Source organism: Leptopilina heterotoma, unplaced genomic scaffold (genome assembly GCF_015476425.1).
Source record: "Leptopilina heterotoma isolate Lh14 unplaced genomic scaffold, ASM1547642v1 Lhet_217, whole genome shotgun sequence".
Lineage (NCBI taxonomy): Eukaryota > Metazoa > Arthropoda > Insecta > Hymenoptera > Figitidae > Leptopilina > Leptopilina heterotoma.
The window spans coordinates 1,037,933-1,168,058 of record NW_025110934.1 but is presented as its reverse complement, the minus strand read 5'-3'; the positions used below and the strand labels follow the sequence as shown (position 1 = coordinate 1,168,058).

The 130,126-nt window shown below is 31.5% G+C and overlaps 4 protein-coding genes and 1 long non-coding RNA gene across 5 annotated transcripts in view; 2 read left to right on the top strand and 3 right to left on the bottom strand.

Moving 5' to 3' along the window:
- Positions 1–14,612: 14,612 nt before the first annotated feature.
- Positions 14,613–45,883, top strand: LOC122501830. Its single transcript, XR_006301588.1, has 3 exons — positions 14,613–15,483; positions 44,367–44,441; positions 45,606–45,883. It is a non-coding gene; the product is annotated as an uncharacterized LOC122501830 (long non-coding RNA).
- Positions 45,884–65,709: 19,826 nt separating this feature from the next.
- Positions 65,710–66,570, top strand: LOC122501861. The gene has a single exon (XM_043611625.1). It carries the CDS (start codon positions 65,710–65,712, stop codon positions 66,568–66,570), a length of 861 nt encoding a protein of 286 aa, XP_043467560.1.
- Positions 66,571–68,166: 1,596 nt separating this feature from the next.
- LOC122501860 lies at positions 68,167–70,341 on the bottom strand. The gene has a single exon (XM_043611624.1). The coding sequence runs from the start codon at positions 70,339–70,341 to the stop codon at positions 68,167–68,169; it is 2,175 nt and encodes a 724-aa protein (XP_043467559.1).
- A 1,516-nt stretch (positions 70,342–71,857) lies between these two features.
- Positions 71,858–73,017, bottom strand: LOC122501859 (extensin-like). The gene is made up of 3 exons (XM_043611622.1): positions 72,958–73,017; positions 72,452–72,892; positions 71,858–71,869 (listed from the first exon to the last, which is right to left on the bottom strand). Exons 1-3 carry the CDS (start codon positions 73,015–73,017, stop codon positions 71,858–71,860), a joined length of 513 nt encoding a protein of 170 aa, XP_043467557.1.
- Positions 73,018–128,230: 55,213 nt separating this feature from the next.
- The window catches only part of LOC122501858, a 9,164-nt gene continuing 7,268 nt past the window's right edge, over positions 128,231–130,126 (bottom strand). Inside the window, exons 3-4 of the mRNA XM_043611621.1 lie at positions 128,619–129,443; positions 128,231–128,503 (exon numbers count right to left, since the gene is read on the bottom strand). Coding sequence (XP_043467556.1) covers positions 128,231–128,503; positions 128,619–129,443 — 1,098 coding nt within the window. The remainder of the gene's footprint in view (positions 128,504–128,618; positions 129,444–130,126) is intronic.

Sequence of the window (130,126 nt, the reverse complement as noted above, 5' to 3'; positions counted from 1 at the left end):
AAAATGGTTTCCCCTTTTATAAATTTTACTTATATTATGAACATGAAAAACTGTTGTTATCATGTGTCAAAATAAAGTGAGTGTTATATATTTAATTCAATTGTATAGGTAGATAGTACTTTTAAATAAATATAAATAATTGGTATACGTGATTAAATAAACATTTTGAGGTTATGAGTGTTTGTATACTAAGCTCATTTCACATTTTAATAGTACAGTATTAAACAATATTCTGTACGCATTGTTATTAAAATACATAAAAGATATATTTGAAGTGGAAATAACCATAGCAGTAAAAGATTTCAATTTAGTAAACAAATATCCCTAACCTGAAAAATGATATATGTATTATTGCAAATTCAGAGAATTCACAAATGCAACGGGATCAAATACATAACACATTTTTTAAAATTTATTTAACCAGGGTTGCCACGCTTTTGTTCATTTGAAATTCCCTGACTTTTCCAGGTTTTCCAGGTTAAAAAACGTAACTTTTTCAGGTTTTTAAAACAACATTTGATGACAAAAAAAATTTTATTTTATTTTTCCCTAACTTTCCCTTAAATTCCAGACAAAATTCTTACTTTTCATTTACTCTAAAGAATATTTAGATTCAGTTTAAAAATTATTACTCAGAAAAATATTTTATTACTTTTTTTAAAATAAATATTAAATGATTATTATTACCTATTTAAAATTAAACAATTTAAAAAAAATTGTTATAAGATATGAGGAAATCTATCACTCCGAGTCTTCGACTCGAAGCAATCGATATCTACATGTTTTATAATAATTCACTATCAAAGATGACCGACTGGAAATTAAAAATTTTGTAATAACAATTTGTTTATTTTGTTATAAAGAAAAAAAAATTTGAGAACCTTCGGCAAGGTCAAAATTTTGACAATTTTCAAAAAAACTGCTTCTAAACGGTAAAAACTGAAATTTTGTCAATTTTCAAAATTTAAAAAGTTAAAAAAGACCGGCTGGAAATTGAAAATTTTGTAATAACAATTTGTTTATTTTGTTATAAAGAAAAAAAAAATTTAAGAACCTTCGACAAGGTCAAAATTTTGACAATTTTCAAAAAAACTGCTTCTAAACGGTAAAAACTGAAATTTTGTCAATTTTTAAAATTTAAAAAGTTAAAAAAGACCGGCTGGAAATTGAAAATTTTGTAATAACAATTTGTTTATTTTGTTATAAAGAATACAAAAAAAATTATTAGAACCTTTGCAAAAGTTCATAACCTATAATGAACGGTGAAAAAGCTATTTTCTCACCGTTTCATATCAAAACTTCGAAACCAAAATAGTCAAAGAAGACCGGCTGAAAGTTAAAAATTTTGTAATAACAATTTGTTTATTTTGTTATAAAGAAAAAAAAAATTTGAGAACCTTCAGCGAGGTCAAAATTTTGAGAATTTTCAAAAAAACTGCTTCTAAACGGTAAAAATTCCAAATTGTCAATTTTCAAAATTAAAAAAGTCAAAGAAGTCCTGCTGGAAATTAAAAATTTTGTATCAACAATTTGTTTATTTACTTATAAAGAATACAAAAAAAAATATTAGAACCTTTGCAAAAGTTCATAACCTATAATGAACGGTGAACAAGCTATTTTCTCACCGTTTTATATCAAAACTTCGAAACCAAAATAGTCAAAGAAGACCGGCTGAAAGTTAAAAATTTTGAAATAACAATTTGTTTATTTTGTTATAAAGAATAAAAAAAAAAATTTGAGAACCTTCGGCGAGGTCAAAATTTTGAGAATTTTCAAAAAAACTGCTTCTAAACGGTAAAAACTGAAATTTTGTCAATTTTCAAAATTTAAAAAGTCAAAAAAGACCGGCTGAAAGTTAAAAATTTTGTAATAACAATTTGTTTATTTTGTTATAAAGAATAAAAAAAAAATTTGAGAACCTTCGGCGAGGTCAAAATTTTGAGAATTTTCAAAAAAACTGCTTCTAAACGGAAAAAATTCCAATTTGTCAATTTTCAAAATTAAAAAAGTCAAAGAAGACCGGCTGGAAGTTAAAAATTTTGTAATAACAATTTGTTTATTTTGTTATAAAAAATAAAAAAAAAAATTTGGGAACCTTCGGCGAGGTCAAATTTTTGAGAATTTTCAAAAAAACTGCTTCTAAACGGAAAAAATTCCAATTTGCCAATTTTCAAAATTAAAAAAGTCAAAGAAGACCGGCTGGAAATTAAAAATTTTGTAATAACAATTTGTTTATTTTGTTATAAAGAATGCAAAAAAAATTTGAGAACCTTCGGCAAGGACAAAATTTTGAGAATTTTCAAAAAAACTGCTTCTAAACGGTAAAAACTGAAATTTTGTCAATTTTCAAAATTTAAAAAGTCAAAAAAGACCGGCAGGAAATTGAAAATTTTGTAATAACAATTTGTTTATTTTGTTATAAAGAATGCAAAACAAATTATTATAACCTTTGCAAAAGTTCATAATCTATAATGAACGGTGAAGAAGCTATTTTCTCACCGTTTCATATCAAAACTTCGAAACCAAAATAGTCAAAGAAGACCGGCTGGAAATTACAAATTTTGTAATAACAATTTGTTTATTTTGTTATAAAGAATAAAAAGAAAATTTGGGAACCTTCGGCGAGGTCAAATTTTTGAGAATTTTCAAAAAAACTGCTTCTAAACGGTAAAAACTGAAATTTTGTCAATTTTCAAAATTTAAAAAGTCAAAAAAGACCGGCTGAAAGTTAAAAATTTTGTAATAACAATTTGTTTATTTTGTTATAAAGAATAAAAAAAAAATTTGAGAACCTTCGGCGAGGTCAAAATTTTGAGAATTTTCAAAAAAACTGCTTCTAAACGGAAAAAATTCCAATTTGTCAATTTTCAAAATTAAAAAAGTCAAAGAAGACCGGCTGGAAGTTAAAAATTTTGTAATAACAATTTGTTTATTTTGTTATAAAAAATAAAAAAAAAATTTGGGAACCTTCGGCGAGGTCAAATTTTTGAGAATTTTTAAAAAAACTGCTTCTAAACGGAAAAAATTCCAATTTGCCAATTTTCAAAATTAAAAAAGTCAAAGAAGACCGGCTGGAAATTAAAAATTTTGTAATAACAATTTGTTTATTTTGTTATAAAGAATGCAACAAAAATTTGAGAACCTTCGGCAAGGACAAAATTTTGAGAATTTTCAAAAAAACTGCTTCTAAACGGTAAAAACTGAAATTTTGTCAATTTTCAAAATTTAAAAAGTCAAAAAAGACCGGCAGGAAATTGAAAATTTTGTAATAACAATTTGTTTATTTTGTTATAAAGAATGCAAAACAAATTATTATAACCTTTGCAAAAGTTCATAATCTATAATGAACGGTGAAGAAGCTATTTTCTCACCGTTTCATATCAAAACTTCGAAACCAAAATAGTCAAAGAAGACCGGCTGGAAATTACAAATTTTGTAATAACAATTTGTTTATTTTGTTATAAAGAATAAAAAGAAAATTTGGGAACCTTCGGCGAGGTCAAATTTTTGAGAATTTTCAAAAAAACTGCTTCTAAACGGTAAAAACTGAAATTTTGTCAATTTTCAAAATTTAAAAAGTCAAAAAAGACCGGCTGAAAGTTAAAAATTTTGTAATAACAATTTGTTTATTTTGTTATAAAGAATAAAAAAAAAATTTGAGAACCTTCGGCGAGGTCAAAATTTTGAGAATTTTCAAAAAAACTGCTTCTAAACGGAAAAAATTCCAATTTGTCAATTTTCAAAATTAAAAAAGTCAAAGAAGACCGGCTGGAAGTTAAAAATTTTGTAATAACAATTTGTTTATTTTGTTATAAAAAATAAAAAAAAAATTTGGGAACCTTCGGCGAGGTCAAATTTTTGAGAATTTTCAAAAAAACTGCTTCTAAACGGAAAAAATTCCAATTTGCCAATTTTCAAAATTAAAAAAGTCAAAGAAGACCGGCTGGAAATTAAAAATTTTGTAATAACAATTTGTTTATTTTGTTATAAAGAATGCAAAAAAAATTTGAGAACCTTCGGCAAGGACAAAATTTTGAGAATTTTCAAAAAAACTGCTTCTAAACGGTAAAAACTGAAATTTTGTCAATTTTCAAAATTTAAAAAGTCAAAAAAGACCGGCAGGAAATTGAAAATTTTGTAATAACAATTTGTTTATTTTGTTATAAAGAATGCAAAACAAATTATTATAACCTTTGCAAAAGTTCATAATCTATAATGAACGGTGAAGAAGCTATTTTCTCACCGTTTCATATCAAAACTTCGAAACCAAAATAGTCAAAGAAGACCGGCTGGAAATTACAAATTTTGTAATAACAATTTGTTTATTTTGTTATAAAGAATAAAAAGAAAATTTGGGAACCTTCGGCGAGGTCAAATTTTTGAGAATTTTCAAAAAAACTGCTTCTAAACGGAAAAAATTCCAATTTGTCAATTTTCAAAATTTAAAAAGTCAAAAAAGACCGGCTGAAAGTTAAAAATTTTGTAATAACAATTTGTTTATTTTGTTATAAAGAATGCAAAACAAATTATTATAACCTTTGCAAAAGTTCATAATCTATAATGAACGGTGAAGAAGCTATTTTCTCACCGTTTCATATCAAAACTTCAAAACCAAAAAAGTCAAAGAAGACCGGCTGGGAGTTAAAAATCTTGTATTAACAATATGTTTATTTACTTATAAAAAATACAAATAAAATAGTGTTTACCTCTGCAAAGTGCATTAACTTGTAATGAATGGTGACAACGCAAAAGTCTCTCTCTCGCACTAATGAGCTATGGCGAGCGATTTTCTTTTAGACGAGTAACTCGTCCTTATTGTATGCTTGGCGCCGTAATTTCGTCCCCGGGTATTTCCCTACTCTACTCTCTATACAGAGCCCCGTTTTCCTACGACGACAATTCTTTTTTCTCGATTTTGTTTTTTCTGTTGTTAATACACAATTTTTAATTTCCAGCCAGTCTTCTTTGACTTTTTTAGCTTTGGAATTTTTCCGATTTTAGTTTTTACCGTTCTGAACAATTTTTTTTTTGTAAATTCTCAAAATTTTTACTTCAGCGAAGGTTCTAACAATTTTTTTGTATTTTTTAAGGCTAAAGAAACTACTTGTTTGTACAAAAGTTTTTATTTACAGTTATTGTTCTTAAACTTTTTTGGTTTTGCAGTTTTTATATAAAACGGTGAGAAAATAGCGTTTTCACTGTTTCAGTATGGTTACTGTAAAATTAAGTGTATTAAGTGTTGGGAACCGTGTTTCCCCTATAGAAAACATAATAATATTGTGTTTTTAGTCGTAAAATTTCAGGCCTGCACACAGGAGCTGTCAGCAAGTAAGATTCGTGTCGGCCGACTTTTTGTCGGTCGACAGAATGTCGGTCGAGCGAGGTTTGCACGCTGGACGATTTTTGTCGCCCGACCCTTCGTCTTTCGACTATCTTAATATAATAATAATTATAATACTTAATACTATTAATTAATTTTACATTAATTACATAATTACATTAATTAATTACATTAATTGAACAATTGTTTTAGTAAAAAATATTTAATAAATTAATTGAATCAAATTATGTAAATAAAAATAATTTTTTTAATTAATTAAATTGTTTAAATAAAAGATATTAAAAAATAAATAATTAGTTAATTTCATTATTTAAATAAATCATATTTAACAAATTAATTTATTTCATTTTCTTTGATTGTTGTTCTAAAAAAATGGTTTAATTTTCATTATTCTAATACTTAATTCTGAAAAACTACCGACGACGGACGACAAATTGTCGTCCAGTGTGCAAGCAACCATTGATTTCAATGCGCGACTGCATCGCCGACATTCACCGACTGTCGTCCATTCCAGTCGATTTGGACGACAACCAAACGACATTTTGTCGTGTCGTTTTAAAATCGGCCAGTGTGCAAGCGCCCATGCTCTTCTTCAGTTAACTGAAAAATTTTTGTCGGCCGACACAAATCGGCCAGTGTGCAACGGGCCTAAAGGAGTGGCAGACATCACCTTGCTGGCGAGGAGAGCCAGCAAGGTGATTTGTCACTCGGCCTGCCGCACAAGCCAATATGGTGGCATGGTAGGGTTTGATACTCTTTTCCCCTTACACGCTAAGTGCTCCCTTGTGCCAGCCTAAAAATTTTACTACTAAAAACCACTATAAGTATTATATATATCCTTATTAATAAAATCAGACTTTTGTCTGTACATTGCATAGAATTCAAAATTTCTATTATATTCCTTATTTTTACACTCTAAGGAATGCGAAAATACTATTAAGAATATTATGTGTGTATGTGTGTATGTATGTCCGCAAATTTTCGACCGCGTATCACGGAAAAACGGTTCGATCGTTTGAAGTGAAACTTGGCAGTCTTTTAGGCATTAGCCTAACTTAAAATCCTAGCGATAGTAGATAAAAAAATATTAATATGGACGAAAGTTATGCCATTTTTTCAAAAATTCGAAAATTCGAAATTTTTAGTTTTTTCATATACTTTAGTGAATTGTACTTAAACTTGGTACAGGGTTAATTTTAGTGTTTCTTATTAAGATTTAATCGTCAGAATAATAAAATTTTGAATAACAAATAAAAAGTGTTAGATTTAAATATTGAAAAATTAAAAAATTAAAAGTTTAAAAATTGAAATTTTTTTGTAATTAATTTTTATACGGTTGTATTTCTTAGGTCAACAATAAAAATTTGTTGTTGAAATCATAAGTTTACTTTCTTAAAAAAATTCTATTAGGTCAGAATATTAACAATATCCATATAATTAATATGAGACTTTTGTCAGTATATTGCACAGAATTCAAAATTGCTATTATATTATATTAATTAATGATCAAAAAATGAAAAACTCAAATTTCATTCTGATGACTAAATTGTAATAAAAAATACTAAAATTAACCCTGTATCAAATTTAAGTAAAATTGATGACAATAATTATTTCAAAAGATTAATTTTGAATTTTAAAAATTTTGATAATATATAGCACTAGCTGTCGTACCCGTCTTCGACGGGTTTTAGTTTCTACCAATACATTTAACAATGTTTCTACCAATCTGGAAAATCAAAAATACCCGGGAATTTAATTTCACGGGAAAATTAATAATTAGTAACCATTAGCTATTTCGGTAGTATAATTATACTATTTGAATAGTCTCCACCCTTTAGCAAAAAATCAAAAATTTTTTAAAAATTCGAGAAACCGAATTTCTTAAAATTTAACATTTTTTTCTTCTCTTTTATATCATTAAGCTTCATTATTTTTGTACTCTTCAAAAATATTTTACTTATATTTAATAGTCTCCACCCTTCGGTAAAAAATCTAAAATTATGGAAAATTAGCAAAAATTCAAAAAACCGAATTTCTTAAAATTTAACATTTTTTCTTCTTTTTTATGGCATTTAGCTTAATTATTTTTGTTTAATGTAGCAAATTTCTTACTTTACATACTGATCTTTAAATAAAAAACTTTAATAACTTTTCCTGAAAAGCTTGCTTAAAGATTAAAAATCACTATTTTCTTAGAAAAAAGTTGATCTAAAAAAACGAAAAAAAATTTCAAAATACGTCTTTTTTAAAAATTTTATTGTAGAAATGGGTTTTATTTATCTGAAAAAGTTAGCTAATGATAGTTTTGCATTTATTTTACAAAAGATAAAAAATTTGCATTTTTTTGATTTTTCGAATTTTTTGGAAAAATGTCATAACTTTCGTTCAAGTTAATATTTTTTAATCGGATAAGGCTATGATTGTAAGTTACGTTAATACCTAATAGTAATATAATATCTTATTTAAAAGTTTTTATTTCGATCTAATAAAAATTTATTTCGTTTAAATAATTTTATTTAGTTAAATCAAATAAATCTTAATTGGATTAATTAAATAAATACTTGACTCTAATAAATGAATTTATTTAACACAAATAATTTCTAAATTTTATATTTTTTTATGGATTGCTTCTAAACTTTCTATAGTTGAGTATTACATGTTATTTATTAACATTTTAGCATAGTTTTGCAAAAAATAATACTTTGTAACTAAAATGGAAATATAAAAATATTTTTAAAAAATCGAAAATTTCTAAATTTTACATTTTTCAATGGATAGCTTTTAAACTTTATATAATTGAATATTACATGTTATTTAGTCACATTTTAGCATAATTTTTCAAAAATACTTTCTTATAACGAAGATGTAAGTATAAAAATGTTTTGAATATCAAAAAATTGAAAAAATTATCTTGATACCAATTGCTATGAAGCTTAATTCAATAGTATTTGTGGGCTCTCTGATTTAACTTTTAGAGATATCTTGATCAATGTAAAGACAAAAGTTAAACACGGTGTTTATTTTGGTTTAAAACATTTTCCGGTTTTGTCCAAATTTTTCCTGGTTTATTCGACGGGTGTTTTTTAATAATACATTTAACAGGGTGTCTACCAACCAGAAAAGACGTAAAATATCAGGGAATTTAATGTAACCGAGAAAAACTGGATCTACTTGCTATACAATTAGTTCGAATTAGACTGTACTATAACTCAAAAAACTGGAGGAAATTTTAGATTGATTTTAATACATTATATTGATTGAAGTACTACAAATTGAGAAATATTGTTTTCTGTATTTGAATTAGTTAAAAATAACTAATTTGATAATAAAAAGTCGGTCACTGTTTCAAATGGTATTATCTTCCTAATGAAATAGACAATAGTAACTAATTATTATTTTTTCCCTGTCAAATCAAATTCCCGGCTATTTTTCGGTTTTCTAGGTTGGTAGATACACTGTTAAGTGCATTATCAGAAACTACAACCCGTCGAAGACGGGTACGACAGCTAGTTTACAATAAGAAGCACTGTCCCCAACACCTAATAATTATCTTCAAAACCAAAAAAGTCAAAGATGATAGGCTGGAAATTAAAAATATTGTATAAACAATTTGTTTATTTAGTTACAAAGAATACAAAAAAAATTGTTAGAACCTTTGCAAATTCTAATAACCTATAATGAACGGTGAAAAAGATATTTTCTCACCGTTTCATATCAAAATTTTAAAACCAATAAAATCAAAGAAGACCAGCTCTAAATAAAAATTTTGTTATTTATTTAATTTTAATTACATTAATTAATTTATTAATTTTAATTAATTTAATTATTTAATATAATTAAATTAATTAATTTAATTTTAATTTTTTTTAATTTGTTTACGAAAAAAATTGTAAGAAATTTCGAAAAAGTTAAAAACCTACTATAACTTCTAACCCAAAAAAGTCTAAGAAGACCGGCTGGAAATAAACATTTTGTATTAACAATTGATTTATTAAGTTATAAAGAAGACAAAAAAAAATGTTGGAACCTTCGCTATTGTCAAAATTTGGAGAATTTTAAAAAAAAACTGGTACTTATTTCATTAAATTTCCATTCTCATAATTAATTATTTTTAGATTTACTTCATTTTTAACCACTGGAAATTTAGTACATTGCGTAACAAGTGTGAACTAGCGGCCTTTTTGGAACGAGCGCTAAGTTTTCGTAACGAGTCATAGGCGAGGTCGTAGGTGAGGGCGCCGGAGACGAGTTACGAAAAAAAAGCGCGAGTTCCAAAATGTTAAACAAAAATTTAAAAACTTACTCTTATTATTTTTTCACAAGAATTATTTCAATGAAAAACCGTATGAAATTTAGATATTTCTCAAATTTTCACAAGTAATTCCTCCCAAATTCAATTATTTTTTTTTAATTTAATGGGCCGTACCATAATACGTCGCGATTTTTGACAATTTTAGACCCCCTCATGTCACACACTGTCTTTCTATAGGTCGTCACAAATGTCTTGAACCCCCCCCCTGTTCGCGTGACGTATTATGTGTACGGCCCATAAAAGAAAAAAATTGAAAATACAAATTTTTAAAAATAATTTTCGACCACTTTTCCGAACGAATTTTTCTACCCTGTTTAAAAAAATTATTAAAATGGATAGGATTTGATAGAATTTTCTTCCTTCAATCCTTGAAATTCGAATCCAATTTAATCAAATATTAAAAATCCAATCCACTTCTATCCAAAGTAGAAAATTAAATCCATTCCTATCATAAGTTTTGATGTATTATCTATCAAAGTTAATAATATACTAAAATTCAATATTTTACTATCAAGAGTTTGGATACAAATTCTATCAAATTCTATGAATCGAAAAATCTTATAATTTTCTATCCATGAGTTTTGATTGAATACCTATCAAATTCTTTCCAAATGAAAATTTAATATTTCTCTATCCAAGATTTGGATACAAATTCTATCAAATTTTATGAGTCGAAAATTCTTATAGTTTTCTATCCATGAGTTTTGATTGAATACCTATCAAATTCTTTCCAAATGAAAATTTAATATTTCTCTATCCAAGATTTGGATACAAATTCTATCAAATTTTATGAGACGAAAATTCTTATAGTTTTCTATCCATGAGTTTTGATTGAATACCTATCAAATTCTTTCCAAATGAAAATTTAATATTTCTCTATCCAAGATTTGGATACAAATTCTATCAAATTCTATGAGTCGAAAAATCTTATAATTTTCTATCTATGAGTTTTGATTGAATACCTATCAAATTCTTTCAACATGAAAATACTATATTTCTCTATCAAAGATTTGGATACATTTTCTACCAAATCCTATTATCTGAAACGTCTTATAACTTTCTATCTATGAGTTTTGATGGAACACCTATTAAATTCCTTCCACATGAAATTTCACTTTTCATGTCAAATTAAAAATCAACAAGCTTGAGTTTGGATCTTGAATAATGTCATCTTGGTTTAATTTTATTCGGGGATGCATTCTATTTGGAATTTAAAGAGTTTGATTAATCGCGAATTGGAATTCATAAAATTGTCATTTTCGCCAATAGTTATTTTTGCAAAAAATTATTATTGCAAATTTACATTTTTACAAATATTTATTTTACTAAACTGTTATTTTGCAAATTTGTTATTTTTGCAAACTTGCATTCTTCGCAGTTGACAGTTTTACAAATTGTTAGATACTTTTGCTAATTGTTATTTTTTCTTTTTTGCAAAACTGCTCTGTTATGAATCATTATTTCTGCTAATTGATGTTTTGCAAATTTTATTTTTGCAAATTTGCATTTCTGGAATTGATATTTTTATGAATTTGTTACAGTTGCTATTTGTAATTTTGCCAATAGTAGGGTCAGACCGGCTAAACTGTGTTAAAAAATTTTCTCAATTTCATGCAATTTCATATGTAAAAATTCATTGTGTCACGTTTAGTGGAGACCCCCCTCCCCCCAAAAACGTGACATCATTTGTGAACGCTCCCAATGTACGTAACGAATTTTTTTATTAAAAACGCGCGCCAACTCCATAGTGGGAAAAAGTTGATTGTTGTGGAAAATTCAGTCTATAGAGGTCACAAATATTATTTGTTTTTAATAATTTTTTTTTAAATGAAAGTTTGTAAAATTGCGCACCGATCTGTGGCGGTAGAATTTTGAAAACTGTTAACAAATATTTTTTATTTAACAACATATATGAACAAAAGAGGAAAAAATTTCCAAAATATTAGTTAACAAATGCGTAGCAATAATATTTTTTAAAGTTAAGATATCAGATTTAATCTGATTGGTGCACAATTTTATAAACTTTCATTTAAAAAAATTTATTAAAAACAAATAATATTTGTAACTTCTAGACTGAATTTTCCACGACAATCAAATTTTTCCCATTGTGGAGTGGACGCGCGTTTTTAATAAAAAATTCGTTAGGTACATTCCAAATTGAAAATACCAAAATTGTTTATTAGGAGCTTCAAGAAAAGACTACTGAGTATACTTCCTATGAGTTTTATTGCATTTGGAGGGGTAGAGAACACAAAAATAATTCAAATTGTTTATAAAATTGTTATTAAAAATAGGGAATTTTTAAATTTACAATCATGCAAATATTTTCTTTTAAAAGAGTGAACAATTTTGTGTAATCAGTGTAAATTTTATTAATTTATGGTAAACGACTTTTGAGTTATTAATTTTTTTTAAAGTTTGTAATATTTTGTTAATGCAAAAAATAACAAAAATTTTAAAAAACGATTAAAAGTGTTTTATTGTTTTGTTGTGAACTACAGAGTTTCATAAAAGTTTTAATATTTTAGAAAATCATTGAAATTTTTTTAACACAGTTGAGCTGGCCTGACCCAGTCATTTTGCGAATTTTAATTTTTACGAATTTTCTGTTTTTTATTTCGCTTAATGTTATTTTTTGCAAATATTTGCAAAAAATTACAAAGCGGTCAAATGACATTTGAGCAAAAATGTATTAAATATTTAAATAATACTTTTAACATAATAGCATATATTGCAAATCTCTATAAATATTTTAATTTCTGCTTGTATTTTTTTAGGTAGGTACTTACAAAAATTATAATATTTTACATAAACTTACGTTTTTCAAAGTTGCAGTTTATATAGACAGGTCGAAAAATATTTCTCACGTCGATTCGATAGCCGCGGTCGTCAAGCGTTTAGATAGATAGGTCATAGGTGCGGGGTTCGATTCCCATAGGGTACAAGTTTTAATTTAATTCCTCCAGTTTAATTTAGAATGTTTGTATGTTTGGAGTGTGCTAAGAATATAATGTTACTAATGGTCATAAGAATCTTTTATTATTTTTTCCACAAATTTTTTTTTAAAACTATGTTTTCAATCGGATACAATGGGAAAGAACTTTTTGTTATTTTTCGATACAGGATTTGATAAAATTTAAATCAATAAAACTTATTGGATTGGAAACAATTTTTAATAATCAATTTTGATAGAATTTGATAGGACTTTCTTCGAAATCAGTGGGACAACGCATGGGACAATTTTCGGATAGACAAAGTATTGATTTGGATAGACTTTCTGTTAAAATTATGTGATAGAAACTGATTGTAATTGTTGAAAATTTTTGATTCAGAAACAGGATTGAAATGGAAAGAAATTTTTTTCTTTCCATTTCTATCAAATTTTTTGAACAGGGTAGGAATCACGCGTATAATGATTCGGTACAAAATTCTTGCAGAAAAGCATTGGAAATAGTATATTTTGTAACGAGTGCGAGCAATTGTCAATTTTTGAATGAGCACTTTTTTTGAAACAAACAGTTTGTTCCAAAAAAAGTGCTCATTCAAAAATTGGCAACTGCTAGCACTAGTTACGAACGATATTTTTCATAACAAGGTACAAAAAAGTGCCCTTTTTTTGCACCGCGTTATGAAAATTATTTTAAAAAAATTTTCAGCATTTATTACATGTGGAATTACTACCGAAATAATAACGACATTTTTACATAAAATTATTTCTGAGATATTCACTAAGAAATATCTAGAATTTTGTACAAAATTCGTTCTGAAAAGTGGTAGGAAATTATTTTAATAAAATTTTTAGCAATTATTACAATTTCTATAAGAATTGTACCAGAAATTCCCGTAGATTTCATGGGGCGCATGATTGATTATTCCTCATATTTCAATTTCCTAATGTTCAAAACATCGAAATTCTTATCATCAAAACATCATTTCGTATAATTTTCAGTTTTCGAAATTTCATTAAACATAATTTTAAATTTATCAATTTATTTTTTACCCTATTATTAAAATAGTCGAATTGTTTTTAATATAATTTTTAATATGTCGAAAATTTTTTTGACATACATTTTATTTTTCCGAATGACTATTTGTCATAATTATTAATCCGCCGAATTGCCATTTGACATAATTTTCAAACCTTCGAAATATTATATTACATAACTTTCATTTATCGAAATTTTATTTGTCATAATGTTCATTACTCGAATTATCAAGTGACATAAAACGCATTTACTCGAATTCTCATGAGACATAACCTTTAAATCTACGAAATGTCATATTTCAGAAATTTTAATTTATAGAAATTTTATTTATCATAATTTTCATTTATTCGAATAACCATTTAACATAAAATTTATTTGTCCGAAATTCCATTTGACATAATTTTCAAACATATTGAAAATTCGAGTAATGAACATTATAAGACAAATAAAATTTCGGTAAATGGAATTTCTTAAATATGAAATTTCGAATATTTGAATTCCAGTAAAGGGGCTTTATGACACTTGATAATTCGATTAAATGAAAATTATGACAAATAAAATGTCGATAAATGAAATTTATGTAACATAATATTTCAAAGGTTTGAAAATTATGTCAAATGTTAATTCGGAGGATTAATAATTATGACAAAGAGTCATTCGCAAAAACAAACTGTATGTCAAAAAAATTTTCAAAATGTTAAAAAATATATTAAAAAACAATTCGACTATTTAAATAATAGGATAAAGAATAAATCGATAAATTAAAAATTATATTGAATGAAATTTCGAAAACTGAAAATTATGCGAAATGAAGTTTCGATGATAGGAGTTTTGATGGTTTGAACATTAGGAAATTGAAATTTGGGGAATAAGCATGAGCCCCGCGTCTACTACGTATGCTGACGTGGGCCCAAGCTGCGCAAACGCTATGTTAAATTGTTCTAGAAAAATGACCACTTTGGCGCAGCGTCTCCATATTTCGGCCACTCCGATTCTGACGCTTACAGAGGTGACACGTTTTGAGAATCAGGATTATTTTTTAATATATTTTCATTAAAGAAATATATAAATAAGCGCGAAATAAATCAAGAACACTTTGCAATCGTTATTATAACAAATTGTGGTGTTTTTGTTAATCAATTTTCTTGAAAAAAAATTTTATTTTTTAAAATCACAAAAAACACTTTGTGTAAATTGCAAGACTACAGTGTTTTTGTGCATATTAATTTAATTCTGGTGTTTTTAGTAATTACTTTCTTTTAAGAAACAATTTTACTTTTTAAAACCACAAAAAACACTTTGTATAAATTACAAGACTACAGTGTTTTTGTGCATATTTTATTAATTTTGGTGTTTTTAGTAATTACTTTCTTTAATAAACTTTCTGTTAAGAAACAATTTTACCTTTTAAAATCACAAAAAACACTTAGTGTAAATTACAAGACTACAGTGTTTTTGTGAATATTTTATTAATTTTGGCGTTCTTAGTAATTACTTTCTTTAATAAACTTTCTTTTAAGAAACAATTTTACTTTTTAAAATCACAAAAAAAAATATGTAAATATTGCAAGACTACGGTGATTTTGTGCATATTATTTTAAGTCTGGTGTTTTTAGTAATTACTTTCTTTAATAAACTTTCTTTTAAGAAACAATTTTACTTTTTAAAACCACAAAAAACACTGTGTAAATTTCAAGACTACAGTGTTTTTGTGTGTATTGTTTTAATTTTGATTATCAATTTTCGAAATTGTGATGGATCGGGAGTGCAAGATAACTAGAGCTTTGCAGGAAGTGCTGTCTTCTTCCTCGGGAAACGAGAGCATTCGTTGCATTTCAACGAAAGTAAGTAATACAAATTAATCCTGAATAATTTCGTTTGCAACTTATTTGAATATCCCAATCTCTCAGTCAGTCACTCTCTTACATACTTATTCACTGATTCGTTCATAGATTTAACCTCTCACACATTCTTTCAATCACTCTTTCTCTTACTCCTTATCACTAAAACTACTTTCTTGAATAGATTCACTCCAGTTAAAAACATACTAACATACACACGTAAATAATAACTAAGGGTGCAGTCTCATGGCACCGTTTTGCGTTGCGTTTTGTAACTAGGCCATGAGTGTGAGAGAGATGAAGATATAGGTTCGCTATATTTGCACTCAGCCTGACCCATTATCTAATGGGAAATCCACACTTCGATCTAAGATGCTATAAGCTGTTTCCAGAATAGATAGACGCAAAGCTGGCGCAAACGCAACGCATTCCCATTTGGTTGATGCTGATTCCACACTTACCCAGTCGCTCCGCTTTTTCGTGGCGCTTCGCGTGAGACAGAAAAAGATAGAGATAGTCTCTGTCTTTTTCTATATCACGCAAAGCGCCATGGAAAAGCGGAGCGCTGGGTAAGTGTGGAATCAGCATAAGCATTGAGAAGCGTCGCGTCTGCGTTAGCCACGGAGTAATAATAAGGAGACTGTACTCCAATGTATCCCCTAATCAAACTGGTGCCAGATTTCTGGTTTGGTTAATTGAATTTCTTAAAATAACGTGCATTCTCAGTTTGCAACTATCTTCGTCACTCTTGAAAGAACGATGAGAGAGATTATTATTTTGACGTGTGAGTTAGAAAGTGTGGTTATGTTTTATTGTTGACAATATATATTATAGTATTACATAATATTAATAAATTGTAATATAGGAAATGTGTGAGTAGATATTAATTATATTAGCATTATAGCGATTATAGCATTATATTATATTGTATTCATTCACTTTATTATACAAAGAAAAGAAATACTCCGGTTTGACAAAAATAATCTTTTTATTAATATCTACTCACACCTATATTACAATTTATTAATATTATAATATATTGTACTTACTCTTCTCTTTGCAGTTTGTTAATTAATATTTTTTCTTATTTAAATCTTGATTTTCCCGTATAGTTGATGTTGTCAACAATAAAACATAACCACACTTTCTAACTCGCACGTCAAAATAATGATCTCTCTCATCGTTCTTTCAAGGGTGACGAAGATTGTTGCAAACTGCGCATGCGCGTTATTTTAAGAAATCAGGGTGGCCACATGTCAGTAAAGTCAGGGAAAATTTTTTGTCAGGGCAATTAAAAGAATTAAGACGGTCATGCAATACATTTTTTGCTCTAAACAAAAAAATTTTTGTCAGAAAAATTCGTTGTTATGTCAGTAAAATGTCAGGGAAATTGATAAAGTCAATCTTGCGGCCCCCCTGGAAATTCAACGAATCAAGCCAGACATTTGGCACGGAATCTCACTGGTAGTACAGTCTCCTTATTATTACTCCGTGGCGTTAGCTTTGCTGCTGATTCCACACTTACCCAGCGTTCCGTTTTTCCGTGGCGCTTTGCGTTAGATAGAAAAAGACAGAGACTATTTCTATCTTTTTCTGTCTCACGCGAAGCGCCACGGAAAAGCGGAGCGCTGGGTAAGTGTGGAATCAGCATATCTTTTTCTGTCTCACGCTAAGCGCCACAGAAAAGCGGAGCGAATGGATAAGTGTGGAATCAGCATGCGTCTATCTATCCTCGAAACAGCTATAAACGGGACACTTTCGTGACGCACTACCGTCGGAAATTACTGACACCTGCCCAAAAACATACCAATCTTTAAATCACCATTTCTCTGTAAAAAAAAAGTAAAAAAAATTAACAAGTATACCATTTGATTTTAGTATAGTAAATTACACAAAGATTCTAGCAAACAAACATTTTTTTTAAACAATTAAAAAATAAAAATTTGTGTAACAATTTTTTAAACTCTTGCATATTTTTTAAAAAATTCAGATAAAATTTGAAACTTAAATAGATGTCATCATTTAAGTCTCATCTTTAATTTAAGATTAAAAAAGTTAAAAAAATCTTTTTCGATTTACGAGATATCATTTGTGTAATTTATTAAAACTTTCAAATGTATATCATTTAACGTAGAATCCGATTTCCAAAATAGCCTATCACGTCAGGATTTCTTGTAATATTGACTTAAATAGCCAAAAAATGGCTATTTTGGCCACTTTTCGGAATTTTTTTTGGTTAATCAAAATTTTTTTTCAATTTGCGAAATTGCATCGTATAGTACTATATCTAAGCTTTAAAACCCATTTTTCAAAATTGCTTTACGTTTTTTGAAAAAAAAGTTATGTAGATTTGAAATAAAATGCCATTTTGAACTTCTTTATACCTACATTTGTCTAAATAAAAAAATTTCAAATATACATAACTTTTTTTTAAAAAATCGTAAAGCAATTTTAAAAAATGGGTTTTATAAGGAAGCAATAAAAACAATAAAACATATATTTTTTTGCACTTTTTAACTTTTTGAATTTTTAAATTAAAAAAAATGAAATAAAAACAATAGAAAATATATTTTTTTTGTTTGGAGTTTTTGCCCTTTTGGATTTTTAATTTTTTGGATCTTTTGGTTTGGATCTTTTGATTTGGACCTTTTGTACCAGAACGCTCTGGCAATAATAGCCCAATATTGGTTGCCAATGTTTGACCAAGAAAAAACTGTTGGCAGCCAATATTGGTTCATTATTTAGCCAATGGTGAGCATTGGCAATTTCCCATTGGGTAAACAAAAAAATTTTTGTCAGGAAAATTCGTTGTTATGTCAGTAAAATGTCAAGGAAATTGATAAAGTCAATCTTGCGGCCAACCTGATCTACGTCGCGCATTTATCAATTTCTTTCCGCAATGTAGAGGCAGCACAAAAAACCAAAAAAAAAAATGAGAAACGCATGACGCAGACGCGAAACGCAAAAAATTGTCATGTATTTTTCTCGCGTTTCGCGTTAGCGTCGCGCGTTTCTCACTTTTTTTCCTTATGTAGATACAGGTTTAGGCACGCGAGCAGCTGGAGAGCGCAAAGCAAGGAAAACTGACCCCCCACCATGCAGGCGCTTCCCCTTTCCAAATTTATTTTTCTGATAACTAATAAGCCAATATAAGGCGTTTCATTCTTAATACAAAATCTATAGTTCTTTTTGGCAATATTTTTAAAATTATTTAATAATATTAAATATGAATAATTTTGCTAATGTTTCGTTTACTTTTATTTTATGACAACATTTTTAAAACTACTTTTTTGTAATAGGGTAAGTGTGGGTATTTCTGCGAATTTTTAGTGTAGGTTAACTTTGCGAAGCTCGTCTAAGTTTACGAAAAAATGAAATGCAGTTTTTTCAATTACAAATTAAAGTTCAATTACTATATTTTCCAAATCATTAAACTCAATCAAATTTCGTTACTTATTTGTAGTTAAAAAAGTAAATTCAAAACTAATTGTCAACACATGTATTATTGTTGACTCGCGAATAATATTGTGTGACATTTATGAAGGAAACACCAATTATTGTGCGAGCATTATTGCAGAAAATCACGTGTCGCACAACGCGCTGGTTGTCAAAATAGAGGTTATGTTTAGTATGCGTTGCGCAGTAAACGTATTTAAAAATCACAATAATACTAACATGCAGTAAAAATTCTGATACTAATATAGTTTTAAGTATTATTAATTGAAAATCAATAATAGATGGGTAAATTAATATATTTTTCAAATAATGAAGTGTACTTCTTTGATTAGTAACACTGAAACGTGTATACTATAGTAAATATTGAATATATCAACGGTTTTTAATATGCATTCATGACTGCCATATTTGATAATTTCATAGAATTCTGTCATAATATATTTCAAATTTAAATAAATTAATTAATAATTGTCGGAATGTACATTTTTATGAGCTATATTCTACCAAGTAAGATTCAAAATAATTTTTGTAATTATTTTGAAAAAATTAGGCGTATATTTCAAAATGAAAATAATAATTCTTTAAATATCGCAATAATTGTGTCACTCGCAGGAATACCCACACTTACCCTATTGTTTTACGTGTCTTAATTAATTTTGGGCAGTGCCCAAGATAGTCCCGTAAGGGAAAGTAGTCTTCGTCTACCAGACGGTACAGAGCTATTAAATACCGATTAAATAATATTGAGTTAAATGTATCACAAACGAAACCTATTATTTATTTGTTAGATTTAACACAATAGGGGAGGGTAGGCTACATTGAACCGGGTATTTTCTAAAGTCGAAGAACTAATTAAATTTTACAAATTTTGATCAGGTTTTTGTATGAAAATAAAACTGAAGTACTCCTTTAGTTAATACACACATTACAAACACAAATTATTATGATTAAATAATGAAATTTAATTTTTTTCTAACCAGCTACACTTTTCTTATTTTGAAGGATGTGTGTCTACATTGAACCACATCTAATAAAACACTACAACTTACTTCGAAAATAATATTTCCACATTCCACTTACACATTGTAATAAATCTTATTTTCCACCCAAAAAAATAGAAAACTGTTGTTAAATAGTTGTTATTTGTTAATATAGGATATTAATATATTTCGATGTCAGGTTTTGTAGCAGAAGTGACAGTTTAATTTTATCAAGTTGAGAGCCATGCTGATCAAATTTCCTAACCTCAAAATAAATATTATGGCGCAAAATTTTAAAGTTCTACTACAATGTATAATTTCTATAACCTTAATTGCGCATGACTACTAGCATTTTTCTTATTGGTCAATAGAGCAGACAACTTTTGTAGTTAGGGCTACCACTCTTGAAACTGAAAATACGCTGTAAATTCGGGTGGTTCAATGATGCCGCACTCACTGTATTCACATGACATTCAAAACAAAAATTGTTTATAATAAATTTATGGAAGACTTAAAATTCTTTATCACATCGGAATATTGAAGTTGACACCCTAAGCGGCATAAATCACAAGTTTACTAATTTTTAAAACTTGCTATTTCAATAAAAAAAATTCATTATATTTCCACAAAATTTTTTGATTTGTACGTGAAAAACAGTTTTTTTCGTTTTTCTTTGTAAATAATAAACCTACGTGCTCGAAATTTTTGGACGTAGTCGCTTTCGGTAATACTAATTTATATATTAAATAAGAAAAATTCCACTTAGTCATTTCTTAGAAAATTAAAGTGGTTCACTGTTGACGCTGGTTCAATGTAGCCTACTCGAGGCGCATGAAAAGTCTTCAATTTTTATTTTCCGAATCTTTATTTTATCGAAATTCTTTTCATCTAATAAGAATTAATTATAATTTCTTTTAATCGAAAGAATAATTGTCAAAAACATTTTTTTTTGAATGACTAATCAACAAAATGTTTAATACTGCGAAAGAAAATTTTTTATAATCTTCAAATAACTGAATTATCATTTCTAAAAATTATTATTTTTTATATTTCTTATTTACACTAATATTTTTATTTTCGAAATGTCAATTTTGATAGATATTATTTTATAGATTTGTTAATAATTATAATAATTATATTCCCGAATTATTATTCAATATAATTCAAATATTACCGAATTACCAATTCTTAATTATATTAAGAATATATATAATTATATTATATATATAATTTTTTATACAAATTTTTTTATTGTATAATAACCAGTTTTTATAATTTTATTTTATTCGAATAATTATTTCGTATAATTTTTTTCTTACCGAAATTATATTTTAAATAATTTTTTTTAACCGATTTTTTATTTTTCCTAATATTCATTTATTCAAATAATTTTTTTTCATAATTTCTATATTTCCTAATTCGTATTTTACATAACATACATTTTTTCTAAGATTTAAATTCTCTAATTTTTTATTTTCCTAACCTATAAATGACATAATAAGAATTGCACCGAATAGTTATTTCACATACAGAGTATCCGGTTTCGATGTTTCCCATCTCTGAAGAATATGGCGCCAAATTTGAAAAAATTTTATTATTTTATTATTTAAAAATTATTAATTATTACAAATATTGTTTAAAACAGTTTCCCTAATGATATTTAATTGTTTTAAACGATATTTGTAATAATTAATAATTTTTAAATAATAAAATAATAAAATTTTTTCAAATTTGGCGCCATATTCTTCAGAGATGGGAAACATCGAAACCGGATACTCTGTATGTGAAATAACTATTCGGTGCAATTCTTATTATGTCATTTCAAGAAGACTAGAGACAGGAGGACTAACTGCAGTAGTGGGGGTAGGACAAATATAGGGGGATTATGAAGGCGTGGTTAGATTGCGCCAAGTATCGTGTTTTGATTCTGCACTTCCACTCACACACGCGTGTCACGTATTCAAATATATAATGTAAGAGTGTTGAGATGTGCAGAACCGAAAACAAGATATTTGGCGCAATCTAACTACGCCTTCAGAACCCACCTAATACTGACTCACTGCTGTGAGTGAGAAAACAGCCGAGTTAGCCCTCCTGTCTCTAGTCTTCTTGTGTCATTTATAGGTTAGGAAAATAAAAAATTAGAGAATTTAAATCTTAGAAAAAATGTATGTTATGTAAAATACGAATTAGGAAATATAGAAATTATGAAAAAAAATTATTTGAATAAATGAATATTAGGAAAAATAAAAAATCGGTTAAAAAAAATTATTTAAAATATAATTTCGGTAAGAAAAAAATTATACGAAATAATTATTCGAATAAAATAAAATTATAAAAACTGGTTATTATACAATAAAAAAATTTGTATAAAAAATTATTAGTTATTACAAAAATTTTGAAAAATAATATTTCGATGTAATAATAATTATGAGAAGTGACAATTCGGTAAAGTTATAGTTAGAAGAAATACAAGTTAGAAAATGTAGTAATTATAAAGAAGAATGATTAGGAGTAAAGAAAATTATGAGTAATTATGTTTATTCGAAAAAGTTAAAATTATTTTGAAAAACATTTATAAGAAAAGAGTTTTATAACAAATGATATTTCGATAAAATAAAATTTAGAGACTTTAAAATATAGAACATTTACACATTATAAAGAAATATTATTAGGAACAATAAATTTTTTAAGAATTGGTAATTCGGTAATATTTGAATTATATTGAATAATAATTCGGGAATATAATTATTATAATTATTAACAAATCTATAAAATAATATTTATCAAAATTGACATTTCGAAAATAAAAATATTAGTGTAAATAAGAAATATAAAAAATAATAATTTTTAGAAATGATAATTCAGTTATTTGAAGATTATAAAAAATTTTCTTTCGCAGTATTAAACATTCTGTTGATTAGTCATTCAAAAAAAAATGTTTTTGACAATTATTCTTTCGATTAAAAGAAATTATAATTAATTCTTATCAGATGAAAAGAATTTCGATAAAATAAAGATTCGGAAAATAAAAATTGGAGACTTTTCATGCGCCTCAGCCTACTCTCCCCTACTTATCCTAATAAGAAAAATATTATAGAATATGCAAATGCATGAGAAGCAAAAAATTATAGGTTTTGTGTGTTTTTCATTTAAATTAATTAAAAATTATTTTTGATCAACAACTTATGTCTGAAATTCTGAGGAATTTGAATATATTAAAAATTGAAAATGTTACAATTTAAAAAATGTATACAATACCGTCGGGAATTGTCTGTACGGCTGCACTCACACGTCCAAAAAATATACTAATCTTTAAATCACGATTTTTTTTTGTAAAATATAAATGTCAGAAAATTAACAAATATACCATTCAAAAGATTATTAAATTCTACGATTAATGATATATTCTCTCGAAATTCTAATTTGTAAAAATGTTCACTTTTTGCTTTTGAATCAGTAAATTTTACTAATAAATTAGTAGATATAACTATTTATTAGTAAAATTTACTTATTCAAAAGCAAAAAATCAGTCAATAATTATTCAAATTACACTAGAACCTGTCTTGGTAGTTCTGGATCGTTGAGACTCTGTTTACATAGTTTGTTGGAGAGGAAAGGTGGAGGGTTGGCGGGGACTTTGAAATGTCGATCAATGCCGTGCCTAATTGTAGAATAAAAAGGTTCTCAGTGCTCGATGCTACTTATTTCATTTGATAACTTAATCATTATTTACTTTTTTTAAATATAAATACATTTTATTTTTGTATAATATTCACGAGTGTTCGATAGAGGCGTTAAAGCGAGGAGCAAAAGTAAATAAAGATGGCCGGCTGTCAAATGAAACACGATTGCAATTTTCTTAAAAAATAAATTAACGAGCGTACTTTCGACCGTATATAAAGAAAAATAGTATACATTATAAGGGCAGAAAGTTCGAAAGCCCTAAACTACGCGATGATCATTTCGCGCTGTGCAGGAATTTCGAACTTTCTGTCCTTATAATTATTATTAATTAACTGTTATTATTTACATAATAATTAACTTCTAAACAAGTGAATTGAAAATATGCTAATGTCATGGTTGCCATACAACCTGGAAATAGCATGGGAATTGAAAAAGAGTATGGAAAGCCTGGAAATGGCATGGCATGGAATTTGAACGAATTTCTGGAATTTTTTGGGTTAATAAAAGATATTAAGACAAATGTCATTCAACATGTTATTTTTCTTTAAAAATGTTAACATGCAATTTTTATTTTCCATGTTATCTCCTCTTTAAATTAATTTGATCTTTTTAAATCATTGACTAAAACTGTGAAAAATAGGATTTTATATATTTATTAGTATTACGATTGTCAAGATTTGTTGTTACTACACTGGAGACTACATAGAGAGTGACTCTATAGAGAGTAAAATTTCGGTTGCGACGCAGTAGGGGGACAGAAGGAGAGAGATAGGTGGTAACGAAATTGAAAAAGTTGAAACATGAGCGTATGTTTCGGGTGTTCCTTTGATAAATATTCTTTACGTTTAAGTACACGGAAAGAAAAAGTCCGTCAATCATTAATAGACTAGTATATTACTTTGAAACGGGACACAAAATCATTGAATGGATAACATACTTTGAGTCACAATCAATGACGAGTTGCTTGCTAAAATTTAGAAAACTGTCTATTAAATTTTCGATGACTATCAAAAGCATTCAAAAAATTCAACTTCTTTCAGAATTATCCCTAATTTTAGACACTATTTGGTACAGAATGAACAAATTTTTTTCGTTGCACAGTTCCGATATTTTATTTACACTCTTAGACGCTTTAGACCAACACATTTTCGCACTTATAATAACTACACGTAGAAACGCACACTTATAACACTTTAAGTTTAGAAGCGAACTGTTCTTATATACCAAATAACAAAATTTTTCACAACTTGTGAGAAATGATTTTGCACTAATAACTACTTTTTAATTAGCGAGAAATATAAAAGAAAATATATTTTCATCGAGATCAATTTCTAGACGCAATTCAACTGCAAATTATTAGTTAAGTTAAATATTCACATTACACATAACAGTATATATAGGGATATGTATAGCAGACTGCAAAAACACATGGACTATAGTGAAACCGGAGGAAATGCGCATCGGTACACTGCGCAACAATGCGCTAATGAAGAGCACCGATTTAGAATACGAGTCAACTAACATTTCACAAACTTTTCACTAATGATTCGTAAACATTCAAACAGCCATTGATAACAATTCAGCATTAAATCTAAAACAATTGGTCACATACTGGCATTCTAATCAATCTATGACTCGTTTTTTACACTTTGATGAAGTTTTTCAATTTTTAAGTAAAGTTAAGTAACCATCAACGGAAAAAGAGTCCCGTCTCAAAGTAATATACTAATCCATTAATGGTTGACGGACTTTTTCTTTCCGTGTATGGTATTTTCGTTATTGTGGGCTTTTTTAAAATGAAAGTTATGAATTATTATCCGACACCTTCTAGATACACAAAAAAATAAAATATATTAGAATGTATATTAAACTATATATTATAAACTATAAATGTGTACAAGAATACACATTTTTTTATTCAATGTATGATACTGAACGTTTACAGTTTTCGACGCTAGGGGTGGCGTCAAGGACGAATTCTATAGAGAGGGCTAAGACTCGGATTCTACTCTCTCCAATAGGACTTCTATAAGAAAACTAGATTTTTATGGTTATTTTCAAACTCTTAGAAATTTTTTAAAAATAGTGCCAGAAAATATAAATTTTTTTATCATTATGTGCATTTTAAAATTTTTTTGATCTCCGTCTTACATGTGATAAAAATGTTTAAATTTTGTCTTCAGTTTAACTTAAAATTACTTCACGATGATTAATAATGATTAATAATGTTTTTATACTTTAAAAATATTCTAAAAAAATGTGAATGCACATTAAAATAAAGATAATTGTTTGATGTTTAATTTTTCTATATATTATTTATAAAAAAGAGGAATATTATTTCTTTTATAAATATTCAAATTTTACATATTGGCCCGAGTAAAATTTAAAATAGAAAGGCTTTAATATTTTCAAATTAATTTTGCGCAACTTAAATTCTTACTTTTGAGTATGTATGAAATAAAGTAGATTCAATAGAAAAAACTATATTATTTAAAAAAAAAAGGAATTGAAAAATCGAATATCAAAAGTATTACTTTCAGAAAAATAAACATAAGAATGCACTGTTTTGTAAAATACTTGTTTTTTTATCACAAATAATTCCTAAATTTTTAACTGGAATTTTTAATATTTTGAACCTAGAAAAAGCCTGAAATTTTGAAATCTAGATTTTGTGGCAACCACGAAAAATATTGAAATATGTGGCACTGAAAAAAAATATGGAAAGTACAGGCATAATTTTAGTTATATTACCCATATAGTATTGCTGGAGTAGAAACAGCCCAACAGTTAGGGTATTTAAACCATACCATTAAAACTAGACGAAAATTGGTAAAGTACAGTAACCTCTTAACCAGATTTGACATTAGTTTTGTTCGCTCAGAAAATAGGTGCGTGTGATTCTGACATATATATTACAAATTATAGGTTAAGTGTTTATCATCTTTAAATTTTTCATTTAACCTAACTATTGAGGTAAAAACAACATTTGGTTTCTCAAAACTTGACAGAAATTCATAAACATAACCAAATTCCTATCATACCAAAAACATTTCTTTCAGTGTGCATATTATCTAGATGTTACGGTTTAATATCTCAGATATCTGAGATATCACAGATATATAATTTTTTTATATATTATTTGTAAATAAATAATAATAATTTATTTATTTTGTTTATTATTTTATTATTTATTATTTTAAAAATTTTTTTTATGATATATTATTTTCTCTCCAAATGACCCGGTAGATGATATGTTTCATAAATTTTATAAACCTTATAATACCAAGTGCATTATATTTTTTTTGTAAAATTTGTCATTATAATTGAATATAAAAATTAAAGACATAATAACAAGGGTTTTTAAAAAAATTATTTCAATCATTTTTTTAAATTATAGTTTTTTAAAATTTAGTAAAATTCATTTACAAATTCTACAAAAACAATTACTTAGCTAATCTATTGCATACTTATTGAATCAGTTGTTTACTTACCTCAGAAGTTAATAAGATACTTAGAAAAATAGACACTTATTTTTCTATTCGCTAATACATTCGATCTCTCATGCACTCACACATTTAAGAGACGCATGCTTATTCCCGAAATCTTTTTTAACCAAATAGTTATTTGATATAAAACTACTTAACTTAAAATTCACATAATATGCACATTATTTGACATAAATTTCATTGCACACAAAAACCATTTAACATAAATATCATTTGTCATAGAATTCATTAAACAGAAATAATATGTTACATAAAACTCAGATAACTTAATTCCCATTTGACATAACAATTATGTAACATAAATTTCTATTGACATAAAAAGCATTTAACATAAATTTCTTTTGACATAAAACTCATCTAACGTAAATTTTATTTGTTATAAAATTCATTTGACATCAATTTCATTTGACATAAATGTCATTTAACGTAATTCTCATTTGACATAAATATCATTAGACATAAAATTAGCTTGACATAAATTTTATTTGACGTGAATATCATTTAACATAATTATTATTTAACGTAAAATTAAATTTATATAAATTTCATTTAGCATAAATGCAATTTAACATAATTATCATTTGACATAAAATATACTTGACATAAATTTCATTTGGTATAAATCCCATTTAACATAATTTTTATTTGTCATAAAGTTCACTTGATATCAATTTCATTTGACGGATAAGTCATTACACATAATTCTCATTTGACATAAAATTCAGATGTCATAGATTTCATTTTACATAAAGATCATTTGACATAGAAATATAGGCGCGAATTTCAAAGTTGGCGAATCACAATATTGTTGATAATATCTAATTGGTTACATTTAAAATTGGCGCCGATATTTTTATGTAAAATGTAATTTGAGTAAAATGATTTTTATGTCAAATGAGAATTTTATTGAATAACTTTTATGACAAATGAGAATTGTGTTAAATGTCTTTTATGTCAAATGAACTTTATATCAAATGAAAATTATGTTAAATGGGATTTATACCGAATGAAATTTATGTCAAGTAAATTTTATGTCAAATGATAATTATGTTAAATTGCATTTATGCTAAATGAAATTTATATAAATTTAATTTTACGTTAAATAATAATTATGTTAAATGATATTCACGTCATATGAAATGTATGTCAAGCTAATTTTATGTCTAATGATACTTATGTCAAATGAGAATTACGTTAAATGACATTTATGTCAAATGAAATTGATGTCAAATGAATTTTATAACAAATAAAATTTACGTTAAATGAGTTTTATGTCAAAAGAAATTTATGTTAAATGCTTTTTATGTCAATAGAAATTTATGTTACATAATTTTTATGTCAAATGGGAATTAAGTTATCTGAGTTTTATGTAACGTAATATTTCTGTTTAATGAATTCTATGACAAATGATATTTATGTTAAATGGTTTCTGTGTGCAATGAAATTTATGTCGAATAATGTGCATATTATGTGAATTTTAAGTTAAGTAGTTTTATATCAAATAACTATTTGGTCAAAAAAGATTTCGGGAATAAGCATGCGTCTCACATTTAATCAATCAGTAAGTTTACAAGTCACTTATTCTGTAAATTAACTTCACACTTACGTAACTCACTAATGTATTAACTCATTAATTCGAATATGAGACAAGTCACACCCAGAAAGTCTCCCCCGGACAAGTCTCCACAGAGACATAACTCCCCATGGGACAAGTCTTCCCATGGACAGCTCCTCCCAGAGGACAAGTCTTCCCAGGGACATCTCTCCCCAAATGTAAATATTAAATGTAAATAATGCCATGAGTAGACAAGTCTCCCCGGGACATCTCTCCCCATTAAAAAATTGTTTATTAAAACAGTGACAAATTCAAGACAAGTCTCCCCAGGACAAGTCTCCCCGGGACATCTCTCCCCAGTAAAAAATTGTTTATTAAAACAGTGCCAAATTCAGGACAAGTCTCCCCAGGACAAGTCTCCCCGGGATATCTCTCCCCAGTAAAAATAATTTATTAAAATCGTGTCAAATTCAGGACAAGTCTCCCCAGGACAAGTCTCCCCGGGACATCTCTCCCCAGTAAAAATAATTTATTAAAATCGTGGCAAATTCAGGACAAGTCTCCCCAGGACAAGTCTCCCCGGGACATCTCTCCCCAGTAAAAATAATTTATTAAAATCGTGGCAAATTCACGACAAGTCTCCCCAGGACAAGTCTCCCCGGGACATCTCTCCCCAGTAAAAAATTGTTAATTAAAACAGTGCCAAATTCAGGACAAGTCTCCCCAGGACAAGTCTCCCCGGGACATCTCTCCCCAGTAAAAAATTGTTTATTAAAACAGTGACAAATTCAGGACAAGTCTCCCCAGGACAAGTCTCCCCGGGACATCTCTCCCCAGTAAAAATAATTTATTAAAATCGTGGCAAATTCAGGACAAGTCTCCCCAGGACAAGTCTCCCCGGGACATCTCTCCCCAGTAAAAATAATTTATTAAAATCGTGGCAAATTCAGGACAAGTCTCCCCAGGACAAGTCTCCCCGGGACATCTCTCCCCAGTAAAAAATTGTTAATTAAAACAGTGCCAAATTCAGGACAAGTCTCCCCAGGACAAGTCTCCCCGGGACATCTCTCCCCAGTAAAAAATTGTTTATTAAAACAGTGACAAATTCAGGACAAGTCTCCCCGGGACATCTCTCCCCAGTAAAAAATTGTTAATTAAAACAGTGCCAAATTCAGGACAAGTCTCCCCAGGACAAGTCTCCCCGGGACATCTCTCCCCAGTAAAAATAATTTATTAAAATCGTGGCAAATTCAGGACAAGTCTCCCCAGGACAAGTCTCCCCGGGACATCTCTCCCCAGTAAAAAATTGTTTATTAAAACAGTGCCAAATTCAGGACAAGTCTCCCCAGGACAAGTCTCCCCGGGACATCTCTCCCCAGTAAAAATAATTTATTAAAATCGTGGCAAATTCAGGACAAGTCTCCCCGGGACATCTCTCCCCAGTAAAAAATTGTTTATTAAAGCAGTGCCACATTCAGGACAAGTCTCCCTGGGACATCTTTCCCCAGTAAAAAATTGTTTATTAAAACAGTGCCAAATTCAGGACAAGTCTCCCCGGGACATCTCTCCCCAGTAAAAATAATTTATTAAAATCGTGTCAAATTCAGGACAAGTCTCCCCGGGACATCTCTCCCCAGTAAAAATTATTTTTTAAGGGGGAAGTCTACTGTGACAAGGAAAAGAATAGGCCGATTTTTGCAGATTTTTTTTCTATCAAAATACGACTTCGACATTAAATTAAATTAAACCGGCCTGTATTATATATTCAAGTATTTGTAAAAAAAATTTTAATTCTAAATATTTAAAATTGCCGTGGTGGCACTCCTTTAAGCGCAATTTTATTCTTTTTTAGGTGCACTAACCCATTAACGCCTAAAACTTCAGAAATTTTGCGTTTAATTAAAGATTTAATTTCATATACTAAAAATGCTTCAGGCAAGTAACTAAAGTGTTTCTTTATGTTTTCGGGGTCGCTCGAAATAATGATTAATTATTGAAATATGTAAATAATTATTTCTTACTGAAAACATTTTTTCACACGAATACATGTGTCACAATTTGGCACAAACTTATTGAAGTTTCAAAATATACAAAAGCGAAAATAAAAAAATAAAATGGCGGCTCCAAAATGGCGCTAATTAAAGAAAAAATTATTCAATTTTTTATGGTGCACCGATATTTACCATGGCTATGAAATCTAACAGAACTTAGTGTTTATATGTTTTTGAGGTCGCTCATGACGAATATAATCGTATTTTCAAAATTAAAAATGGCGGATCAAATATGGCCGACAAAATTTTTTGAAATTTACTTGATTGGATTAAATTTTGTTACTCAGGAGTTTTTGAGGTCGCAGATTATGAATCTGCTATCGGATTTTTAAAATTCAAAATGGCGGATCCAATAAAACGGACAAAAATTATTTAAATTTACTAGATTCGATTGATACTTATTTCAAAGGGTTTTTGAGGTCGCTGATTATGAATCTGCAATTGTATTTTTAAAATACAAAATGGCAGATCCAATATGACGGACAAAAATTATTTAAATTTACTAGATGCACTTGAAGATTTCCTATCTGTCATCTCAAATTGTTTCATCAACATTTTCACGTTTTAAGTTTAAAAATATTAAGTCTTATGATAGAACAGTGTTAAAAGAAATTTTCAAAGCTGAGCCAGTTAGATTTGGAACAACAATTTTTTGATTGTGTTCTTCTAATGGATTTTCTTTGTATTTTGCCTTATTCTGACTATTCTGCCTAATAGATGGTCATCATTTTAAAATTTCAGGCGAATAGAATTGATAAAATAATTTTTGTCCGACATATTGGATCCGCCATTTTGTATTTAGAAAATCCAATTGCAGATTCATAATCTGCGACCCCAAAAACCCCTGGGTAACAAAAATTAAGCGAATCGAGTAAATTTTAAAAAAATTTGGCGGACATATTGGATCCGCCATTTTGAATTTTGAAAATCCGATTATATATTCATCATGAGCGACCTCAAAAACATATAAACATTATGTTCTGTTAGATTTCATAGCCATGGTAAATATCAGTGCACCATAAAAAGAATTAAATAATTTTTTCCTTAAATTAGCGCCATTTAGGAACCGCTATTTTGTTTTTGAATTTCCACTTTTGCATACTTTGAAAGTTGAATAGTTTTTGCCAAATTGTGACACTTGTATACGTGTGAAACAAATGTTTTCAGTAAGAAATAATTATTTAAAATAATTTTTTAATTTTTTTGCAATTTGATGCACAAAATTCGCCATATTTGATTTTCTTTGCAAAAAATTTAAGATCTAAGCCCGGAATCTTGTACAGCGACCCCGAAAACATAAAGAAACACTTCAGTTACTTGCACGGAGGATTTTCTGTATATGAAATTAAATCTTTAATTAAACACAATTTTTTGAGGTTTTAGGCGTTAATAGGTTAAATAAAAAAGATATCAACAAAATCCTTCATCAGACGAGATTCAATACTATGTAGATGACAACCATATTTTGGTTTTTTTGGTTTAGATCACCAAGACGTGAGATTTCATGTACACGGTTAGTGCGCCTAAAAAAGGACAAAATTGTGCTTGAAGGAGTGCCACCACGGCAATTTTGAATATTCAGACTTAAATTTTTTTTAGAAATACTTTAATAAATAATATAGGACGATTTAATTTAATGTCGAAGTCGTATTTTGTTAGAAAAAAAAATCCGCAAAAATAGGCCTATTCTTTCCCTTGACAAAGTAGACTTCCCCCTTAATAAATTATTTTTACTGGGGAGAGATGTCCCGGGGAGACATGTCCTGAATTTGGCACGGTTTTAATAAATTATTTTAACTGGAAAGAGATGTCCCGGGGAGACTTGTCCTGAATTTGTCACTGTTTTAATAAACAATTTTTTACTGGGGAGAGATGTCCCGGGGAGACACGTCCTGAATTTGGCACGGTTTTAATAAATTATTTTTACTGGGGAGAGATGTCCCGGGGAGACTTGTCCTGAATTTGTCACTGTTTTAATAAACAATTTTTTACTGGGAAGAGATGTCCCGGTGCGACTTGTCCTGGGGAGACTTGTCCTGAATTTGCCACGATTTTAATAAATTATTTTTACTGGGGAGAGATGTCCCGGGGAGACTTGTCCTGTATTTGTCACTGTGTTAATAAACAATTTTTTACTGGGGAGAGATGTCCCGGGGAGACTTGTCCTGGGGAGACTTGTCCTGAATTTGCCACGATTTTAATAAATTATTTTTACTGGGGAGAGATGTCCCGGGGAGACTTGTCCTGGGGAGACTTGTCCTGAATTTGCCACGATTTTAATAAATTATTTTTACTGGGGAGAGATGTCCCGGGGAGACTTGTCCTGGGGAGACTTGTCCTGAATTTGGCACTGTTTTAATAAACAATTTTTTACTGGGGAGAGATGTCCCGGGGAGACTTGTCCTGGGGAGACTTGTCCTGAATTTGCCACGATTTTAATAAATTATTTTTACTGGGGAGAGATGTCCCGGGGAGACTTGTCCTGGGGAGACTTGTCCTGAATTTGCCACGATTTTAATAAATTATTTTTACTGGGGAGAGATGTCCCGGGGAGAGTTGTCCTGGGGAGACTTGTCCTGAATTTGGCACTGTTTTAATAAACAATTTTTACTGGGGAGAGATGTCCCGGGGAGACTTGTCCTGGGGAGACTTGTCTTGAATTTGTCACTGTTTTAATAAACAATTTTTTAATGGGGAGAGATGTCCCGGGGAGACTTGTCCTGCGGAGACTTGTCCTGAATTTGCCACGATTTTAATAAATTATTTTTACTGGGGAGAGATGTCCCGGGGAGACTTGTCCTGGGGAGACTTGTCCTGAATTTGGCACTGTTTTAATAAATAATTTTTTACTGGGGAGAGATGTCCCGGGGAGACTTGTCCTGGGGAGACTTGTCTTGAATTTGTCACTGTTTTAATAAACAATTTTTTACTGGGGAGAGATGTCCCGGGGAGACTTGTCCTGAATTTGGCACTGTTTTAATTAACAATTTTTTACTGGGGAGAGATGTCCCGGGGAGACTTGTCCTGGGGAGACTTGTCCTGAATTTGCCACGATTTTAATAAATTATTTTTACTGGGGAGAGATGTCCCGGGGAGACTTGTCCTGAATTTGCCACGATTTTAATAAATTATTTTTACTGGGGAGAGATGTCCCGGGGAGACTTGTCCTGGGATGACTGGTCCTGAATTTGCCACGATTTTAATAAATTATTTTTACTGGGGAGAGATGTCCCGGGGAGACTTGTCCTGGGGAGACTTGTCCTGAATTTGGCACTGTTTTAATAAATAATTTTTTACTGGGGAGAGATGTCCCGGGGAGACTTGTCCTGGGGAGACTTGTCTTGAATTTGTCACTGTTTTAATAAACAATTTTTTAATGGGGAGAGATGTCCCGGGGAGACTTGCCCACTCATGGCATTATTTACATTTAATATTTACATTTGGGGAGAGATGTCCCTGGGAAGACTTGTCCTCTGGGAGGAGCTGTCCATGGGAAGACTTGTCCCATGGGGAGTTATGTCTCTGTGGAGACTTGTCCTGGGAGGACTTGTCCGGGGGAGACTTTCTGGGTGTGACTTGTCCCAACCCCATTAATTCATTAAACTCGGACACTTTCTCATATTGTTAAAAAGTCACTTATTCATCAATGCATTCACTGACATACCCGTGTAGAAATTTCCTTATTTCTCCCTGCCTATAGTGTGGCCTCCACTAGATTTCAACTAAAATCTATAATATAGAAAAAGAAATTGGGTCCCTATAAAATTCTACTTAAATAATAATTTTGATTACGAAAACTAATTTTATTATGGATTAAAATTATTTAAATAAGAGTGAATAAAGACATTTTTTAACCTAACACGACTTAAATACTTTTAATTATTGTTTATTATTATAATTAAATATTAATTTATCGTTACATATGTTAGTAACCAAATTCTTATATAATGAAAACATAAATAACCTTAGAAATTGAGGAATTTTTTTTTTAATGCTTGCTGGTTACCCTTCTGAATAATTTATAAAAGAAATGAATAATTTTATAATAAATCGGTAAAACTAAGAAATACTAATTTTTAGAAGCTAAAGAAGTAAACTAAAACTTTTAATTGAAACCCCACCTAAACGACCTTCAAAAACAGCTAGAAACTAACTATTTTTTCTAGTTCGGAATCTTTTTCAGACGTGGTAAGCTAATGAATTCACCAACAATACCCTATCACCATTTCTACATAGGTATTCAATGAAGCCGAAAAAAATGTTTATATACAAATTATTTCTCAATATTAATATTTTGTTTAATTTCTTGTTGCATGAAATTAATATAATATCAACATAATTTTGCTTAAAAGTTCTCCATAAAGTTTCATTTTTTAACATTATCGGAGTTTTTTTTTAAATTTCCCAGCAAACACGTTATATAAGTATTCTATAACAGTGAGGTTACAGTGTTATAGAACATTTGTTCCTAACTAGTTATAGATCTGTGATAGAACCTGATTGTAACAGAGTTCTAGAACATAGTTACAAGTTAGTTACAGAATAGTTCTGTATTATGCTTATGTCACAGTTCTATCACAATGTGATGTAAGAGTTACGTAACTTTAATGTCGCAAATTTTCTGTAACTGTTGTTCTAACCTTGTTCTATAACTGTGTATGAACATTGTTGTGTAATTGGTCTAAACATCTGTTGCAATGCAGTTCTGTAATATACAGTTTAACATTGTCCGAACAATGTTAAACTCTTCTAACAAATTTGGTGTAGTTCATATTATTTTTAATATAATATAATATAATTCGTAATAATTTATAGAAAATACCTATATGGGTGATTCTTCATTAAGTGGTCACTTTTGCTTCCCCTCTGTTTCCTATTTAATAACTTGAAAAATTGTTATCTAATCTACTTCAAACTTTTGCATAATTAATCTTCAATATGTTTTTTAGTAATATCATAATCGAAAAAATTTTTTTAATTAAAACAAAAGTTGTAATTCAATTGCAAATGTTCAAAAAATGCACATTTGTCGTTTCTCCACACATGAATCATGAAGTTTAATATGTTTTATTTTGCACAAACTTTATTTTAAACGTTTTTTTATTTATTCTATTCGAAAGTTCATCTCAAAAACTAAGTTTTAGTGTGTCGTTTTCTAATTTCCATTAAAAAATCTGTGTAAAAATATTTTTTTAATATTTTCCCCAATCTTTTTTTATTTAGAACTGGAGTTTACAATTTCATTGATTTTCATTAATTTTATTCCCTTTTTTAGTGCGATTTTATTTGTCATTAATATTATTAAGTTAATAAGTTGTATTTATGTTAAATTTGCAAAAAGAAATGTAATTTTTAGATTTAAAACTACAAAAGTTACTATTATTTTATAGCGTATTTTAATGGTATGTAACTCCATACCCGACAAAATTGCCGAATTCTAAATGTATAAAAAAAAATAAAAATAATAGTGATTTAGAGTAAGCAAATCTCTTTAATAATCTGCAAAAATTGTTTATTTTTATGAATTTTTACGGTTTCAATGAATTTTTTTCTTTGATTTGTAAACTCCAGTTAAATAAATAAATAAAAAATAATAAATATAATAGTAAACAATAACAGGGTTCCTACAGAATCTGGAAATCATGGAAATGGTATGGAATTTTTAAAAGGCTTCTGGAAATCAGGGAAATAATGGAAAAGGCCTGGAACTTTTAAAAGTTTCTAAATTTTTTCTGTTTTCTATTTTTTCTCTTGAATAGAAATTCAAATAATAACAAAGCTTAATGGCATAAAAGAGAAGAAAAAATATTGAATTTTAAGAAATTCGATTTTTCGGATTTTTGATAATTTTATATAATTTTAGATTTTTTACCAAAGAGTCGAGACTATTAAATAAGTAAAGTATTTTCCAAGAGCCCAAAAATAATGAAGCTAAATCCCATAAAAGAGAGGAAAAAATGTTGAATTTTAAGAAATTTGGTTTTTTGAATTTTTTCGAATTTTTGATAATTTTAGATTTTTTACCAAAGATTCGAGACTATTTAATAAGTAAAGTGTTTACCAAGAGCCCAAAAATAATGAAGCTAAATGCCATAAAAGAGGAGAAAAAATGTTAAAATTTAAGAAATTCGGATTTTTGATAATTTTCTATAATTTTAGATTTTTTACCAAAGAGTCGAGACTATTAAAAAAGTAAAGTATTTTCCAAAAGCAAAAAAATAATGAAGCTAAATCCCATAAAAGAGAAGAAAAAATGTTGAATTTTAAGAAATTTGGTTTTTTGATAATTTTAGATTTTTTACCAAAGAGTCGAGACTATTTAATAAGTAAAGTATTTTCCAAAAGCCCAAAAATAATGAAGCTAAATGCCATAAAAGAGAGGAAAAAATGTTGAATTTTAAGAAATTCGGATTTTTGAATTTTTGATAATTTTCGATAATTTTAGATTTTTTACCAAAGAGTCGAGACTATTAAATAAGTAAAGTTTTTTCCAAGAGCCCAAAAATAATGAAGCTAGGCTTCGAAGTGACACACTTTTCCATCACGGAGAAAAAGGAATAGTTGACACATCCAGATACATGGATATCACAGCCATATTATATTGAAAAATACGGGATATCCATAGTTAAGGTTGCTGCATCCATATTCTATGGCTGGCTGTATATTGTTGGAGCAGCAAAAGATCTATGGTTGGGTGATCCATAGTAATGGAAATGGGAAACAAAAAAATTAGAATCACTCAATTAATTAAATTCTATGTCACTTGAGATATTTTATACACATTTTTGTTAATTAATACACACCACTTATTGAATAACCGCATATTAACGAAATAAATTATTAACCGATGGGGGAGACACGAACCCTAGACCTAACGCATACTAAACACTAACGCTATCCACTACACTATACACGCAACTACAATATTTGAGCATATAATATTCCTTATATACTATACACATATTTCTTGAAAATGAATTTACATAAACACTAATAGACAATAAAGATAATAAATAATAAACAATTATAACACTATTTATACACAATAAACTCACAACGTGATTATATAGACGTAACAGGAAACCGACGCGACGGACAAATTGAGACGACCATTTTTAAATAGATGCCATGATAATGAATTGTGCGCAACATGTATCGAAATTTTGAACTAACTGTGGATCTCCCAACCAAAGTTTATATGGATGAGGCAGCCATATGTGAAAATCCATAGCATGAATTGTAAGCCCAACCATGCTTATGGATGTCTCATCCATATTTAATTCAACAATATAATATGGCTCCCTCATCCATTGAATATGGAATGTGCTTCCATTCGGAAAGTTGTCTTTTCCATTGAATTGGATAACACAACAATATTCTGCTCAACAATATTTTTATGGATATCTCTCCCAGACCTTTTCTTTCCGTGCACTTTTTTTGGTCAAGCCTACTTTTTGCTACTTATTTTGTCAAAAAGCTACTAAATGCTACTTTTTTCCAAAAAAGGTAAAAAAAATTTACAGAATTCAAGAATTTTAGTTTTTTTGGTGAATTTCGTAGATTTCAAAAAACCCGCCAAGTGAATTAAATTTATTATTGGACGCGTGATTATAATATATTATAATAATTACTAATAGTGGATGTTTATTAAATTACAACTTTTTAACGTTTCGAATTTTTCGTATCTAATTTTATTATTCTTTAAGCTTCTTAAAAAAATTAAAAACTAAATTTTTCACTATATAATTTAATAGTAATACCTTTTTTGACTTTATAAAAGTTCCATCAAGTATAGAAAAAATCAATTAACAATGAAAACTTAATTCTTTTGGTTATATAAATTGTTTGATTAAAAATCCAAAATAATATTTGTTTAACGTGATTATTTATTATATTATGTTTACAAACTTTATGTCAAATTTAAAAATATTAATTGTATTTTCAATAATACAGTGTTTTAAGTCGGTTGTTCAATAATAAAAAAATCATTTATAAAGATTTAAGATCTATCTAGAAAAAAAATTATAATTTTTTTTATTGGAATTAAATTGCTCATAATTTATTATTGTACAAAATTATGGCTATGTGGATTCTTAAATTAAAAAAATTTATATGACTAAAAACAATCCATTTTTTCCATTTTGATAGTTGTTATTAGTAAATTACTAAAAAATGTTTACGTTTCATTTTTAAAAATTAGATGGCTGATAAAAAGTTATTGATAGTTTTTTAAAAAATAATAAGGAGAAAGAAGGTGTCAATTTAACTTCTCAAAATTATGAGCCTGTTATTAAAAAACAAATTCTTATGAAAGATCTCATTTAAGTATTATTAACAATTACATTTCATTATGTAAATAAAACTTTCGAATGTAAAATATCGACAAAAAAGCTATTATATTTTCATGTTTTATGTTTATTTTTGAATTTTTGATAATTTTCGATAATTTTAGATTTTTTACCAAAGAGTCGAGACTATTAAATAAGTAAAGTATTTTCCAAGAGCCCAAAAATAATGAACCTAATGCCATAAAAGAGGAGAAAAAATGTTGAATTTTTTAGAAATTCGGATTTTTGAAATTTGATAATTTTTGATAATTTTAGGGGAGAGTCTCCAGTTGTGAGACACCTCCAGTTGTGAGACAGTCAATTTTTTTTAACATGCAATATTAAAAAGCCGATTGGTTTATATAAAAACATTTCTTTTTATAAGAGCCAACTTTTTCGTGTACACCGAAGCGGATATATAAACTGTTTTTGTTAAATACTAACACTGAGGGTGATAATCGACTAAAAAGCGTTTTTTCAATAAATGCAAAGTTCTTTTTTTCCAAGTTAATTAATTGGAAAAGGTAAATGTAATGCATTTTCTTTTAGGGTTTTCCTTATATTTTGTGATGCAATATTGCATTGTTCCAATCTGTGGTTGAAAATAATTTAATTTTCCTTTTTCAAAATAGCGCCAATTTCTGAGTGTGAGACACAGCATATCACCAGTTGTGAGACGGTGTCACCCATCTGGGCAGCATAAAAAATACGACTTTGCAGGCATACTATTTAAATGTTGTTTTGATTTTTTTTCTAGTATTTTTGGGCATGTCAAGTGGAAAAAAGTCAATTGATTCAGAAGAAATCAATTTTAATGCTCTTGTTGAAGCTATTAAATTGTGTTTATTTGATAGTCATATTTTGGCGAATAAATATTATTATTTAGTATATAATAATATATATTAATATATTTAATTATTTCTACTAAACATAACGTTTTATGTCAAACTTATTAAATTTTAGCAATTTTTAATGAGTGTCTCACAACTGGAGACATTTTTTTTTTTGAAAAAAGCGATGTGCTCGGAAAATGTATCGTAAATTTTTTTGAGTTCAACGAAACACTATACTTTCTTTTAATAAAAGTTGCGTATTTCTGTTACCTTTCGAACGGTGTATTTTATTTACAATTTTGTTTACCCGTTTAAAATTTACGGGTCAAAAATAAAACCCGTCTCACAACTGGAGACTCTCCCTTACATTTTTTACCAAAGAGTCGAGACTATTAAATAAGTAAAGTATTTTCCAAGAGCCCAAAAATAATGAAGCTAAATTCCATAAAAGAGAGGAAAAAATGTTGAATTTTAAGAAATTCGGATTTTTGAATTTTTGATAATTTTAGATTTTTTACCAAAGATTCGAGACTATTTAATAAGTAAAGTGTTTTCCAAGAGCTAAAAAATAATGAAGCTAAATATTATCAAAGAGAAGAAATACTGTTGAATTTTAAAAAAATCGGTTTTTCGAATTTATGATAAATTTTGATAATTTTAGAATTTTTACCAAAGGGTGGAGACTATACGGCCATGACTATAGTCATGGCCGACTATATCAGGTTGCACCGTTTGCGTAGTACAGTAGGAATGAACGTGAGGAACAAAAATATTAAATGTCAATTACTCTTATTCAGGATTCCTACAGAAATCCGAATTTAAAATTCCATACCTTTTCCATGATTTCCAGGTCAAATTTTTACGAAATTCCAATAGAATTTTAAATCTAATTTTAATATTTTTGGGCTCTTTAAAAACACTTTACTTATTTAATGGTCTCCACCCTTTGGTAAAAATTCTAAAATTATCAAAATTTATCAAAAATTCGAAAAACCAATTTTTTTAAAATTCAACAGTTTTTTTTCTCTTTGATAGTATTTAGCTTCATTATTTTTGGGCTCTTTGAAAACACTTTACTTATTAAATAGTCTTGAATCTTTGGTAAAATATCTAAAATTATCAAAAATTCAAAAAACCGAATTTTTTAAAATTCAACATTTTTTCCTCTCTTTTATGGGATTCAGCTTTATTATTTTTGGGCTCTTGGAAAATACTTTAGGGAAAAGTGCGGATAGATGCCCCCTTTCTCAGTTCTCCAATATGAAAGAAACTATATTTATGGATTATTAGTTTTTTTTATACCTATTGGCCATAACAATTTTACTGTAAAGTACCAGCTTGCTGGCACCCCGGGGTTATTAGTTATAATAATGTAAAAATTTCAGATTGCTGAAAATGTCCAAAAATTTTCAAACTGCTGGACAAAATTCCTCATTACAAAAATCGAGGATATTTAACATGTTAGAAAATATTTTCAATTATTTAATTGTTTCAATTTAATCAGAGAAACATATTAGATCGACGTTTTCCATTTTTTATAATAATAGTTGTAATAAATGATAATAACTTACCGCGGGGGGCGTCTTACCCACCCAGGTGGGATATATGGCCAAATACAGACCTTTTGAATTTTCGTTCTGATTAATTTATTATTTATTGTAGGTATTTGGTCCTTACATATGTTAATGATAAATAGTAATAGTGTGTAAAAATCGAATAGTCAATTAAAAATATTAATATTTGTTGAATTTAGATGTAATTTTCGAATTGGGGGGGCATCTATCCGCACTTTACCCTACTTATTAAATAGTCTCGACCCTTTGGTAAAAAATCGAAAATTATCAAAAACGATTTGCTTTTGTTACCCCTTTAGGAATTAAAACTGAGGTTGAAAGTTAAAAAGAATTCAACGAGCTCCTCAAATTTAAATTCCAGGGCTTGACTTTGAAGATAATTTTGTAATTAACAAGATATTAGTTGTAAAACAACAAATTCTTGTATAATTTTTACGATTTGTAGTGTATTTGGGTTAAATGTTAATAATTATAACTTTCAATAACAGGTTGGAAGTTGAAAAACAACGAACTCCTGAATATCTCCAGATTATAATATTGTATTTGTAATTGTAATAATTACAACTTATAATAACAGGTTGGAAGTTGAAAAACAACGAACTCCTGAATATTACAAGTATATAAAATTCTTAAGTGTTTTTGTATGATAAGTGTACATGCTTACCCTTTTGAGTGTCAGAATAGAAATGAGAGAGCGAAGCCTTTGATTTCGCTGTTTATATACCCTGCAAAGGACGCTACCGAACCTTCTAGAACCTTCTAGAATTTTCTACCCGTCCTTATTTCTTTCCGGTTAATAGGAAAAATCCGCGTGACTTCCGTTTCGCGAGGCTATCGTTCTCTCTATTGACGGAAATTCATAGCGTGTCATATTCGTCGCCCTAATAATATTTAAATTCCTCGAGTAGAGACAGAACTATATTTTCTCTCTCTCTAGTCTCCAACGTGTCTAACGTATCCCGAGAACAATACCATTGTATAGCTGTCAATCACTTTTCTCTATGAATTTATTTTATTTCTTTAAACTTAAATAATTCTTTAAATAATAAACTTTTCATCACTGTATATTTTGTTAACAATATCTATTAATTTTTATCTATCTATTGATATAAATTTTACCCTTACTTTATTTATTCCAACATATTATAATTAAATAATTTGATTAATAAAATTAACATTATTTATAAAAAACAAAATATACATTTTAAATAGAAAATTAACATTGTGTTAATTTTTAATAATTTATCCTTTTAATATTTATTCAAATTTCTAATTAATTTTATAAATTTGAAATATCAAATTTTCTTTTCTCTTTCCTAACCTTGGCCTTGAGTCAGCTGAGCCTTTTTCATATTTAGGTGTTTATCCCAGTACATTTGTACTCAATTGACCTTATTTTGAATTTCCTATACTTTTAAATTTAACAGAATTATACTTTTTTTCATCTACAAAATTTAATTATATTAATTTATTTATAATTATTAAATTTTTAATTTTGACTATTGAAATACCGTTTCAGGACATTCAAAAATTCAAAATTCAAACTCAGAGTGATCGATTTCTTCGTTTTTTCTAATAATTACAAATGACCGAGATAAAATCATTATTTTACATTATAAGAATATTGTTACTGTAACTTCATAAAAATTATTTTTATCATTTTAATTCAATTATTCTTTTCTAGAATTTTAAATTATTATTTATAAAAATAATTTAATTCCTTAAAAAAAATTTATTATTTATGAAAATAATTGAAATTTTTGCCGAAAATTTTTTCCAAATTTTTTAAACTAATTTAATTTATTCGAAGAATTTTATAAAATTTTTTTAAATTATTGAAGATTTTTACGAGAATTTTTTTCAAATTTTGAACATAGTTAAATATAATTAGCAGAATTGTATTTTTTTCAACTAATTGATTTTTTGCAATTATGTGTATTAAATTTGACTTTCAAAATAAAAACTACAAAATGTTGAATTAATAATAAGGGACGTAATTTTTTTAATTTATTCAAATTTTTATCAAATTTTGTATTTTATTTTATATCCTTTGAATTAGCTAATGAAACGAATCATGACCCCAGAATGAGACGAGTGGAGGCTGCAAAGGTTTCACATTCCATTTTTAAAAAAAAAATTTATATTTTTTTATTGTCCACCATATTGGTTCAGACATTTTTAATTTTTTATGACGTATATATTTGAATTCAGCGACCTCAGAAACCCTTGCATACTAATTATTATAAATATATTCTGTTAGAAATTGAAAAATTTTATCCGCCATATTGAATTTTTTTTGAGGTTATAATTCAATTTGGCGACCCCAAAAAACCCTTGTATACTAAGTTTCATAAAAATTCATCGGCCCGATTTTGCTGGACATTTTGGGCCACTTATATATGAGTATTTTGTCAAACAGGGAAGGTGTTAATTAAATTTTTTAAAATAATTCAATTCTTTTTTTAGATTTCAATAAAATTGTACCCAATAAATAAATTATTTTGAGGAATTTTAATAAAATTCTTAACAAAATTCATTCTTTTTATAAATAATAATAATTTTAAGTGATTTTGTTTAATTGAAATTAGTTTCTAAGCTTCATTCCAATATATAGAAAATATCTCCTGCTTTCTGTTTTGATTTAAACAAAAATTATGTTTATAAATTTTATGTTTTATTGAAACTTAAAGTTGATTATAAATAATGTTAAATCAACCATATCTTATATTTGAATTATAAATATATTATTTGTTTAAATGAACTAAAAGATATATTTCAAATAAACTTAAATATGTTTGACTGTATAGCAAAGATATTTTTAGTTTGATTTAAACAAAATATGTTTGAATCAAATAAGTAGTTTTCTCAGTGTAAGGCACTTATAATATATATTAATAAACTTTTTTAATATTTTCAGAATTCGAAGAAAAGAAAAAGAAGAGGAAAAATCCTTCTCCTATATCAAAAAAAAAAAATGACCAGTTTTTAGAAAGTAAGTATATTGATTTTTCAAAAAATTATAAAATAGAAATACTAATATAGGGGAGAGTGGGGCAAACCGAACCCCCTAACGGTTTTTTGACTCTTGTGACTAAACGAATCAACCGATTTCATTTTTCGATGGCTTCACGGATAGAAATTTCTGTTAATATTTACCGTGCTGCCACCTGAAACTGTGAGAAAAGTACATTCTGGCAGTTTTTACCGTGCTGCCTCTACAATCTGTAATGCAAAATTATAGAGGCAGCACGGTAAAAACTGCCAGAATGTACTTTGCTCACAGTTTCAGGTGGCAGGACGGTAAATATTAACAGAAATTTCTAAATTTTATCTTTTATTGTTTAGTTGCTGTGTCAACTTTAAAAAAATTTGCAAACAGGCCGGTTTGCCCCACCCCCTTGGGTAAACCGGCCACCCCACGGGGCAAACCGGTCAGTTTGGTTTTTTATCTACAATATTGCATTTGTATAATCTACAATAACAACAAACATAAGAATCATGTGAACAATGGTTGTAAGACTGTAAATAATAGTACGGATTGAATTTTAATTAAATAAATAATTTTTTTTAATAACAAAACAAAAATGTTTAAAATTATCAGGAAAACAATATTAAAGGGTCTAATTCTCAGTGGAAGATAATTATTTGTCATTGAAAGTAAATATTTTAATGAAAAAAACATTCTAATTAATAATAATCTTTTTGAAACTCTAATGCAATGAAAATATCCTATGGCCGCTTTGCCTCACAGGCTAATTTTGAGAATAAATATTTGTTTAAAAGAAACTCTTTGCAAATTCATCAAAGTTTTTGTTGGTAAATATTCCTGAGGTGTGTACCTTCAAAACCCAAGACCTAATATTTGAAAATATTACAAGATTTCCTCAAAAATTCCTAAAGAAAAAATTTGTAAAAGTGTAGAAAAAAACTAAAAAAAAACTTTTGCTCCCAGCGTTGCACAAACAAAAGTAAAAATTGTCAAATTAAAAAAATAAGGTACTACACATGGTTATTTCAAATTTCTAAATAACACTTTTAACAATTTCGCCATATCGAAGATATTGACACCTGGCCGGTTTGACCGACTCTCCCCTATATATTGAATTAATTTATTTAAAAAAATGGATTTATAAAAAAAATAAAATTTTTTTTTCAGAACTGAAGGCGTACAATGAGGAAAAAGAAGAAATCTTCCGAGAAATTACGAAAATAGGGGATAGAATCGATGAAATAAATGAAGAAAAGAATAGTTTATATAAAAAAAAACCATTATGGCAAATAGGAAATAATTATAAAAAAAAATTGCCGGAAATTGAATAAAAATTTCAATAAAATAGAAATGTAAATTACACAGATAAGTAGAATATGTTTTACTTTTTTTTTCTAAACATTTGAATTAATTATTTTAATATAAAAAAAAAATTAAAAATAAAAAAAAATAGCCTACATTTAATAAAATTGAAAGCAATGAAAAAATTGCTTTTTAAATATTTATTAAAATTCAAATTTAAATTTTATATTTGATGTAACATTAAATATGCCAATAAAACAGTAAAAACAATTTATAATTTATAAGGTTTCGAAAACCTATAAAAAATTTTTAAATATAATTAAAAAAAATAATTTAAAATTTCCAGGAAGGTTTATTAAAACCTATAAAAAAAATTTAAAAATTAAAAAAAAAAAGATTTTTAAATTACTAACAAAAATGGTTTTTAAAACCAAAAAAAAAATTTTTAAATATATTAAAAAAATATTTTTAAATTTAAGAAGGTTTTCAAACCTATAAAAAAATTTTTTTTTAAATTATAAAAGCAAATTTTTTCATCGCTTTTAATTTAATTAAATGAAGGCTGTTTTATTTTATTTTTCTGGACATTCCAAGATTTTTTTTTTATTTTTAAAAAATTAATTCAAATATTTTTTTCAAAAAAAAGTAAAACATATTCTGTTATCTGTGTCATCAATATAAATGTAGAAAAAATAATTTTGTAATCCACGTTATAGTAATATTATTTAGAAAATAAATAACACCTAAATTTAAATAATAGTTTTATTGCCCCCTCCTTGTTTTTTTCATTAGGGGAAACTGAAGAAAAAAATAAATAATTTTTTTTTAATTTAAAGTTCAAAAATAGTTTTCACCGATCATTATAGGTTATTAACTTTTGCGAAGAGGAGCGTAATTCTCGCCGCCACAACTGAATTCAGCCGTTCAAATTTGCAAAAATGGTCATAACTTCGTTAATTATTTACCGATTTTTATCTTTCTTTTTTTAATTTGGTGTATTTTTTTACGCTGAATCCAAAAATGATTTTATATGAGTTCAAATTACAATATTCTTAATAATAAAAAAGAAAATTTTTTTAACAACAAATTTTTAATTATTATTTATCATATTTGACAAAAAATTCTTTTCGCACATATAATTCCATTGAATTTAAAATAATATTATGACATAAAAAAATTAAAATTATTTACTTATAAGTGTGTAGCATCAGGTTCACATATGCACGCCTGTTCAACTATCAATACAACTATGCTACACACTTATAAGTAAATAATTTTAATTTTTTTATGTCATAATATTATTTTAAATTCAATGGAATTATATGTACGAAAAGAATTTTTTGTCAAATATTATAAATAATAATTAAAAATTTGTTGTTAAAAAAATTTTCTTTTTTATTATTAAAAATATTGTAATTTGAACTCATATAAAATAATTTTTAGATTCAGCGTAAAAAAATACACCAAATTAAAAAAAGAAAGATAAAAATCGGTAAATAATTAACGAAGTTATGACCATTTTTGCAAATTTGAACGGCTGAATTCAGTTGTGGCGGCGAGAATCACGCTCCTCCGAGTACCCCCACTCCGCCATTCAGAGGTTGAAAAATGGATACATTTATTTTATTTGTTATAAATTAAAAATAAGTGCACAAAACCTTATGTTTATTTTTTTTCAAAAAATCCATGTATCAAACTGTAAGTGGTGCGAATGTCAATAAAAAACATTAATAATTAACTTGTCAGGAATTTTTTTTTAAAAAAAAGTTAACTCTTCACCTCTTGAAGTTAGATCGAATTTTCTTTTTGGAAAATTTTTGTGAAAACAAATGAAATCAAATGCCCTTTACACGAAATCAATAAAGTGAAAATTAGCCGTGTTATTCCATTTGTTTATGTCAAAAAAACATACCCTTTTTAACGTCTATTATTATGCACTTAAATAAAAAAAATCAATTTCCCATTTAAATGGAATTAAAGTTAGACTCCTTAATTGTACTTTCCAAGAAAAAAAAACTAAATACGCAGGTCCAAAAGTGGGGAAATTCCGTTGAAAAATTACATGTTTTTAGTTAACAAATGAAATTATGCATAAACTATTTACCCGATCAAGTTGAATTTTTTTGGGATTTATTCAGCCTCGCACGGGAAATATTTCTGGGAAGTTAGAAACAAATTCGATAATTATTAACAAAGTTATTAAACAATTAAAAAAGTGCTATTTTTAATGGTTTAAATTCATTTGCAAGTAAACTAATTAAGCTTTTTTAACTTGCGACCAATCATTTGAAAGCTATTTCCAAGCTCTATAACTTTTAATCACAACTTTTTCCCCTAACATTTAACCGGAAGCATCAGTCATCGAAAAACCATGTTTTTCGAACTTTGGCGATTGTTTACACCATTTTTCGCAACCGGAAATGTGGTGCAAACTATGGGGCACTTATTTGGGGCCCTCAAACTACAAGAAACTGCTTCGACTTTTCAGGTTGCACTTATGTGCACTTTTTGCACTCACCGACTGGCCTAATATAATATTGGGGTTTTTGTAGTTAAACAGGCCTGCAAACGGCAATAGTCAGCGAGTAAGGGGAAAGGAGTGGGGGACATTACTTTGCGGGCTCTCCTCCTTTCTCTTTGTCACTCGGCCTACCGCACAGGCCTATATGGTGGTATGGTAGGGTTTGATACTCTTTTCTCCTTACACGTTAGTGCTCCCTTGTGCAAGCCTAAAAATTTTACTACTCAAAATATATAATATTTTACTATACGAGAACGATCGCGCGCTGCCGCGCGCGCGTTTTTTCTCTTGCATTTTTATTCTTTAAATTACAGTCTTTTGTTTGTTAAGGTATCAATTTGAGTGACAGTTTCTAATAATAGGAATTTTTAAATATTATTCAATTTAATAAAATAATAGCCTATGTTGTGCGTAAAACAATTTTTTATACCTTTACAATTCTAGTTCTGTTTTTATCTGTTTCTAAATGTATCATTTCTAAAGTTTATGGTTTTGATAAAAAAAACAACACTTTTCTTTGCTTAAAGAAAAGCGTATATTTCAAGAATAGCACATTTTATAAAAAGTTTTGTACGATGAAGTTATAGAAAACCTTTTTATAATCAAAGTAATCTATTTGTTAATTAAATTTTGTAACATTTAAAATCTTCCATAGTAAATTTATATTTTAAAAAATAGTGATGAAAGAAAAACGTTACTAAATAAACAATTTTTAACTATTTTTCACTTAGCTAGCAAAAAAACATCTCTACTGTCAAAAAAAGCCATAAACAGAGGATATTAAATTAAAAATTTACTATTGTTTCTTAAAATCGTTCCTACTTTTGCTATAAAAAAGAAATATAAGTGTGGTTTCTGTAAATATTATACAAAAAATGTAAGTACTCCGTCATTTCGAAGAAAATAATTTATTTCAATATATGCTTTTCTATAAGATTCATGGGATGCAAAATTTCGTTAATAATCTTGAGAAATATTATCTTTAAACTTTTTTCAAAGTTCATTTGGATGAACTGGTTGGCAGTACATTAAAATACGTACAAATAAGTGTCTTAATTATCTGAAGTTTGAACTATTATTTGAAATTAGGAAATTAAAACGTCTTTGACCAATTGATAAGAAAGAAACGTGTAAAGAAATCTTACGTGTGAATCTTATTACAAAAAAATGACGTAATTTACCAATAAGAAGCGTCGAAGAAAGTCTTACGCGTAAAGACAGCCATAGTGAGACACACTCCTTTTTTAAGAAAAAAAATATATAACGACTCAGACATTTTTATAGAAAAAATATTTACTTTTATTTCAATAATTCAGTGTAAACATAATTCTTGATTAGTAAATTAGGTCTTTGATTTCCTAAATATATAATTAATGATTTCCAAGATTTAACTCGTAAAAATGCAACATATACTTGCCCATGATTAAATACATTTTTACGAAGGTCTACACCAATCTTGTCAAAAGTTTGTCCTTGGCTTTTATTTATTGTTATTGCGAATGCTAATTTTATAGGAAATTGCCGTCGTTTGAAAGTAAAAGGATAAATATCCTCACAATACAGCGTAATACGATTTATAAATACAATATCTCCAACCTTATCACCTGTTAAAATACGACAACGTAGCAGATTGTTTGATAGTTCTAATAACTGCATTCGCGTTCCATTACATAAACCTTCATTAATACTAAGATTTCGAAGTAGCATGTCAATACAATTGGCTCTTAATCGTAATTCATAAGGCGGGAAATTTGATGGATTTAAAGTATTCAAATACTCTGGTAAAATAGCATCATTTATACTTCCATTATCACAATTTTCGGTACTATCAACACTTGTATAAATTCGCTCACTTTTATTATCAAACAGTTCGAGTACCTTGTTGTTAATTTCATCAACATCAACATTTCGAGCAGACAATATTGCTACTTTTGCTAAATCATCGTTTTTATTATTGATAATTAATTCTCCAAATATTTTATGAATGATATCACCATTTTCTACACATTGCTCTGGTGCTAGTATATTATTATCATTATCATTTAAAGTACCATTTCCAACTGATAATAAATATTCTGAAAATTCTTTTTTACCAGGTAAAGTTCTCATATTTTCTGTTAATGATATCACCTTAAAATGACTCCATAATGTGCTAGATTTAATAGATAAATTAACTAATTTGCTTCTAGTAGCATTAACTTTAACAGGCAATAATTGTCTAAAATCACCACCCAAAAGCATAGTTTTTCCACTAAATGGCATATCAACATTCATAAAATCGCGTAATGTTCTATCAATTAATTCCATAGCATATCTTGGCGCCATTGGAGCTTCATCCCAAATAAAGACATCAACCTCTTTCAAAAATGTAGCTTCCTTAGATTGACTTTTAATATTTGATGTAGAATCATAGAACAATGGAACAGGCATCCCAAATGTTTTATGTACAGTTTTACCACGGGGAAGTAATATTGCGGCAATGCCTGTAAATGCCATAGTACAAACACATTTTCCTTTACTTCTTAACAAATGGTATAAAGTTGTATAAACAAAGTTTTTCCGGATCCACCTGGTCCATCAATGTAATAACATGAAGAAGATGGTATTCTTTTATCTTGAATAACTACATTTAATACTTCATCAACAATATCCTTCTGTTTGGAATTCAGTTTCACATATTGCATTTCACCAATCTCTTTATGTTACTGCAATGACATTTCGTTGTTCGCTTGATTTTCTGTTTCAATACTTATTTCATTTAACTGTATCATTTCAGGAAAATTGCTAATATTTGATCCTTCATGCAACAGAAAGTTAATTATATCATTATATGCTCTTTTATGAGCTTGATTAGATGGATAATTTTTCTGATAATCTTCAGACATAGCCTCTTTAAACTTTTCCCAAAGTTCGTTTGGATGAACTGGATGGCAATAAATTAAAATACGCACAAATAAACGTCTTAATTGTTGTGGCATCATCCATACTTCTCCTTCTGTCAAAGCACGTTCCCATTCTCCATCATCTTCAATAAGGCCTAATGCTAAACATGCACTACGAAAAATGTCATGTACAATATTGTTGACAGTTCGCAGATGATCATAACTTGTAGCGCCATTAACTACTATTAAAAGTAATCTAAGATGAAACAGTTCTGATTGACTGGGCGAAATTGAATACATCCGTCCAATGACATTAAATGACCCTTTACGCTTCACCCATTTTAATGCATTTTCACCACGTTCTTTCTTAAAAACATAATAACATGGAATTTCTGCATATGTATATTGTCTAGCTTGTGGATCACGCCTATTTAAATCGAAATATTCTAATAACATAGTCCGTTTCTGTAAAGCTTCATTTATAGCATCATCATTTGCTTCTTCACTAATGGTTACAGTATGCCGATTAATTAAATGAACAGGTAATCGGAGAATAGAATGACTTTTACTCTGTAATGGTCTACCAAATATTCTATCACATGCTTCAACAGGACTAACATATCGAGTTTCAATAAAGTTTTTTATTTCATCATATTCTAAAGAACTTGTATTATTACTACTATCGGTAATTACTACAGCAGCAGCATCATGTCCCTTAAAAATATATTTATACAAATATTTTACGGATTTAATACTTGAAACTACTTCTACATTAATATGACAATTAAATAACTGAAGTAATGTAGGATTGTATGGAATAACGTATTGATTATCTGTAGTTCCTTCATTTAGGCGATCGTATTGTCCTGTATTAAGGCAACGATACGTTGGGTATCCGTTTTCATCCATTATTGTCTCAGAACAGAATTGTTTTGGGAAACCTTTCAAACATTTACTATTATTATCTTTACACCAATTTCCACATGGGCCATGAATCATATTTTTCATAACGATGTCATGAAGTATAACATTTTCTGATTGACTTGGAATTTCTGCCGAAATATATTTGTCTACAATCTCGGGTATTGTTATTTTATAATTTTGTTTCAAAGTCACTAATAAATGCATATGCGGCAATCCACGTTTTTGATATTCAATGACATACACATAAGTAATCACTTCGCCAAATAATTGTTCCTTTACAATAGTATTAATAAGTTTATCTTTTTTTATGGTAAAAACACGCGATACAATATCTGGTCTGTCAAAGGCAGTTTGGTTAGGTAATAAATTTTCCTTAATTTCACGCCAGTTTGGATTACACGTCATCGTAATAAAAAGATCAGGTTTACCAAATTTTCTCACAATAGCCATTGCATCTTGGTAATGCTGTAACATATTTCTCGGAGAACCTGTGAAAGATGATGGAAGTATTACAATTTTCCCAACTTCATTGTTCGAATCATCAGCTCTTCTTTGTAAATGATCAATTAGACCTTCGTAAGTATCTGCACGAAGTTTCTTTTGATTATTTCGACAGAAATTTGTCCTACTTTTTTAATTTTCACATAACTGTCGACAATCCATTGCTGAAATAATCTACCACCCTTTAAAAATACATTGTTGTCCCTAGAAGCCATTATATGCCTGATGTATGCAGCTCTTGATACACGTTTATTTGTATTAGCGCAGGTCAGATTTTTGTCCCAACTTCTTGTTCCATGTGGATAAAATAAAGGATATATCCATGGCTCAACATTGGGATTCATAGAACTTATATATTGTAAACTTTTTGTATTCTTATTATATACGGTAACATATGATTCTGGAATATCACCATCAGCAGTTGTAGTAAAAATTGCTGCAACTTCATTGACACTTTGTAAATTATAACGTCTACTATCCATCCCAGGCTTTAATGAAAATAATAATTGCATCTTAGGCTAAATTTCTGCATTATTTTCAGTCATTGTTTTTTTAATTTTTTCATACATCATACGGTAGGACTGTGCAAATAGGTTACAATCCCGAAGGGCTGTTTCAATTCCATCAACAATATCTCGGTTTAATTGAACATTATTCTTACAACAAATTTCGGAAGCTTCGTTTTGATCAACAATAAATAACTGTCCAAATGAAGAAGTATCGTTCCTTTTTGCATACAAAGATGTATTCATTTGATAATAAACCTGACCATGTATTTTGAAACAATATGGTCCTGGTCGTCTATTGTTAATATTAAATAAGTTAGCGTTGAAAGAAGCAAAACCAAATGAATTATTGTAAGGTCGTATATTATAAAGAAAATGCCCAGATAATTCGTGGGTGCCATCAAATAAATTTTGTAATATGAGTGGAGGAGCAGGTAGATCTTCAAGAATGACTTCGCCATGTTTACAACAATCATGAAATGAATTTTTTTTATTAGATACTCTTTCTGCTTGGAAATGTTTAGCATTACAATGCTCATATGAAATGTTCATCGCACCAGCAAAATGTTCTTCTATATGCGAGACTGAAATACTGTCAGAGAAATTTTGATTCTGTGCAAAATCCCGTTTTTTTTGGCTATGAGTTTTTTGATAAGCTACATTTTTTTGACGACCGGAAATATTAGTATTTGCTAAATTTGCTGTAACAGTTACATTATCTTTTGCCAAAAATGTAGTAACAGTTGTAGAGGATTTTTCTGAATTTATATTTGATTTTGACACTGTAATAATACTGTCCTTTGTTTGAAGTGATTGAGGGTTAAGAATTCTATTATTCTCTTGTTTTTTTTGTCGAAACTTTCTTTGATAAGCAGCTTTCTTTTGACGTTTCATGACTTGATGTTGTTCTTCTTCCTCTAAAGAACGTATTATTGATCTTTTTTTTACTTGATTTTCATTTTTTAAATTAGTATATTTTGTAACATTTCTTGAATCATTACAATCATCATTAGTTTTTGATTTTATAAATAATTCACTGTTAACTTTATGTTCACAAAGTTTTACATAAGAATGATCACGTGTAATGTTCATTTCATTACAATAACCCATCTCTATATGTGACTTTGAAATAATATCAGACTGATTTTGTTTTTGAACAGAAGTATGTTTATTTTGTCGAGAGGTGCGCTTGTAAGCAACATTTCTGTCACGAATTGACGTTTTAACTTTAGAAGTAGAAATATTTTCTTCTGCTGATGATAAAGCTGTAGATGTGCTTTGGGGCCTCGTATTTAAAGTTTGCTCTGCACTAATGAATTCATTAGAATCCAATGATTCAGAGCGAACAATTTTATTATTTTCTCGCTTTTTTTGTCGATATTTTTTTTGATAAGCAGCTTTTTTTTGACGTTTTACGATTTTATATTTTTCCTCTTCTTCAGGAAAATTACCAAAGCTCTTTTTTCTCCTTGCTTCTCAGTTATTATTAATCTTGTATCTTTCATTCCATTGCTTGAATCAATAGAAATATTATTAACATCATTTGCTGGAATTAAAGGCAAATCTTCTAAACAACTATCAACAAAATTTTTTTACAAACATTGCTGGTTGAATTCAACGATGATAAATTATTGTCAACAATTTTATTTTCTTCATTTTGGAAACTTTTTTCTCTAGCTCGATTCCTAAGAAGACACTCCCAATTACATTCAACAGTCATAGTTCTAATATTAGTCGACCTTACTGACGGAAATTTACTTAAACGATTGTTTTTGAACATTAACATTAAATGATTTCTCATGTTATAATAATAGTAATTGACAGAGTGGGGCATAATATTAAAGAATATCGATGTTGCGAATGCTATTGCATATATTCCACAAGCAAGATTATTGTTTGGTTGTTGATCAAGAGTTGTGAAAACTACTGGAGGTTTAAAAGGATATAATCTACTTAAATATTTCCTTTGATCTTCATTTAAACATCCTTCATTAAGACTATCATAAATATAAAGTCTCATTCCATCATAATAAGTGCAAATCCAATGACCTTTCCTGATAGGTCCACTAAAAAGTATTTGAATATGCTTTTTACCTTTTTCAATCGGACTAATAAATTCAAGCGTATAAAAATACAAAGTGCTTTGCATGCTAAAAGCAGAATTTGATTCCCTTCTCAATAATTTTTCGAATTCATCAATATGAGTATCATTTAACATTCCTCCTTCAGTAAGTATAATATTAAAATCTGTAACACTTAAATTAACAGTTCCTTCTTTGTTCGACATGATTTCTTTCAATTTATTGAAAAGATATCGCTTCTAAAAAATAGTTTTTCATAAAATTAATTAATTCAGAACACATGTAAATAATGTTACTATTGTCACATTTAACAGTAACTGGAATTTTTATTTTATCCTTTCTTATTAAAGATTATTAAGAATGTAAAGAATGTATCTTCATCTATTAATATTATTAATATTATTAAATATAAGTATATTTTTGGTAAATTTTTCTGTTTTGTATCTGTTAATCTAGTACCTCTTGACTAAATCTCTGTTTATCAAGTATCTGGTATCTCGTAATCACATGTTATTTTTAGTACATCTTTAATATTCATAAAGTTTTTTCCAAAATAATAACTAACTACCAAAATGTTAAAAAACAAAATGTTAAAAAATCAATAATTAAGATTTAAAAAAACAAATATTAATCAATATTAAATAATAATTATTACCACTATAATATAATTATGTACAAACATCAGAATTTAAAAAATCAATATTCTACATTTAGAAATCAAAATAACAGGCAAATGTCCTTTATTCCTTTAAACTTTAACTTTAATTAATTTAATGTAGCCTTTAAACTTTAACTTTAAAACTTTAACTTTAATTAAATTAATGTATTTAACTTTAACCTTTAACTTTAATTAATAAAATTAATTAAATCCTTTAAATTAATAAATCAAATAATTCACACATTATATTTACAAACTCTTCCTAATAAATATATATACAAATAATATTAACAAAAAATTTAATTTGTATTTACATGTATTTTAATTTTAATACTTACGTACGTAACGTATGCAATGTACTTTAACTTTTTTCAAATGTACAAAAAAACAAAACCACAAAATTCACAATTAACACTTTCAGAAAAAAATCACTCAGCAAATAACAGCCAATACTTCCTATCGAAACGATACACTTGTCACACTTTGCAAATGGCTGACAGTTGCTGACACTTGTAATATTTTGTAATTTTTCATACCAACCAAAAAAAACTATGCGTTTCACACTGAGGTGAGGTTACGTAGCGAACAAACAATTGTTTGGGAAAGAAGATGCGCGCGCAACAATTTTGAAGCGTCTAAAATGAATCATAAAATTAAATATATTTTATTATTAAAAAATTTTTTATTTATTACAAACCAAATCATAAATAAAAATTATTTTTATCTTAAACTACTTTTGGTTAACTTTTAGTTAATAAATAAATTTTAATTAATTTATTTTAATTTTAATTTTAAAAAAGAGAAAAATGAAAATTTAAAAGTGTGAGGTCACCATCATTATAAAATTCAGCCAATGAGGAACACTCATTATAAAATCAGCCAAAAATCAGCCAATGAGAAGAAAGTTCTACACTTGAAGTTAGCTGCTTTGACATCAGTAAGTAATGTTGTCTCGATTATATCCAATCAAAATAAAGGATTTTGAATTTTATCCAATCAAAATAAAGGAATAAAGGATTTTGAAAAAATAGCCAATCAAGAAAAAGTTCTACACTTGAAGTTAGTCGATCTTACGCACCTCGTTTTTAAGAAAGGATTATATATTTACAATAAGAAGCACTGTCCCCAACACCTAATAATTATCTTCAAAACCAAAAAATTCAAAGATAACAGGCTGGAAATTAAAAATATTGTATTAACAATTTTTTACATTCTCATCATATGAGAAGGTATTAATTTTATGCAAATTTTGACTTTTGCTAATTTTATGAAAACTTCACGTTTTGGGGTCCCCTGAACCCAAAAAACATGGTTTGGCGATGGTGTCTGTCTGTATGTCTGTCTGTAGACACAAAATGTTGTTCCCATGATAACTTTTGAAAAACTTATCGGATCGTTTTTAAATTTAACTCTCTTAAAGTTAGTGTAAAAATGAAGGCTAAGTTCGTTAACCAGCCATTTTCGTTAAAAAATACAAAAACTACAGTAGTTTCAAAATTCTGAAAACTCAATTTTTTCAAATTTTTAACTTTATATTATTTTAGGTTAGGAAAATACAAACAACTTTTCTCTACAACATTTTTTGATAGAAACTTTTTTTTTTTCAAGTTTTTGGGTCAGGCTAGCTCAACAGGGTTAAAAAATTTGTATTGATTTTCTAAAATGTTGTAACTAAAATATATTCATAAAAGTTCAGGATTCCTACAGAAATCCGAATTTAAAATTCCATACCTTTTCCATGATTTCCAGGTCAAATTTTTACGAAATTCCAGTGGAATTTTAAATCTAATTTCAATATTTTTGGGCTCTTTAAAAACACTTTACTTATTTCATAGTCTCCACCCTTTGGTAAAAATTCTAAATTTATCAAAATTGATCAAAAATTCGAAAAACCGATTTTTTTAAAATTCAACAGTTTTTCTTCTCATGATAGTATTTAGCTTCATTATTTTTGGGCTCTTGAAAAGTACTTTACTTATTAAATAGTCTCGACTCTTTGGTAAAAAATCTAAAATTATCAAAAATTCAAAAATCCGAATTTCTTAAAATTCAACATTTTTCCTCTCTTTTATGGGATTTAGCTTTATTATTTTTGGGCTCTTGGAAAATACTTTACTTATTTAATAGTCTCTACCCTTTGGTAAAAAATCAGAAATGATTAAAAGTTATAAAAAATCCGAAAAATCGAATTTCTTAAAATTCAACATTTTTTCCTCTTTTATGCCATTTAGCTTTATTATTATTTGAATTTCGGTTCAAGAGAAAAAATGGAAAACTGAAAAAATTTAGAAGCTTTTAAAAATTCCAGGCCTTTTCCATGATTTCCCTGATTTCCAGAAGCCTTTTAAAAATTCCATACCATTTCCATGATTTCCATGATTTCCAGATTCTGTAGGAACCCTGATAAGTTTTAACATTTTAGAAAATCAATGAAATTTTTTTAACACGGTTGGTCTTGTCTGATCCTTTTTTACATTTTAATTTTTGGTCCTATCTTGTTGGAAATGGTTTTTTACATTCTCATCACATGAGAAGGTATAAAATAATATATTATAATATTCTATAAAATTTAAATATTTTTTTACAAAAATAAATTTCGTCCTTTATGAAGGACGGTTGCCGTACTGCCATCAACGCGCCGTAATGTGCAGAGGCGCGTCCTGCCGAAAGGCCCTTCCAAAAGTTTAGGCGCTTGGACGTTCTTTAAAAAAAATCATGCAGAATATTTATCTAATTGGTCATTTTTAAATCTTCAGTAAATTTAAAGTTTTTCTTATAAGAATTAAACTATCACATGCACTGTATCCGGATTTACATGTTTTTACCCTGGCGGGCGGGTTTCACTGAATATCTACTGAATTCGGTAGACGTTCGGTATACTTTCGGTAATTGGTCGAAAAATTCAATAAAAAAGCATAGAATGTTGAAATAAACTATTGAAAATAATAAATGGAGTATTAAAGTGTAAATTTATCCAACATTTAGGGTAAATTATGTTGTAAATAATTAAATATTAATGTGTAAAGTGTAAAAGTGCTAATGTGACAGTTGAAATAGTGTGTGAAATTTATTAATTTGTAATGAAAATAAGAATAGAATGCTAAAAAAAGCAATCAATATATATTCTTTGATATGTAATGTATTTAATTCATTATATAGTTTTGTCAATTGTTGCATATTAACAATAAAAACATTAATTAAAGTAATAATTTTTTCTACCAATGTAAAGTGTCGATAACATGGAGTGTAGAGAAAGGTAGCCGCGCTCAACACACGCTAGGTGGCAATACTCACGATTTCCTTGTCTGAATCGTCTGAATATTTAATTTACAATTTAATTAAATAGGGGAGAGTCTCCAGTTGTGAGACACCTCCAGTTGTGAGACAGTCAATTTTTTTTAACATGCAATATTAAAAAGCCGATTGGTTTATATAAAAACATTTCTTTTTATATGAGCCAACTATTTCGTGTACGCCGAAGCGGATATATAAACTGTTTCTGTTAAATACCAACACTGTGTGTGATAATCGACTAAAAAGCGTTTTTTCAATAAATGCAAAGTACTTTTTTTCCAAGTTAATATAATTGGACAAGGTAAATGTAATGAATTAAATACATTACATATCAAAGAAGTAGTATAGCAAAGCCGATACGACTCCAGGTTCTGATCTCGGCTAAGTACCCTCGGTCGGTAATGCAGATTCCTACTTTATCAGTGGTTGGTGGGGGTGTTCTACCTTACCGACAGAGTGTAGTTCCTGCTGCCACCGCTAGATGGCGCCACTTGCAAATTCCAAACCCCTTGGCGGGAAATTTAAAAATTTAATTTCAAACTTTCAAGTGGCTTAGAGAGGGTTATCTGTTTTACCGACCGATTTCTTTTTAGTGCCGGCTGCCGCCGATGGATGGCGCCACTAGCGAATTCAAACTTGCTTGGCGGGAAATTTAAAAAATTTATTTGAAAAATTCAAACCGCTTGGACAGTGAGCCGCCATTTTGTTTTACCGACAGAGTGCGGTTTGAGTGTTGTGCCGAGAGATGGCGCCACAATTGAATCGTTTGTATTTCGCGGGCAAAGATGGCGTCATATTGTTTACACTAATAAGATTATTAAAATTTTAATAGATGGCGCTTGTAAAAGTTGTTGAAATCTATTATATTAAACATAACCTTAAAATCTATTATATTAAACATAACCTTAAAATATATTGTATTAAACATAACCTTAAAATTTATTTCATTAAACATAACCTTAAAATGTATACCTTATTATCTAACGTAATACTAATGAAGGTATTTAATTAAATACAGTATTAATAACAGTTCATACATTTATTATATTCAATATACAATATTTACACTTGTTTAATTTTAAATTCAATATGGTTGTATGGACCACCAATATACTTAAGCCGCAATTGTCCAGAACTAATTGCTTCTTGCATTTGGTCCAAGCATATCGAGTCATCGGTGAACATTGGTACAAATCTTGAAGGTAGGAATGTATTGAACTTTTTATCTACCTCAACGACGACCTTGACTCCATACCTGGTGTTGACAACCTGGATCTTCGTTATAGGATACTTATGTCCAGGAGTCAGTTCGGAAAGCGGCTTCGTAGGTAGGAAAGCATCCATGCGACCAATGGCGTTGATTTTGGTTAGATCCATCTTTTCTTAGAGATAATACTTTGTAATGTCACAAAACAGAATGAGCTTTACAGCTCAAGGTGCCTCTATTTATACCTGAATATCACGCATTACCCCCACCATTAATTCTGCACATGCGCATTACCCCCACCACTAATTCTACGCATGCGCATTACCCCCACTTTTATTTATTGAGCCACGCCCACTTTGTGACGTCATAAGACAAGTCTAGACTAGTTTTAACATGTTTAATAGTTTTACACATGTGTAATAAAGATAATAGGATGGGAAAGGGTTAATTAATGTAAACATTCATATTCCATTTAATACATTTATTCATTAAATAGAAAATTTTCACAATCATTATAAAAATCTTTCAATGTACAATCATTGTCAACTTCATCATTATTTTCTATATTATTTCGTAGTACATTCGATGGTTGTATCAACCAATTTCGTAGATTACATACATTTTTCACAGCACAGTTGCTAAAGCTACGTGTGTGATTTGTACATGTAGATGAACTATCTACACTTAAACTTTTTAGCGACGGACATTTAAAATCATCTAAATTAAATACATTTAGCGTATATTTTTCTAACCATTTTTGTTTTTCTAAACCTTTTACATAAACAGTAGGTGTACCTATTAATACTTCTTTTATTATAGGTTGTAATTCTTCATAAGATACGTCACCAGCAGCCCAATCGATACCATGATAATTATTTGTAAGCCATCGATTCTCACATTTGTATCTTGCAGGCAATCGACTCCAGGCATATGGCGGCTCGAAGAGGTAGACCAATGGATGAGCATCTTGTTGAAGTGGTAGAATCGCCAACTCTTTGATGACAAACTCGTTGTATGGTCTCTTGAAGCACTGAATATCTACGACGTACGCCATGGTATCTGAAATAGAATAATGGCTCAAGCCTTAGAGAGACGCTCTCTTTATAGCCTTTCCCCCACCACTCCAATTACCCCCACTACCGATGTCGTGTACGATTGGTCATTATTTCTACCAATCACGTTACTTTTTTAACGACGCCGCTGATTGGTGTATACTGTATAATGCGGTCGTGAATTATAAGGCAATATGCAGCTGTATTGGCTGGAAAATTTTCACTTGCTTCAAATTCCAATCGCACATCTACAGATGCTTGTTTTAGAAATTCGTTTTGTTTTGAGCAATCAATAACAGCCAATGGTGCATAATCTTTAAAGTTATTTCTAGTTAATAAAGGTTCAGATTCTTTTCCATAGTAGGACGGTTGAAAATTACAATACATTTCATATAATATGGAAAATTTGTTTTGAGTAAAATTTAAATTTAAATTTCCATAAGGATAGTACTGTGAGTTTAAGAAAAGTTTAACATTGAGAAGATTGCAGGCATCAAATAAATTTGCATACCTTTCTTGATCTTCTTTTCGATTTGTTTGAAAACCAAGAATAACATATCGAGGTTTTTCAACTTGTGTTGAAGTTTTTACAGTCCACACATGCTTTTGAGTGGCAGGAATCATAGGATATTCATACAAATCCCATGATCTAAAACTCATTGTTATAAGTGAGTCTTTTTCAATGAATTTCAATAATTCAATTTTTTGTCGATCATTTACCATTAAATATGGAATTAACCATTCAACTTTATTAATAATAATTTTAAATTCTTCACGCTCTGCTGCTTCAATGTTTACTACAGCATTTAGATCAGTACGAGATCTTGTTAAAATAAGTTCATGTTTTGCATTTACAACAATCTTTCGATAGTCTTCAGCAAAACCAATAATCATACTTAGTGGAATATTTACATCAAAATATCCAGCATCATTTGTTACTCTGCTATCATCATCATCATAAGGTAGATAACCAGCATTTTCAGAGTAAATCATTTGATTAGGTGTTTGAGAAATTATATTTTTCATTGTGGTTGTAATACCAACATTTTTAGAGCGATCAATTTCAACGCCATTTAATTCATAACGAATCTCATTAAACAGGTAGGAAATACCATTGCTAATTAACTTTGTATTAGTTACAAGCGCATTGTTAGGCTTAACAATTCTTCCAGTGACGTGTAAAGTACTTTTAGAGGGAAGAATGTACAAGTCTTGATGTTGAACTGCAATTCTAATCTCGTCACTGATATTAAATGCTGATGACACGTATGGTTGATGTGCATGAATCTCATAGTGTGCCACAGAATTATCAAATTTAACTGGACTTAGAATGTTTAAAATTTCTTCCATTTTTGTTACAACAACAAATAAAAAGTATGTGAAAAATTAATTTTTTCCCTTGTTTTCTTGATAAACTCTTAGGCCGAGCTGCTTCAGAAATAGTATGTTCTGAGATGTTAGTCTCTTGCGAACTGATTGAGGAATGAATGACTTCTAACATGGTAACTCATTTATATAGCTTCCACCAGTTTTTCTATGAAATACAATTCCCATTACGTTGATTTAACGTGTAATCGAATTGTTATAGTTTCACCTCTAAAATTTATTAAATCTCCGTCTTGATCAACGATTCTTACTTGAATATTATGTATTGTCTTCACGGCGATTGGAAGGTAAATGACGTGAGATGGAACTTCCACAATCTTATATCCAGCTGGTACAATTGGAAAAAATTCATGAATTGTGTGTACCTTTTTATTATTTATGTATGCACCAGTAGTAATGTTACATTCAATTCTGATAGCATTTACCTTAAGAATGGCTACTGGTACATCTGACGTATGAGGTATATTAGCTGTCAATATTCGTGGAGTAAATCCTAATAATTTACCAATTTAATCGTTTTGTTCAAAACTCACTTCAAGGCTGCTTGTTATTTCACTACGTAAAGTATTATTGTTAGGTTTGATTCTTACAATTTCAGATCCATTTTCAATAGAGTTTTGAATATATTTTTCAATATCTTCAATTTCATAGCTTCCAGGGGGTATAGTAATCACTTTATCACCAATATAAAATTTATTTTTACCTTGATCAATATTAGGAATTGAATTGAAAGTTAGTAATTCAACTAAGCCAAGTACATAATTTTTATTAGATAATAATTCTATCGGAGGAAAATATTCTGCCTCCAGGACAGATGAATTGCCTGAGATAGTCAGAGTAAAAGATTCTTCCATGTTGATGACTTTTTATAAACTGATTAGGTGGAATGACTTACAATCACTTATATAGAATATATTTTTGAGTTATTTCAAGCTGTCCACATAAGAATTTTAGACATAAATGACCACAATTAAAACTATTATAATCTTGATAATTTTGATGATTATACTGTATTAAAGTATTGTAACCTAAGTAATTGACAAGTTCATAGGGTGGTTGAAGATTTCCAAAACTATCAAAGTATACTGCTTTATTATTAACTTTTTTATATGCAACCCAATGAGTTCCAGAACCATCTTTATCATCTAAATTAATAATGGCGGATTCATTTTTTCGAGGACCACTTATAGGTAGTTCATTTCGCATAAAAACTCCTCGAAAATGGGAAATTTTCATTTCTTTAGCATATTTAAGTAAATCTAGATCTGTAAGTGCTCGTTGAGGCAGCTTTAAACTTTTTTTTTCTACATCGCCTCTTAATACCTTGTCCTTTAACATATGGTTTCAAATGAAGTCCCAACCCTTGTCGGTATGGTTTTAAATGTAGACCTTTGCCAAGTGCCACTGCTTCCAACTTTCTATTATGACGCTGAGCTTCCTTCAACTGCTCTTTTGCTGCACTTGCATCATTAACAGCTTTTGCTACACCAGCAGCTCCCCCAGTAAGCGCTCCAAGTGCACTTAGACCAGCAAAAATTGGAATTAATGGTAACAGACCACCAACTTTTGATGGAACAGGTAGAATACGAGGTGTTAAAACCTTTTCTCTACCACCTGCTTTCCTTACAGCTTTTCGAGCTGTTTCAATAGCTGACTTTATTGTTGATCGAGCATCATTACCAGGAATTATTGATTTTCTTGCAGCATCCACAATTTTTCTAAGATTTACTCGTTTTTTTGATTTTGTCTTCTTTACTCGTTTCTTTGACTTTGTCTTCTTCTTCTTTACTCCCATTCCAAATTTTGATTTTGCTTTCATAGCGTTTGTTATTGCGTAAGCTGCAGCTCTTTCACTATATTGTGCGTCTGGAGCAAATACACGTTGCCACGCTTTGTCAGCTAATACTCTATCAGCAGCGTTTCTTTCTTCAACGTTTTCTCGATTTTTCGAGTAAGCAATATCGTGCTCTTTACAAGCGGCGTCTAATGGATTAACACCTGGATCACCTCGGTCTAGACGTTTTGCTAACTTTGTGCCTGGTCCACAATATTGATAACCTGGCAAATGTAATTCAAATGGTAACTTGTTTATAAGTTTATTAATTAACCCTTTTCCTTGAGAGCGATGATGTATAATCATACCTTACTCTGTGAAAGTTAAAATTAGAATGACTTGTTAGCTATATAAGCGCTGTATTTATACCTTTAGCGGCAGTCTAAATCAGGATGCGGTTCAAGGAACAACTTCACAAGCTGCCAGTCGTCAATCTGGACTCGATTGTTGAACAACAAGAGAAGAAAGTGAAGCGTCATGGTAGTTTATTTTCCGGTAGTATTCGAGCTATTTTTTGTGGACCATTAAATTGTGGAAAGACAAATGTACTACTTTCTTTAATTTTACATCCTAATGGTCTTAGATTTGATAATATTTACTTATACTCAAAGTCTTTACATCAACCCAAGTATAAATTCTTGGAACAAGTTGTTAATAATGTTGAAGGAGTAGAGTATTTACCATTTAGTGAGCATGAAGAAGTCATTACTCCTAAAGATGCAAAACGAAATTCAATATTTATATTTGATGATATTGCTTGCGAGAAGCAAGATAATGTAAGGGCATTCTTTTGCATGGGTAGACATGTTGATGTTGATTCTTTTTATCTTTGTCAAACATATGCCCGCATTCCTAAACATTTGGTACGTGATAATGTTAATTTACTAGTTCTTTTTCGTCAAGATGAGAAAAATTTAAGGCATGTTTATGATGATCATGTTAATACTGACATGACATTTAATCAATTTCGAGAACTATGTTCAACATGTTGGAATTCAGACAAGTATGGATTTGTAGTAATTGATAAGGATTCTGATTTAAATGATGGAAGGTATAGAAAAGGATTTGATAGCTTTGTAACACTATAAATATAGGATCATCCCTAAAATATTGTTAGTTCAATATGAAACCTTGTAATAATAACATGTTTCATAAAGAAAAAGAATATCTTCATCAAATTGCTAAAGCTAGCGAGGCAATTAGGCGAAAACATCGTATGTTAAAATTAGGAAAAGAAGAAGCTGAAAATGTGCTGACTGAAACTTTTAAACCGATAGTTCAACCCTTACAAAAAATTATTAACTTGACAGACACTGAACATGAAAATATCAAGATTGAAAAGAAAGAGCAGAAGATGGATGATAGCATATACTTTGAAAGTGAAACTGAAAAATCTCCAGATGATGATAAAATAAGTAATAAATTTCTATACTTATTAAATCATAATAGAAAGCAATGTTTAGATTCAACATACGGCATACGTAAGCTAAGTGATGGATCACTTATGATTGGTGATTCACCAATAACTCTTGAAGATCAGCATGTAAAAATTGGTAATAAACGATATCTTCAAACGCTTGGATTACTTGAACTTTTATTTAAAAGTAAACCTACTACATCGCTTATAAGTGAAGATGATGAAAGAAACTATAAAGAGATTCTGATTGCTACTAATGCACACAAAAAGAAGTATAGTTCCTCTGAATCTATACGTACGGATAAGAGTTACAAGTATTTGAATTTTATATCTCAATTCTTCCCTCAAACAGCTACCAAACGGTCATCTGTAAGCGGTAGTTCATTACCTAAATTTATGATTACAAACAAAAATTTTCAACGAGAATATATCTATTGGGATGATCCAAATGAGTTGATTGACCGTCTTAGACTATTAATGGCTTCTCAAGCTGCTGGAAATCCTAGTCACAATAATGAAATCATGTCTATCATTGAGGAACTACGTGAAGCTAAAATTATATATTAAGATGTGTTTTAGCAAATATCATTCATTTCAACAATGAGCATTGACGTGTTCGGACATCCTCTCAATCAAAGAGGAACAGCAAGACGAGGGCCTCCTGGAGTTGGTTTTAAACTCAATTCTCAAGGAAACTTTGACGTTGAAGGAAGAAAACTCTGTAATCTTGCTAACGCTGAAGAAGAAAACGACGCTGTCAATTTAAAACTTGTACGACATATGATAAAACACGAAGTGCGTTTATTGTATGAAGCTAGTGCCTCACTTAGATCAGAGGTGGACAATAACAACTTATTTCTAAAAGTTCTTGAAGACTCTATTACAGAAAAAATAAAAATTTTTGAAAAAGATATAAATCAAGACTTATCTTATCGAACAGCTGAAATTATTAGTGAATTGGATACTCGCTTAAGTGCTCTTGAGAATGAACAACAAAAAATTAACAGTAGTGAATGAACTTCATACTCAGGCTAGAAAAAATTATCCTCGACGGCGAGTTGAAATGCGTGATATTAATGAGACATGGCAAGCAGATTTAGTAGAAATGATACCTTATTCAAGAATAAATAAAGGTTTCAAGTATTTACTAACAGTTATAGACATATTTTCGAAATATTCTTGGGCTGTTCCAGTAAAAAGTAAAAGTGGAAAAGATGTTTCTCATGCAATGCAATCTATATTTGCTAAAAAACGCATACCAAAAAACTTGCATAGTGACAAAGGAAAAGAGTTCTATAACTCACAATTTGAAGCATTAATGAAAAAGTATAAAATAAATTTTTACTCAACATACAGTAATATGAAGGCTTCTATTGTTGAACGGTTTAATCGAACACTAAAAAGAAAAATGTGGATGCAATTTAGTTTACGAGGAAATTACAAGTGGTATGATATATTGCCTACTCTTAATTCCAACTACAATAATACAAAACATAGAACAATTGGAATGAAGCCTAAAGATGTTACTTCAGAAGACGTTGAAATTTTAAAAGAAAGGATCTCTAAACTGAGAAAAATTCCTTTAAGACGACCAAAGTATACAATTGGTGACAAAGTTCGAGTAAGCAAATATAAAAACGTTTTCGAGAAAGGATATACACCCAATTGGACAACAGAAATATTCACTGTGGATCAAGTTGTATCAACTCAACCAGTGACTTACAAGCTCAAGGATTACCAGGACCAACCCATCAGCGGAGGATTTTATGAAGAGGAACTTCTTAAAGTAAAATATTCAGATATTTATCTTGTGGAAAAAATTCTCAAAACACGTGGAAACAAAGTTCTTGTCAAATGGCTTGGCTTTGATAATTCTCACAATACGTGGGAAGATAAAGCAAATGTATAATCTATTATTCGCAAATCGTCCCCAGTAACTTAACGCAAATGTCAATCAACCAGCAAATCAATCAAAGATTAATGTTAGCGTAGAATTTGCGTTAAGTTACTGGGGGCGATTTGCACACTTAAATTATATAAGTTTTAATCATATGTTATTATGTATATATGAAAGGATTTTTTAAATAAAAAACACATGGAAATTGTATATAATTGTATTATTTATTAACAAACCTTCTATTTTTTTAAATCACATTTTATAAATCATTCGTCGATTGTGGGAATCCTATAATGACCCCATGGAAGAGTGTCAGTACTCTGGGGTAACAAGTACCGTTTATCATCATGCGGACTTAAGGCTACTTTAACTTGTTTGACTGTCTCTAAATTATGTAACCGTGACCTTATATTGTACTGCGTTCTGGTCTGAATTTCAAAATTGTTAAGGCATTGTACATAGTCATCAAATTTTATTGTCTTTTTGACGACTCCTGCTTTAATACCTTTTGCTTTCTTAACGAAATCCTCACCTTCAACGCGTATGCTATACATTTTACTCCGCAAGCCAACAAATTCGGTAACAATTTTACCATTGCATTCGTCCTTCATAAGGCCGAGCACTTTTTTGTTGACTTGCGGCATGTCATACGCGTTGTCTGCGGGAAAATCAGATGTGTCAAACTTGTCAATGTCGTCTTTCATGTCTTTGTATATGTCTTGACATTTCACTTCGTACACTAGACTGTCTGTGTCCGTGTACAACAGTTTACATGCTCCACCATATTTCTGGAGCATGTAACTGTAGTGAAAGTCATAGACTAGCGTTTTCGAGATATCCAACACACTTAAACCCACATAAATCGGTTTATTGAGTAGGATCTCAGTCTTGCGCAGTTCGATGGCCACAAGGTCCTCATCGAAGATCGCTCGACTGTGGAAATTGGGTCGAGAGATGAGGGCTTCGGCACCATACCGACCGTACCAGTGTGTAACCAACTTAATGTCAACATGCTTGCGAACATTTTCCATGGTCTTGCCATACACTGCATTATTCATTAGTTTGAATAAATTCTTTTCGAATTCATTTTTTGCAGTGGTTCGCATGGTAGTGTTAAAATCTATGTAGGGTTTTAACCATTCGGATTGGTTGAATTCAAGCACTCGGTGGATTTTTATGAGTTTCATACCGTTTCCGAGAGCCTGTTTTAATGCACGATAGTGTATAACATACTTCTCTTTAGGCAGGAGAGTTGTAAGTAATTTCTCCTGCCTGGACATGGGGGGTTTTGCATTAGTTGCGCAAAAAGGCATGTCCTTATGAGAATCGTGCAGGCTCTCGGGATACTCGAGATTGACTTCTAAAATGTACCCGACTGAAGAGTCGTCGGGTACGTTAAAGTCAAACGCCTCGTCAGGGTTGGCAATCCACTTAAAACCACCAATTGGAAGTGCTTGTGTCATTGCCCAACCGTACAAATTATTGGCATCGAAATACATAATGTACTTTGGGTCTTGAGATGGATCAAAATGATCCATATAGGAATTGTTCGCTTTAGCATACCGGTTACAACACTGGCTAATGCCGCCTCTGATACCCGACTCAATAAACATCATCATGTCTATGTTGGTTATAAGTTGCAATGCTATGCCCGTATATTTGAGCATAGCATCCCAAGTTAAACCGGGGGTAGTGTAATAGTGTGCTGGATCTAACCCGTACGTTTTTACACACTGTTCGCGAAAGTTTTCAAAGACATCGGCAAGTAATAACACATCAGTTTTCATATAAAGGTGAACGTAATCGTAAAGAGTTTGACAATTAAATTCAGACCAGACTTTTTGCGCATGCTCATATTCATCATCCGTTACACCAGCGTCGTAAAGAGTACTATAAAATCTCTCTTTTGTTGGCAACTCTGTTTCATCGAGTTTACTTCGCGAATCAAAGTACTCGTAGGGGAAGATACCCTTTCGCGTTAACAATTTTATTTGTTCGCGATCCGTCACCGTACTGGCAAATACGGATTCAATAATTTTATATTCGTCAAGGTATGACGCTAGTTTCTCAAGAGATGCTGCCATGAATCGAAATGAGTCAATGAAGCGGAATTTAACCTCACTCCCCTTGATGTTTTTAGTAAAGGAGATATACTTCTCCTTGTTCAAGGGGAGGAGGTCAATTCGACCTTCAAAGCTTGTTGATACAGCATGAATTATAAAGTGTGCGTCATACCCGCTTAAATTGTGAAATACAATGGGGATGAGTTGACACTCTTGATAATTCAAGTTGCACGATTCATGCGCAGCACCTCGGTATTCGCCAGTAAGATAACAGTGATCGCGAACTTTTTTAACACCCGCTGGTATATTCTTCTGACAAATATGGCACACGGTTGCATTCTTAAAATCAGCAATTTGCTGAGGAGTTAAGGCATCCATAGGTATAGGGTTTTTAAATACGTTGTCAATTCTTTCCGCGAATTACCTTAACTCGTCAGCAAACCACTTGGCAGGGTCTAATTCCTGCCTTGGACACGGTACATACATAGACATTGAGTCATCGAAGCTACATTTTACATAATAACCGATACTCAACAATTTATGACGCTGGAATATCTCAGTTTTACTTAAATTGTCTGTATCTTCTTCAGCGGGAAGAAGTAAACTTTCACAGTCGGCGTAGATGACAAAAGGAACTTTCACAATTTACATTGTCATCGCATACACTTTCATCATCATACGAATCTACTACATGCAGTAGATTTACATGTTTCTCTCTCTTCTCTGCGGTCAGATGAAGAGGGTTGACGGAGAAATTGCCATGCCATTTCGTAAGGCCGTAGACATTTACAGATACATTGTTTAACAATTCAAATTTCGCAATACTTTTTAATGTTACAGGGAATTCTATACCCTTAAAATTCAATTCATTTTCGAATTCTTTATAGCTAGAGACACGTTCAGGATGTGATTTGTCATTATGTAAAGCTGACAGTACAGCCCACTTAAAGCACTCTCTGTCTTTGTTTTCAACATTAACACATGCTTGTTTTCGCTTAATTTGTGTAGGTAGATTGATATATGAACTCGCACGCATTGGATTATACTTATTTACATTAATTTCTAATTTCACTATCGACACTAGGTTCCAGTTTGACCCCTTCTCATGGAACTCCTCGACCTTCCTCATGATTGGCTGCTTCATGTTTGATTCAAACCAGTCCTCCAATACGGTCGTCGGGAAGATGCTACTGGATTTGGCTGTGAATGGTATTGGTTGAACCACTTCTTCTTCGTTCTGCACTCTTTTGAAGTTGGCTGTCAAAACACCGTATACAATTATGGGGCCATTTTGTTTTAAAGCACCTTGAATGTGTTCTTTAAATAAAATGGCTGCATCATCCAAAAACGCACTTATGTCTAGGTGTACAATATTTAACACAACATTCGTATACAGTCGACATTCAAATGCACTCTCACATTCAGCCCATCGCACGCGGTTATTAATGTTAGGGTCTTGTAGACCACCGCCCTCTATCGCTTGAGACTCGAACAATACTCGAAATCCCATTATGGATTGCAGAATGTTCTGGCAACGACTTTTCTCATGCGTAAAGTACATGGATTTTAAAAGACTTGTCAGAACTTGTTCGTTGCGAGAACATTCTGCAACCCACCGCGAAACAAAATCGATTTTATTGGCGCCATTGCTTAAACTCGATAACAATTCGAGAGCATCCTTGATGAGTACAATCGTGAACTCACATTCATCAAGGATGGTACCATAATTAGGACGCTTCGCTGGTCCTACGTTACCGGTAAACTTTCGTTTGCCAGGCATTCTCAAAAACAAAAAAATCAATAACACAAAAAAGTATTACTAACAAAAAAATAAGACAAAACAATAATACTAAAAAAACTCAAAACGCACTTACAAAACTAATACACTTAAAAGCTAAATTACAATCTAAGAGAACACAAAAAAAAGAACAATAAAACGCTTACAAACTAAATCCTAATCTAAGTGAACGTAGAAAAAGAACAATACAATAAAAACGCTTACAAAATAAATTCTAATCTAAGAGAACTCAAAAAATAATGATAAGTAAAAGTTGGAATACTGTAATCGGTGTTAGCTTAGCTTTGTCTACTCTGCGTGAGCTCACAGATTACAATGAGAAATTTGCTCTCAAAACTCTCATTTATAGTCTGAAATCCCCACTCTAATACCCAAAAATCCCCACTACTACCTTTGCGCATGCGCAGTAGACTATTTACCCCCACTACTACCTTTAAGCATGCGCAGTAGACTATTTACCCGACTACTATCTTTGCGCATGCGCAGGAGACCATTTACCTTACTCATAGTTTTCACGCATGTGTGATTCCACACTACCTTAATTTTCATCCATTCTACCGCTACTACAACATTCACACATGCATTATATAATTTACCCTAACCTACAATACTAATAAATACACACTTATTTTTTAGAAAATATATCTTATATATTATTATTTAATTATTATTATTATAATTATTAATCACAATTTTAATAACGACGCGTGGACGGCGGCGACGTCGCTCTCGACGACCTCCATGTGGAGGTGTCGGCGCCCGAGGTGACGCTGTTCGCTGATCCTCTGGTGGAGGTGGTGTCTCTGGCCGCTGCCACGGGTACCTCGGAGGCGTTGGAGACCTCAGTCGCGGTGATGGCGTCGGTGATACCTCTCGCGACTCAGGTGGCGTCCCCAGCACCACATAGGGTGGTGGCGTCTCTGGCCGGTGCCACAAGTACCGCGGAGGCTTTGGAGACCTGGGCCGCGGTGATGGTGTCGGTGATGCCTCTCGCGACTCAGGTGGCGTCCCCAGCACCACATAGGGTGGTGGAGTCTCTGGCCGGTGCCACAAGTACCGCGGAGGCGTTGAAGACCTGGGCCGCGGTGATGGTGTACCTGGAAGTGGCACCTCTTGACCCGGGTGCTGCAACTAAAATATATTATATTAGTACAATTTAATTATTACTCATTACTTACTTAATTATTAATACTTACATTGTACTGCGACACCATCCTCATCAGGCAGTTGAAGCACTCGCACCGCTGGTTTTCCATGTCGACCGCCTGCTGCTGTGCTGCGAGCTGAATGAGCTCTCTGCCGTGTGCTAGCTACCCTCGTAGGGTTCCCCCCACCAAGCGGTTCCCCCACTCGCGCTCTCCCCACCGTGCACTCTTACGAACGCGCTAGGTGGCCGTTAAGGTTAACTAATAAGATAGTTATCACCCGTCGGTAAAGCGCGAAATTTGAATTAAGATAAATTTTTTATTTCATATTGTGAGTGAAAATAATTATAATAATTAATATGTATTACAATAGATAATAATTTTTTATATGAACAATATTTTTTAAATTAAATTAAAGTTTAGCTTAAATTCAGCAAACTAATTAGAAACATGTTTAGTTTTGAAAAATTATTTCCGATTAAAAATTCATTTAATTTTTTATTATAAGTTATTGTATGTGTAGTGTAAAATAAAACATCTTTTAAAAAATAAATAAATATTTATTTTACAATAAATTTCTATTTAATGTATATACATTTATACAGATATAAATAATTATAAACATTGTACATTTATTATTAAAAGTTTAATAAACATTCCTAATAAACCATTTATTTCACTATAAATAATAAAAGTTTGAAAATAAAATTTTTTTTGAAAAAGCATGAAAAAAAACATTTGTTAACATGCGATAAACGAAAAAGAATTTTTTTAAAGAAAAAAACATGAAAAAACTGTCGGTTATAAAGTAAAAATAAAGATTTTTGTTTTATAAACAAAATATGAAAAAAAATTTGTTAATAAAAGTATAAACGAAAAAGAATTTTTTTAAAGAAAAAAACATGAAAAAACTGTCGGTTATAAAGTAAAAATAAAGATTTTTGTTTTATAAACAAAATATGAAAAAAAATTTGTTAATAAAAGTATAAACGAAAAAGAATTTTTTTAAGAAAAAAACATGAAAAAACTGTCGGTTATAAAGTAAAAATAAAGATTTTTGTTTTATAAACAAAATATGAAAAAAAAGTTGTTAATAAAAGTATAAACGAAAAAGAATTTTTTTAAGAAAAATAGCATGAAAAAACTGTCGGTTATAAAGTAAAAATAAAGATTTTTGTTTTATAAACAAAATATGAAAAAAAAATTTGTTAATAAAAGTATAAACGAAAAAGAATTTTTTTAAGAAAAAAACATGAAAAACTGTCAGTTATAAAGTAAAAATAAAAAATTTTTGTTTTATAAACAAAATATGAAAAAATGTTTGTTAATAAAAGTATAAACGAAAAAGAATTTTTTTAAGAAAAAAGCATGAAAAACTGTCAGTTATAAAGTAAAAATAAAAAATTTTTGTTTTATAAACAAAATATGAAAAAATGTTTGTTAATAAAAGTATAAACGAAAAAAGAATTTTTTTTAAGAAAAAAAGCATGAAAAAACTGTTAATTATAAAACAAAAATTTTTTATATAAACAAAATGCAATGCAATTCAATGCATCTTGTCGAAACTTGTGATTCTTTTTTTTGGTAAATTTTTTAAAACATTTTGATGTATCGCAGAACATAAGTTTTCCTTAGGTTCCCTTTGCTTATTGCGTCTTTTTATTGTATGCGGTTCAACAATTTCAGTTTTCCGCTTCTTTTTTCTCTCTTCTGCTAGCCTCAATCTTATTCTTTCAGCGGTTGTGAGGCCATCGGTGGGCTCCTTCCGTGGTGGACTTTTTTGAAATTCTTTTTCTGGCCTTATTGGACGGTTATATTCTGAGCTATGCGATTTTGGTATTGTGTTTGACCTTTTTATCGGTTTATCTGGATTCTGATTAGTAGCTGCTAGCTGTCTTTGACATCTGAAGATTTTTTGAATGTTTGGATTGCAGTTTTTATGCTCAAAATCTGTTTGAAATAGTCCAGGTATCCTTGGATCATACTCCATGTCTTCAATATTTTTAAATAATTTATTAAAAATATCATTCTGTTTCAAAAGGTTAATCTGATTGAGTAGATTTCCATTCCTTTCATCCATCTAAAAAGTTATTAATCAATTAATATATTACTTCATATGAATTGATAAGTGTTAGCTTGCGTAGAAATTAATTTTATAAATATTTAATTTTAGTCTTTTACTTATTACGTTAATAAGTAAAAGTAGACCAATTACATCATGTTTTAAACAAATAATAATATAGAATAATTTAGAAGCATTGATATAATTGAAAAAAATATTTATAACACATATATTGTATACATGAAGGGTGCGCTAAAATAAAGTATTAAACGCTAACACGACACTTCAACTTTTAGAGACAAATATCAGTAATTAATATTAGTTTATTAATAATAAAAATTGTAATTATTATAAAGTTTAACTAAGTAAGAATTTCTTACTGATTTAAACATATATTGTAGAGAAAAGGATATATAACGTCAAATTTGATGTGAATCTAACCTATGAAAAATTTGACGTTTAATGCTTTGTTTTAGCGCACCCTTCAAATATCTTAAATAAATCAACTTTGATTTTAAAATAAAATATAGTCTAAATTTATATTTTTTCTCTTAAATATTAATTTGAAGTTAAAAAAGATGTAAATAAACATACCATTTCCTTTTTGTCACTGTGTACATTTTCCACTCCTTGCTCTTTTTCCACTTCTAACGTATTTTTATTTACATTATTGTTAGTTTCCTAGATAATAAACAACGTTATTTATTTTATTATTACAAATATTCTTTACATAATCCTCTTTTAAGAGAAAAATAAAAATTTAATTAGGTTATGTTTAGATTTAATTTAAATTGAAAATTTGTTTTTTTTGGTTATGTTTAGATTTAATTGAAAATTGAAAAATTGTTTAGGTGAATTTTAATGCTGATTCACCTTATATTTTTTCTCTTAAATATTAATTTGAAGTTAAAAAAGTTGTAAACAAACATACCATTTCTTTTTTGTCGCTGATCACATTTTCCACTTCTTGCTCTTTTTCCATTTCTTGCTCTTTTTCCATTTCTAGCGTATTTTTTTTACATTATTGTTAGTTTCCTAGATAATAAACAACGTTATTTATTTTATTATTACAAATATTCTTTACATAATCCTCTTTTAAGAGAAAAATAAAAATTTAATTAGGTTATGTTTAGATTTAATTTAAATTGAAAATTTGTTTTTTTTGGTTATGTTTAGATTTAATTGAAAATTGAAAAATTGTTTAGGTGAATTTTAATGCTGATTCACCTTATATTTTTTCTCTTAAATATTAATTTGAAGTTAAAAAAGTTGTAAACAAACATACCATTTCTTTTTTGTCGCTGGTCACATTTTCCACTTCTTGCTCTTTTTCCATTTCTAGCGTATTTTTTTTACATTATTGTTAGTTTCGTAGATAATAAACAACGTTATTTATTTTATTATTACAAATATTCTTTACATAATCCTATTTTTAAGAGAAAAATATAAATTTAATTAACATGAACACTTACCATTGTTTTGGTTCCTTTAAACACTACACAAAGTTGTCTGCTAACACTAGCTCATCAGAAGTTTAAATAGTAAAATAATATAAGAATGATTTAAAATTAATTTATAAATAAATTAAATGTTTATAAATAATGTGAAAGGCGGGATAATTTGAAAATAATTTATTAATACGGGAATTACAAAATTTATTCTACGTTTATTGTAAACATGACTTCATGTGTTTTAAGAAGGCGCGAAAATCGTTCAAATTTAAAATTAAGTTTTTATTAGGTTAATGCCATAAATAGAAATCCTTCATAAATAACTTAGGTTTTTAAATTCCATATTGTTAATTATACAGAAAATAGTGGTATAATTAGTAAATATGTTGTTAATAATCATATTTGTAGAGTTTTGACAAATAATATAATTTTTATAAATAAGAGAAACTGGTATTTAATAATAGAATTTTCAATAGTAGAAACTGAAGTATCTTTAATGTTTATTAATAAACTAACAATTGTTAAAAAGTAATATGTACTTATCAAGGAACATAAATGTATAATATATACTTACCTTTGCTTATAAACAAGAGAAACTAATTGACGATACTGTTTTTTTAAATGATAAATATAAATTTAATAAATTCACAATTCTTAATACATAACTATAGTAATAAAAATCACTTTTATTAATAAACATCTAATAACAATGTGAACATATTAGTGATAATAACTACTTATTAAAAATAATAAGAAACAATACAATAGAATAATTTTAATAAAGTAGTAAAAATATATAATTAAATTAATAATAATAATATTAATAATTATAAATTAATTAAAGAGGTTATAGATAATAAAATAGATTTTAACAACATTTAGTAGCGCCATCTATTGAGTCTTTGGTAAACTCAGTAGTGTAAACAATATGGCGTCATTTTTTGCGCGCGAAATTTAAAATAATTCAAGCGACTAGGCTGCTAATTTTTTGTACCGCCATCTGTTGGACAGTGAGTAAGCTTCCACTGTCGGTAAAACAGTTTACCCGCGAAAGGCAGTTTAGTTTCAAGAAAATGGCGTCCAAGCAATTTTAAATTATTTAATAAAATCCAAATCTCCCGCCAACAGCTCCGTCGGTAAAACAGATTTCTACATTGACAACCGGGTTTGATTTAATGACAGATACCTACCCCACTGACTGTTGGCAATGTAGGAATCTGCATTACCGACCGAGGGTACTTAGCCGAGATCAGAACCTGGAGTCGTATCGGCTTTGCTATACTACTCAAAGAATATATATTGATTGCTTTTTTTAGCATTCTATTCTTATTTTCATTACAAATTAATAAATTTCACACACTATTTCAACTGTCACATTAGCACTTTTACACTTTACACATTAATATTTAATTATTTACAACATAATTTACCCTAAATGTTGGATAAATTTACACTTTAATACTCCATTTATTATTTTCAATAGTTTATTTCAACATTCTATGCTTTTTTATTGAATTTTTCGACCAATTACCGAACGTATACCGAACGTCTACCGAATTCAGTAGATATTCAGTGAAACCCGCCCGCCAGGGTAATCATACATTTGATTGGTAGGTATTACAATTTTTTAAAGCTCACCCTTCGTACAAAAATCAACTCTTACCTGTTTATAAAAAGCACAAACAGTTTAGCTCATTCACAGCGCGGGTCTATTATGCTAATATTGTAAATTCTACTCAAATTTTATATCAACTAATTGTAAATTTGAGTCACTAAACTGTTTAATTAATATCGTTTTTATGTATATTTAAACAAATTATTATTATTTATTACCCAGGTAGAAAAATTTAATGGAAGCCTAGATATATGCTAGCGCCACCACTGGAATTTGCATGGCAGTTTATCTCGCCGACGTCTTCTAGCGCCTTGAATGGCGCGAGCACTTTCCGCTAGAATGCAACATAACCACAAATTTCTGTTGCATATAAACTGTCAAAGGTGTTTGCTTTTATTTTTAAAGTAAAAGTAAATGTTTGCTTGTAGAATATTGTGGCATTTAAAAACAATAATAGTAAAGGATTCTAAGTATTTATATAATTGTAATTGTATTAAATTTAAATATAAATTAATATTGCATTATAAATTTCTTGTTCATTCGTTAATTTATACACTTATTTATAAAAGAATTTTTAGTATATGAAGCTTTATTCAACCTCCAAGAAAATTTTTTAATATATTTTAAGTAATTAATCTAACGATTTATCACCAAGAATAACAATAAATACTTTTTGATGAACTAAATATATTATTAATTTCTCTCTATTCGAATTAGAAAACATAACCTCAAACTAGATTTATTTTTTCTTTATTTTTAATTGACCTGACAGAAAAGATTTACTGATTTTAAATAGGAACTTAATTTTTTCAATTATTATTATTATTATTATTATTATTATAATTATAAAAGAATTGGTTAATTTCAAAAATTTTAATTTCAATGTTTAACATGTGTAACTATTTTTGACACTGTTACTGTGAAGAAATAAATAATTTTTTATGGAAATTTAATAATAATTTATTCTTAATATTTCCATATTTAAAAACAATTTTATACAGCAAATAATGATCAAAATTTTGATTAGGCTTGGGATTAAGAATAGGTTACCGTTTTCTGAATTAAAATCTATTACCATAACTTTAACTCTCTGCTGATGCTAACTTATCCCCACTCTATCGCCAAGGAACGTAACTCCCATAGTCCCCACCAGGCGTCCAGAATGACGATTTTTGACGATAACGGTCGTTAGCATCAGCAGAGAGTTAAACGAAATGTGTATTTATCTTCAAATACGTTTGAATTTCATTGCAGGCAGATAATTAGTAAATGTTTTTTATATGTACACAATTTTTTTAATTATATTTGTCAAAAGAAATGACATAAGAATCATCTTTTAATTCGCGAAATAAAGTTTTGGCAGGTGAGGTTATGTTCATTCTAGCACTGCGAGCAGAATGCGAGAAAGGCGCTAGAATAAAAAAGTGTTTTAAATGCTTTCAGCGCCACTACAGCGCAATGGAACGCAAGAGTGGCACCATGCTAGCGCCACCAAATTTTTCTACTAGGGTAATTATTTTAGTTCAACAATAGAAATTTAGTTTTATATAATTTTGTATTATTTGCATTACTTCTATAACTGAAAGAAGAAATTTTTTAACTTATAGAAATAATATATTCAATTTTATAAGAAATTACTGTTACTTTTTAAAATTATGCATAATTAACTATTAATTTTGAATCATGGGGGGAGATTGGGGCGAAAGGTTAAGTGTATTTTTACATGTTTCCAAAAAAGGACAAAACATGTAGGGGAGAGTGGGGCAAGACGGGGTATCGGGTACCCTAGTATAAATTTGTCCTAGTTATTCTAAAGGAACTGTCCAGTCGCGCTTGAAATTGTCTAGTTACTTTACAAGCCAACTGGCTAATAACTCAAATGGAGTGTCACGCTTTTTTCATCAAGTTATTATCTAGCCCAACTTTATAAATTCTGGTCAACGGTTCTGTAGAAAAACTAGACAAATTAATTCTTTAAAAATACTGAAAATTTGTTTAATATTAAGATTTACTGTAGTTAACACATTTATTTCATGCAATTAATATAAAATTTCTATTTAGCACCAAAGAAATTCAATAAAAAATATTTTTGGAAAATTTCTGTATATCCATTATAATATATACATAATAAATGGAATAGAATAAAAAATTATATATTATAAATTATATAATACCATCAAGGTCTGATTTTGAATGAGAGAGAAAGAGTACTTAGGTATGAATAAAGTTTTCAGCAAAATACCCTTTTTGTAATACTTATATAAAAAGCAAACAATTTAAAAATTGACTAAGTTTGCCATAAACTTTTTATAAGAAAAAGAAATCTGAACTCATTTTTGCTGTTTTACAGCCAAAGAAAAGATACATTTCTCTCAAAACCAACTAGATTTTTTATATGCTTCAAATAAATTTTATTTGGTTTAAATTCAATTTTATTTGGTTCAAATAAAAGTTAAATTCGCGAAGATTAAACATTTTTATTTAAAGCAAATAAATAACTTTGTTGCTTCTGAGACAAATATACGTTTATTTAACTCTGATAAAATATATGAGCGGATGGGAAGAAAAACACCTTCGCCCAGCGCTCGACCGAAAGAGATAGTTCTAGTCAGGTATCAGTGTATGGCCCACAGGCGCTCACTGGTACCTGCCTGATATTATCCCTTATTATATCAGTACTGACGACAGTCTTGATTTATTTTTATATACAGACTGTGCCGATGTTCGTCACATCATTGGCAATCTTTTGCCATTAAAGATTCCCGTGTAGAAATTGCCTTAAGTAAATTCTATTTGTGGTTTGGCCCTGATCAGGATTTACTTATCACAGCCATTCCTCAGGGCCTGATCAGGTTCCAGATTACTTCGAAAAAGCCACATTCAATTATTTAAAATTCATTTTACGTCAGTTTCAACGAAAAAGAAACAGTTCGAATGAAAATAAATAATAATTAATTAAAATGAATTTGAAGAAATGTTCCAAAATGTTCCAAATTCTGATGAAACTAAAAAAAAATGTTTTTCTAAATCTGAAGGTACGGATATAATATTCTATCTCTAAACAATAAAAAAATATAACTTGACATTTTGTTGAAAAATTGTAATTAATTAAAAAAATTATTTTTTTCCTTTTTAAAAAAAATTCAGAATTTTTTACAAAATTATTATTTGAAAATAGAAATGATGCAAATAATTTTCTTTTTTTGCTGAAAGGACCCCGCACAAAATACATTGAAAAAAAGTTTCAGTCAAATTTGTTTAAACTCTGTAGTTTTGTAGCTGATAATCTCCTGAACAAAAAATGCTAATGGCAAAACTCCCAAAAATCAATACATAGTATTTTAGCTACATGCTGTTGAGCCATAAAAAATAGGTCAAAAATAGCAAAGCTTGCTCAAGGCTTGGGAAGGCTTGGTAATGGCTCAAGGCTCGATTATGGCTCATAGCTTGATTATGACTCAAAGCTTGATTATGGCTCGAGGCTTGATTATGGATCAAGACTTGATTTTGGCTTAAGGCTTGATTATGGCTCAAGGCCATAATCAAAAATAGCAAAGCTTACTCAAGGCTTGGGAAGGCTTGGTAATGGCTCAAGGATCGATTATGACTCAAAGCTTGATTATAACTCAAAGCTTGATTATGGATCAAGGCTTGGTAATGGCTACAGGCTTGATTATTACTCAAAGCTTGATTATGGATCAAGACTTGATCGTGAATCAAAGCTTGATTATGGATCGAGGATTGGTAATGGCTCAAGGCTTGATTATGACATAAATCTTGATCATGGATCAAGGCTTGGTAATGGTTCAAGGCTCGATTATGGCTCAAGGCTTGATCTTGATAATGACTTAAAGCTGATTATGGATCAAGACTTGATTTTGGCTCAAGACTTGATCGTGAATCAAAGCTTGATTATGGATCGAGGATTGGTAATAGCTCAAGGCTTGATTATGACATAAATCTTGATCATGGATCAAGGCTTGGTAATGGTTCAAGGCTCGATTATGGCTCAAGGCTTGATCTTGATAATGACTTAAAGCTGATTATGGATCAAGGCTTGATCATAACTAAAAGCCATCATCGTGCCTTGATCCATAATCAAGCTTTTAGGTATGATCAAGCCTTGAAGTATAACCAAGCCTTGAGCCATGATCAAGTCTTGAGCCATAATCAAGCCTTCTGCAATAATCAAGCCTTGAGCCACAATCGAACCTTAAGCTATAATCAAGATGATTTGTGTGATAATCAAGCCGTTAGCCATAATCGTGCCTTGAGCCTCTACCAATCCTCGATCCATAATCAAGCCTTGAGCTATAATCAAGCCTTGAGCCATGATCAAGCTATGAGCCATAATCGAGCCTTGAGCCATTACCAAGCCTTCCCAAGCCTTGAGCAAGCTTTGCTATTTTTGACCTATTTTTTATGGCTCAACAGCATGTAGCTAAATACTATTGATTTCTGGGAGTGTTGCCATTAGCATTTTTTGTTCAGGAGATTATCAGCTACAAAACTACAGAGTTTAAACAAATTTGACCGAAACTTTTTTTCAATGTATTTTTTGCGGGGTCCTTTGCATAATTCTCTATATTTCTTTAGAAATAAAGAGAACAAAATCTGCATAATTTCGATTTGTCGCAATCATTTTAACTTTTTAACAAAATTTTAGTTTTTTATTGAAAAGAAATAAAACAATTTGTATATTAAAATTAACCTTCCATTTTCACATGAAATGATAGAAATAGATTTTACTGCAGATAAAATAAGCTAATTTATTATAAGTATACTTATAAAATACCAAATCAGGTTGTGATCAGGGCCTTATAAGGCCCTGATGTGGCATTTTTTTTAAACACTACTTTAGGATCTGATCAGAAAAAGTGTTTCATTTCCAAATCAGGGCCGTATTTAACCTGATCAGGGCCGGATCACTACCACGTTTCAATTTCTACACGGGTTAATCAACTTTGCCATGATCGTGCCAGTATTGGGACAAAAATCGGCCCAGTCTTGGGAAATTTGAATATCTGACCATCGGCTCCATCACTGACCCAGCATTGGGACTTTTTGAACACCAGTAATGGCCCAGTAACGACTGCCAATTCTCGGCAGACATTACTGCACTAATGATGGACCGTTTTTGGAGTCTTGGCATTTCTCACTCATCGCACTATCTACTATTTTAATAAAATTTCACAAAAGAATTCAATTATTAAAAAACAAGTTTAATAAAATTCTTTACAAAAACTTCAATTATTCTCATAAATATTAACATTTTCAGACATTTTTAATTATTTAAAATACAATTTTCATAACATTTTTTGAAAATTTAAAATAAATTCCTGAAAGAATGCAATTATTATTTAAATTTAGTAAAATATTTTATAAACATTCAATTTTAAGTTATAATTATTTATCTTTGTATTTAAATAATTTAATTCTCCTAGAATTTTGTATAACAAGAATTGAATTAAGAAAAAATTGTAGATAAAAATTGAATATTAGAAGCGTTATAATTATAATATATGAATTTTAAGAAATAATTAAATTTCAAAAGATTTTTAAATGGTTTGCCTTTGAAAACTTTAATTTTTGTCAAACTTTATTTTTGTCAATTTAAACATTTAACATAAAAAATTAATGATTTATTATTTTCCAAAAGTTAGGACAGCAGGACAAGAACATTAAACATAAAAAAATTTTCAGCAAGCGTACATTATTAGGCACGGTCGTGCTTTAAAATTATGTTTCACTTTTTTGGGTTTTTTCGTGGCTTTTTGGTCATCTAATTCCTGCCAGTTTCCAAGGCGAAAAGCTAAACATGTGTAGTGACCAATTTTTTCCTTTTCATTGCTCCTCCTTGTCACTGCAGCACCTGGATAGTATTGCACTACACCCTGCAATGTGAATGTCTTTCCACATATCTCTAGGTTTTTCGGCAAAAGATGGAGAGAAATTTGCGGCTCTAATGCCTCTCTCCCTTCCGGTGTCACTTCTAGTAGAAAAAATGGGCCTTGAAAGAAAAAATATTTATCATAAAAGTGTTCTATAGGGCAATGTCAGGGATTTTTCTTAAAAGTACTAAAAAGAATTAAATTTTTAGAGTTCATAAAAAAATTCAGAATTTTTGTCTATTTTGTTTGCCACATAAAATATGAAATCACAACCAATTCAACTCTCTATATTTGAATCAGTTAAAAATAACTGATTTAAAAGCAAAAAAGCAGTCATTGATTGACAGTTAAAACCACGATTTTTAACTGATTCAAATTAAGAGAGAAATACAATACTTTCAATTTTTTCTATTTCCGACAAATAATTTATTTTTAAATAAACTTAATTTTTTACGACCTACCTTAATATAACTAATTATTTATAAATTATTGAATTAATAATTGTACTTAAATATTTCAAATTCAATAGGTTTTAATTTGAATTTTCATAAAATCTGAATTTTGAAGGAATTTAATTAGAAATTTTTAAGAATTTAGTTTTTTTAAACATTTTAATAATTCAAATTCTTTTGAAATTATTATACAAGATTTTTAGTTAAAAATACAAAAAATTGAATTTTGAAAAGTTACAAATGATTGCGGAAATTCAATTATTTTAAAAAGTAATAATTAATTCGCAGAAATTCAATTATATTCAGAAATCTTAATAAAATTCTTGGCAAAAATTCAATTCTTGCGATAAATGTTATTAAAATCTCTAAAAGTAATTGAAGATCTGCAAAGAATCGAGAAATCAGGAAAAAGTCAGGAAGAAACAAAATTACATTCTTGTTGCAATCCTGTAAAAATTAAAATAAAAAACTTTTTGTAAAGTCTTTAGCTGACGTAGGGTGGGCGAATCTTTATAGGTGGCACTATATATAACCATTTTTAAAAACATTATCAAATTTTTTACCTGCTTTAGTAATAAGACTTGTTTGCACACCACCACATCGACCTCTTGAACAGGCTTTAGATGGAAGTACGATTCTCTCCAGAAATTTGTTATTTAAATTGTCCGTTTCGAAAAAAAAAGTTCGATTGATTTCAATTACAATTCTGGTTAAAGTTTTTTTACATCCCTGAGTACAAGAAATGGTTTCTTCTAACCCGTCTAAATCCCTAAGCAGTCGTCGACAGAGTGAAGGAGCATTCGACACACAATTCATGAAAATGCACTCATCAGTGCTTCGGTAATTGTCAGTATCTTTTTCATTAAAAAAGATGGGATGCAAAATTTTTGCTCTCATCCGATAGATGGTACTCTCAATTTCGTTTTGAGATAATTTTTGAACTATCTCAAAAATTAGTTTCGAATTTGCCAGTTTATCGACTTCGCTGGCAAAATTCTTGTTGTCGAAATAAACGACAAGCAAAAGTTGGATGATGCTGTCGAAAGCACAAGTATTTGCTAAAGAAATTTTTCTATTTTCCAATGTCGTTGCCTTCAATGAGAGATCGTTCCCATTTTTTAAAACAGGAATTTTTTGTAGTTTTTCGTAAAATAGAAAGTTATTGTCAAAATAATCAATGCCCCTATTGAGGCCTCTCCAGTTTTCTTCTTCGCGATTTGCTGCAATATGTTTTTTACAGCTTTACAAGAAAGGCACAATCTTTTTTGACCGTACCCTTCATCGTCACTGTTTTCCGTCAATGGTACTGAACACTCAGGTATTGCGTGAACAATTTTTTGACAAATTACACAGCTGAAACATTGTGTAGGAAAATTATATGAATTACTATGAATTGTAGAAAATTAAATCATCAAGGAATACTTGAGGAGGAATACATTTTTAGACATTTGACAAAACGCAACCATATTTTTTATGCAGTTTACACTAGTTTTTCATTTGAAATGTTTCGAAATTTGAAAGGGGTGTCTGATTATGCTATACAAAATATTTAACAGAATTATTAGTCTTACAAAATTTGTTGTTTCGAATTATTAGTTAATTAATAATTATTATTTAATTGATAATTAATAATTAATAATTAATTAATTTAATTTTTTAATTATTCATGATAAATTAAATAGTAAAGAACTTAAAAATAACTAAATTTTAATTATTATGAATTTTTATCGTATATCCAAGAAAAAAAATCAATGTGTTTATAAGAATTTTTAGGTTGTAGAATTTATAAATGGCAGCACTTTTATTTGAAATAACTTAAATTTAGCCAACATTTTTTAAAATTAAATTTATATTTAACAGAATATTCATTGAATAAACTTTATTTGCTTGAATATTTTAATAAGAATTGTTATTTGACAGAATTCTTAAAGTACCGAATTATCTTTTGACCAAATTTGCAAATGGCCGAACCATAAACTATTGTTATTATTTTTGCTTGAATTTTGAAATTGACCAATAAAAAATTATCAAGAAAACTGTGATTGATCAATTTCCAAATTCGCGTTAAAATATTTCTTACTGTTGTCTGTTCGGTCATTTAGAATTTCAGTCAAATGATCACACAGCCACACAAAAAAAATAAAGTGTCTTGATCTGGGGTCGAGACATATGTATTCCGATGCGCTGAATCCTAATCCGCCATCAAAATTTAGCCAATGGGTCCTGGTTTCGCCCTAACCTCAAAAAATACCCTAAAATCGTTAAAATGGTCACTTTTGAATTATCAAAATTGAATCCAACCTCATATTGATAATTTTTTAAGATCCCTTAATTTAAATAAACTATTCTATAAGCTTTTTAATTGAAAATTCATATGAAACATTAAATCTATCGAACCTAACCTCAAAAACACATCTAAGATTCAAAACAAACAAATTATACCATACACAGCGCAATAAAAAATAGGTAAGCTCATAAAAGTTACAACTTAGGTGTTTCTATGATTTCTGATTACGAATCCGGTGTTAGTTTATCAAAATTCAAAATGGCGGATCCAATATGGCGGACAATGTAATTAAAATTTGTTTGGATTGGCTTGAAAATCCTTACTGGAGGGTTTTTGGGGTCGCAGATGACGAATCCCATGTCGCTTTCTAAAAATTCAAAATGTCGGATCCAATATGACGGCCTTTATTATTTTAACGATTTTTTAAAATTTATTACACACGGTTTTACGGAACCTTTGATAACGAATCATATATCAATTTTTATAATCTTAAAGTCTTACGAATTGTTAGAAAAAATTGTTAGAAAACAATTCGTAAGACTTTAAAATTATAAAAATTGATATATGATTCGTTATCAAAGGTTCCGTAAAACCGTGTGTAATAAATTTTAAAAAATCGTTAAAATAATAAAGGCCGTCATATTGGATCCGACATTTTGAATTTTTAGAAAGCGACATGGGATTCGTCATCTGCGACCCCAAAAACCCTCCAGTAAGGATTTTCAAGCCAATCCAAACAAATTTTAATTACATTGTCCGCCATATTGGATCCGCCATTTTGAATTTTGATAAACTAACACCGGATTCGTAATCAGAAATCATAGAAACACCTAAGTTGTAACTTTTATGAGCTTACCTATTTTTTATTGCGCTGTGTATGGTATAATTTGTTTGTTTTGAATCTTAGATGTGTTTTTGAGGTTAGGTTCGATAGATTTAATGTTTCATATGAATTTTCAATTAAAAAGCTTATAGAATAGTTTATTTAAATTAAGGGATCTTAAAAAATTATCAATATGAGGTTGGATTCAATTTTGATAATTCAAAAGTGACCATTTTAACGATTTTAGGGTATTTTTTGAGGTTAGGGCGAAACCAGGACCCATTGGCTAAATTTTGATGGCGGATTAGGATTCAGCGCATCAAAATACATCGGAATACATATGTCTCGACTCCAGATCAAGACACTTTATTTTTTTTGTGTATCTGTGTCATTCGGTACAATTCTATCAAATATCAATTATTAATATAATTATTTCATTATATTAAATAGCAGTGCTTTAATATATAAATTAAATAACCAAAAAATTCTTAGATATACCGCTTGTGAGCAATAAAAATTTCTTCAAATTAATTAAATTTCTTTTCAAATTTCGGTTTTCAAATTATCGTCAATTTTGAAATAAATAATAAATCTTATAGATTGCAATTGGCGTTTATAAATATTAATACAAATTTTCATTCGATATGATGAAAATTTGTGAAAATTCCAATACGATGTAAGTCTTTTCTGTTAAATATTAAATCAAAATAACAAATTTCAAAAGACTGATAATTCTGTTATGTGATTTCCATGGACAATCAAGCTCTCTGTTTAAACGAAAAATTTGTAGTAAATTCATCAGTGGATTTTCACTAAAGATCAGTCAAAATCACTGACTGTCAGTAAAATAAATAAAACTGAGTCATCAAGGATAACCCGTCCACTGAATTGAGATCAGTGAAACCTTCACTGATTCAGGTTAAATTGAAAATATTATTCATTTAAGTTTCCAAAATAATTAGGAATTCTTTCACTATAATTATGATATCAAATACTTTTAATTTTGTTTTTAATAGTAGAAACAAGTCAGTTTTATTCCTACAAAATCTTTGTTGTAAAAGTCAGTCAGATTGAAAGCTAAAATAGTAGTCTTTTGATTTCAAAGTGTAATTTTTAACACTGAAAATTATTAATTTTTGCGAGTCAGGATACAAACTCGTTTAGAAATAATGTGTTACACTGGAGCTTCACTTATTTGTAGTCGCACTTATTTTCACAATTTCCAGTCTTACTTATTTTCAGTGAACAGGTTCTCCGTGCGTTCTCATTGGTTGATGTTAAAGAATCCACCAATCAAATCAACTCGAATATTACGTTACAGAGTGAAAATAAGTGCGACTCTGCCTTTCAGTTTGTTTAGACTTAGTGAAAATAAGTGAAGCTTCAGTGTAGTTGTAGAAAGTCCAACGTCCTTTCGGCAGGACAAAATAGACTCAGGTGAATCCCTCTAAAATCGTTTTATAAAATTAACATATAATCAGATAAATAAAAAGTAATATATATCGTTGGAAAAGTAAATAAATTCTTGTGTTTGAACATACTCTAAAAGATTTTTTCTTTATATTTCCAACGATATATATTACTTTTTGTTTATCTGAATTCATGTTAATTTTATTAAACGAATTCAGAGGGACTCATCTGAATTTCTTTTGTCCTGACGAAAAAACGTTTGTACGTTCGTCTATTATTAACGTACTAGTCTATTAACGGGCATCCAAAAAAATTATTTAAAACAAGTTGTTTTAAATAGAAAATTTCTTTAAAACAAAGAAACATTTTTCTGGGTATACAAATTTTTACCATTCTGAAATATGTATTCTCTCCTTAAGCTTCCCGAGTCAAAATTTAGACCCTCTTTTTTAAAGCACTTTTGAACCTGAAAATGATGCAGAAAAATCCACATTCCGATGTTTAGAGGTTGAAAAGAGGATTTCAAATTTTTGTGAAATTTAAATTTTTTAAATTTCTACCTATGCTAATAGATTTATTAAAATCATTTAAAAACTATTATTTGCATCTTCTATAGGGCATTTAAAATATAATAGGTACTGTGAAAAAAATTCCAATTTTAGTTTTCGAAATATCTTAAAAATTTTTTTTTCGGACTTCTTTTAAGCCTCTTTACTTCTCTTTTCAACGTCTTTTGAACCTCTAGTAGTGTGGAAAAATCCATTTCTGCAGTTTCTAGGTTCAAAAGAGGATTTAGAAGTTTAAAGAGGCTTAAAAGAGGTTAAAAAGAGATTTTTGGAGAACTAAAAGAGGATCTAAATTTTGACTCGGGTTAAAGTAAAAACGAAAAAATGTTTCTAATATATTTTTTACATACTGATGTGCTCCTGAGGTACTATCATTTTCTTTACAAAGTTGACAGTTTGATTGAGAATTTACCAAATTTGTAGGAATTTCGTCGCTATTTGTAACTTCATGTACATTTGAATTTTCCATTTTAGTTTTTATTACAGTGTCAGAAGGTTTCTTAATGATTTTGATCTTAGGTGACGTTGAATCAATTACTTTCATTTTTCCATTCAGATGTCTAATGTGCTTATGTACAAATAAATCTGCTCTCATTGGCAAAGGATCATTTTTGAAAATTCTATTTTTGATATTGTTAAAGTCAGATTCAACAGGAGCGCTAGTTGCTGGTACTCTCATATCCAAAATCATCTCTTTTTATGTTAGACCACAATGGTAGCCAGTTCATATGAGAAAGTAGGTACTCGGCTAACTCAGGATTATAGTGGGCATTAATTCGATCCCCTTCATCATTCTCAATTGCTCTTCTGACTTCCGAATCAATTGTCAAACCGAATTTGTGCCAATGATTGACTGGAACTTTTTGTTTCTTACCTAAATTATTCATCGATATCAATTTTGCTAATGCTTATATATCTATATATTAGGGGAGACTGGGGTAAACCCGCGCACAGGGTAAACCCGCTCACTAGCGATTTGACGCTATGAACTCAACTTAAGATGGAAATATTGGTACTGTGAATAGTACTTAACATTCAACTTATATTAACAAACTTTCGTTTAGTTTCATGAAGTCAACATAGAATCAGAGACGATCAAATGTTTTTAGAGGTGTCAGAAAAAAAACGTATTTTGGATTTTTAAGTTTTTCGATCATTATTTTTGAGTATTAATTTATCTGGCAAATTTTTTTTGTTGCCATTGGATGTCCTTCTTCGAAGTACATATATAGTTTTGTCTTATTTTAAAAAGATTTAATTAAATTTATTCTGAAATGTGAGGAATACACTCGGGGTAAAGTCGCTCACGTGAAGTCGGGGTAAAGCCGCTCACTTAGTTTTAAATTTAAAATTTAGAATAAAATAATTTCACGTATTATATTTAAACAATAACACAATTAATGACTTATTACAACCAAAATTGTAACTACATTTCACTTTCTCTTAATAAAATATAACACTATTTAAATCCATAGTTGTAATTCATGAAATCTATGTTCATTATTTATTAAACCAATTTGTTATTTATAGAATTGTTTATATAACTCATAAATTATCAATAATAAATCATACTTAAGACAGGAATAAGACGAATTTTAATATTTAAAAAATAAAACTGTTCCGTCTTAAAAAGATAAAGTGAGCGGGTTTACCCTGGAAAATTGTGATTTTGAAATTTGGTATATGTTTATTAAAAAGTTTCTCTAAGTAAAACTAAAAAAGATAAATCAAAAACTCTTTTTTATTTTTTTAGTAGAAATCATAAACTTTCAAATGATATAAATTAACTTGGATTTAGAGAATAATTTCCTAGATTTTAGCCGATCTGAAAAAAAGTGAGCGGGTTTACCCCAGTCTCCCCTATATTTAATTATTAGTTTACTATTTAAATTAAGATTGTTTGATTGGACTTTTTCTGCATTTACAAATACCTAAATGAAAGTAAGAACAAACTGTATGACTAGTCTCGAATATATAAATATTTAAACACCAAAATATTAAATATCAAAAAGCAACAAAAAAGCACATTTTATATTGTAATTTATTAATTATGACTTTCGTAATTTATTAGTAAAGCTGAGTTGACACAGGTCAGGGAAAAGTCAGGGAAAGTTGAATTGCTCAGGGAAAAATCTAATGAATATTTAAATCATCTTTATTAATAATAAAACTCTTCTTAAAAAATAAATTATTTTTATAAATTTTAAGAAAATTCTTGGCAAAATTTTAACTATTTTCAAAAAATTTCCTCAAATCAATGATTTTTAATTTCTACTATTTTAATAAAATTTTTCAAAAGGATCAAATTTTTTAAAAAGAAATTTTAATACAATTCTACGCAAACATTTAATTATTTTATAAACAATAAACATTTAACAGGAAATCAATTATTTACAAATTTTTTTAAAATAATTCAATTCAATTCCTTCGAAAAATGAAATTATTTTTAAAATTTGTTTTTAAAATTCGACAAAAGAATTTAATTTTAAAACGGTTTGATATTGAAATCTTTGAAAATTCTCATTCCTATGGAAAAATAATAATGATTAAATATTTATTTAAAAAAGTAGTTATTGATGATTTCGAATAGTTTGACAATTAATTCATAAATAAATATCATAGAACACTTTTTGAGAATCTAATAATCTTTAGTGTGAATCAGAATTTTCTTTAGGGTCAGGAAAAAGTAAAATTTTGTCTGAAAATCAGGAAAAAGTCAGGGACAAACAAAATTAAATCTTTGTAACAACCCTAAATAAATAGGGCAAAAAATGATAAACTTTTTCATACCTTTTATTTTCAATGTTTCAGCAGGACTTTCTTCTTCTGCTGCAAGTGGTAGTTCCTTCTCGTTTTGTTTGTTTTCATCATATTTTATAATTTCGTCACCTAATAAAAAGATTTTCAGTTCTTCTTTGACTAACTCACATTGAGTCTTACTTCTGTCGACGTTGCTTCCTTCAAATTCGCTTCTACATATAGTAAGAAATTGACGAATCCTCTTAGACACTTCCAAAACAGTTCGAGAAAGAATTATTAAATCTAAAAGTTTCTTCAACATTTTTGATACGTTTGGCCTTTTATCTTTTAAAAATAAAACATATTAATGTTTGAAATGTGCCACATCCAATCTTACATAACACGGTGGAAGATCAGTGGTCGCACAGGCATCAGCGTAATCATTCACCGTTTTGAAACAAGTAAAAGTTTGCACTATGGCAGTGAGCAATGCTTTACTCATATCACATACTGTTTCTTTTGGTGGCATTGCTCCTAACCTTACAAATTCAGATAAGAAATTTTTTATGCAATTCGTGTGATGGACGTCTGTGATCATTTGACACACTGAAAATTGGTCATTTCCTATGTGAATCACTCCTTCGTACAAGAATACTACATTCCCTGAATCATTCTCCCGTTTGATTCTTATTATTAGTCCACCCGTTGCATCAAGAATTAAACAAATGTGTCCTTTTTTATTAGATTCATTGTACTGATGAACTTGATGATTTGTCCAATAATGTACTGTAAAAGGATTAATAGACAGGCTATGAATGATGTTCTTATAATTGTTTATTTGCAACTTTTCTAACGATTTTATTGGATCTTTGTCAATGTATTCACTCTCTGCGTATTCATGTTTTGCATTTCTATACGTTTGAGCAGAATACAAATGCGGAGGTTGCTTGTCACCATCTTCCATCATCTTTTCTGCTTCCTCGATTCGATAAGTACTAGCGCCAGTTTTTTTTTCATTTATCTCTTTACCAATTTTTCGCCTTTCTTCTCCTCTTAAATACCTCTTTCCACATTTTTCGGTTCCTTCTTCTATTGTGCAAAAAATCGTGATAATTTCCTTATCAATGTCCTTTATTTCTCCGTGAATTGACCCACCACAATTACACTTACCATCAAAAGTCCCTCTATTGGTAGTTAGGTAAATTTTATGGGTTTTGTAATTAAAGCCACACGTAACTTTTGCCTTTTCCCATAATTTTTTTGTTATTAATAATTCCCATTCGCCACCTTTAAAGACTGCATACGTTCTAACATTTTTTGATGATTTGCTACCATATTTTTTGAAAATCAGCAAATCATCAAATTCTCTTTTGCTTAAAGCTATTTCAACTGTTTTTTTTCGTCTTCTGTTAAACAACTACTCTCATTTCCAGAATACTCTTTTGAATTATCTGCTATCTGTTTAGTAATAAAAACATAAAGCTTTTAAAATAATGATAAAATTAATAATAATACTGATAGAAGTTAAAGAATGTTAAAATAAAAAGTTTTATGTTTATATCTTAAACACTTTTCTTCCTTAATGAAGATTTATTTCGTTTCAAATTATTTCTAATCAAAAAATATTTAGCCGGCTGAAGCTAGCAGTCGCGTTCAGCAACCTCCCACAGGCGTTTTGTGGGTGTTGGCTAATGTTTATAAAAATTTTGTTTCTTCAACTTTTGAAAATTTACTAGCGATGTATAAACTACAATTCATAAAACTACCTCAATTTCTTATCCACTAGATTTTTTATTTCAAATTTATTGAAAAAAAGCTATGGGATGGTGCTGAGCGTGACTGCTAGCTGCAGCCGGCTAAAATATTTAACATGAGATCAGAAAATGTTCAAAATTAGATTGAAATTTGGTTTTTTTAAATATTAACAGCTAATTTAATTAAGGTCATGAACAATTCACAAATAGATCAAATCTGCCGTATTTTGGAAAAACACAGTAACTGCAGAAAAATCGGAAAATGAGTTTTTTATATCGTTGGAATCGTAAAAAAAAGCAGGCTTCGCACTCCATTATGAGTTTAAAAAAAATAGAAAAAAGTAGCCTCGACGACAAAAAAAAGTAGGAAATAGTAGCCTCGATGACAAAAAAAGTAGGAAATAGTAGCCTCGGTGACAAAAAAAAGAATTAAAGAATTTCATTAAAAATTTTTTAAAAAATCGAATTTTTAAAGTATTTTAATTTAATAAATGATAAATAATTAAATTTTACAAGGAGTCTCATTCTAATGTATTCATGTTTCTAAGTGCCAAGATTAATAATTAAAATTGTTATTAGTTCATTTAAAAAAAGACACACACTTCAATTTTTTTTAATAAAATTGAATTTTGGCAAAGTTTTTTTTTGAAAATTTTAAAAAATTAGATTTTTTAATTCTGTTATTTCAAGATAATTGAATTTTTATAAACAAATAATTGAAAATTTTTAATGTAACTGAAATATCTTTATATTCTATTACAAATAATTTACTTCTTTTAAAGAATTTTATTAGAATTCTTCGAAAATAATGAAGGGAAGTTAGTCACCGTATAATTATAACTTTATTTTCAAAAATTTATTCGCAATACATTAAATTATTTTCATAAATAGTAAAACTTCGACAAAACTAAATTACTTTCAGGAATTTTAATAAAATTCATTGTAAAAGTTCAATTATTTATATTCACCACAAGAATTCAATTACTTAAAAACAATTTTGACAAAATTCTACACCAATATTCAATTATTTTCTAAAAGAATGGAAATTTCATAGGAATTGAATTATTAAAAATAGAGTTTATCTAGATATTTTTTTAAATCAACTATTTAAAACTTTTTTATAAAATCCTCGCAATAATTCAATTACTTTCATAAATAATAAAACTCATTGCATAAATAGAATTATTTTTAATACTATTTTAATAAAATTCGTCAAAAAATGCAATTATTTTTAAAAATTTGTCGAAAGAATTCAATTATTTCAATTATTTTCATAAATAGCAAAATCTATGAACGGCGGTTGTAGTATCCACAAACGGCTGAGTTTGGGAAATACACAAACCAGAATGAGTCTTGTCACAAACTTCAGCAGACGACAAGCAGACGTTCACTTGAATTTTCTTGCGCATGCGTGGATTTCTTGGTGTTATAACAGATTGGTTTGTGGTACACACAAACCAGCTTGTTGGAAACACAAAACTCGCCTGCATAAAGCACAACTTAACCTATTTGTATATTTTACGAAAAAGTTTGTGTTTTCTATAAGAAATTTTTTTCCGTGTGTGATTTTTAACGAGTTTCAGGGAAATTGAATCTATTTTTTAAAAAGTTGTCTGTCATATTGGATCCGTCATTTTGAATTTTGAAAAACTGACTTGAGATTCGTAATCAGTCACCTCAAAAACCCCCAAGCAACGAGTTTCAGGCAAATTAAATAATTTTTTTTAAAAGTTGTCCGCCATATTGGATCTGCCATTTTGAATTTTGAAAAACTGACATCAGATTTGTAATCAGCGACCCCAAAAACCCCGGAGTAACAAGTTTCAAGCGAATTCAAGAAATTTTTAAAAATTTGTCCGCCATATTGGATCTGCCATTTTGAATTTTGAAAAACTAACATCGGATTCGTGATCAGCGACCCCAAAAACCCCCGAGTAACGAGTTTAGGGAAATTGAATCTATTTTTAAAATATAACTTGTTACTTTTCATTTAAGGGTTGTTTTCACCCCTAGAAGCCACAAACGACTTGATCCATCAAAACGGCCAGACACGGGTTTTTTTTGGTCCTAGTTTCCGAAAATGTTTGATTTTTTTTGTATGAAAAATCGTGTCGGACGGTGTATTATTTATATGTTATAAGTTTATTTACAATTATTAATTGATAATTTCTAATTATTAATTACATTTTTTTTAATTGATTTTACTTTTATTAATTTAAAATTATTAAAAATAATGAAAATAATTCACATTAAAAAAAATTCCTAGCAGATTTGACAAATAATATAATATTTATTGGAGGAAATTCAATGGTATTTAAACCAATAATTGCAGTATTTGAAGCAAATACCATTTAATTGACTCAAATAAATATTATTTGATACAATTAAATATTTAATTGATAATAGTCAATTAATCGGTTATTTGAATCAAACAATTTTTTTCAGTGTATTTAAACTACTTTTCAGTTTTCACTTTACTACCCAAAGTAGTTGGATTTAAAAAAAATTATTTTCAGTGTATTTTAATTTTAAATTAAAAAGGAATAATAATTAATAGTTTTTGATTATTAGTTAATAATTAGTCATTTATATATTATAACAAAATTAAATATAGGTAAGTTGTATATTTATATAAATAATTATTAAAATACGGTGTCAAGAAATATTTACATTTTTATATTATATTGCGCAGGGTTTTTTCTTGTTGTTATTTTATTTATTTTTTAGTTTTATTATCATTTTTATAATATTATATTATTCATTGTTTTAAAATTATTACATTAAAAAACCTTTTTTAGAACTCCCCATTATATTCTCTTGCAGTTACTTAAGTTCTCTGCGCGACAAAGGGTCTTATTTAATCATATAAAAATAAATGTTTTATTTATTGTTTAAACAAATAAAACATTTATTTTTATATCATTAAAAAGAGGACATTCATACGAATTAAAAGTAAAAAACGGCGTTTCATAATTTCAATTAGGCTATGCGGGAGGGGGTAATGAAGATTCCAACAGTTTTTCGTGTTTTTCTCGAAATCTTTCAATCTGCAGTTACTGTGTTTTTCGAAAACACGGCAGTAAATAATACAGCTTTGTAAAATTAGCGACTCAACAGCCATCAAAAAAATCTACAGGCGACGACATGAGAATAGAAACGAAGGTTCAAGTGCCTCTCTCCACACACTGTAGCCCAGTATTAAAGTAAAATTGATTTAATTTAAACAAAATGTGTTTAAATCAAATAAACTGTTTTTTCAGAATGAGGTAATATGCATTCCTGTAAAAAAGAATTATAAAAATTTTAATTTTAAAATTTCTGATTGAGATTGGATTGAGAAAAAAATTCCCAGATCCAATAAATATTCATTTAAACCTAGTACATATTTATTAGATCTGAGTACTTTATTTAATAGTATGAAATAAATATATATTTGTACCAAATACGAATTACATAAATCAAATAAATGGAATAATTGGATCTAATAAATATTGCTTTAAATCGATTATGAAAATTATTTGATTCAATAATGAATGATTTTTAATTCAAATAAATATTTATTTGCAACAAATATTCAATTATTCATCATAATTAATTCTTTTCATTGAGACTAATATCCCTTTAATTGCGTCAAATAATTAATTATTTAATCAAAATATAAAATTTATTTACATCAAAACAAAGCAGTTTTGGATTCAAATAAATCTCAATTTGAATTAAATAAATAAAGCTTTTTATAATTATAAAAATTTTAATTTTGTACTATTGATTCTACCTCCCAAGGGACTCAAAGTTTGAAAGTATTAGGTACTAAATTTTTACAAGTAAATTAAAATCCGAAACCTACGGGAATCGAAACCCAGACGCACCTATACCTAACCTAAGACCTATAACCGTAGAGCCTTTACGACATCGACAACCGAACCGACTGGGAAAATTTTATTCGATATGTCTATATAAATTGCAAGTGTAAAAAATTCAAGATTTCTTAATATTTTTATAAAATTATTTTAAATTAATAAGAATCTCACTAAAATTATTATATTTAATACATTTAATTCATATAATAGATTTTTATATTGTAAAATAAAATTACCTAAAATTAAGTGAGACAAATAATTTTCATCTATATCTAACATCCATTTATTTGAATAAAATAAATAAATTAATAGTTTCAAATAAATCATTTATTATCGTTTCAATAAATGATTTATTCTATCCAAATATTTTTTTATTTGTTTTTATTAAATACTTCACTAGCATTAAATAATGCATTATTTGCAATAAATAATTTAGTTTACTTGAAGCAATAAAATTAATTAATTGTTTCAAATAATTTTTACTAATATTAAATATCCAATTAATTGGAGTGAAATAGATAAATAAATTGTTTCAAGTAACTCATTATTTTGGTTTCAATAAGTTATTTACTTGATCGAAATATTTTTTATTTGCTTTTATTAAAAAATATATTTGCATTGAATACTGCATTATTTGAATTAAATAGTTTAGTTTACTTGAAGCGGTAAAAATAAATTAATTATGTCAAATAATGTTTATTTATATCAAATATCCAATTAATTGAGAAAAATAAATAAATTCATTGTTTCAAATATCCCATTATTTGTATTAAAGAAATTCATTTATTAAAGTCAATTAATTATTTAGTTGACCTAATTTAGTTTTATTAGATTTAAATAAATGTGATTCAAATAATTAAAGTTATTTGAAACAAATAAATATTTATTAGATTCAAATAAAAATTATTTGGATTAAATAAAATTTTTTTTCAAACAATTTGAATTAATTGAATCAAATAATTTTTTTTCAGTGTAAAATGTATACATTTAGGCATACATTTAGAGGTTATGTTCTTCATTTAAGACGCTCAAATAAGCCCCTTATTTACATAAGACTTTTACAAACGTCTAAATGTACCTTATTTTTAGATGCTGTTTTTTGCAGTGTAGTAGCGAAAAATGCACTTTTTTCGCAATCACTCTACAATTTTTAACCAAAACTGTTTTCTTTTTTCCTAAATCTTCGTAAATAAGTTCTCTCTCGATCTTTAGAGCCCGATTTTTTAATTTATGTTTTTATAAACATTTTTTTAATAACAATAAATATTAAAAAAATCATACAATAGTAAAAAATATTTTTCAGTTTCATTAATGAGGAAAACTAATAAAAAAACCAACTAAAATAATGATTGAGTGTTTCTGATGTATGAAAAAAATATAACAATTTATTAAATTGTTTAAACTACTAATTATTGTTATTTGTTCATAAACTGTACTCAGGCCTAGAAATATCTAATTTTTTCTTAATTGTGAAATTTATTATAACTTCAATACTTATAAGTGCAATAGAAGAACTAAAAATTAATTATTTAAACAGTTTACATTTTTAATTAATTAATTTTATTATTATTTATTATTATTATTTATTATTCAGTTATTTTCTTATTATATTATTAATTATTATTATTTAACAATTTATCAATTGATTATATTTAGGGCTAGAAATTTTGGGTTTTTCCTCAGTAGTGCAACTTTGTATAGTAAAAAAAACTGTATGTATAAATAAATAGTTTTTTATCTAGTTTTAAGTGCAGTAAATTGAAACATTAACAAAATAAATTGTTTAAAGAATGTTTAAATAATTAATTTTTCTTTTATACATGAATTTTTTAGTTACAAAAAGATGCACAATACAGAAAAAAATTCAAATTTACTGCCCTTAAAGTACAGTTTACGACAAAAATAGTAACAATTAATTGTTTAAAATGTTTAATTAATAAATTATTAAATTTTTATCATTAATTGATATTTTATTCATGAAAAATTGCACAATAATTGAGAAAATACTAGAAATTTCTAGCCCTAAGTACAATTTATGAAAAAATAACAACAATAAATTGTTTAATCAATTTAATAAATTGTTATACTTTTGTCATACATCATCAGAAACAGACAAACATTAATATAGGTTTTTTGAATAATTCTCTTAATTAATTTTTTCAACGTCCTCATAATTTTTACAAAGATTTTAGAAAAAAGAAAAATCATTTTGGTCAAAAATTGTGACTTGTAGGGTGATTTGAATCGAAAAAGTAATTTTTTTATACGTGCATGCAAAATCCTTGTTTGGCAACCCCTGGCACTTTCCGCATCGTTTGTTCGTACTGCGAGGCGATCAGCCATATTGAACTGCTGCAAGTGCTTACCAAACGAGTTTAGGCCTGCACTTCTATGAAGAAAAGTATTGTTCGATACACGGTGACGCACATTTTTCGTCTCTTTGCGCCTATAGATTCTTTTAATGGCTGACAAGTTGTTAATTCACCGAGGTTTCTTCAATAACTTATATTTTTAAAATGTTAATTTCACATTAAGAAAAGCACATGATAAAATAAAATAAAATTAGATATAAGTTAACTGCGATTTTTAAAATTTTTTAGAAATTTGCACTACTGAGAAAAAACCAAGAATTTCTAACCCTAAATACAATCAATTGATAAATTCTTAAATAATAATAATTAATAATATAATAAGAAAATAACTGAATAATAAATAATAATAATAAATATAAATATTAAAATTAATTAATTAAAAACGTAAACTGTTTAAATAATGAATTTTTAGTTTTTCTATTACACTTATTAGTAGGTATTAAAGTTATAATAAATTGCACAATTAACTCTCTAAAGGCCGCAATAGTATAAGCATGTAAAAAGTGTCTCCTCCTGGATTGGGTTCATATTTAGGGAATAATTTTGACCTATCATAAAATTTATTTTCACAAACTTTCAACTCAAAAAAAAATTTTGTTTTTGAGTTGAACAATTTTTTTGAAAGAATCAAAAAAATTCAGAAATTTTTATTTTCTCCAACGGGGCGCATGATTATTCCTTAAATTTCAATTTCCTAATGTTCAAAACATCGAAATTCTTATCATCGAAACATCATTTTGCATAATTTTCAGTTTTCGAAATTTCATTCAACATAATTTTTAATTTATCGATTTATTCTTTATCCTATTATTTAAATAGTCGAATTGTTTTTTAATATAATTTTTAATATGTCGAAAATTTTTTTGACATACATTTTCTTTTTCCGAATGACTATGAGGCATTTTACGTGAAATGTCCTAAGTTGAAATTTCAACTTCTTGAAAAAAATTGAAACTCACCCGCGTGGAAATAAAAGTACGGGCAAAATCCAGCAAAGTCCATCAAAGTACAGAATAGTATGGGCAAAGTACAGTAAAGTACGGCTAATGAGCGTTTCCCATACTTTGGAATGTACATGGTTAACAACGATATTTAAAGTACGGGGACAGTTCGGCAAAGTACGGGATCAAGAAAATAGGGTTTTCGGGAATATTTTCGAAAAGAGAACTACACCAAAGTATTGGAGGCCAGTTTTTTGGGAAATATTAAATCAGAAAATTCAAAATCTGACATTTTTAGAGTTCGGCAAAGTACGGGAAAGTACAGCAAAGTATAGGAGATTTAAAAGATAATTTTTTTTGAAATATTCAGTCATAAAATTAAAATTCTGTCTTTTTAAAGTTCTGCAAAGTACGGGAAAGTACAGCAAAGTATGGGAAATTAAAAAATTAGTTTTTTTGAAATATTAAATTAGAAAATAAAATTCTGATTTTTTGGAGTTCGGCAAAGTACAGAAAAGTACAGCAAAGTATGGGAGATTTAAAAAATAGTTTTTTTTGAAATATTAAATTAGAAAATAAAATTCTGAATTTTTGGAGTTCGGCAAAGTACGGGAAAGTGCAGCAAAGTATGGGAGATTAAATAAATAGTTTTTTTTTTTAAATATTAAATGTGAAAATTAAAATTCTGAATTTTTGGAGTTCAGCAAAGTACAAAAAAGTACAGCAAAGTATGGGAGAGTAAAAAAATAGTTTTTTTGAAATATTAAATTAGAAAATAAAATTCTGATTTTTTGGAGTTCGGCAAAGTACAGGAAAGTACAGCAAAGTATGGGAGAGTAAAAAAATAGTTTTTTTTGAAATATTAAATATGAAAATTAAAATTCTGAATTTTATGGAGTTCAGCAAAGTACAGAAAAGTACAGCAAAGTATGGGAAATTAAAAAATTAGTTTTTTTGAAATATTAAATTAGAAAATAAAATTCTGATTTTTTGGAGTTCGGCAAAGTACAGAAAAGTACAGCAAAGTATGGGAGAGTAAAAAAATAGTTTTTTTTGAAATATTAAATATGAAAATTAAAATTCTGAATTTTATGGAGTTCAGCAAAGTACAGAAAAGTACAGCAAAGTATGGGAAATTAGAAAATTAGTTTTTTTGAAATATTAAATTAGAAAATAAAATTCTGATTTTTTGGAGTTCGGCAAAGTACAGAAAAGTACAGCAAAGTATGGGAGATTTAAAAAATAGTTTTTTTTGAAATATTAAATTAGAAAATAAAATTCTGAATTTTTGGAGTTCGGCAAAGTACGGGAAAGTGCAGCAAAGTATGGGAGATTAAATAAATAGTTTTTTTTTTAAATATTAAATGTGAAAATTAAAATTCTGAATTTTTGGAGTTCAGCAAAGTACAGAAAAGTACAGCAAAGTATGGGAGAGTAAAAAAATAGTTTTTTTGAAATATTAAATTAGAAAATAAAATTCTGATTTTTTGGAGTTCGGCAAAGTACAGGAAAGTACAGCAAAGTATGGGAGAGTAAAAAAATAGTTTTTTTTGAAATATTAAATATGAAAATTAAAATTCTGAATTTTATGGAGTTCAGCAAAGTACAGAAAAGTACAGCAAAGTATGGGAAATTAAAAAATTAGTTTTTTTGAAATATTAAATTAGAAAATAAAATTCTGAATTTTTGGAGTTCGGCAAAGTACGGGAAAGTGCAGCAAAGTATGGGAGATTAAAAAAATAGTTTTTTTTTTAAATATTAAATAAGAAAATTTAAAATCTAGATTTTTGGAGTTTGGCCAAGTACAGAAAAGTACAGCAAAGTATGGGAGATTAAAAAAAGGGAACTTTGCCAAACTTTAAAAATTCAGAATTTTAATTTTCATATTTAATATTTCCAAAAAAACTATTTTTTTACTCTCCCATACTTTGCTGTACTTTCCCGTACTTTGCCGAACTCCAAAAATTCAGAATTTCAATTTTCATATTTAATATTTCAAAAAAAACTTTTTTTTAAGCTCCCATACTTTTCTGTACTTTGCCGAACTCTAAAAATTTCAGATTTTGAATTTTCTGATTTAATATTTCCCAAAAAACTGGCCTCCAATACTTTGGTGTAGTTCTCTTTTCGAAAATATTCCCGAAAACCCTATTTTCTTGATCCCGTACTTTGCCGAACTGTCCCCGTACTTTAAATATCGTTGTTAACCATGTACATTCCAAAGTATGGGAAACGCTCATTAGCCGTACTTTACTGTACTTTGCCCATACTATTCTGTACTTTGATGGACTTTGCTGGATTTTGCCCGTACTTCCTTTTCGACGCGGGCAGGGAATTTGTTGTTCTATCAAGTAGAAATGTGCCCCAAAAAATATTTTCGATTTTTTCGAAAATTTGGAGGGGGTATAGGGGGGTCAATTTGACTAATTTTGCTAACACCGGCTACTTTGTGAATTTTTTCTGAACATACTTGTAAAGGGAAAAATTTTTTAGAATATGTTTCTGAAAGTTTTTTTTGTCCTCTTTCCAATGGTGTATTTTATTTTTTAATATTTTATAAATGTACCCTAATTTTTGATAATTAATATATTTAATTTTTAATTTCCCAAAAATCGGTCCGTTTTATTTGAAAATAAATTATTACAAACGAAAGCTGAGGTTTTTTCCTATCGGCATGTAAATTTCCAGAATGTCATTTTTTTTTGTTTTTGAGTTATTAAATTTCAAAGAATAAATTGCGTCGCGGGCGCCTCGCCTCACGCCGGTTGCCACGCGGCTCAGTGCAACCGCGACGCAGCGCGCTGCAATTTATTCTTTGAAATTTAATAACTCAAAAACAAAAAAGGGCATTTTGAAAATTTACATGCCGATAGGAAAAAACCTCAGCTTTCGTTTGCAATAATTTATTTTCAAATAAAACGGACCGATTTTTAGGAAATTGAAAATTAAATATTGATTATAAAAAATTAGGGTAAATTTTTAAAATATTAAAAAATAAAATACACCATTGGAAAGAGGACGAAAAAACCTTTCAGAAACATATTCTAAAAATTTTTTCCCATTACAAGTATGTTCAGAAAAAATTCACAAAGTAGCCGGTGTTAGCAAAATTGGTCAATTTGACTCCCCTCTACCCTCTCCAAATAAATGTAGAAAAAGAATAAATTTTCTTATTTAAAAAAATATAAAAGATTTTGTTCAGTGACTCAAATTTACAATTAGTTGATATAAAATTTGAGTAGAATTTACAATATTAGCATAATAGACCCGCGCTGTGAATGAGCTAAACTGTTTGTGCTTCTTATAAACAGGTAAGAGTTGATTTTTGTACGAAGGGTGAGCTTTAAAAAATTGTAATACCTACCAATAAAAAGCACATAAAAAGCACAAACTTATGATACAGTTGTTTTTAAAAATTATTGCGTTTTACAATAGGTGAGGTGCTGGCTGTACGCTTAGCTAGCACCTCATCCTTATAAATAAAAAAAAAATTATTTATCAATGAGCACAAAATTTTTCAACTAGGCACAAAATTAGCACATAATTAGCACTTAATTATAGCATACTTGATTTTTTGATTTGCTATAATGGGGGTGCTAACTGGACGGACCTCATCGAGACTGAGAACTCAATGTACTGGTGGTCACTTGCGGTATATTCCTCAGAGACCCGCCAGTCGGTTATGCGGCTAAATATATTAGACGATGCGATCGTTAGATCTATAATCGATCCGATCGCACCTCGTCTAAACGTCCATGTTTTTCCCCGGTTTACAACTAATAAATCGTTCTTGGAGATCATTTCTCCAATCAGAATTCCTCTCTTGTCGAGCCTCGTCTCACCCCACTCTGGCGAATTTGCATTAAAATCGCCAGTGATGATGACATCCAGCTTGGATTCTATGAGGCTCGATTCTAGGTCTTCTATATTGGCTTCGAAGGTGGTCAGCGGGTCGTTGGGTGAGAAGTAGCAGCTATACATACGTATATTAGCCACCTTTATCCACACAAACCTGCTGCTTGTCTCCAAGAACTTGTCAACCCGCAATTCTGGGTTGCACAGCTTGATGGCGGCTCTCTTCGCCTTATCCTGATACCAAGGTGCGAGGTCGCTTCCTTGATACTGCTCACTGGAAAACAGGATATCGACCTCATTTTCCCTAGCTGTTTGCATCAGGAGCACCTGTGCATCCTTACTTGTATGCAGGTTGACTTAAAGGAGCTTTAGGCATTTGCCCTTTTAAGTTTCTCCAATTCCTCCTTGTAAACCGGGCAGGAAATTCTTCCAGGGATATGGTTGACTTCCGTTTTTCCCAAATCTGTACACGTTATGCACTTTGGCTTGTCACTAGAACACTTTTTGGAGAAGTGTCCCGCTTCGCTGCATCTGCGACAGTTTTTTGTTCTGTCGGGGCCCTTGCAAATTCGGGTCACGTGTCCATAGGCTAGGCACTTTTGACATCTTGTCACTTCTAAGTGCGTTCGGATGGATGCGTTTATCCAACCAATACGCACTTTGCCTAGCTTAAGCAGACTCTCGCTGTCCGTTTCACTCAAGAGTACTAGTGCCACTTTCGTACCACCAAAACGTGTCAGAAGTCGGCAAGTCACATCTAACTCGGGCTTTTGCAACTTCTGCTTTAAGACGGTTAAAACGTCCTCTTCTGAAGTTGTTTCGTCAAGTTCCCGAATTTCGAGGGTCTTTTTACTGACAAGAGCCGTAACCTCGGCCTTGTCCTGCAGAACGGAGGTGAGACTCTGAGCGAACTTTGAAGTTTCACCCCCCTTTTTTACCACAACGAGAACCTCCTTTTTAAGAGTTCTCCTAATTTTCACAATCTCTGTGCCAGTTTCCTCTGGATTTACCGAAGTTGTTGCCAGCTTTATAAGATCATAGTATGTCTCTAGATTCCGGGCCGAAATTTTTATTGCCTCCGTTGTTCTAATTTTGGGGGGGCGCTTCTGAAGTCGCTCCCTCTCCTCCGCTTTCTTCAAGGCCTTTCTCTTACGGGCGTCCCGTTTCCTATTGGAGACGGTTTCAAAGTCTTTTTCGTTTTCAGGCTTATTTTCCACAGTTGCCTCCGAATAAGAAGCAACCTTGGCCGAAGCAGCCTTACTCACCTCCGTCTCCATAACAGTAGGGTTTGCCTTGGTCTCCTTGCTCTTAACCCTCTTACCCTTGGGAGTGGTCACAGAAGAATCAGTCTCCGGACCTTCATACTCTCTAGGGCGCTTCCTTGGGTCGATGGGCTTGCTCTCGCCAGATGTGGCGTGCGACATCGATCTAGGAATTTCAGGATTCGACTTTGGGTTGCTTGGGCTAATGAAGGGCCTAGGTATAAAACGCAGGTTACTGCGAAGCACCTCGTGCACCTTCCCCAATTCCACCATTCCATCCTGAACATCCTTGCTAATTTTTGTCGTTTTTGTCCATTTCATTAGTCTTTATTTCTGTGTCCCGTGTCGAGGGACAATCGAGCCTAAACAGGGTACTACCATCTGGCCAAGATGGGCCCTGAACCGCCTCCGTTAGTTACATAGACGTTATAGCATTGCCGGAGCATTGATGCGACGTCTATGATATCCAAGGGCACGTAAACATGTATGTTCGGACGTGGAGGTCGATGTATCTCTCCAAGATAGCAGGATGTTTCAGCAAAGGGAGTGCATCCTGGTATCTCTTCACAGAGTTTACCCTCATTATTATTATTATTATTATTATTTTTTTTTTTTTTTGCTTAGGGACTTTTGGGAAATCTGCCTACAGATACCTTGGATTCCGCACTCCAAGGTTATGTGGGGTTGGTACAATGAAACAAAAGGAAATATTAAAAAAAAAGATAAATACATAAATGTTATAATAAATTTAATAAACTGGCGACCTACTACCAGCCCGACCCACTAAAACCCGTAACCCTTCTTCTGGAGCCCTTTACCCTCCCTCGGAACTGTCGTAAGACTTTAGCCTTCGAGGGTGGCGCTCCAACTCTGTCGCTAATGCGACCTTCTCCCTTTCTCTGCGGTCCTCCTGCGTCCGTAGTTAAAAAAATGATTAAAACTATTACAAAGTCCAAGCGGAATTCAAAGCACAAAAATAATAAAAAAAACAAATATTTTAAGAAGTGTAAAAAGTCAAAAGATAAAATTGTAAACGGATATAAAAAAGAAAAGAAAAAAAAAGTAAACACGTATATAATGTTGAAAAGATAAAACTGTTTAAAGACGAATAAAAAACACAAAACAAATTAAACAAAAAAATGTATAAGGACAAATAAATCACAAAATAAATTAATAAAAAACAAACAAACAAATTAAAAGCTGTTTAAATCACGCTTTTTGGCTCCTTTTAATACTTCTTATTTGCTTTTAGTTCTTGCGAGAGTCTTCTTCGCCTCCTCAAGGGCCGTCCTGAAGACTCCGCATCCTCCGCTGCCTGCAATATGGGTGGTTGACACCTTATTGCCAATCTTTTCCTTGCACAAAAAGCAACTTGAGTTGTTTTTACAGTTGGAGAACCTGTGACCGGCCTCACCGCACTTAAAGCACGCAGCCGATCTGTCCTCCTTCTGGCATTTGGCTCCAATATGGCCGTATCCCAGGCATCGATGACACCGGACGACCATTACTCTTCTTTTGATTAGGCAACACATAAAACCAATTTTTACGTGTCCCAATTTCTCCAGCCTGTTCGCCTCTTCCAGGTTGGTGACTACAACCGCGAGCTTCATCCCTCGGTGGTTGGGTCCTAAGACCGTCACTCTCCTGTTTACTGGCTTACCCATTGCTTCAGACAACACTTGTTGCACCTCAGCTTCTTGGGTAAGGCAATCCAAATCACGGATCTCGAGTGTAACTCTTCGATCCAATGACTGCACCTTACCCATGCTTCCAACCGCCTTGGTGACCTCAGCGGTAAAAGCGTCCTTATCGGAGTCTCCTCTGAACTTAATCAGAAGGTCCCCCTTGTTTGTAGCTTTTGCTGCTACTATTCTCGTATGGCTGTCCTCTGGGTTGACCTCTTTGCGAAGCTTACCCAGAACGTCAGCATACGTCAATCCTTCACCGACTCGGATTAGAACTGTGGATCTTTTTGACCCAATTCTTTCCAATTGAGGAATCTTTGGATCTGGTACTTCCGTTTCCATTGGAGGAGCTTCCTCCTTCTTCCTCTTATCGGTTTTGGTTCGAGTCTCTTCTGGACTGTCACCCTCTCTCTTCCGTTTCTGAGCATCTCTTAAGACGCTTTTGAGATTACGCCTATAGAAACGCTCTCTCTCTTTCTTACGGTCCTTGCGGTTGCATTCCGCACCGCTCAGAACGCATGCCAAATCGAAGTCCGACTCATCGGCCGCGGCATGCTTTGCCCTTGCCTCCTTTAGCAGGACGTCGATGACCTTGAGTCCATCCTTTACCGTCCTATTGACGGTCTTCTGAATGTCGCAAGATTTTATCATCTTTGCGACCTCCAACTCCATTTTTTCCAGACAAGTCGCCTCCTCCTTTCTGAGCCGCAAGCATATCTCGCGAGTCTCTTCTATCGCCTCGTCGTCTACTTCTGAGTGGATAGCAAAACAAAATAAATTAATAAAAAACAAACGAATAAATTAAAAGCTGTTTAAATTACGCTTTTTGGCGGCCGTCGAGATCCTTCCTCGACATAACCGAGATTATGAAGTTCTCGACTTGCCGCCAATTCTCCTCTGACTGGGTCATCAGCGATACCATGTTCTCCGGTGTAACTTGACTGTTTACACCTTCGAACATGGCCTGCCTCTCCAAGTCCCATTTCTTGCATGAGAAGAGGGTGTGCTCCGCGTTGTCCTCAGGGAACTGGCAATATGCACACACCTCGTCCTCGCGTAATTTAAAGCGACACAGGTACGAGTTAAAACACTCGTGACCTGTGAGCGCCTGAGTCATATAATAGGAAACCTGACCGTGTTTCCTATTTATCCAGGTGGCGAGTGCCGGGATAAGGCGATAAGTCCATCGACCTTTTTCCTCACCATCCCATCTTTCTTGCCATCTTTCTATGAGCCTGTGCCTCGCTTCTTTGCGGATCAGGCCCTTGCTTAGTCTTAATTCCTCATTCAAGGAACTGCTTTCTTTAGAAAAGAGAAACATTTCTTCCCTTTCCCTCGCCAAAAGATCTGCTGGCGGGACACTTGCAAGGACCTGCACAGCACTCGTAGATACCGTCTTATATGCAGAGATGATACGCGTTGTTATCGATCTCTGCGCAGACAGTATCTTTTTACAGATGGTCACACATCTTTTACTCCTCAGGGATGGGGCCCACGCTGGTGCTGCATAGAGCATTTTAGCGTGGGCGACACTCGCCACCAGTCTTCTTTTTTGTTCACGGGGTCCGCCAACATTTGGCATTAGCCGTGAAAGATTAGCCGCACACTCGATCGCCTTATTTGACGCCGTAGCCATGTGGTGGTGGAAGTTTAAACTTCCATCTAACTCCACACCAAGATATTTAATTTGCTTACTCCACTTGACCTCGAATCCGTCTATCAAGATTCGTGGGAGCTCATAACCACGTCTGTCTGTGACCAGCAGTGCCTCGGTCTTTTCCAGGGCCATTTCAAGACCTCTGGTATCCAGCCAGCTTTTAGCTAGTCGCAGACATTCGTTCACCAATGTCCCAAGAGCCTCCTCACTTTCGGCAGTGCACACGAACAACGCGTCGTCCGCAAAGCCGATGATCACCGCACCTTCGGGCAGATCCATTCGCAGAAAATCATCGTAAGATACATTCTATACAAATGGACCAACCCTCGAGCCTTGAGGTGCCCCACGCTGCATCTCTTCCCTGAGAGTGCAGGTGTCTCCCTCATATATAACCCACCTGTCGCTAAGATAATTATCCATTATCCGCAACAAGTAGGGCGGCATGTTTTTCTTTTCCATCGACTCGACGAGATCTTTCCATCTTGCGGAATTAAACGCGTTGCGTATGTCAATTGCTACCAACGCGCAGAAGCTCTTCTTTTTCCCAGGTCCCAACTTGTTTTTTCCTGCTTTGGCTATGTCCACAACTGCCTGGATGGCATCAACTGTGGACTTGCCTTTACGGAAACCAAATTGGTGATCCGATAGACTATTCTCTCCGGTCAAGTGGCTTTGCATTCTCTGCAGAACCATATCCTCTAGAAGTTTACCCATCGTATCCAACAGGCATATAGGCCTGTACGATGAAACCTTATCTAGAGGTTTTTCACCTTTCCTTAGGAGGACTAACCACTGTCGCTTCCAGTCGCGGAAGAACTCTCCTCTCTCAAGGCAAAGATTGAAGCATCGAAGCAGAATCTGGGGTGAAGTGTCGATTACCAACTTTAGGATCTCGTTACTTATCCCATCGATTCCAGGCGCCTTGCCTGTTTTCAATCTTTTGCCTGCTTTTTGCAGTTCACTAAGTGTGAAGAGTTCTTCCTCTTCGACTTTGCAAAAACTCCAGTCCCTTCTAAGGTATGGCTCTGCAGGAGGAAACAAAGAACTTATTATCTTTCTGACCCAATCGGGATTGTCCAGGCCGGGGGTCTTTTGCCTCGTCACTAATTTCTTAGTTACGATTTTAAAAGCCAGACCCCATGGGTCCTTATCGACTTCCTCGATTAGGTCCTTCCAGCTATGGCGTCGCGACTTCCGGATCTCTTTCTTGAGGTTCTTTTTCGCCTCCTTGAAAGCCTCTTTCAGCAAGGGATCTCCCTTAGATCGGGTATATGTCCTTCTTGCTTTGAGGCATTCCTTTCTCAAGGAGGCTAGCTCCTCTGACCACCAGTGCAAGGATTTTCTTACGGGAGTGGCGCCTTTGCGTGGCATTGACGCATTGCAAGCGGTGACTATCATGTTCCTCACCGCTCGCACCTCCCCATCCAGACTGCTCGGCCTCTTCACCCAGCCCAAGTCCTCAATTAAAAGGGCTTCTCTTAGGGACCGGCCGAACTTTTCCTTGTCGAGTCTCTTCATATTCCACGAGGAGGTTTTGCGACTAGGAACATCCTGTCTTTTTCCTCCTCGTGTGTCTCCCATCGAGACTGAGAACTCAATGTACTGGTGGTCACTTGCGGTATATTCCTCAGAGACCCGCCAGTCGGTTATGCGGCTAAATAGTTTAGACGATGCGATCGTTAGATCTATAATTGATCCGATCGCACCTCTTCTAAAAGTCCATGTATTGCCTCGGTTTACAGCCAATAAGTCGTTTCTGGAGATCATTTCTCCAATACGAATTCCTCTCTTGTCGAGTCTCGTCTCACCCCACTCTGGCGACTTTGCGTTAAAATCGCCAGTGATGATGACATCCAGCCTGGATTCTGTGAGGCTCGCTTCTAGGTCTTCGATATTGGCTTTGAAGTTTGTCAGTGGGTCGTTGGGTGAGAAGTAGCAGCTATACATACGTATATTAGCTACCTCTATCCACACGAACCCACTGCTCGTCTCCAGAAACTTGTCAACCCGCAATTCTGGGTTGCACAGCTTTATGGCGGCTCTCTTCGCCTTATCCTGATACCAAGGGGCGAGGTCGCTTCCTTGATACTGCTCACTGCAGAACAGGATATCGACCTCATTTTCCCTTGCTGTTTGCATTAGGAGTAACTGTGCATCCTTACTTGTATGCAGGTTGACCTGCAAAAATTTTAAGGATTTGCCCTTTTAATCTTTTGCAGTTCTTCTCTGTAAACCGGGCAGGCTCTCTTTCCGGAATCGTGATCCGTCTCTGGCTTCCCCAGGTCCAAGCACGTAAGGCACTTCGGCTTAACTTTACAGCTCTTCGCGAGGTGTCCCTCTCCGCCGCATCTCCGACAGTTTTTACTTCTGTCGGGGCCTTTGCAGGTTCGGGTTAAGTGTCCGTATGCTAGGCACTTTTGGCACCTAGCTACTTCAACATGCTCGCGAATTAAAGCATTTATCCATCCGATTTTTATTTTACCAAGCTTTAGCAGAGTATTACTTTCTGCCTCTGTCAGACGTACTAGAGCAACCTTAGTTCCTCTGTAGCGCGGCAAAAGTCGACACTCCATCTTCAGGTCAGGTTTACCCAGCTTTTCTCTTAGTGCTGCATTTACCTCATCCTCTGAGGTGGCTTCGTCCAAATCCTTAATCTCTAGAGACCTTTTATTCACTAGAGGTGTGACCTCAGCTTTACCATGCAGGGCCGAAGACAGTGCATCTGCAAATTTTAAGGTCTCTCCGCCCTTTTTCACTATCACGAGAACCTCCTGTTTAAAAGTTCTCCTGATTTTCCGGATCACGGTACCCGTATCTTCTGGGTTTACCTTTGCTTTTATTAGCGGCAAGATACCCTCATAAAACTTTGGGTCGCTTGCCGTAATTTTAACAGCTTCCGTGCTCCTTAGCTTCAAAGGGGGCTTCGGAAGCTCCTTTTTCTCACCTGAGGGTTTCTCTTTTGGAGTCCGTTTCTCCTTGTTTTTAACAACCTTGAAACCGTCTCCATTGTCCGCTCCGTCCCTCAAGACGGTCTCAGCATACGACTTGCCAGGACTGTTTGAGGGCGCCTCTCTTGCTCCAACCAGCGACTCAGAACCAAGCTGTGGAGCCTCCTTTCGCTTAATTCTCTTCCCGCCTTGAGTCGCCCGTCGCGGACTCGCATCTGGGCTTGTACCTTCCCTGGGGCGTTTATTAACGCCTTTTGCCTTATTAGGACATGTCTTTGCGCCGTTCAGAGGTGCAGTAGTGCTCTCCGTCTGCTGTGGAGTTACCACAGTTGGGTGTTGCGGCTCCTGGTCTATGAAAGGCTTGGGGATAAAACGTAAATTCCTACAGATTATCTCAAACGCACCTTCCAAAACCGTCACGCCATCCTGGATTTCCCGACTGACGTTCTTTTGGCACTTGAATCCCTGGCGCAAGCTTTTGAAGATTCCCGGAATAGCCACGAACTGGTCTGAGACATTTGTCTCATATATTAACGGCTGATTATTGTTTTGGCCCCCCCCCCAAAATCCGTGGGGCCTGCGGCGGTGTTCGAAGAGACACCGTCGGGAGTATTGTCCCCTTTCGGGGTTCCTCCTTGGGGTAATTCATTTATATTATGATTCATAATCATTTTTTTTTTTGGTTTTAGAATCAGGGTACCACCCTGTTGGTTGTCCTTTAGTGAAAAGCCCCGCCACCACGGCAAGGTCTACCGAACATATCCAAGATGCCAGTCGTGTCTGGCAGCGAACCCACTTCTCCCAACTCATCAAAGAAATCAATCATGTCTGGCAGCGGACCCACTTCTCCCAGCCCATCAAAGAAATCAATGATGTTTGGCAGTGGGTCCACTTCTCCCAGTACATCAAAGAAATCAATGACATTTGGCAGTGGATCCGCTTTTCCCAGCACGTCGAAGACATCGATGATGTTCGGTAGTGGACAACCATCGGCGGGGATTATTATTATTATTATTATTATTATTATTATTATTATTATTATTATTATTATTATTATTATTATTATTATTATTATTATTATTATTATTATTATTATTATTATTATTTTTATTTTTTTTTTTTTTTTTTTGCTTAGGGAATTTTGGGAAATCTGCCTACAGATACCTTGGACTCCGCACTCCAAGGTTATGTGGGGTTGGTGTGATAAAACAAAAGGAAATAAAAAAAATTGAAAAATAAATATATAAAATAGTAAATTTAATAAACTGGCGACCTACTGCCAGCCCGACCCACTAAAACCCGTAACCCTTCTTCTGGAGCCCTTTACCCTCCCTCGGAACTGTCGTAAGACTTTAGCCTTCGAGGGTGGCGCTCCAACTCTGTCGCTAATGCGACTTTCTGCTTTTCTCTGCGGTTATCCTACGTTAATAGTTAAAAATTTAAAACTATTTCAATATAAAGCGGAATTAACAGCACAACAATAATTAAAAATAACAAATGTGTAATTAAGTGTAAAAAGTCAGAAGATAAAATTATAAACGGATATATAAAAAAAAGAAAAAATAAACGCGTATAAAAAATTGAAAACATAAAACTGTACAAAGATGAATAACAAAAACACAAACAATTAAAAAATGTATAAGGACAAATAAATCACAAAATAAATTAATAAAAAACAAACAAATAAATTAAAAGCTGTTTAAATTACGCTTTTTGGCGGCCGTCGAGATCCTTCCTCGACATAACCGAGATTATGAAGTTCTCGACTTGCCGCCAATTCTCCTCTGACTGGGTCATCAGCGATACCATGTTCTCCGGTGTAACTTGACTGTTTACACCTTCGAACATGGCCCGCCTCTCCAAGTCCCATTTCTTGCATGAGAAGAGGGTGTGCTCCGCGTTGTCCTCAGGGAACTGGCAATATGCACACACCTCGTTCTCGCGTAATTTAAAGCGACACAGGTACGAGTTAAAACACCCGTGACCTGTGAACGCCTGAGTCAAGTAATAGGAAACCTGACCGTGTTTCCTATTTATCCAGGTGGCGAGTGCCGGGATAAGGCGATAAGTCCATCGACCTTTTTCCTCACCATCCCATCTTTCTTGCCATCTTTCTATGAGCCTGTACCTCGCTTCTTTGCGGATTAGGCCCTTGCTTGGTCTTAATTCCTCATTCAAGGAACTGCTTTCTTTAGAAAAGAGAAACATTTCTTCCCTTTCCCTCGCCAAAAGATCTGCTGGCGGGACACTTGCAAGGACCTGCACAGCACTCGTAGATACCGTCTTATATGCAGAGATGATACGCGTTGTTATCGATCTCTGCGCAGACAGTATCTTTTCACAGATGGTCACACATCTTTTACTCCTCAGGGATGGGGCCCACGCTGGTGCTGCATAGAGCATTTTAGCGTGGGCGACACTCGCCACCAGTCTTCTTTTTTGTTCACGGGGTCCGCCAACATTTGGCATTAGCCGTGAAAGATTAGCCGCACACTCGATCGCCTTATTCGACGCCATAGCCATGTGGTGGTGGAAGTTTAACCTTCCATCCAACTCCACACCAAGGTATTTAATTTGTTTACTCCACTTGACCTCGAATCCGTCTATCACGATTCGTGGGAGCTCATAACCACGTCTGTCTGTGACCAGCAGTGCCTCGGTCTTTTCCAGGGCCATTTCAAGACCTCTGGTATCCAGCCAGATTTTTGCTAGTCGCAGACATTCGTTCACCAATGTCCCAAGAGCCTCCTCACTCTCGGCAGTGCACACGAACAACGCGTCGTCCGCAAAGCCGATGATCACCGCACCTTCGGGCAGATCCATTCGCAGAAAATCATCGTAAGATACATTCCATACAAATGGACCTACCCTCGAGCCTTGAGGAGCCCCACGCTGCATCTCTTCCTTGAGAGTGCAGGTGTCTCCCTCATATATAACCCACCTGTCGCTAAGATAATTATCCATTATCCGCAACAAGTAGGGCGGCATGTTTTTCTTTTCCATCGACTCGATGAGATCTTTCCATCTTGCGGAATTAAACGCGTTGCGTATGTCAATTGCTACCAACGCGCAGAAGCTCTTCTTTTTCCCAGGTCCCAATTTGTTTTTTCCTGCTTTGGCTATGTCCACAACTGCCTGGATGGCATCAACCGTGGACTTGCCTTTACGGAAACCAAATTGGTGATCGGATAGACGATTCTCTTCGGTCAAGTGGCTTTGCATTCTCTGCAGAACCATATCCTCTAGAAGTTTACCCATCGTATCTAGCAGGCATATAGGCCTGTACGATGAAACCTTATCTAGAGGTTTTTCACCTTTCCTTAGGAGGACTAACCTCTGTCGCTTCCAGTCGCGGAAGAACTCTCCTCTCTCAAGGCAAAGATTGAAGCATCGAAGCAGAATCTGGGGTAAAGTGTCGATTACCAACTTTAGGATCTCGTTACTTATCCCATCGATTCCAGGCGCCTTGCCTGTTTTCAATCTTTTGCCTGCTTTTTGCAGTTCACTAAGTGTGAAGAGTTCTTCCTCTTCGACTTTGCAAAAACTCCAGTCCCTTCTAAGGTATGGCTCCGCAGGAGGAAACAAAGAACTTATTATCTTTCTGACCCAATCGGGATTGTCCAGGCCGGGGGTCTTTTGCCTCGTCACTAATTTCTTAGTTATGATTTTAAAAGCCAGACCCCATGGGTCCTTATCGACTTCCTCGATTAGGTCCTTCCAGCTACGGCGTCGCGACTTGCGGATCTCTTTCTTGAGGTCCTTTTTCGCCTCCTTGAAAGCCTCTTTCAGCAAGGGATCTCCCTTAGATCGGGTATATGTCCTTCTTGCTTTGAGGCATTCCTTTCTCAAGGAGGCTAGCTCCTCTGACCACCAGTGCAAGGATTTTCTAACTGGAGTGGCGCCTTTGCGTGGCATTGACGCATTGCAAGCGGTGACTATCATGTTCCTCACCGCTCGCACCTCCCCATTGTGGGGTTGGCAACTGCAGTGCTTGCCCCTCACCCTTCGATGTCAAGAGTGGGGATACGATATGTATAGTTTCATTCTATTCCCGACCAGCAAGTTGTAAAGAGTTGTATATTATACTCGCGAGTAATATCTATATTTTGTATTAATAAATAAATAAGGTTGTTTAAATTATAATGAGTGTTCACGTCTTAGTGGGAGAAACCCTTCTGATAAATAAATAATAATTATTAACTTAAAGTGACTAATTCCCACATTGGTGACCCCGACGTGATACCTCATGTCGGAGCAGAAATTTTGAATCGAGTATATTCCAAAGTATTCGTACGGCAATCGGAAATCGCAATGTGCATTTTGTTTAAAGAAAAAATTTTTCCGTCAACGAAAAATAATATTTTTTGCCTTGGATGTGGAAATTCGATTTAAAACGACTCCGAAATTTCAACCACGTTTTCACAAAGCGACGCCATTGTGAAAAAAGTCTATGGAAATGATAATTTCAAGGATTTCACGACTCGAGAAGGAACCTTGAGAGAATTTTTTATCAATTATGATGACAACCAAATTACTCGTTTTTCGCAAAAATTTGTTTCGATTACTATCTGATGTTGGCTCATGGAGACGATCGACCATAACCTCAATTGATGACGTCACGTTCGTTTGAAGCTGAATGGTTGGCGAGTTCCTGATTATTATAAATGCTATTGAAAACGGCGCATGGGCAACAACATTCCAGCCCATGCAACAGGTATTTGAATTTTTTCAGTTAACCTTTGCAAAGTAACAGTTTTCGAGCTATTTTCGCCCCTGAATTGCTCTCTTTTTTTCACGCTTGGCTTGAGATACCCCGGGGAAAAGTGACATCTTGGCCACAACCAGCATTGATACGAGGGAGAACCAGTCGGTGGAAATTCAGGACAGCAATATCCGAGAGTTCCAATCGACATCAACGAAATTTCAAACGTCAAAAGGGGATATTCTGTATGGAGATCGACATACTGTTCAACATCTATATTACCAACATCGGTAGTTTTGTTTGCTACTGTTTCTTTTTAACTTGTTTGTGCGTTTTAACATTGTTATTGACGTAAGTTATATGTTTCCTTTTAATATTATTGACGTTAACATAAAATTATTTAAATTTTTTGAACTTTAAAAATTTATATTTAAAATTCCTTAATTGAAAGATTTTTTCTTGTGACTGAGAATTACGAATTTAAAAATTAAACATTTTTTTGTCAAGTTAAATTCAATAAGGTGAAAATAATTATCTTAATAATTTGGATTAAGAGTGACATTTTTCATGAAGCTATATTTTTCCTTAGTTTTTGAAAAATTGAAACGTTTTTAATTTTAAAATTAAAAATTCCTTAAAGATAAAAATAAATTGTTATTGTGAATCATTTTCAAAACTCGATAACGTCAATTAATTACAAACAAAAAATTTTTTTGGTTTCGAATGTATTTTTGCGAGAAAAATTTTTAAGGATTTCAATTATGCGTATTGTACTGTCAACTCCAAACTGCGTAGACAACATTATCTTCGCAATTGTCTTTTTCGGAATATTTCAATTCGTTCTTTTATATAAAAAATTAATTATGGATTTTATATATCATTTTCTTTAAATAACGTCAAGTGTGGATAATTTTTTTTTTTATAAATCGTTGGTAACCAGTAATCGGGCATTCGAGTGTCTTATACAGTTTTGTTATATTATTGTCTTAAATTCAATCTTATTACTTAGACAAAACGATGAATGATAAACAAATCCCTAGCACCTCCAATGGTGGAGGAAAAACGGCCGGTGGAGATTTTAGCAATCGAGAAATAGAAACAAATTTTGTTGATACGTCTAAGAATTTCTTTACTCTGGGGAATAATGCACCTTTCGTTTTCGGTTCTGCGAATTTTGGCAATCGGTTGGGAAATGTAGATCCTCTCTCGGGTTCAATTCCACTCAATGATCCAGAACGGCGTAGTGTTGACGTTTGCACGCGATATAAGCTTCCCGATTTCGTTCGTACTGATCCTCGACTATGGTTCACACAAATCGAATTTATGCTTAATGCATCGCGCATTACGGCCCAAAGAACAAGAGCAGCTGCAGTCGTGGCAGCTTTAGATTTTGAGGCTATTCAAGCAATTAATGATATAATTTCCGCGGAAGTGTTGGCTGTCAATTTATACGATCAGATTAAAAACAGATTAATCACTACATTTTCGGTTTCGGCAGAAGTTGAACTTCGTAGACTTTTAAAGGGAGAAAATTTTGACGGTAAACCATCCCTTATTTTGAGTAAGATTCGACACCTCAGTAGAGGAAAATGTAATGAAGAGGTTATAAAAGCAGTTTTTATGGAACAATTACCTGCTCATTGTCGTTCAATTTTAGCTCTTTCCGATGCGGTTGACATTTCACGATTGGCCCAAGTGGCAGATAATATCATGGCTCAATCTGATGAGCGAGTAGTCGCGACAATTTCTTCAAACGATGATTTACTTGATAAAATTGATAAATTGACGAAAAAAGTTGAAGCTTTATCAGCCCAATCTCGTTCTCGTTCAAAATCGCGCGATTATCATAACAACAAAAGAAATCATTCTAAAAATGGAAAAAGGGGAAATCAGTCGGTTGATCGCGATAGTAAGGGATTATGTTTTTACCATTCCAAATTCGGTAAAAAAGCTGAAAAATGTAAACAGGGTTGTACTTGGAAAAATAATAACAATTCGGAAAACTAAATACCCCATATCGAGTTGAGACGATCGACGAAAGGGGTGGTTCAAAACGTCTCTACGTGAGAGATCGAAATTCGGGTCTCAAATTCCTTATTGACACGGGGTCAGACATTTCCTTAATCCCGGCTAAAGGCAAAGTTAAGTCACATCCCTCCGAAATAGTGTTGTTTGCAGCAAATAACACGCAAATTAACACTTTTGGTGAGAGTAGGCTTACTTTGAATTTAGGATTGCGACGTCCAATCACTTGGAATTTCTGCAGAGCATCGGTACCCTATCCAATAATAGGGGCCGATCTCTTAGCTTTTTATGGGTTAAATGTTGATCTTCGTAGTCAAAAATTAATTGATTCATCTACCAACATTGAAGCACAGGGAAATATTGGCCGAGTTTCGGTTCACGGTGTCAGCTCGATAAACAAGTCTTCCGCTTACGCGTCCCTTTTGTCTGAGTTTCCAGTTTTGATTGGCTTGTCGCAACCAGGTGAAATTTCCGCGCGCGGCGTTTATCACCATATCGTCACAAAGGGTCCTCCGGCCGCGGAACGTCCTCGTAGATTAGCCCCTGATAAATTGTCAGCGGCTAAGAAAAAGTTTAAAGAATGGTGTGACACAAGTGTATGTCAACCTTCTAAAAGTACTCACGCTGCTCCTTTACATATGACGAAGAAGAAAAACGGTGATTGGAGACCGTGTGGAGATTTTCGAGGTTTAAACGCAAATACTGTACCAGATAGATACCCGGTCCCTTATCTTCACGACTTTACGACAAATTTGCACGGAAAGAAAATTTTTTCGATACTAGATTTACGAGCAGCCTATAATCAAATTCCGATCGCCCCTGAAGACGTACATAAAACCGCAGTCACAACACCTTTTGGACTTTTTGAATTTAAAGTTATGCCTTTCGGGTTAAGAAACGCCGCACAAACGTTTCAAAGATATATTTTCTCAGCACTCGGAGAATTCGAATTTGTATTTTGTTATATTGATGACATCCTAATTGCTTCCGTTTCAGAAGAAGAACATAGGAAACATCTACGTCTAGTGTTTGAAAAATTAGTCGAATATTCCTTACGCATCAATGCCGAGAAGTGTTTTTTCGGTTTACCGGAAGTAGAGTTTTTAGGCTATACGGTTAACGCGCAGGGCATCAGACCAATCGAAGAAAAAGCTAAATCGATAATAAATTTCCCGAAACCCGAAACAATCGTAGAACTGCGTAGATTTCTCGGACTAGTAAATTTTTATAGGAAGAGTTTACCACAAGCGGCTCGTTCTCAAAAACCTCTTAATGAATATCTGCATGAATCAAAAAAGAACGATCGACGAAAAATTGTTTGGAATCCGATTTCTGATAGAGCGTTCGAACAGGTTCGCGAGGACGTGAAAAATGCAGTCCTTTTGGTTCATCCAAATTGTAATCTTCCTTTGCGTCTCGTTACAGATGCTTCCGATACGGGAATGGGTGCGGTTGTTGAACAATATGAGGATGGGTGTTGGAAGCCGTTGGCTTTTTTCTCTCGTGGTTTTTCTTCGGCTCAGAAAAATTATAGTACATATGATAGGGAGTTAACGGCTATCTACGAAGCAATTAAACATTTTGACTATCTTCTCGAGGCTAAAAAATTTAAAGTCGTAACAGACCATAAACCCTTAATTTATGTTTTTTCCCAAAAATTAAATAAGGCATCACCACGTCAAATTAGACAACTCAATTTTATTTCCCAGTATACTACTGATTTCGAATATATAGCTGGTAGTGAAAATGTAGTCGCTGATTCACTTTCTCGAATAGATTCTGTTTATTTGGCTTTTGACAATAATCTTCCAAAACTTGCAAAAGCTCAGGCGAATGATCAAGAGCTTAAGACTTTTCTCGAGGACAAAACAAGTTCATTGAATTTAAAAAGCATACGTTATGGTACTGATCACACCACAATTGTGTGCGATCTTTCGGGAGAGGTTCTTCGCCCTTTTGTACCAGAGTCTCTTCGCAGACAAGTTTTTGATTTGGCTCATAATCCGGCACATCCGGGAGCAAAGGTTACGGATAGAGTAATACGAAAGAGTTATGTATGGCCTAACATGCATATTGATATAAAAAAGTGGTGTAAGGGTTGTATCGAATGCCAAAGGGCAAAGGTCGGCAGACATACAGTTCTACAACCGTCTCATTTCGTTGCCCCAGAGAGTAGATTCAAACACGTTCATATAGACATTATTGGCCCTCTTCCCAATTGTGAAGGTTACAGGTACTGTTTAACATGTATTGATAGATTTTCGAGGTGGCCTGAAGCCATTCCACTTAAAGATATCGAAGCGTTAACTATTTGCAGGGCTTTTGTGGATGGTTGGATTTCCCGTTTTGGCACCCCAGAAACGGTCTCCACAGACCAGGGAAAACAATTCGAGTCGCGGCTTTTTTCGGCCTTACTTCAATTGACCGGTTGCCAAAGAATTCGTACGACTCCTTATCACCCAGCTGCTAACGGCATGGTTGAGAGGTGGCATCGTACTTTAAAATCGGCTATCATGTGTCATTCTCAGAAAAATTGGTTACAGTCATTATCTACGGTATTAATGGGGCTTAGAAATAATGTTCTCGATGTGGGCTCTTCACCGGCCGAGTTTCTTTATGGAAAAACATTAAGAATTCCGGGAGAATTCGTACTCCCCGAAGAATTTTCTATAAATCCGCAATTTTTTTTAGAAGAATTCAGGGAAAATATGCGTTCAGTGAAACCAGTTCCGGTATTGCATAAACATAAACGAAAAATTTTTCAATATAAAGATCTTGAAAATTGTTCACATGTATTCCTGCGAATAGGAAAAACTGTGAAAAAGTCACTCGAGTGCCCATACTCGGGACCACACAAAGTTCTTTGTAGAAATTCGGACCGTGTTTTCGAAATAAATGTTAACGGACAAAAACGGGTAGTATCGGTAGAAAATCTCAAACCCGCATATTTTGTAAGCGACGACGAAAACGATTTTTCCGAAAATTCTAGTAATAAAACTGCATCGACTATTGCAGAACCTACTCATAGTGCTAGTAAACTTGCAAACCAACAGATTCTGAAAACTTATGTAAACAGAAAGAAACAAGTTTCTTTCGATCAGAATGTAAAATATAAATAGTAAAAATTGTTTAGTATAATGTAAATAATTACTTTTAGCACTGACGTTTTTTTATATTGAATAATTTTATTTTTTCGAAAATAAGACGACAAAAAAACTGTGATAATTGCGAATACACACAGTATTATTAAAATTACATTTGTTTACGTATTATGTATTATGTAAAAATTTTTTTTTAGAATCATTTATGACAAACTCTCTGCCTTTTTTCGTTATCACTCGGGGGGGAGTATGTGGGGGTTGGCAACTGCAGTGCTTGCCCCTCACCCTTCGATGTCAAGAGTGGGGATACGATATGTATAGTTTCATTCTATTCCCGACCAGCAAGTTGTAAAGAGTTGTATATTATACTCGCGAGTAATATCTATATTTTGTATTAATAAATAAATAAGGTTGTTTAAATTATAATGAGTGTTCACGTCTTAGTGGGAGAAACCCTTCTGATAAATAAATAATAATTATTAACTTAAAGTGACTAATTCCCACACCATCCAGACTGCTCGGCCTCTTCACCCAGCCCAAGTCCTCAATTAAAAGGGCTTCTCTTAGGGACCGGCCGAACTTTTCCTTGTCGAGTCTCTTCATATTCCACGAGGAGGTTTTGCGACTAGGAGCATCCTGTCTTTTTCCTCCTCGTGTGTCTCCCATAGAGACTGAGAACTCAATGTACTGGTGGTCACTTGCGGTATATTCCTCTGAGACCCGCCAGTCGGTTATGCGGCTAAATAGTTTAGACGATGCGATTGTTAGATCTATAATTGATCCGATCGCACCTCGTCTAAAAGTCCATGTATTGCCTCGGTTTACTGCCAATAAGTCGTTTCTGGAGATCATTTCTCCAATACGAATTCCTCTCTTGTCGAGTCTCGTCTCACCCCACTCTGGCGACTTTGCGTTAAAATCACCAGTGATGATGACATCCAGCCTGGATTCTGTGAGGCTCGATTCTAGGTCTTCGATATTGGCTTCGAAGTTTGTCAGTGGGTCGTTGGGTGAGAAGTAGCAGCTATACATACGTATATTAGCCACCTCTATCCACACGAACCCACTGCTCGTCTCCAGAAACTTGTCCACCCGCAATTCTGGGTTGCACAGCTTTATGGCGGCTCTCTTCGCCTTATCCTGATACCAAGGGGCGAGATCGCTTCCTTGATACTGCTCACTGCAGAACAGGATATCGACCTCATTTTCCCTTGCTGTTTGCATTAGGAGCAACTGTGCATCCTTACTTGTATGCAAGTTGACCTGCAAAAATTTTAAGGATTTGCCCTTTTAATCTTTTGCAGTTCTTCTCTGTAAACCGGGCAGGCTCTCTTTCCGGAATCGTGATCCGTCTCTGGCTTTCCCAGGTCCAAGCATGTAAGGCACTTCGGCTTAACTTTACAGCTCTTCGCGAGGTGTCCCTCTCCGCCGCATCTCCGACAGTTTTTGCTTCTGTCGGGGCCTTTGCAGGTTCGGGTTGAGTGTCCGTATGCTAGGCACTTTTGGCACCTAGCTACTTCAACATACTCGCGAATTGGAGCATTTATCCAGCCGATTTTTATTTTACCAAGCTTTAGCAGAGTGTTACTTTCTGCCTCTGTCAGACGTACCAGAGCAACCTTAGTTCCTCTGTATCGCGGCAAAAGTCGACACTCCATCTTCAGGTCGGGTTTACCCAGCTTTTCTCTTAGTTCTGCAGTTACCTCATCCTCTGAGGTGGCTTCGTCCAAATCCTTAATCTCTAGAGACCTTTTATTCACTAGAGGTGTGACCTCAGCTTTACCATGCAGGGCCGAAGACAGTGCATCTGCAAATTTTAAGGTCTCTCCGCCCTTTTTCACTATCACGAGAACCTCCTGTTTAAAGGTTCTCCTGATTTTCCGGATCACGGTACCCGTATCTTCTGGGTTTACCTTTGCTTTTAGCAGCGGCAAGATACCCTCATAAAGCTTTGGGTCGCTTGCCGTAATTTTAACAGCTTCCGTGCTCCTCAGCTTCAAAGGGGGCTTCGGAAGCTCTTTTTTCTCACCTGAGGGTTTCTCTTTTGGAGTCCGTTTCTTTTTGCTTTTAACAACTTTGAAGCCGTCCCCATTGTCCGCTCCGTCCTTTAAAACGGTCTCAGCATACGAACTGCCAGGACTATTTAAGGGCGCCTCTTTCGTTCCATCTAGCGACTCAGAACCAAGCTGTGGAGCATCCTTTCGCTTAATTCTTTTCCCGCTTTGAGTCGCCCGTTGCGGACTCGCATCTGGGCTTGCACCTTCCCTGGGGCGCTTATTAACGCCCTTTGCCTTATTAGGGCGTGCAGTTACGCCGTCCAGAGCTGTAGTAGTGCTCTCCGTCTGATCTCGAGCTCCCACAGTTGGATGTTGCGGCGCCTGGTCTTTGAACGGCTCGGGGATAAAACGTAAATTCTTACAAATTGTTAAGAACGAACTCTCCAAAACCGCCACGCCATCCTGGATGTCACGACTGACGTTCTTTTGGCGCTTGAATGCCTGGTACACGCTCTTAAAAATCCCGGGAATAGCCAGAAACTGATTTGCGACATTTAATTCGTAGCATGTCAGCTGGCTATCTATTTGGCTCCCTCCAAAATCCTTGGAGCCATCTGCACCGACTATCGGGGCTTGCACCCGATCAGAATCGGTGGTGGGATTACCCTCTTTCGAGGTACCCACTTGGAGTATTTCGTTTAAAATTTTGTCCATTTCATTTGTGTTTTTTTTAATTCTTTGTCCCGTGTCGAGGGACAATCGGGCCTTAACAGGGTACTACCATCTGGCCAAGATGGGCCCTGAACCGCCTCCGTTAGTTACATAGACGTTATAGCATTGCCGGAGCATTGATGCGACGTCTATGATATCCAAGGGCACGTGAACATGTGTGTTCGGACGTGGAGGTCGATGTGTCTCTCCAAGATAGCAGGAAGTTTCCGCAAAGGGAGTGCATCCTGGTATCTCTTCACAGAGTTTACCCTCATTATTATTATTATTATTATTATTATTATTATTATTATTATTATTATTATTATTATTATTATTATTATTATTATTATTATTATTATTATTATTATTATTATTATTATTATTATTATTATTATTATTATTATTATTATTATTATTATTATTATTATTATTATTATTATTATTATTATTATTATTATTATTATTATTATTATTATTATTATTATTATTATTATTATTATTATTATTATTATTATTATTATTATTATTATTATTATTATTATTATTATTATTTTTTTTTTTTTTTTTTTTTTTTTATTCACGGGGGAGAAGAGGAAATGCATTTACGCATCCCCAAGAAGATCCCACTTACCTGGGGTATGTCGGACTCGTACAAAATGCAAGGAAAAAAAAAGAAACCTCACATACCTGCTTTTAACGGCAGTCACCCTACCGACTAAAACCTCTTCTTGTTTCCCCTGGGTTTCGAACCTTCTATCCACCTACGGAACTACCTAGTGGCTTCAGACTTCGTAGATGAATGGTTCCATGTAGTCGCTGGCGCAACTCTCCCGTGCCGCTCTTGTTCTGGCCTTATTTTCTCCTTGTCCTTGACAAAGTCTTCTTTGCTTCATCGAGGGCAGTTCTGAAGACCTTGCAACTCCCTGATCCGGCGACATGTTGGATGTTCTCCTTTTCGCCGAACTTCGCCTTGCATAAGAAGCAGCATGGGCTCTTCTTACAGTCTGCTGCCTTATGGCCGGCTTCTCCGCACTTAAAGCACGCAGCCGACCTATCTACTGCATTGCAGTCTCGACCTATATGACCATAGTCAAGACACCTATGGCACCTTTTGACCATCACTCTACTTCTGATCCTGCAGGACACGAATCCAATCTTTACGTGACCCACCTTCTCCAGCTTATCAGCATCTTCATGGCTGGTGACCACAACAGCGAGTTTCACTCCTCGCTTATTTGGCCCAAGGACCGTCACCTTTCTGCTTCCAGCTGGAACTGTGGAAACTTTCTCCAGGGCATCCTCAAAATCTTTCTTCTCAGTAAGGGCATCCATGTCGCAGATTTCCAGCGTAGTTCGCCGATCCGCCATCTGCACCTTACCCAAATCGCCGATCACCTTTGTCACCTCCTCGGTGAACAGCTTCTTGTTTGAAGACCCTCCAATTTTAATGAGAAGGTCTCCCTTTTTAGTGGGTAAAGCTTCCACAATCCTTGTCTGGCTGGCCTCCAGGTCAGCCTCCCTTCGAACCTTCGCCAGCACTTCAGCGAAAGTCTTTCCTTCGGCCACTTTAACGATCACTGTGGCTCTTCCCTTCTTGACCTGGTCTGGCTTTGGAACCGTTTTGTTCCCCTTGCCTCCAGTCTTTTTTGGTTTCTTCTCCTTTTTCCTTTTTGGATCCTTCGCAGGCTCAGGATCACTTCTCTTCCGCTTCTGAGCATCCAAGACGACGTTTCTCAACACGATTGCGTTACAGCGATCTCGTCTAGCTCTGCGATCTTGTCTAGCTTCTTCAGACCAGGTCAAACCCTGGTAGAAACTCTCGTCCTTTTTCGCAGCTGCTGCGTGCTTCTCCTTTACGTCCCTTATGAGCGATGTTAAGCTTTTGAGTCCATCCTTGATTGTCCTATTGACATTCTTCTGGACTTCACAGGACTTCAGCATCTTGCTGACCTCCTCCTCCATTTCTAGAATGCTCGCTGCCTCTTCCTCCCGCAGCTTAACGCATTCATCTCGATCTTGGTTGCAACTTGCAATGTCCTTTGCCGAGGCATTACTGAAGACAGAAATGCAGCTGGCTTGACTCGTCACGCTGCTCGTACTCCCTCGTCTCTCCGACCTGTCCACGATGATCTGTGGCACTACCAACGCGTTGTTGCCCTCCTGCATCCTTGGGCCACTGGCCACCGCCCTCACGCTCGAAAGCGCTTGACGATCGGAACCAGTGAGGGATTTAGCCGTAGCATTACCCCGCAGGTACTCTTCCTCGTTTTTACAATCGCTCATGATGGATGTTTCTTGTTTGCTGGTTTTGGTCCGCGTCGAGTATTTGATTTCCTCGATACCACCTATTTCTAGGAAGCTAACCTATCCGCCACCTGGCACGCGTCCGATAGAGGACCAGCAACCCGCGCAAAAGAACAGGTTCTAATGCGCCCCGGGTAGAACAAAAGTTCCAATTAGAACAAAAGTTCCAACCGGGCACGGATTATTATTATTATTATATTATTATTATTATTATTATTATTATTATTATTATTATTATTATATTATTATTATTATTATATTATTATTATTATTATTATTATTATTATTATTATTATTATTATTATTATTATTATTATTATTATTATTATTATATTATTATTATTATTATTATTATTATTATTATTATTATTATTATTATTATTATTATTATTATTATTATATTATTATTATTATTATTATTATTATTATTATTATTATTATTATTATTATTATTATTATTATTATTATATTATTATTATTATTATTATTATTATTATTATTATTATTATATTATTATTATTATTATTATTATTATTATTATTATTATTATTATTATTATTATATTATTATTATTATTATATTATTATTATTATTATTATTATTATTATTATTATTATTATTATTATTATTTTTTTTTTTTTTTTTTTTATTCACGGGGGAGAAGAGGAAATGCATTTACGCATCCCCAAGAAGATCCCACTTACCTGGGGTATGTCGGACTCGTACAAAATGCAAGGAAAAAAAAGAAACCTCACATACCTGCTTTTTACGGCAGTCACCCTACCGACTAAAACCTCTTCTTGTTTCCCCTGGGTTTCGAACCTTCTATCCACCTACGGAACTACCTAGTGGCTTCAGACTTCGTAGATGAATGGTTCCATGTAGTCGCTGGCGCAACTCTCCCGTGCCGCTCTTGTTCTGGCCTTATTTTCTCCTTGTCCTTGACAAAGTCTTCTTTGCTTCCTCGAGGGCAGTTCTGAAGACCTTGCAACTCCCTGATCCGGCGACATGTTGGATGTTCTCCTTTTCGCCGAACTTCGCCTTGCATAAGAAGCAGCATGGGCTCTTCTTACAGTCTGCTGCCTTATGGCCGGCTTCTCCGCACTTAAAGCACGCAGCCGACCTATCTACTGCATTGCAGTCTCGACCTATATGACCATAGTCAAGACACCTATGGCACCTTTTGACCATCACTCTACTTCTGATCCTGCAGGACACGAATCCAATCTTTACGTGACCCACCTTCTCCAGCTTATCAGCATCTTCATGGCTGGTGACCACAACAGCGAGTTTCACTCCTCGCTTATTTGGCCCAAGGACCGTCACCTTTCTGCTTCCAGCTGGAACTGTGGAAACTTTCTCCAGGGCATCCTCAAAATCTTTCTTCTCAGTAAGGGCATCCATGTCGCAGATTTCCAGCGTAGTTCGCCGATCCGCCATCTGCACCTTACCCAAATCGCCGATCACCTTTGTCACCTCCTCGGTGAACAGCTTCTTGTTTGAAGACCCTCCAATTTTAATGAGAAGGTCTCCCTTTTTAGTGGGTAAAGCTTCCACAATCCTTGTCTGGCTGGCCTCCAGGTCAGCCTCCCTTCGAACCTTCGCCAGCACTTCAGCGAAAGTCTTTCCTTCGGCCACTTTAACGATCACTGTGGCTCTTCCCTTCTTGACCTGGTCTGGCTTTGGAACCGTTTTGTTCCCCTTGCCTCCAGTCTTTTTTGGTTTCTTCTCCTTTTTCCTTTTTGGATCCTTCGCAGGCTCAGGATCACTTCTCTTCCGCTTCTGAGCATCCAAGACGACGTTTCTCAACACGATTGCGTTACAGCGATCTCGTCTAGCTCTGCGATCTTGTCTAGCTTCTTCAGACCAGGTCAAACCCTGGTAGAAACTCTCGTCCTTTTTCGCAGCTGCTGCGTGCTTCTCCTTTACGTCCCTTATGAGCGATGTTAAGCTTTTGAGTCCATCCTTGATTGTCCTATTGACATTCTTCTGGACTTCACAGGACTTCAGCATCTTGCTGACCTCCTCCTCCATTTCTAGAATGCTCGCTGCCTCTTCCTCCCGCAGCTTAACGCATTCATCTCGATCTTGGTTGCAACTTGCAATGTCCTTTGCCGAGGCATTACTGAAGACAGAAATGCAGCTGGCTTGACTCGTCACGCTGCTCGTACTCCCTCGTCTCTCCGACCTGTCCACGATGATCTGTGGCACTACCAACGCGTTGTTGCCCTCCTGCATCCTTGGGCCACTGGCCACCGCCCTCACGCTCGAAAGCGCTTGACGATCGGAACCAGTGAGGGATTTAGCCGTAGCATTACCCCGCAGGTACTCTTCCTCGTTTTTACAATCGCTCATGATGGATGTTTCTTGTTTGCTGGTTTTGGTCCGCGTCGAGTATTTGATTTCCTCGATACCACCTATTTCTAGGAAGCTAACCTATCCGCCACCTGGCACGCGTCCGATAGAGGACCAGCAACCCCGCGCAAAAGAACAGGTTCTAATGCGCCCCGGGTAGAACAAAAGTTCCAATTAGAACAAAAGTTCCAACCGGGCACGGATTATTATTATTATTATTATTATTATTATTATTATTATTATTATTATTATTATTATTATTATTATTATTATTATTATTATTATTATTATTATTATTATTATTATTATTATTATTATTATTCAATTCATTATTAAACTTGAATAATTTTATACATAAATATCTAAATATGTACTTTTTTTGTTTTCTTACAGGA

Excerpts from the sequence above, each read along its gene's own strand:
- LOC122501861 (XM_043611625.1), top strand. The coding sequence starts at position 65,710 with ATGAAACCTTGTAATAATAACATGTTTCATAAAGAAAAAGAATATCTT.
- LOC122501859 (XM_043611622.1), bottom strand. The coding sequence starts at position 73,017 with ATGGAAAACCAGCGGTGCGAGTGCTTCAACTGCCTGATGAGGATGGTG. Across the intron at positions 72,893-72,957 it reads GGATGGTGTCGCAGTACAAT|TTGCAGCACCCGGGTCAAGA; the intron begins GTAAGTATTAAT and ends AATATATTTTAG.
- LOC122501860 (XM_043611624.1), bottom strand. The coding sequence starts at position 70,341 with ATGGATGCCTTAACTCCTCAGCAAATTGCTGATTTTAAGAATGCAACC.